This window comes from Chrysemys picta, chromosome 1 (genome assembly GCF_011386835.1).
Source record: "Chrysemys picta bellii isolate R12L10 chromosome 1, ASM1138683v2, whole genome shotgun sequence".
Taxonomy (NCBI): Eukaryota; Metazoa; Chordata; order Testudines; family Emydidae; genus Chrysemys; species Chrysemys picta.
Window position 1 is genome coordinate 290,164,780 of NC_088791.1, and position 144,179 is coordinate 290,308,958.

Below are 144,179 nucleotides of genomic sequence, written 5' to 3' on the forward strand. Positions count from 1 at the left end.
GTAAACGCAATGTGTTAACTATTTAGAGAGGAGAGGTTACCACTACATCACTGTCAAGTGAGTCTTTACCACTCACTTTCCTTAAATATCCCTTCTCCAGGCAGTTTAGTGAGTCTCTATGAGTCTTTCAGGATGTTTAATCTCCTAGTCTGATCTTCTCAGTATCCACCTTTCATTAGAGTCTGAGTTGTTCTCTTGTTCCTTGACAGTTTCTTCTTTGTGTGTTGATAAAGGATCAGTCAAATGAGACATGCCAGAGTCCACATCTACCATCAATGTGTTGGAACTTTCTGGGATTACTCATAGATTCCTTCAATTGCATTGAAATGTGTCCCTCTGGTCTGTCTGGACTACATAACAACTTGGATGCAACTATTCTTTAATGGGATCCATTTGGCCTCAAGTATTAGAGGTTTGATTCCTCAGGCACACTCTATTACCTGGGTTAAGAGATGGGAAATCATTTTTTCAAAATAATATTTATGCTTCCACTTCTGATTTTCTTTCATTCTTCCATATGGCTTCATTGTCATGAGATTTCAGCAGGTTATCAGTAATTGGTAAGTTAGATTTGATCCTTCTTCCCAGTAACAGCTGAGCTGGAGAAAAGCCATTCTCCACAATGATGAGAGAGATCAGCACCTCAATTTTTCGTATTACTTGCATTACTTCCGTGTTTGCAAGCTCAGCCTTAAGTTAATCACAGAGTGCAAATGGCACTTTCTACATGAATGGATAAATGGAGGGACCTGCTTGTTTATCCAGATTGTATGTTTACCCTGCAAACAACCCAACCCTTGAAACAGGTCATGATAGTCGCAAAAGAGTGCCTCATGGCCAGGTTCAGTATGATCTTGTAGTGAGAGCACCCATTTTACCAGACTGAGTTTCTCACATGCAGCCAAGCCTAAAGTTGGTGTCACTTTCTTTGGCACTAGAATGAAAGGGAGCCTGTACATGGTGTTTTTATGGTTGATGCTAACAATGCATCTCCCCTTTACTGATATATTTATTTATTCCAGGATAATCAGTTACTTTTATTTTATTGATCCCAGTTTTGGTCTTATTTTCAGTCTCTCATAACCTTGTTCAGACAAAATATTAACCTGATCTCATGCACCCAGTTTCTGTTGAATAATTGTTCCATTCACTGTCATACGCAGTATCCAGTTCCTCTCATCAGGCTTCTAAATCAAAGTACATTTATGAAAAGCTCATCAAGCAGATTGTCTTTAACAGGATACTCTTGACTTTTCTGTATTTGGGATCTGCAGCATTTTGTTTTATTTTCCCAAAGTGAACACACTGTTTGGGGCCATGCTGTGATCTATACTTTCCACATGATTGTCTGTACCCAGACTTCCCCCTAGCAATGGTTTTCATAGTCAATGGTCCACTCTTCTATTCTGCAAAAAAACCGAAGAGTCCTTGTGGCACCTTAGAGACTAAAAAATGTATTTGGGCATAAGCTTTCGTGGGCTATAACCCACTTCATCAGATGTATGAAATACAAAATACAGGAGCAGGTATAAATACATGAAAGAATGGGGTTGCTTTACCAAGTGTTAGGTCAGTCTAACAAGATAAATCAACTAACAACAGGATACCAAGGAAGGAAAAAATAACTTTTGAAGTGGTAAGAGAGTGGCCCATTACATACAGTTAACAAGAAGGTGTGAGTAACAGTAGGGAGAAATTAGTATTGGGAAAATTAAGTTTAGGTTTTGTAATGACCCAACCACTCCCAGTCTTTATTCAGGCCTACTCTGATGGTATCTAGTTTGCAAATTAATTCCAGTTCTGCAGCTTCACGTTGGAGTCTGTTTTTGAATTTTTGTTGTTGAAGAATTGCCACTTTGAGGTCTGTTATTGAGTGACCAGAGAGATTGAAGTGTTCTCCTACTGGTTTTTGAATGTTATGATTCCTGATATCAGATTCTTTTGTACTTAGAATATGGACAACACTTTCTGATGGATTAAGCTCTTTGACTTGTGCTTTCATAGTTTCTGATGCCCTGAATATTTGGAGAGCTTTTTCTAAAGTTAAGTCTCTTTCACAGAGCAATCTCTCTCTTAACACATTGTCTTTAATTCCAAAAAAACTGGTTCTATCTCTGACCAGAGACTCTGTTAGCTCACCAAAATCACAGGTTTTACTGTTTCCTTAATTCTATGACATATTGCTCTATGGCAGGGATTGGCAACCTTTGGCATGTGGCCCTTAAAGGAAATCCGCTGGCGGGCTGGGCCGGTTTGTTTACCTGCAGCATCCACAGGTTCGGCTGAATGCAGCTCCCACTGACCGCGGTTCACCATTCCAGGCCAATGGGGGCTGCGGGAAGTGGCACGGGACAAGGGATGTGCTGGCCACCACTTCCCACAGCCCCCATTGGCCTGGAATAGCGAACTGTGGCCAGTGGGACCTGCGATTGGCTGAACCTGCGGACGCTGCAGGTAAACAAACTGTCCCGACCCGCCAACGGATTTCCCTGATGGGCCGCATGCCAAAGGTTGCTGATCCCTGCTCTATGGTGTCATCAGTTTGCATGCATGTAAAAAAAAATTGTCTCTCTCAAAGGTTTTATTCCTTTTTGGCATTCAGTGTTCCTCAAATTTAGTCAGTATTTTACTTAACTTCATGCTTTCACCTTCTTCAAGTTACAGTTGTTATAAATATCCAATACTTCCTCCCCAACAACATCCACAAAGATAGCTGATTTCACTTCATCATTTTTCTCCTCTGCCCCTATGGCTGCTAAATATAATTCAAATCTCTGTCTGATTTTTTTCCAGTTCTCTGCAACATTGCCTGGCAATTGCAGACAGGATGGAGGTTGCAACACATCCATTTTTGGTTTCCCTCATCCCCCTTCTTAAGCTAGTTAAGCTACTATTGTGCTCACCAAGTACATGCAAAAGCCTCTGGGTCTAATGCTCCACCTGCTTCTCTGGTGCCTCCCTTTGTCTCTGCTTTCAGTTGCAAATACAGGGGATAACTTCAAAATGACTGCAGTTTCCGTCTCATTCAGCACTTCTGACATTATGTAATGATCTTGGGGTTCATTAAGTAACAAACCAGTGAATGAGAAAGGAATAAAACTTTAAAATAAAACAAATTGGAGAGCATCTTTAGTGAACTGCTGCACACAGCCATGCTGTTTTTCCAACCCCCACCTCCAGGGTATATCTCCAAATTCCTATGTTCATAATACTGTCCATTATGAGGGAGATTCTCTAAATTATAACCTTCTACAAACATATCTCTACAGTGTCCATTCCTACGAGTTAACCCCTGCCTCTCAAAGAGAGAGGTTGATGCTGAGTTAGGGGCACATGAAACTGTGAAGTAGGAACCACTGAACCAACCCCAGGAGGGCCCCACTTGACAGTCACCAACCTGTCCTGAATAAGGACTGGGAATGGCTGAGCCATTACAAACATTGAATCTATCTCCCCTTGTAAGTATTCTCACACTTCTTATCAAACTGTCTGTACTGGGCTATCTTGATTATCACTTCAAAAGTTTTTTTTCTCTTACTTAATTGGTCTCTCAGAATTGGTAAGACAACTCCCACCTGTTTATGCTCTCTGTATGTGTGTATATATATCTCCTTAATATTTATTCCACTCTGTATGCATCCGAAGAAGTGGGCTGTAGTCCACGAAAGCTTATGCTCTAATAAATTTGTTAGTCTCTAAGGTGCCACAAGTACTCCTGTTCGTTTTGAGGATACAGACTAACATGGCTGCTACTCTGAAACCTGTCACCAACCTGTGTCTCCATTCCAGCACCTGGATTGGCAAGCAGGAGACAAAATGAAAGAAGAGGGGTGGCACCTGACCATGACCCTTGCCTTAAGAAGAGGGAAGCTGTCCCTGCAGTTCTCTTTAGGACCCTCTGTCTTAAACATCCTGACCCCATAACCTTGAAATGAGCAAGGGTCAGATTCTCTAATTTCTTCAAAAATATATAGATTTCCCCCACTTGCAACAACTCAGAACAACTTTTCTGTTGATATAAATGGTGAATGACAAGTATTTGTATTCATATTCAAAACCTGACAAATGGATCTGTCTGCAATGTTTATACACCCATATACACTTTAGCATGTTAATAAAATGTGGAAATAAATTATTTTTAATATGCAACAAAGAGTCCTGTGGCATCTTATAGACTAACAGACATATTGGAGCAAAAGCTGTCGTGGGTGAATACCCACTTCGTCAGATGCTTATGCTCCAATACGTTTATTAGTCTAGGTGCCACAGGACTCTTTGTTGCTTTTTACAGATCCAGACTAACACGGCTACCCCTCTGATATCTTTAATATGTTTCTTTAAAAGGAGATCCAATCTGAAACATCTTCCATCTCTCAAAAGGAACTTGTTCAAATTTTTTTAGTAGGATTGATTATATTAATGTAATCATATGGTGCAGGAATGGGACTTTTGTTCTGTATGTGTGTGCTTGTGCATGCATAATAACTGTATGCTTCCTGGTATCAGTCAGAAGCAAAACTACCACAAAAATACTGCTCTTGTGCTATTATACAGCCAAATCCACAAAGAGCTTGAAATCTCACAAGATGGCTTGATCTGTGAATATCATAGCCTCATTATGCATTCTGTTTTCTCTGTTGTTTGTCATTTCTGGTAAAGAGAAGAGAGGTGGTTACATGAGAGGTGTGACAGACCTATGCCTACTGAATTTGCCGGGAGCAAGTTCAGATACTCTTTTTGCTGCTGGATAACTTAAGAACTCAGGCATCTATAGCTCTTTATATCTTAGGATTTTTCTCAAACATTCATAGTTTTGAAGCTCTTGGCAAATAGCCTCAACCACATTAATGAAAACATATTTTGTCTTGTGGAAATAGAGGGACGTCTCTCGTGTTTTTTTTTTCCCCTTTCATTATAGCAATGCATTTTGAAACATAAACTCCAGTAGGCTACTAAAATCTGAAAGTAAGATAGGTGGGTTTCTATTTAACAGATCAAGGGAATTAACTGACCACTAATTTCCCAGATGATGATGAGTGGAACATAAAGATGGATATGGATGTAAAGGGAAAATTGTCTGTCCAGCTATTCTTAAGAAGATAGATAATATAGCTATAACACTTACAATATAAATAGAGCTTTCCATTCAAAGTTTTGAAAAGTGCTCTACTAAGAAGGGTAAGTTTCATTATTCCCATTTTATAAAAGGTGAAACTAAGGTACAAGGAGGTGAGATGCTGCATACTGAAGCGGGATAGCAGCCTCCAGCCTTACCCAACTTGACTAACAAATAATTTTGTCTTGTCTGTAAATTCCACTATATCACTGTTCATGCCTTTTCCTGATGGGCGATGTCGTGGTGGGAGTATGCTATAAACCACCAGATCAGGGGGATGAAGTGGATGAGGCTTTCTTCTGGCAACTAGCAGAAGTTACTAGATCGCAGGCCCTGGTTCTCATGGGAGACTTTATCTGATATCTGATGGGAGAGCAATACAGCGCTGCACAGACAATCCAGGAAGTTTTTGAAAAGTGTAGCGGACAATTTCCTGGTGCAAGTGCTGGAGGAACCAACTAGGAACAGAGCTCTTCTAGACCTACTGCTCACAAACCGGGAAGAATTAGTAGGGGAAGCAAAAGTGGATGGGAACCTGGGAGGCAGTGACCATGAGATGGTTGAGTTCAGGATCCTGACACAAAGAAGAAAGGAGAGCAGCAGATTATGGACCCTGGACTTCAGAAAAGCAGACTTTGACTCCCTCAGGGAACTGATGGGCAGGATCCCCTGGGAGAATAACATGAGGGGGAAAGGAGTCCAGGAGAGCTGGCTGTATTTTAAAGAATCCTTATTGAGGTTGCAGGAAAAAAACATCCCGATGTGTAGAAAGAATAGTAAATATGGCAGGCGACCAGCTTGGCTAAACAGTGAAATCCTTGCTGATGTTAAAGCAAAAAAGCTTACAAGAAGTGGAAGATTGGACAAATGACCAGGGAGGAGTATAAAAAGATTGCTCAGGCATTCAGGAGTGAAATCAGGAAGGCCAAATCACACTTGGAGTTGCAACTAGCAAGAGATGTTAAGAGTAACAAGAAGGGTTTCTTCAGGTATGTTAGCAACAAGAAGAAAGTCAAGGAAAATGTGGTCCCCTTACTGAATGAGGAAGGCAACCTAGTGACAGAGGATGTGGAAAAAGCTAATGTACTCAATAATGTTTTTGCCTCTGTCTTCACGAACAAGGTCAGCTCCCAGACCGCTGCACTGGGCAGCACAGCATGGGGAGAAGGTGACCAGCCCTCTGTGGAGAAAGAAGTGGTTCGGGACTATTTAGAAAAACTGGACGAGCACAACACCCTGGGGCCGGATACGCTGCATCCGAGGGTGCTAAAGGAGTTGGCAGTTGTGGTTGCAGAGCCATTGGCCATTATCTTTGAAAACTCATGGCGATCGGGGGAGGTCCCGGATGACTGGAAAAAGGCTAATGTAGTGCCCATCTTTAAAAAAGGGAAGAAGGAGGATCCGGGGAACTACAGGCCAGTCAGCCTCACCTCAGTCCCTGGAAAAATCAAGGAGCAGGTCCTCAAGGAATCAATTATGAAGCACTTAGAGGAGAGAAAAGTGATCTGGAACAGTCAGCATGGATTCACCAAGGGCAAGTCATGCCTGACTAACATAATTGCCTTCTATGAGGAGATAACTGGGTCTGTGGATGAGGGGAAAGCAGTGGATGTGTTATTCCTTGACTTTAGCAAAGCTTTTGATACAGTCTCCCACAGTATTCTTGCCAGCAAGTTAAAGAAGTATGGGCTGGATGAATGGACTATAAGGTGGATAGAAATCTGGCTAGATTGTCGGGATCAATGGGTAGTGATCAACGGCTCCATGTCTAGTTGGCAGCCGGTTTCAAGCAGAGTGCCCCAAGGGTCGGTCTTGGGTCCGATTTTGTTCAATATCTTCATTAATGATCTGGAGGATGGCGTGGACTGCACTCTCAGCAAGTTGCAGATGACACTAAACTGGGAGGAGTGATAGATACACTGGAGGGTAGGGATACGATACAGAGGGACCTAGACAAATTAGAGGATTGGGCCAAAAGAAACCTGATGAGGTTCAACAAGGACAAGTGCAGAGTCCTGCACTTAGGACGGAAGAATCCCATGCACTGTTACAGACTAGGGACCGAATGGCTAGGCAGCAGTTCTGCAGAAAAGGACCTAGGGGTTACAGTGAATGAGAAGCTGGAGATGAGTCAACAGTGTGCCCTTGTTGTCAGGAAGGCTAGCGGCATTTTGCGCTGTATAAGTAGGGACATTGCCAGCAGATCGAGGGACGTGATTGTTCCCCTCTATTCGATATTGGTGAGGCCTCACCTGGAGTACTGTGTCCAGTTTTGGGCCCCACACTACAAGAAGGATCTGGAAAAATTGGAAAGAGTCCAGCGGAGGGCAACAAAAATGATGAGGGGGCTGGAGCACAATTAAATACCTGTTGTCCTTCACCCAAAACTCCTTGATGCTTATATATTAAGGCTTTAAATGCCTTATAAATATCTAAGATAGAAAGAACTGAAGTTCCTGGACTTACCCTAAGGGTGACTTGCCCTTCTTTAAAATCAGCAACACAGGAATTGAGGTCACAACATTTTAAAAAAAGAAAAGAGACTTTCGTAAAAGAAATGAGGATAATGAAACAAAGAGTGAATCATGACAGATAAACTCGATCATGCTTGTGAGTGAAATTACAAACCTAGTGAATGCAGGGAAGTCAGTAAATGTAATATATCTAAGCTTTATTAAAGTATTCGACAGTGCCTCTCAAAATCTTCTTGGAAAAGTTAATTCAAGATGAAAAGTATTCAACTTGGCCTGGATAATGCAACCATTCTGGTCTCCTTTACACTGCTGTAAATCTGGAATAACTTCAGTGACTTCAATATAGTATTCAATGCAATGGAGAGGAGAACCTGGCCAATTAATTGGATACTACCTGAAGGACCAGTATTGTATTGAATGTTCTGTAGCTAGAAATGAGACACAATGAAACCAAGTATCTCCTCTTCTATCTTCCCACACCGAACCTTGTGGGTTCAACTTCATCTAAATTCAAATTGCTTCTTGTTTTGGTTTTGTAAATAATAATTATAATGATAATATCATTTTTTCTTGAATTTGCATTGGGCCTCATAAAGACCTGTGAAGAGCACTGGGATGAAGGAAGTGGGGAGAAGTTAAAAATAGGGACCCCCAGGTCCCAATGAAAATGGTAGGGAGGGTAGCTCTTTATTGGGCTAGTCAGCAGGGCTGGTTTGAGCAGCCTGCGGGGGAACGAGACACCATTTAGAAGTGGAAGAATGTGTGTGTGTGTGGGCGGGGGTACATCATTTAGAAGAAAAGGGTCCCACTTGTCCCTCCAATCCCTTGCAGAACACAACAGAGGGTCCTGTGGCAGAGGACCCTCTGTTGCTTTTTACAGATTCAGACTAACATGGCTACCCCTCTGATACTTGCAGAACACAGTTCTTGTAACAGATAGTGCTGTTTCCTTGTGTGGGGAAGAAGACATCTTTCTCTTAATAAATTTGTGTTGGGAAGGGGTTCTAGTCCCCCACTTCTGAATGGTGTAGTCCCCATCAGTGCAGGAAAGCTCTAGCGGAGCAGGATTGATTTGGCCTTTGACACCCCCTCTCCCTTTGGTGTGAACAGCAGCAGTATCCAAATAAATAATAAATATTAACTATTTCACACTCTTAATTATACTTTATGTCCTTAGAGTAGCTTACAATCTCAATTTTAATAATAAATACTTATTCCAGACAGCATTTGATAGCCCATCAGGGGTGGTTATTTACTATCCATCAAATGCAGATCTCTGATCTTCCCAATAATCCAAAGCATGTTCAACTCAGTTACCAGGAGGGATACAAAAATGGATGGGTATGTCTGACTCCTGTACAACCTAAGCCCATGCAACTGTACATTCTAGGCCTGTTTCTCCACTGCCTTTTTCCTGGTGGCAATATTTATATCTGTGCAAAGATGGTGTAAAATGTTAGCAGATCAGACTCACTATGTCGGACACCTACTTTGTAGTCACTTTATACAGATGTATTGACATAAATGACATAAGTGAGAGGAGAAGCATACCCAGTGGGTGAAATCCTGGCCTTTCTGAAGTCAATGAGAGATTTGCTATTGTCTTTAAAACAAACCATAGACCCATTAGCTACATTTTTAGAATCACTTCTAGGTCAGACATTACTTGGATAACTCAGATTAAAACAAAAAATGTTGCCCACATTTTAATCAGTTCAATAAATGAATGAGAGACTTACACAAATACACCTAAATAAATTTTAAAAGCCTCTCTTTCAAAGTTAGACAAGGTGGGTCAGGTAATATATTTGATTGGACCAATTATATTTATTCTGTTAGCAAAAGAGATAAGCTTTCGAGCTATACAGAGCTCTTATTCAGGTCACTCTAATATCCTGGGACCAACAGGGCTACAACAACACTGCACGCAAGAATGGAATATCTCTCTTTCAACATCTCATTCTGATGGAATATGTAATTGAAAATATTTTTAATCAGAAAGCAACAATTACTGGATACAGCACGTTATACATTGAGGAGGACCTAGCTCTAATTTTCTGTCCAACAGAGTCTTCTCTACCATTTCTTTCATACAGCTCTATAATTTCTGACCAACAACCCAGTGCTGAGCAGGCACCATTATATCAATGTACCTCATGCATCTATCCAAAATATATAGTGAGAAAATAATGGAAAAGTAAACTAAAGCCAGGCTTATATCAGATACATTTGATAGTTAATTCATGGTTTCATTTTCCTTTACTACAGAGAGCTGATGGTTTCTTAGAGCCCACTTTTGTTACCATTGAAGATAATGGCAAAATTCCGATTGTTCTCAGTTAGAGCATGATTGGGTCTTTAATGCTGAAACATTTACCTTTGAGGGATAGCTGGGTTTAATGCATATAATACAGTTGGGGCCAGACTCAAAACTCACTTCACTGGTGTTTTACACTTTTATAACTCCACTGACTTCAGTAAGGTTACTTCCCTTCTTAATAACCTAGAAGCTTGCCAATTGGTTGTAAAGATTTTGATAATCCAGGTAAGAATATTTTCTTTAGGGATCTGTTCTGAACTTTCCAACCATTTTTTCTATGCTACTTTTTTAATGAGGGTACATGAAATTTACTTTTTTTGTGATCACTATTTCAAAAAAAAAAAAAAAAAAAAAAGGAATGCCTCTCGCACTCTGACACAGTCCCATCCACCTTCATTCTAGTATTTTCAATTTGAGCTGCTATGACTGTGCTCAGAGACTCTTTAAAATTGATGTGTCTTGTCTGGATGCTGGACTTCAAAGAGAAACTGGTGTCATTAAAAAAAAAAAAGCCCAACACACCTTCAGATCAGGTAAACTTTTAAACTCAGCTCTGAATTAAAAAAGAATGTTTTATTTTTGAACTCGATTTCCTCTTTGAAGTCTGGCTTCAATCCAATTTTAAAGAGTCTATCAGCAGAGTCAGCATGGCTTGAGTTGAAGCCTTGATTTCTGCAGGCTCTTCTGTCCTCAGTTCACCACATGGAGATTTACTTGGCCATAGCTCCAAACACATATGTGATAGACAGGCCATTTGTCTGGTTTTCAGTCAGACAGCCCTGCTGTTCTAAGGTTTGTCTCCTGTCTACAACTGAGACAAAACCAGATGTTATTTTGTCTGGTATTGGATAGGGGATGCCACTTTGAAGAATGTGCTGTCCCATCCCGGCTGTTGTGATGTTGCACACATAGTGTATGTCAGGGATTGGCAACCTCTGGCACGTGGCCCATCAGGGAAATCTGCTGGCGGGCCGGGATGGTTTGTTTACCTGCAGCGTCTGCACGTTCGGCAGATCGCAGCTCCCACTGGCCATGGTTCGCCGTTCCAGGCCAATGGGGGCTGCGGTAAGTGGCGTGGGCCCTGGAACGGCGAATCGCAGCCAGTGATGAGCTGTGATCAGCTGAACCTGCAGACGCTGCAGGTAAACAAACCATCCCAGCCTGCCAGCGGATATCCCTGAAGGACCCTGTGCCAAAGGTTGCTGATCCCTGGTGTATGTGATGTCACACCAGCTGGGGCAGGGCAGCACACTCTTCAAAATGGCATCCCCTGTGCAGCATGACCATGCATTTACCATGCATGTGAGGTCACACCTGTGGGGGTGGGCCCAGGTTACTCCCAGAAGTACTAGAATGTACCATATTCTGGGGCTGTGTGCGTGGCCACCTAATAAGCGATTGCTGCTGTTTGTCCTCATCCTCCTCAGGAATAAACTCACTGAAGCCACTCAATGATGGTGGAGAGAAAAGGGAAATAACATAACTAAATCTGCTGCCTACATGCTTTGTAACAGTGATGCTGGCTTAAGGGTTAGCTTTCATTTACTCACCACCTTCCCAGGAAAGTCCAGGTAAACAAAATATCCAGGTTTTCAAAGGCTTTGGCCAAACTTTGGTGTGGCCACAATCACAACTCTATGACAGGTAGTGTGGTCTTTGTTCTTGCTTGTGACAGGGCACTATCAGCAGCACCCTAATCACTGACATTGCTGCAGCCTGAAGAAGGTTTCAGGCCCAGCTGGGGGCAATTATACACTTTCTGTTGGGCAGGGGGATTATGATAACCTGGGTGGTAATCACTGGGCTAATGAGGTAATTGGGAGTATATAAGTGGGAGGAACAGGAAGGAAGGGGCTGCTCAGAAGGGAAGGTGAGGGTGGGCCTTGGCTGAGGGGTGAAGGCTGTGGGGAAGTCTCCCCTTGCTGTAAGCCTGCAATACACTGTTACTTTGTATGAAAAGAAAATACACACCTTGATAAAAGATAACAGCCTGGTGTGTGTTTGTGATCCTGGGGTCACACGAACTGGCCAGGCAGTTGAGTACACTGGGTAACGAAAGAGGTGCCCCGTGACACTGCTCCTCCTGTAAAGCTAAGTAGGAAGAGAAATGGTGCAGCTTTTTAGTTTGATTCTGTGGACTCTTGGATAATAATTTAATGCAACCCCTCAATAGAGGCAGCAGGTATTACCTTTGCCATTTCCCCTAGGTAGTTTCTCGGATCCACCAGCTTCACTTCCACTTTGGGCTGAGTTTCAGCAGGCTTACGATGCCCAAAGCTCTTTCTCGGCCAGGGTTTAGGTAAGGGTCTGCTCCTCTGCTAAGCTTTCCATTGACTGTAGTGGGGCCTAGCATCAGGCGCTAGGAATGCAAAGATAATCTTACACGGATGATAACAACTTCAGCATACTGATGGTATTACAGCCCAAAACACTTCCTCATTTCTTCCTGGAATCTCACATACATACTTCAAAGGAGTGATAGTGTAAAAACCCGTGCTGCTAGGAAATATCACAGAGAGACTTACGATATTAAACAGTTCACAGAAACCTTCTCGGTATGTGCAGGAGTAGGAGAGCTACTCAATAATCAAAATTTCTGTACCATAGCTCAACATTAATCCATGTCCTCCTGAGCTGCTGCAGTGCCTCATAACAGCTGCAGTTCAAGTGCCTCATGCCTCCATTCCCCTCAATGGGCCAGACTCTGACCAGAATTAATGTCCCATGATATGTGGTGATTTTGTGACTCCCATAATGCACCACAGTGGTTCAACCAGAAGGGAGACCATGGTTCATAATGGGAGTGTTTAGCTAAACTAATCGAGGTGAAAGGCCCCAAAAGCCTTAGCATAAACAACTAACCAGGAATAACCCTAGAGCATAAGATATCACAAGATATAGTGCTCTAATAAACAATTATAACTAAATTGCTGACAGGTAACCACAAAATGCCAGTTTATAACCAGCTTCATATATTTTAAATTAGGAATATCAGCAGATGTCCAACCACAGTAATGCTATGATAATTAATGGACATATATGATAATGAACTTGAGGTAAAAGGCCTAGTAATCTATGGGAGGACACCCCAACATTATTAGAGTGAGGAAATATAGATCAGGAAACCTCTACTGAATATACATTAGACATAGTAGGCACCATCATAACACATTATAAAAATTGTATTTTAGCCTTCATGACTGAGGAGTGCCAGGATAATGCTCACTGGTGATGATAATGATTATGAGGATGATGACAAGTATGATAACTAACACTTCAACTTTTTCAGCAAGGGATGGTGTGTATATATGGATGCTCAGATGCCCATTTTATATTATCTCGACTTTCCATGCTGGTTTGCAGTGTTTCTGACTTTTCTAATTGTGCTAAATATGAATATTATAGGGAAGAACACCTTTCCTAAATATAATTGTCTCCTTCCTGCACAATGGGGTTCTCAAAATAATACTAATTCTAATTACTCTGGAACTGATCTCGGACTAGACTCTGCCAAACCACAGAGAGCTAATTGGGGATTCTTAAGTAACCAATATAATTAATACACAGTGAATAGATCAGGCAACAAATTTAACAGCATAAAACCCTTTTCTAAAGTAGTTTATCTGACTTAAAGCAATTTCCCAGCATCTCCAAGCAATATGGCTGGAGTCACCCTTTCATAAATGCAAAAAAACACTTTTCTTTTTGTTTCCTCGGTGAAGGATGAATGGGGGTCTTTTTGCCTTCCCCTCATATTTCTTATAAGTAATTGTTTTGTCTCAAGAGTCAGAATGACCCCATTGTTTATTCCCTGGTGTGCTGGCTCCATGTTGCCTTTACCTCCTCATGTTGACAAATGGTTTCCATTGTGTTGACTTACCATGCTTATTTTACATGTCAATCAAGGCAGATAGGTGAGATCCTTTGTCTCATCAAAACCTGCTTTTCAATCCTGCTTTGATTCAGACTTTAAGGTATGTTTTCCAATAATAAACAATTCCATAAATATCATCCAGACATATATCTATGAGGATCAGTATGACATAAGTTCTATTAGATACCTCACTTGACCTTATTTGGATAAATACCATGAATGCCATGTAATGAGTATAGTGAGTCTGCCAGGAGTTACTGCTAGAGAATAGTGAACCCTTTGCGCCTTGCAATTGAGGAGCTCTTAGGGTCACAGAGAGCTGTAGTCTAGCCAGAGAGACCAGCCCACAGAGAAGAATGGGCACTTGAGGCAACTGAACTACAACTCCCATTATGCACCATGGCAACTCAAGGAGACACAGATGAATGCCAAACCAATCTGAAACAAAACATTTTGATTCAGCTTCACAAACCAAAGTGTTTTGATTAGGATTAAGCTGACCCAAAACAAAATCTTTTGTTTTGGTTGTCCCAAAAGAAAATAGAAAATTTTCAGTAAAATCAACATTTCTTGAAAACTTTGATTTTACAGAAACTCCATCTTCCATTAAAATATTTTGACAGAAAATTTCCAATTAGTAATGACCAGTAGTGTCCTGAGCTGAAATGATTCAAGGGCTGAAGAAAATGCCTTACAATGAGAGATTTAAAGAGCTAAATCTGTTTAGCTGATCAAAAAGAAGATTGAGAGGTGACTTGATTATTCTCTAAATACCATCACAGGTAGAAAATACTGGATAATAAAGGGCTGCTTAATCTAGCTGTTAGGATTCCCTCCCCACTCTGAACTTTAGGGTACAGATGTGGGGACCCGCATGAAAGACCCCCTAAGCTTATTTTTACCAGCTTAGGTTAAAACTTCCCCATGGCACAAATTCTCCGTTGTACCTTGGATTAGGTAAACGCTGCCACCACCAAGTGATTTAAACAAAGAATCAGGGAAAGGACCACTTGGAGTCCTATTTCCCCAAAATATCCCCCCAAGCCCTACACCCCATTTCCTGGGGAGGCTTGAGAATAAATAAGATGAGCACAGACCAACCTTGGGTTTTTAGGATACTAAGAAAACCAAACAGATTCTTAAAAAACAGAAATTTATTAGAAAAAACGTGAAAGGAGTACCTCTGTAAGACTAGAATGGAAGATAATCTCACAGGCAATCAGATTCAAAACACAGAGGGTTTCCCTCTAGGCAAAACCTTAAAGTTACAAAAAGAAAAAAACAGGGATACACATTCCCCCCAGCACAGAGAAATTCACAAGCCAAAACAAAAGATAATCTAACGCATTTCCTTGCTAAGTACTTAATAACGCTAGAGGAGTTGGATTGTTTCTTTCTTTGATCTGTCTCTGGCAAAAGCCACACAGAACAGACAGAACAAAGCCTTCCCCCCTCCCCCCAAGATTTGAAAGTATCTTGTCCCCTTATTGGTCCTTTTGGTCAGGTGCCAGCCAGGTTACTTGAGCTTCTTAACCCTTTACAGGTAAGAGGATTTTTTGTCTCTGGCCAAGAGGGATTTTATAGTACTGTATATAGAAAGGTGGTTGTCCTTCCCTTTATATTTATGACCCTAGCAGAGAAGGCATAACAAGAACCAGTGACTAGAAGCAGAAGCTAGACACATTTAAATTGGAAATAAGGCATCATGTTAACAGTAAGTGTGGAAAACTTCCATATCTTGATCTCTTCAAGTCAATACTAGATGTCTTTCTGGACTTTATGATTTAGCCAAACACAAGTTATTGGCTAAATACATGAGTTACTGGGTAAAATGTAAAGTCTTGTGATATACAGAAGTCGGATTATATGATCTAATTGTCTCTTCTCGCCTTAAATTCTATGAATCTATGAGAATTTGATTAAGACAAAATATTTTGTAATTGTTTTTTCCAGCAAAAATGCCTCCCCATTTTTCAACCAACTATAGAGTTAGTTGAAAAAAAATCAGAAATGTTGATGGAGGTGAGGGTGGAGGGCGGGGGCATATTTTTCAAAAGCTGAACTTCAAACAGATCTTTCTTATGTATTTTATGTTGATTGTTGTATACTACTTATTGTTATAGTCTATGCTCAGGCTATGCTAGGCACTTTCCAAACATTATAAAAGGGGAAAGATGTTTGTTCTTAAGAGGCCACAATCTAAGTGTGGAAGCAGAGCAAGGCCTGACAGGGATTTGAAGGGGATTTCAAATGCAAACAGTCTGACTTTGCTGCACCCAAAAAGAGAGTGAGAACTGTGTTTTTCTCCATGTAGACAGACAAGTAAATCAGAGATTAGAGAGAAGGGGACAATAATAGGCAGTTCCTCTGGAAGTCAGCTTTCTTCTCCCTGAGCAGCATGGCAGAAGCAGTGAGGGACCTGACTGTGGTCAAAGTAGGAGCCTTGTGGAAGTTTATATTTTACATGACTGAAACAATGACAGAGTTAAATCACCCCCATCCTTACAGTTTACACTGTTGTTGTTAAGAAATTCATAATTTTAAGACCAGATGGGACCATTATAATCATCTAGTCTGACCTCTTGCATAACATAGACCAGGGGTCAGCAACCTCTGGTGAGCCGCATGCCAGAGGTTGCTGACCCATGACATAGAGCAAAGAACCTTGCCCAGTAATTTCTGCTCAAGCCCATAACTTCTGTTTATGCTATAGTATGTCTTTTTAAAATATATCCAGTCTTGATTTAAAGACTTTATGTGATGGATATCCCACCATGTCCGTAGAGTCCTCATTCTGCTTGTGGTCACAGACTGTCATACTCCTCTGCTTCTGGTTGTGAAGAATGTTTCTTACTAAACTGCCAGTCCTCTCTTTTCTACTGTCCTGTGTTCCCTTGAAACCAATGAATTTGCCATTTGGGTCTGCGCTCCTGCTACCTGAAGCTGGCAGTCCAAGAACTCTTCTGACTCTCTGATGCTACATAAGGTCAATAGCTGCCCTTCAAGATCTCAAATCATTTCCTCAAGTACAGCCATCAACTTATACTTCATGCACAGGAAGTCTCTGCTTTCAGTCAGGAAAGAGACCATGGCATGTCCCAATTCAATATGATGTCTAACATTGTGTACTAATCTGTGAATCTGACCCTGCCAATAGAGGTTCACAGTGGGGTACTTCAGAGCCATGTCAGACAGCATTCTAAATGTCCTTGCTTTTGTTGGTTTAATTCAAAAAAGCAATTTGTATTCAATGTACATGGGCTCAATTGTGCTTTTAAAGCACAGAATGGTATGACGATGCCTCACGCCTGTGCATCCCAAAAATTGATATGGGGGATCAGGTCCTCAGCTTCCTCTATTATTGGAACTGCAAATATATCCTTCACTTTCATGGACCATGGGGTAAAGACAAATGCAGACGAGATATAAAGCATAATGTTTTAACACTGACGGTAGTTAACTATTGGAGCAACTTACCAATGGTTGCAGTGGATTCTCCATCACTGATAATTTTTAAATCAAGATTAGATGTTTCTTTCTAAGAAGCTATGCTCGACTTCAAACAGGAATTCGTTCAGGGAGGTTCTGAGCAAGTACTTAAGCATGTGCATAATTTAAATACATGACTAGTCATACTAGCTTCTGGGACTAATGACATGCTTAAAGAGACATATGTGCTTAAGTACCTTGTTGAATCAGGGCCTTTTTCTCTATTTCTATGAAAGTAAATAGGTCACTTTGGAATACAGTTGCAGACGCTATGCTGCATTATTAATAGAATAATATTGTCATCATTAGCTATCCTCATAAAACATCAGAACAAATATATTCTCATGTTTTGGTGGATGTTGATCAATGAGAGTCTTGGAATGCTATAAGACTGAGAGTTCATTTATTTATTTATTTATTTATTTATTAGACAAGATAATTGTATGGTAACAGAGGCTCTTTGATGCCCTAATAAGTTTAAGGAATGTCAGCATAATTTTAGTTGGTTGTCTTGTCCATGTTAAAATTTAGAGACCTCGTACAGTGAAAGGAAAGTGCGAAGATACAGTACTTAAACTTTTCATGTGTTGGTGTGTTTGAATTTTAGATTGATCTATTCTCAGTGCCTTAGCTCAGGAGGGGAAAGATGAACTACCGAAAAAAACCAATATTACTGGGCAAAGTTCACCCTAGGAGCTGCACCAGGAACAAATCTGCCCCAATAATTGCTGTGCTCATCCTCTTAACTCAGTTTTTGCCATGTTTAGTAGCCATTTTTATATCCTGAAATTGTAGCTCTATCCTTTCAAATCTGGATACACTGGCAAAGAGAAAGAGGGATGATATAGCTGAAGAATATGATCATTTACATCGTAATGATTCCAGCTTACCTGGTTTGTACTTAAGTAAGCTAACAGCAAAACACTCCATATAGCATGCAGCGACTAAAGCCTAATAAGAATTTGCCAGAAAACTATATAAAAAACATAAGATGTAAGAATTTTTATAACTAACAGTAAAGGGTACCTCAATGTCTATTTCAAAGCTGATTTGATGAATACAGAAAAGGTCAAACTAAAAATAACTAGACTGAATCAGTTATAAGTGTAGTAACATATGCCTCATTTAATAATGAACTCTAAATTTGCTCCACAGTTTTAAGTAGTATCATGAATGCTAATTCTGACAGTAAAGGGTTATGAACTACCCGTCTGCTCAAGTCTGGCACAAGGTCAGGCAGTTATAGAGCTAATGAAAACCCTGATGTGGATGATTGACATGAGTCTGCTAGCTGAAGAAAGTGCTGAGGTACTCTAGTGCATTCAAAATGACAGTCTCCTGAAACACCAATTATTACACTCCATTTGTCTATAAAGTCCAAAAGCCTCAACGTCAACAGAACTTGGATTCAGGGGCACACAGCAAATAGTAGTTGTACTAAGCTTCCACATACCAAGCACCATGAAAGAGATTCTTGTATGGTTCATGATTCTGATAATTAGCCTAGGACCATTATATTGTGAATATATGATGATGCTTAGAAAGATTTTTTATATATAACTCAGAACATCATGATAGGAGAAAAATACATTAGCGTTAAACCCTTGTAACTCAAAAAAAGGCAGAACGCAGTTAATACCATTAAAGTAGACATTTTAAGTTGTTTGAAAAATCTGTATTCCTTTTATATTGTTTGAAATATCTTTGTTCCTTTTATCTCCTACCCTGAACTTCTCTTCCCAACTTTCCCACATCATATGCATTAATTCTCATCTATTTCTTTGCTTTTGAGACCTACCAGCAGTGCTAAGCCTGTTTTTTTATTTCACTGGCAGTTTTATGTCAGTGATGAGATGTCTTTATGGGGTTGCTGTACTTCCCACATGTCCTAGTTTCAGCAAGACAATCCTGCTTTTCTGAATTTGTTAGATATCATGCAGTGCCCAAGTGCAGCAGAGAATGGATTCTCACTTGTAATCTGGATAACAGTTTCTTCCATGTCTTCACTATTTGTGCCTTCTGACAGCTCTGATCATAGAATCATAGAATCGTAGAACTGGAAGGGACCTCGAGAGGTCATCTAGTCTAGTCTCCTGCACTCATGGCAGGACTAATTATTATCTAGACTATCCCTGACTTGTGTTTGTCTAACCTGCTCTTAAGAATCACCAATGATGGAGATTCCACAATCTCCCGAGGCAATTTATGCCAGTGCTTAACCACCCTGACACTTAAGAAGTTTTTCCTAATGTACAACCTAAGCCGCCCTTGCTGCAACTTAAATCCATTGCTTCCTGTCCTATTCTCAGCGATTAAGAAGAACAATTTTTCTCCTTCCTACTTATAACAACCTTTTATATACTTGAAAACTGCTATCATGTTCCCTCTCAGTCTTCTCTTCTCCAGACTAAAACAAACTCAATATTTTCAGTCTTCCCTCACAGGTCATGTTTTCTAGGCATTTAATTATTTTTATTGCTCTTCTCTGGACTTTCTTGTTTGTCCACATCTTTCCTGAAATGTGGCTCCCATTTGAGGCCTAATCGACATGGAGTAAAGTGGAAGAATTACTTCTTGTCTCTTGCTTACAACACTCCTGCTAATACGTCTCAGAATGATGTTTTTGCAACATTGTTACACTGTTGATTTATATTTAGGATATGAAGACTCTGGTGTATTATTTAAAAAAAAAATCTTTCTTGCCCGGCAACAGCAGATCTGTGGAGTGGGTAGGAAAGCAGAAGAAGAGGTCTCATTAGACCTTGTGGTGCAAGTTGTTTTTAAAACCAGGGAAGTGGTTAGGTTTTGAGGTCCATAACACATCTCGGCCCTAGGCTTCATGTAGTCTTTATGGCTGGGTGGAAATCTGTAAACAAGCATAAACATCACATCATACACCTCAGCAAAACTTCTCATATGTCAGTTTATTTTCAAGCAATTTTTATTTGGCTGCAAACTAACTTATAGCTGACATTTCAACATCTCCCTTCATCAAGGCTTCAATGATCATACACTGTCACTTCTAATATACACCTCATAACTGTTATTAACACATCCTTGTGACACCACCCCTACTCCTACAACATTATCCATGACTCCTACAAGCTACTAGCTAGTCTACTATCAATTGCATCATTGTATATGAAAGATTAGGAAGCAATCCACAAAATACTGTTAATAAAAATTAGAAATATAAGGGATTATTCTGCAATCCTCGCTCACATTGAGAGTACCTTCCTCCATTAATAGTCCCCATATGTTGCTACCTAGTGTAGAAAGGGTAACAGAATCTAGCCCTGAATATCGAATCATTGCTAATTAAATTTGGTTCCCAAAAAAATTTGTTATTAGAATTCTAAGAGAAAGGCTTCAATCTTCCTCATAATCCACTAGCAGGGACCCTTACATCTCACTGACTTCAATAGAATTACACATGTTCATGGATCTATGAGTGTATCTTGACTAGAATTATTGATGGTACAGGGCTTCGTGTTAGCAGATCCTTGCATAGGATTGGGGCCTAAATAAAGAAAACACAGTGAATACGTAAATAGCAATACACTAATTCAAAATATCATGAGTGAAGCAATAGTTTTAGAGGAAACAGGTATGATAAGCCTCATTTTCTAAACTTATACGCAGGCATATATTATATTCCTTTTATTTGTAATTAAAGTTATCTTGCAAATCGTGTAGCAATTTTGAGGGATGTGATATACAGGTCTATGTTTAGTTTCTTTGGAGGGGCCCCTGTTACAAGGTCAGCACCCTGGTAACTAAATCCTAATCAGATTTAGATTTATGTTTCCAGGAAAATATGTCTGCGTGCTGCAAGTTAATTCTGTATGGGAACAACCAGTTATATCAACAATTGGCAATTTGTATGTGTAATTAGTGTGATTGTATTTTGTATAGTGGTAACTGTGTGCACATTTTTTCTGAAAATTTAGCTTTGAGCTACAGTGTTATATAAACATGAATAACTGCTCTGATATGCACACTCCAAGATTATTGGGATAAAACTCTACTCAGGGGTATATTTGGAGATGAATCAGCAGCAAAATCCCTACTTATCACTACAGTGCTCTGAATCCATTTGTTTATCTCCAACAATATTCATGATTTCCCTCATTTTCTTTACTAGTCACAGAATCACAGAAATGTTGACTGTAAGAGACCTCAATAGGTCATCTAGTCCAGTCACCTACAAGAGGCAAGACTAAGTATTATCTAGACCCATCCCTGACAGCTGCTTGACTAACCTGTCCTTTAAAATCTCCAGTAATGGAGATTCCACAGCCTCCCTAGGTAATTTGTTCCAGTGCTTAACTACCCTGACAGTTAGGAAGGTTTTCCTAATGGCTAACCTAAATTTCTTTTGTTGCAATTCAAGCCCTGTCTTCAGTAAATAAAGACAACAACTTATCACCCTCATCTTTACAACAACCTTTTATTATCTAGAATACTGTAATCATGTCCTACCTCAGTCTTCTCTTCTCCAAACTAAACAGACCTATTCTTTCTCAATCTTTCTTGAAGGTCAGGTTTTCTAGACCTTTAATCATCTTTGTTGCTCTCCTCTGGACATTCTCTTATCTGTCCACAACTTTCCTGAAGTGTGGTGCCCAGAACTGGATACAGTATTTCAGTTGAGGCCCCATCAGTGCTGAGTGGAGTGGAAGGATTACTTTTTATGTCTTGCTTACAACATTCCTGCTAATACATTCCAGAATGGTGTTTGCTTTTTTGAAACAGTATTAAATTTTTGACTCATATTTCATTTATGATCCATTAAAACACCCATTTTCTGCAGTACTCCTGCCTAGGCAGTCATTTCCCATTTTTTTAATTTGTGCAACTGATTGTTCCTTCCTAAGTGGAGTGCACTGCATTAGTACTTATTGAAGTTCATCCTATTTATTTCAGACCATTTCTCCAGTTTTCAAGATCATTTTGAACTCTAATCCATAGCACTTGCAACCCATCCCTGCTTGGTATCATTCACAAACTTTATAAGGGTACTCTCTATGCCATTATCAAAATCATTTATGAAGATACTAAATAGAACCTGCCCCAGCAGATATTCCTGTGAATCCACACTCAATATGCCCTTCCATCTTGAATGTGAATAATTGATAACTACTCTCTGACTATGCTTTTCCAACCAGTTGTGCACCCAGTTTATAGTAGGTTCATCTAGGCTATATTTCCCTAATTTACTTATGAGAAGGTTATGTGAAACAGTACCAAAAGCCATACTAAAGTCTAGGTATATCATATCTACTGCTTCCCCTCTATCCACAAGGCTTGTTACCCTGTCAAAAAGCATATTAGGTTGATTTGACATGATTTGTTCTTGACAAATCCATATTAATTGTTACTTATCACCTTATTACCCTCTAGGTGCTTAAAATAGATTTTTTGATTATTTGCTTCATTATCTTTCCATTTATCTTTCCATTTTCCTTTTTCACCTTTTATCAACTCACAGTCCTCTATCAGCTTTTTGCCTCATGGCTTTTTGGTTCAAATGTTTATATGCTTAAACTATCTGTGTATAGTAAATACTCAAGTATGTTTTCAGGGTGTATATATTATGGACAAACCCCCGCACCCCTCCCCCCCCCCCCCCGCAACAATTATCAGATTCTCTGAGATGGGCACCCTTTTGGTTGACACACTGGAGACTGGACTGGAGATCACCAAAATTAGAGGAATGAGCTGCCACAACATGAGCTAAAGAGCCTACCTACCCTAGGTAGAACTGTAATGGAATCATATTTCGTCTGGATTGAGCAAAGCAGGGAACCTACAAAAGGCACTCACTGATAAGTTATACTGCTACAGTCACATTGTAGCTTGGCTGCAATCTAGAAGAATTCTTATTATTTCCATTCTTCTGCATGAAATGTTTTGGTCCCCTCTCTCTTCTGACCTCAGCATTATACTGAGTATCTGAACTAGTGGTATTTCTCCATATTGTTCCCTCTCTAACCTGATGCCCTTCAAAGCTCCATGTCACTTGCAGTTAAAGGAAGTCAAAGGACAAAACTCCTCCCTGAGCCCATCAAAGCTGGTCATTAACCCATTCACTAATGGCCACTACTGATACAACCCCCATGCAATGGTTGTTTACCAGTGATACTTAACATTTGGCTTTACAGTGGATCATTGCATGTTACTTTTTCTTCATTACTTATCTGATGCATGATACAGCTGTGACCTAGTGAATTTGTGCAAATGAAATGCTCTTAAGTGACAAGAGGCATTCCCTCCCAAGTGTCTGAACAAGTGGTCTGTACATCATTCCCAGCTCCACAAAGTGAGGGAGTAAAATGGAATAAAGAATTAAACTTAGGTCTCTGAACAGCATTAGTTATAGTTTCCAATCTATAGCACCCTTTTTTACAAGAAAAAGATAAAATCAGAGCCAAAGAAATAAATATAGATATTCCTTGCAGAAAATATATCAAGCATTCTTTGTAAGGGTCTGTACCAGGACTCTCCATGTGCTTTAAACTGCAGCTTAATATTCTTCCTCTAGACCACTTTACTACAGACAAGAAATGAAAACTTCTCAGGGCTATTCAACCTGCACATTTCCACGGTGATTCAGCACAAGGTTATTATTCAGCACAGATGTTTCTGTAATTATGATACACTGAGAAAATTTATAGTGTTCAGAGGTTCATGAATGCCCACATCCTGCCTATATGGCCCTGGTATTGTGTGTGGTGGGCAATTAATATTAAGAAATGGAAGAAATCTTGGCCAGTTCCAGAAGATCTTCTTGAACATTTCTTTTTCTTACATTGTCTGTGCTTCTTTAGATTTGTTTCTGAGTTTGTTAGAAGGGGCTAACTACAGCTGCAATGTTGGCTGAGAGAAGTGAGACCTAACACTGAAATAGACAGTAGCTCTGTCTGTAGCACAATGACTTCTGAAGGTCCCATCCAATCAAACCCAAAATTGCAGGGAATATTCAAAGTGTCAATGGGTGTCAAAATCCCATTGATTTTGATGACAATTTGAACCCCAGAAAAACCTGATTTCAACTAAAATCAGGTAATTAGCTAATATCACAATCCCACTGGGGGGCTTCTGGAATTTATAAAATAAATGGGGAACACAGGTCCCCCGGCTTGGGGACACAAGGAGAATGGGGTTTTTTTTGACATAAGGGAAATGGGAGACACAGAGAGGCCTTAGCATGGAGAGGGAGAATGGAGGACCTTGGTATGGAGAGAGGGGGATTTGGGAGGTGCACAGAGACTCTATCATGGGGGAAGGAGCAAATGGGAGAATACACAAGTTTAGGGTTAAGGGACGGGAGGGTGGGACACAGAGTTTGGGTATGGGAAGAGCTGGTTGGAAAATTTCCAGTAGAAAACATCTGGGGAAATGCTGAACCTGGCATTGGAAACCAGGCAGGCTGGCAATTTGCTTCCAGCCCATCAGCCAATGAGGAGCCCCTGCTGTGTGCAATGAGGTTGATCTACAGAAGCAATGACGTGTGCAACCATCAGTAAACTAGAACCAACTGCATTGCCAAAATGCCACAAATAGGAGGGTTATATTCACAGGTAGAAACTTTAGTGTTGGATTAATTAACTCCAGGGCTTAGATACACCCTAACATTGGACCTCCCAGAGGTCCACCCTTCTGACCTTGCCTCCAGGCTGTTGCTGTGCCCCAGCTGGAGTGGCAGTGACAAGAGGAGGGAACCCCATGAGTGACAGAAGGATCTCCCTCCCCTTGAAATCAGCAGTGGTCCTCTTCCCTACAGAGGCAGAAGTGACAGCAGCACCCCCTGCTCAACCCCAAATATCTACCTCAGCAGCCAGGTTGTACCTGCTTGAGGGTGGGCCAGGCCCACTGCCCTCTTCTTCTTTGATCACATACAAAATCCTTTGGTGAAGTGGTGTTGACAGGACCCTTTATAGCAATGGATTTTGGAGTTAACACCCCCTTGAGATGCTTGGAGCAGTTCATACTCTCAGATCTATTTGTTTTAGGCTGTCCGCAGACCAATTCAGACTTCTCTGCACTGGGCCACATTTCCAAGCTTTTCTTTGTTCTTAATCTTGACCTGGGAATCGTATCATGATCAGTAGTCAAATCTGTATCCATAATTCTGTATATCTACCCCATTCTTCTTTGCACCAATACCTAGAAAGACCATACATAATAAACATAAATTAAGATGAAGCTAAAAGGGGGCATATTAAAGAATCATAAAACATGAATATTTTTAAACATATGAATTTCAGTATAAAGAGGTAAGGTGACTCAATATTTTCAAAATTTAGCAAAGTTGCCTTCTTTGAGAGTTGTGGCACTAGAAGTGTGCATAAAGTAAAGGGCCTGATTCTGTACTCCATTAGATCCGTTTTACACCAGTGAACTCCATTTATTTCAGTGGCGTTACACCAATATTAAACTGGTATTTCAGAAAGGTATTGCATAATCAGGCCAGTACTGAATGAGAAAGCTGAGCTTTAGGTATCAGATGGATGGATGGAGTGATCTGATTATCCACAAGTATTTTGGTAACGTTTAGATAGGTCACTCTCACATCTAGTATGATACACAGTATGTAAGAATGCCTTGTGACAGCTCCTACTGACTCAGAAATGACTCCTGCTGACTGAGAAATGTTTATGACAGCTCCTACTGACCGAGCCAGAAGGAGGTATCCCTTTAGCTCACCTTGGATATGGTGCCTGCAAAAACAAGAGGTCTAGGTCAGGGCTGAGATGCATTGTTTTGTAGCTTGTTTGCACCAAATCAGGTCACAAGCTCCAGGCTTCCTCTGGTTAGTTAACCTACCTTGGCATATCTCAACATGACCATATCTAATTGTTTTTAAAGTACCAGTTAAGAATATGAAAGATGAAGTCCCTCCTCCCCATTCTCCCTCACTCAGATTTGTTTATTTACAGTCCACAGTGTTCACATTCTTTTTATATTTGCACATAACATTTCAACAACAACAACAAAAAACAGTCATGAAAAATCCATGTCAGAAGAAATATGACTCCCATTATTTATATAGGGTTATATACAAAGCCATGGCTGGCTACATAGCTGAGACTGTATGTGTATGTGCTGTGATGGGAGACTGTGGCTATTCTCTTGCTCTGGGTCATAGAACTCTGTCCTTCTTAGCTCATCATCTGTCTGGGTCTCTACACTGTCATCTCTTGCAAGTTCTGCCAAGTGAAAAGAGAAAAGAAGACACAGTGAAGGAGGAAAAACAGTTCAAGAATCAATATTACAGCCACTGACCAAGAACAGCAGACAAAACAAACAGCTGGAAATAAATGATGTGCTGAAACACACAGCTGCAGGTGAGATCAATATTATGCCTTTTAAACTTGTCTTTTTGCCTTCTTTCCTTGCATGCTATTAAAAGGTACTGACCAACAAAAATGGCTAGTTTTAATCGGAATTAGTCTCCTTTAAATCTGTTGACATGCAGATTTGAGTATTCCCTATCCTTCCTTGTTTGCAACTAAAATGACTTCAGCGTAATCAAATGTAATTGTTCATGTGTTACATGTATAGAATTCATGCTATATTCGTTTTTAGGCCCTTAATGAGTCACAATTAATCATATAATATGTTTCTCTGTGATTTAGGCACACTTTCTTAATATTTTTATCTAAATCAGACCAAAGAAGGCCTAAACTTTTTTATAATATAAAATTTCAGGTGGTGACACATACAAGTCCTGTGTGTGTGTGTATATATATAGATAAATATATACAAATCTTCTCATTTTTAAGAAGCTTTAGCACCTCTGTTCTTGAAGCAGGGACTTGAATTTTGTCAGGGAGGTCACATTGGTGCCAGGAATATGCCTTTTGCCATCAAAGTAAAAATTTGCTCTAATTTGGCCAAATTATAAACCTCTAAAAAAATCTCAGTTTGCACATGCTCAGTAGAGACTTCTTAGGGTTGTCAGCTTTTGGGACAGGGATGGTATTTTTGTTTTGTGTTTGGACAGCAGCTATGTAATTTTAGTGCCCCTGTGGTCAAGATGGAGTCTGCTCTGCAGGCAGCTCTGGCCAAGAAAAAGTGAGTGCAGTAATGCCGCAGGGAAAGTCCCTTCCACCCCAGGGGCATCTGTTCCAACGGCCCCAGGTGAACATACACACACCGGAATAGTGCAGTGAATATAGGAAAGGGAAATATTTATTCACGGAGAGATGTATGGAGAAAAATGACAGGAGGAAAAATAGGGGGAGCAGTAAAACAGGGTTACATCCAACACAAGGCCCCAGAGGTCCAGTGGTACCAGTCTGAAAGGGGCAGACACTGAGCAATGTGTCTGCACACAGAGTTCAGGAGTCCTGAGCAAAGTTCCAGTCTGGCAGTGAGTTTTGGGTGCTCCTGGTTGTCTTTGGCACCAGTAAAATTTCCCCATCAAACCTCTCCAGCGCCCTCTTCTGCCATTCTCTGCAAAGCCACACAGAGCGACAACCTCCCCACTTAACTAGCTACAACGTCCCTCTTTATTCCAGTAAACCCCAGTACTCACGACTGCATAGGTCTGGGCAACAGTGATTCTGGGTCCAGCTCTGGTTTGTCCTTCTCAGGTGATTCCTCCCTGGCACAGTGCTTCTCCTGGCTCCTGTCCTTGTCCCTGGTCAGCCACTTTGTCTCTACCAGGCTTTGGGCAGGTTCTCGGCTGCTTCACTATGCTTGCTGCAGTCCTGTCTGGAGCTCCAAACACACATCCTGTTACTCTCCCTCTCTCCATGACCCCTCCACCGCCCCCCCCCCCCCAAAAAAAAACCAACAACCAACACTACCTGGTCCTGGAACAATCAGCACTTCCTCCCCTCATGACAAAGACTTAAAGGAGCCATGTTCTGTAAATCCCAAAGAGGTTACACCTAGAACAATGGGGTTCTGGTCCATGACCAGGGCTCCTAGGCCCTATAGTATATGCACATGAAATTAAAGACTGCGGCACAATGCATACACACAAGGGGGCTGAGTGAAGGTTTGTGACAGAGCAATTTCCTGCAATATACTTGAAAGATCTTATTGCATTATGTTTGTGTATTATTGAGGCCAGGGTTGTATGTAACCTCTTGGGGGGGGGGGGGGGGGCAGATGTGACAGATGAAAGACCTGTGAGTTCAAAAACTATATTGAAAATGTGCCATATAAGTATGGCTTTTGGGGACAATAAGTGTTAAGTGGATTGCCTGGGGAATCCCTAGGGAAAGATTTATGCAAATTACCCAACTCTGGTTATGCAAAAACCCAGCCTTTGAAGTTACACCATGAGGAGAGGGTCTTTGTCTGGTGATTACTGTTACAGAAGGTGAAAGTCAAAGGCCTGAAATGTATAAAGACATGGCTGAACTCCCCAGCCTAGGTCTGGTTCTAGCTGTAAAATGGATGAACTTGTAACCACAGAAAACTCAGTTGTGGGTATTGAAGGACAGAAACCTACCAGAGCCCTAGGCTGGAGTTGGGGGTGACACCTGACATGCTTTTTAGCATGTGTGTTGATTCTTTCATTGTTTCAATACATTTTCTTTGTAATGCTTTTACCTTCAGAATAAATGTTCTTGCTCAAAAGGAGCTCTGTCATAAATTATAACTGAGAGAATACACTGATCATAATCTTCCAAAAAAAAAAAAAAAAGCACTGATGTTGGTCTGGTTAGACATTCTGGCATGATGGAGATATCACAGTGTAAATCAAGGAGCAATACAGTCTTAAAGACCCTGATCAGAAGGGCATGAGATGCATGTGTTCACCCAGGAGAGCTGATGACTGGGAGCTGGAAACCTTTAAATGGGTGCCCTTGGTGGATCACAGACAGGGAATACAGGTGCCACTGCCCTGAAACTGTGGCAAGGTTTCACAGACATTTCTAATTTTGAGTACTTGTGGCATCCGAAGAAGTGGGCTGTAGTCCATGAAAGCTTATGCTCTAATAAATTTGTTAGTCTCTAAGGTGCCACAAGTACTCCTGTTCTTTTTGCGGATACAGACTAACACAGCTGCTACTCTGAAACCTAATTTTGAGTGTTGACTTTGCAAGGCTAAGGGTTTTTTTTTCATGTAGCTCCTCCCCTGATGTATGGCTCAAACATCTTACCTCATGTCTGTTACTTCTCTCTTCAGTCACCTCACAGTTGTTGTGACTCCTCTGTGCAAGGTAATCCTCACCTCACTGTGCCTGGGACAGTAGGAGTGCTGTCACTTGGGAAAATGACTAATGCCATCACTCTTAACAAGGAATATAATCACGTACATGGACAACAAAATGCATTAATACAAACTCCGACAAATGAAATGCCACACTCATAAATGACAATATAACAAAAGGGACTTTATTGGGAGCAGGGAAAAAAGTCTTTATGGAAGAAAAAGGATAAGAATGCTAATAATACAACAAATTCTCCACCTCCCACCATTCACAACTGTACCTTAGCCCCAACTTTCTCCCTGGCACCTTCCAGACAGATGGAATGTGGAGGATGAGTCCAGAGATGAGTGTAGCAGTGCTAACTTGACTGGCTTAAAGAGATTGAAAATGGTTCTCTTACCATATTTCATCCCTGAATGGGAAAGGGTTCTCTCTTGGCTCCCTGGTCCAGAGTCCTGTGTAGGTCTCAGCTAGGTCTAGGTAGCAACACCAGATTGGTTTTCTGCCTCCATGGATGCAGGAATCTGCAGGGCTGGAACTGTTGCACACTGGATCCCATAGAAATTCAACATCTCCCTTTGTTAATCAAAAATTCCCTTAGCTGTTCTGTTGCTCTCTCATCTTCAAACTGAAACAGCCAAAACTGAAACCAAAACTAGTCCCTTTGTCTCTGAGCCAGGCTGTCCCCCGCACTGAGGAAGCTGCGCAGTCCTGGCTCATAATTTGGCCCAGTAAACTGCCTGTATATATTACTCCATCCCTATTGGTCCTAGTAGGAGTTTCTGTGTTTTCTGTCTCCATCAATGACTCTAAGCTGGCTGGGAAATGGTGTTCAGAGGTTCTGGAACCATTGTTGTTGTAGTTCAGTGGTTTTCAACCTTTTTTCATTTGCGGTAGAGTTACCATATTTTAAGTTTTCAAATAGAGAACACTGCCAGGGAGAGGGAGAATTGGGGTGAAGAGAAGTACCGTTTCTACTGTACAGTTTCTTTCTACTTTGAATATCCAACCTTTAAAAATAACAAGTGTAATGGCCTCAAAAATAAATGTAAATCACATTTAAATTTACCTTTTTACATGCAGTTAGTCCTTTCCTAGTCCGCTTCTTCCTGTTGTGCCCATGCATATTTCTCTGTAGAGCATACCTTTCTCAGCAGTGGTTGATTGGTCATCAAGTAGCCATAAAAGTCATTGCAAGTTGTGTGCCTGATGTTGTATTGTACAAGCAGGATCCCTTTTAGTGAGACAGTCAATACCATGCCATCCTTACTTCTGTGCTGCTGCTGGTGGTGGCACTACCTTCAGAGCTGGGCGCTCAGACAGCAGCTGCTGTTCTCTGGCCACCCAGCTCTGAAGGCAGTGCTACCAGGAGCAGCAGCACAGAAGTAAGGGTGGCAAACCAATAAACACTCACACCACTATTAGGGCATGCCAGGAATTGCAGTTCTACCAGAATCGATGTTGGGAAAAGGATGAGCAAGGAAAAGTCATGGGACATTTGTTCATATTTTAAAAATCTACCTGGACCAAGATTGGAGGACCAAAAAAGAGGTCATATCAGGAAAAACTGAGAAGTATGGTAACACAAATTTGTGGATGCCTACAAAATTTCAAATGCAGGTGCGGATCCCTTTGGAAATCTTAAACATAGTCTGCAGACCCCCAGGGGTCCATGGACTACAGTTTGAAAACCGCTGTTGTAGTTGATAGGGTAGGACTGGTAGAGGCTCAGTCCTGCATTCCAGGAGCTGACAAACTACAAAGGGGGTTACATATATACTGTTAATCATGTATAGAGGAAGAGATCAGGCATGTAAAGCCTGCTACTTGTACCACATAACCCAGTACAATCTGCCATGATTCAAGTACTTGGCAACCAAACCAGGAACCCCACCATTCACTAATGTAATGGCGATCAATTACCTTACAAAATCCATCATTACTGGTAGAGAATTTGAGAAGCTTGACTTTGATGTAGCTGCTCTCTTTAAAAACAGACTAGCTGACCCAGGCTCTCTATGTAATATGCATTACGCCTTCTTCTGGCAAGGAAATAGCAAACAAGATGACACCATACACGGGGTGGGTTTTGCAGTCAAAAATACATGAGCACCCATGGTGGAATGTCGCACTGCAACATCCAAATGTATCATATTGCTAAGAGTATCTACCACAGGTGACTTTATCAAATGTATCAGTACATGTGTCCCAACACTTTCCTCCATCTCTGAAGGGAGGGACTTGTTCTTTCAGTGGCTCTACAGTGTCATCAGTAAGCTACCACTGGGCAAGTGACTCTCTACTGGGAGACTTCAACGCTACAGTCAGATCACAAGATGTGGCCACTATCCACGGGCTACCATAGAGTGGGAAAAATGATCAACATAGGGCAAAGACTACTAGAGCTGTGCACCAATGAATTACCAAAACCTATAAGGTGGATAGAAAGCTGGCTAGATGGTCGGGCTCAACAGGTAGTGATCAACAGCTCCATGTCTAGTTGACAGCCGGTTTGAAGTGAAGTGCCCCAGGGGTCGGTCCTGGGGCCTGTTTTGTTCAATATCTTCATTAATGATCTGGAGGATGGCGTGGACTGCACTCTCAACAAGTTTGCAGATGACACTAACCTGGGAGGAGTGGTAGATACGCTGGAGGGTAGGGATAGAATACAGAGGGACCTAGACAAATTAGAGGATTGGGCCAAAAGAAACCTGATGAGGTTCAACAAGGACAAGTGCAGAGTCCTGCACTTAGGACGGAAGAATCCCATTCACTTTTACAGACTAGGGACCGAATGGCTAGGAAGCAGTTCTGCTGAAAAGGACCTAGGGATTACAGTGGACGAGAAGCTGGATATGAGTCAACAGTGAGCCCTTGTTGCCAAGAAGGCTAACGGCATTTTGGGCTGTATAAGTAGGGCCATTGCCAGCAGATCGAGGGATGTGATCATTCCCCTCTATTCGACATTGGTGAGGCCTCATCTGGAGTACTGTGTCCAGTTTTGGGCCCCACATTACAAGGATGTGGAAAAATTGGAAAGAGTCCAGCGGAGGGCAACAAAAATGATTAGGGGGCTGGAACACATGACTTATGAGGAGAGGCTGAGGGAACTGGGATTGTTTAGTCTGCAGAAGAGAAGAATGAGGGGGGATTTGATAGCTGCTTTCAACTACCTGAAAGGGGGTTCCAAAGAGGATGGATCTAGACTGTTCTCAGTGGTACCAGATGACAGAACAAGGAATAATGGTCTCAAGTTGCAGTTAGGGAGGTTTAGGTTGAATATTAGGAAAAACTTTTTCACTAGGAGGGTGGTGAAGCACTGGAATGGATTACCTAGGGAGGTGGTGGAATCTCCTTCCTTAGAGGTTTTTAAGGTCAGTCTTGACAAAGCCCTGGCTGGGATGATTTAGTTGGGAATTGGTCCTGCTTTGAGCAGGGGGTTGGACTAGATGACCTCTTGAGGTCCCTTCCAACCCTGATATTCTATGATTCTACTTCCAATGTAATCACTGCCAGAAGATCTCGTCAGGATAGCAAAGATCTGGACGCTTGCACCAACTGGATTTAATTGTAACCCATAGAAAGCACCTATAGGATGTTCTGCATATTCACATTTTTCACAGTGCAGACTGTGGCACAGAGTATGCGCTTGTATGATGCAAAATAAGGCTTTCAATGCAGAAATTCTATTGTACCAAACAAAGCGATTGCCCATGCATTAACATCAACAACACAAAAGACCAAGGAAGATGTCTTCAACAAAAGACCAATTCACTGCAAATCTCAGGGAAGCTATGTTATCGATGGCAACTCTCCTGAATGATTATGTTGCATGAAAAAAATTCCATGTAGCTGTAACCTTAACTTTTGGTTAAAAAAAAGACTATACAAGGTAAAGACTGATTTGCAGAAATTCTTCTATGTATTGAAGCAAAATTCACAGCATAACTCTGTCATAACATGTACCCCTCTCTTGAGACGGGTGCTAACCTCATATTGACCAAGAGTACATTGTAACCAACAGGTAGGCAATGTGCTCAAGCATACTGGCTCTATCTATGTAAGGAGATATAAACGCACTTTAAGAATGGACATCTAAGAGCTATATTTGATGAAATGAAGAAAGCAATAGGTCATGGGTCGGCAACATCTGGCACACAGCTCGCCAGGGTAAGCACCCTGGGGGGCCGGGCCAATTTGTTTACCTGCAGTGTCCGCAGGCTCGGCTGATCACGGCTCCCACTGGCCGTGGTTTGCCGCTCCAGGCCAATGGGAGCTGCAGGAAGTGGCGTGGGCCGAGGGATGTGCTGGCTGCGGCTTCCCGCCGCCCCCATTGGCCTAGAGCGGTGAACCTCAACCTGTGGAAGCCACGATGGGCGGAACCTGCAGACGTGGCAGGTAAACAAACTGCTTACCCTGGCTAGCCGCGTGCCAGAGGTTGCCGACCCCTGCAATAGGTCCTTAACACAAGATGACTGGCCCACTCAAATCTCTTAATGGAGACATCATCATTGACAGAAGCAAACCAATGCAACATTGTCACCAACAATTCATGTGAAACCACTGTTTCGGAAGCAATGCTAAATGAAATCACATACTTCAGACTATTGAAAATCTTAATATAGAACCATCTATAAATAATCACCTCCCTAGCACCAGAAAATGCTACAGGAAAAGAAGGAATTCCAGCTGAAATACTGAAGCAAGGAGGCCAAGTTGTGCTTAAACAACTGCACAATGTCTTGCTTACCTATTGGAGGGAAGGAGGGTTATCACAAGACATGAAGGATGTAAGAATCATCACATTGTATAAAAACAAAGGAGATCAGAATGATGGCAACAACTATAGAGGAATCTCTCTCCTTAGTGTTGCTGGCAAGGCATTTGCATAGGCCTTTCTCAATAGACTGCAAGTTCTTGCTGATGTGTTTATCCAGAGAGCCAGTTTGGCTTCTGTGCTAGTAGATCAACTAACTACATAATCTTTGCACTAAAGCAACTTCAAGAAAAGTGTTGAGAACAAGGAAAATCTCTCTACATGGTCTTCATCAGTCTTACAGAGACTTCTGATCTGGTCAGCATAAAGGATCTTTTCTAATCGCTTGAGAGAGTTGGTTGCCCCTTGAGTCCTCATCCATCTGATTTGATCCTTCCATGATGGCATGAAGGCTACAATCCAGTATGATGGTGATCAGTCTTTCAGCTTTGAAATCTGCAGTTGTGTCAACCAGGGATGTGTTTTGGCACCAACACTTTCTGGTATATTCTTCTCTCTGCTGCTTCATCATACTTTCTCACTTAGCACCAACAGTGTAAATCTCCATATGAGATCAGATGGAAAATTCTTCAACATTGCACATCTAAGAGCAAAAAGCTCAGTCAAATACCTGCTAAAATAACCTTTTTTCACCAATGATTCAGTGCTCATTGCACACAGTGAAGAGGAGCTCCAGAAACTTTGCAATAGCTTTGCTAGCTTGTGGCGAATTTGGATTAACCATGCTTCAAAAGAAGACAATGATTATAGCACAAGGTGTGTTGCTGCACCAGAAGACGTGGACGAGTTCTGTTATCTAGTATCAACTGTATCAAATAACTTGTCTCTGGATGACATGCTTAGTTCTCACATTGGAAAGAAGCCACCACATTAGGATAACTTTTCAAGTGCATGTGGAATAACGGGAAACTGACATTGAACACCAAGATAGGTTCTACTAGATGTGTGGTTTGAGCATGCTGCTGTATGATTGTGAAGTCTGGACTACCTACAGCAGACATGAGAGGTTAAACCCCTTCCATACCCTCTGTCTTCATCATAGTCTAAATATCACATTGGAAAATAAGTTCCTGATACCAAAGTATTTGAGAAAGCAAAATTTCAAAGTCAAATTACTATTTTCAAACCCAGACATCTCCATTGGTTTGGTCATCTGCACCAGATGGATGCATTCCAAAGGCTCTCCTGTATGGAGCACTCATGAATGTTGCAAGGCCACTTAGCTGACCTAGGCTTAGGCTCTAGGAGGGACTTGAAAACTTTAAACATTGATACCACAAGCTGTGAAGATGAAGCTAGCAATAGGCCACACTGGAAGTCTGTGCTGTGCCTAGGGAGTCAAAGAAGCTGAAGAGTGATGGTTGAAAGACAGGAAAATGAAGAGAGTGAATTGGAAAGCTCAGCAGGCCTCAAGTGCTAGTAGTTCTCCAACTTTATCTTCTGGCACTGTGCCTTGCAGCTGCATTATTTGTGGCAAGGACTGTTGCTTGAGAATTGGACTTTTTATCCACTTGTGTTGCTGCAGCATCACACAGTAACTGAATTGCTTTGGTGTGTCTACCATCAACTTTTTGAGGCAGACGGTTGCCATTCCTGATTTATATATATATAATGGAAGAAGACCCACTGCAGTATTCAGATCACTATTCAGATGCTTCCTTAATGAACCTGAAGAAAATCAGTATAGTATACTATAATGTACATTATACACACATACCAATTAGAGCAAAATATGTATATTGTTCTCATTTTTTTAAAAGGCACTTTAGTGTATAGGAAACATTTGACTTGTGATCAGAATTCTGTGGTGGGCATTCTTCCATTATACATGAGTAACAGTGGTCTTCCAATCAGCACATCTTTATTTTCAGCTTACATATTCTAAAAACCTGACCTTTAAAATAAATAAAAAAAAAACAAAGAAAAGTAAGTGTATTTTATTCATGGCTTGGAGTTTTGCAGTACTGTATGATTGACACAGAAAGAAATATTATGTTGTACTATTCTATGGAAGACAGGCCCAGGGCTATTCATATGAGAGAACTAATAACCATGCTGGCAAAAGAAATTTCTTATTAAAACCTTGTTAAAGTACTACAATAATTCATTAAGGGTTATATCATTATAAAAATCCATCATGGTTATCGACTGCTTCCCGGGGCTTCGGTTTAGTAAAGTTTGACATGCCCTTTATGCTCTGAAATTAGGTAAAGCTAAAAATGATTTATGCACCAAAAATGTTAGACATTTTATAAAGCACAAAAATAACTATGGACAGCTTCCCTAACCTTGAAGTACCTCAGGGGTTCACAGCCCTGAATAAGGAGTTTAAAAATGGACAGTTTAAAACCTTCTATATTCAATCAGTAAAATCCTAGTTCCAATACAATAAGTGGGATCATAATTGCCAGTGGAAGCAGGATTTGGCCCATGAAAAACAGCCGAATGAAAAGAACTACAGGCAACATGAAACTGGACTGATTAAATGGGACCAGGAAAAACACCAGATGTGAGCAAACATGCTGATTTAAAATGTCATGGTAAGATTGAAAGAAAAGTATTTTGCAGGACTAATTCCTTTCCTCGCTCCATGCACTGTTTCGCTTCTGGCTAAAATTATGGAAATCTTCTCCTGGCAAAAACTCTTTATTATTTAAAATGCAATTAGGAAAATGGGAACAGGTGAAGTGTAACTTTATTTAAGGTGCCCTCAAAAAGGTGACAAACAGGCACAAATCCATGCCCTAAAAATTCATTGATCTCGCTGTGCAGTGCACTGTGCTCACTAGGAACTTCAATGTGACATAGGATCTGGAATTCAGACCCACTCCAAAAGTGCACGCTCCTATAACCAGAGCAAAGAAGAATCTCTGTTAGCTGTTAACATTTTAGGTTTAGGATGAAATGAGCTGTTCTGACTCCATCTAGTAGTGAGCAGTGGTGCACATGCACAGCGGCCATTCCGTTACTGGTCATCAGCAAAATATTTCTGTAGTAAGTACACAATTTTTCATACATATCATTAAAATCAATGCTCAATTTTATTACATATTAATGTCAAATTACAGAAGGTCCAAACTTGTTAATTTTTGCCACTCATGCTGACTTTAATACAAATATATCAGACTAATTGGCACACTTGTTGGCTCTGTCACTGACAGGCCAAGGGCTGAATGAGTCACGGAAATTGAAATAACCTCTCACCTTAGAGATGATCCCTCTGAATCAGAACTGAGGCACATTGGCAGGGGCCGCTGCTTGTTGCTGAACTGGGTGATTGTTGTGTTTTGAATGGTTTTGTTTTGTTTTTTGTTCTTTTTGTTTGTCAGAGAAGGGATTTTGGTTTGCAGGACTGTCAATCACACATCTTCTTTGGATACTAAATTCACCCATATATGGATAAATATGTGCTCGCTGAAGATTATAAAAAAATGCTACATACATATAGGAGTCCGGTGGCACCTTAAAGACTAACAGATTTATTTGGGCATAAGCTTTCGTGGGTAAAAAAACGACTTCTTCAGATGCATGGAGTGAAAATTACAGATGCAGGCATTATTATACTGACACAAGAAGAGAAGGGAGTTACCTCACAAGTGGAGAACCAGTGTTGGCAGGGCCAATTCAATCAGGGTGGATGTAGTCCACTCCCAATACTTGATGAGGAGATGTCAATTCCAGGAGAGGCAAAGTTGCTTTTGTAGTGAGCCAGCCACTCCCAGTCCCTATTCAAGCCCAAATTAATGGTGTTAAATTTGCAAATTAATTTTAGTTCTGCAGTTTCTCTTTGAAGTCTGTTTCTGACTTTTTTTTGTTCAAGGATGGCTACTTTTAAATCTGTTATAGAATGTCCAGGGAGATTGAAGTGTTCTCCAACTGACTTTTGTATGTTACCATTCCTGATGTCCGATCTGTGTGCATTTATTCTTTTACATAGAGACTGTCCAGTTTGGCCAATGTACATGGCAGAGGGGCATTGCTGGCACGTCCTCGATGGTGTGGCTGATGTGGTTGGGTCCCAGGAACCAATCCCTGTAACAAACCTCATTGTCTACTTTGTCCCCATATCTACTCTAGTGACACCATCAGAGGACCCAACCACATCAGCCATTGCCTCTCCTGGATCCTCTTCATCAATTATTGGGAGTGGACTACATCCACCCTGATTGAATCATCCACCCTTGTGTCTCTAAAATCCTTGGACCAACACAACAATACTGCATATAAAACACACAAAAATTTGGCTACAACAATACTGCATATAATAACCCATGTTATGCTCAATAGAATATGCCCAACAAAACCACACTTCAATACATAAGTGATCCATGTCATCCATTAGTCACTGCCTTAGATACAATTATGAATCAACTCAGCAGAGGCTTGGAATTGTAACATACATGAATTCTACCTTGGAGTAATATTAGCTTTTGCTCAATGTACACCTGTGGACATTTCAAATGGTACACTTAAAGCAGGTGGACACAAATATGCATTGTGTGTTGTATATGACCTTTTCTATGTGTAACTGGAAAGGGAGAATGCAGCATACCCTGACCACACCTTCATTTTGCATAACCATGCCCAAGTGTGCCATGGAGGTAGAATAGACACTACCTCTTTTGTTGCAACTGCTATTCTGATACCACAAGCTGAATTTGATAATTGGCTTTAACAGTGAAACCCTGAACTGAATCTATTCACTAGGTGGCAAAGAATGGACCAACAATTAAGCAAACTCTAAAGTACTCAAACAATTATGAGTAAATAGAAATTCTGCATTGTGACAACTCAACTAACTAGTTCCCTTTTTTGTGTGATAATTCTGTAACTGTTATGTTAGTATATAGATCTGTTTGTTAGCCTGGGATAGAATTTTGGGTTTGACTTTTTGATACTCTTATACTAATAGGTGTAAACAAAGGACAAAGACACTGTGATGTTGCTTCTGCCTAGTCAGATGGATTTGTTAGTACAATGGGACCAGATAAGAGCCCTTAAAGTGTTACTCAGAGCACACTTTAAGATCGCCTCAACCCCATCTCATGGCAAAGTCAAGCAATCAATTGGGAGGGGCAAAGGAATTTGGGGGCGGGGAGGTATAAAACGGTAAAAAACCAAAGAAATGCCTATCCCTGACAGGAGCACAACTTCACTCCATACCCCTCCCATGAGTACAAAAGAGGTGTGATGAAGACCCCGGACCCAAAATGGAACATGACTCTAAATTGTAAGGGCTGGGACTGTGGGTATGTATATCAGGTATAATTATACCTCCTGCGGGGAGGAGGGAGAGGCACTGGGAAACAAGGCTCTGAGGTGTCAGAGTTATGGGGCACATGTTTGCTGGAAACTAACCCCAACTTTGCATTGTTTGCACTTCGGACTTCTGGTCTTCTTCTCTCTGTCTGCGTGACAAGAACCAGGGGAGAGGGTGAAGGGGAAGCCCTCTGACACATTATAACCACCATTCTTCTGACTTGGGTAGTTTATACTACACAACTGTAAAGCATACTAAGAGGACATACATTAAAAAAAATTACCCTATTTATTTCAGTAAGCTGTGAGAGAGAAAGTCACACATATTCACAGTAGGTGGCACCCCCACTTATTTTAGCTCAAAATACTGGGAAGAGGTGGGAAGAAAAATAATTACTTGGTGTGAGGGAGGGGTTAGTAAAAAAATTATTTATAGTTTAAGCCTGGGATTTTCAAAGGAACTTTAAAGAGTTAGAGGCCCAAATTCCATTTAAATTCAATAGAGGTTGGGTGCCTAAGACACTTTGGCTTATTTGAAAATCCCTCTATATGTCCTGAGCCTGATATAAAGGATCATTTTCATGGTAAGTAACAATGAAGAAAGAGACCATTTTTTTCTTGAGGTGAAAATACTGTCCCATCACCTCTAACTATTAAAATATTGGCTTTTGTTACTAACTGCTTAATATCAAATGAAAATACCTCTGTGCCAAATAAGTGTATGTTACGTAGATCCATTTATCTGTATTTGACACATGCTGCATGGTGACATATTTATTTATCTTTAGTTCAGTGGGATTGTAGGGAGGCGGTGTGGTTCCCCAGTGCCCCAGAGAGGGACGAGCTCCACCAGACACCAGAGTGAGCAGAGCACTCCAAGCCCGCCCCCTCAGAGGGTCAGAGGCCGGACAGGAAGTATAGCTCAACCCCAGAGCTCACTCAGGAGGCAGCCGCTGGAGAGACTCCAGCAACCAGCAGCGGACCTGGAGACTGGCCTGACTGGCCGACACTTGACACAGACCAGCGTTTGGGAGAGTTGCCGAGCCTATCCCTCGCCAGCTACCCAGAAGAGGTGCTGAGCCTACCCCTCGCCAGCTACCCTGAGGATACAATGGTGGGTGGCCCCCCTGAGGACACCACCTTGACTCAGGTGCCTCCAGAAGAAAAGTTGGGAAGTAGCCGGGGGGCAGCCAACCCGAGTCTGGCTGCAACACAGCTGGAACCCATGTCAGTGTGTTGCGGCCAGGATCCCCACTGACACAGCAGTGGGCCTTTGGCCGCTGCTAGGGCCCCAGGCTTGGATGCAGTGGAGTGGGAGGGCCTGCATCCCCCATGTCACCCAACACGTGGGTGGCAGACTCCCCCTCTCACAGGCTGCTTAGAGCCTGAAGCCTGGGTGTGCTATTTACCTGTGGTTGCTCAGCACCTGCCTGAGGGCCTGAGCCTTGGACTCTTTGCAGCCCCGCCCTGACCCAGGGCCTGGGCCTGTTGACTATATAAACTGCTGCTCAGCCCCTGCCTGAGGGCCTCAGCCTTGACTCTTTCAAAGGGACCATTCAAGGTGAAGTGGGAAATAATAGGGAAGAAAGGAAGGGGGAGAAACAACTGACTGAGGTTGGTAGTGATAGGGTGACCATATTTCCCTAAACTGAAAATGGGACACCAGGTAAGAGATGATCAGTGCTCAGGGAAGTTTACTTACAGTATGCAAAAAAGATAAGTCAGTTTCATATATTTTATATATATGTTCATATATTTCATGGTTTCATATATTTTACTTAAAACTCAGTGGTTACTGGGATTGTTCTTCATCTTGCCATTCTTTAGGGTGTGAAGCTGCTTGATATCAATTGTATTTCTTGGAAGCTGCTATTTTTCTGAGGGTTTGCTTGTCTTTCAACAACTTGTCGTAGAATGCAGTAAAGTCTAGAGAAAAGTTAACTTGCACACACAAGACAGCCTTCCTGGTGAAGACATTCAGATGTGATTTTTCAGGAGACTACACATCATTCTTAATTGAAAAGATATGTCCACCGGCTGCTGTAGTACCAGGCGGACACAGCACAAATTCCACAGCCTTGGGTAGATGTGAGTATTGTACTGCATTACAGTCCATCTCTCGAAAAATCTTCTGCCACCTTTCGGTGATGGGCATTCTCTGATGATTCCAGTCTGAAAGACAACTGGAGACAATTGATTTTGCACTAGACCACTTGTCAAAGAGACGATTCTCATCCAACATATTTAAGGTGGGAATTCTGGTGTGGCATGCAGTGAGGCTGTCTTGCATTTGCTCCCACTGCGGCATATTCCTCAGCAAACCCCACTAAAACTTTTTGGTGCACTCAAAGTCAGGTCTCCAGTGCTCTAAGTAGGACAATCATGTTATGTAAAAATTGTCAACTACATCGTAAAACTCCCTTTCTTTTATTTGCCCACATTCTACAAGAGCATGCAGTAAGTTCTTCACTTCTGTTGTGACAGATCTTTCTCCAAGCCTCTCCGATAACATATTTGCAATGCAACTTCTGTCACTAACAAATCGTTTTTCTCTATCATCTCTGTTATGTTTTGGTACATGGCAGTTTGTTTGTTGGCAAATAGAAGCCACAGTTGAGTGGCAGGATCATCAAAGAGCTTCTTTAGCAGTGTCGGGCATTTATCTTAAGAAAGAAAATATGCTTTAAGCCCATCAAAAATCAACAAAATCCTGTGTATTGCTGGTCCCAGTGAGAGGAATTGCATGCTGCCATGCTCTTCAACACACACCGTGTAGATATGAAAGTATTTGTAAATCTTTACAGCAAAGCTCTCCACATCTAAAGGAAGACAGTCGACTGCAGTTTGGAGGCAGTTATGCACAATATATGCATCACACCCAATACCAAAGATCTCTTTTCCTAAACTGACCTGGAGCTTTTGCCATAAATTGTTTTTCCCATAACATCTGGCATCCCCAAAGTTAGAATTGGTATTGTCTGCACAAATTCCAACAATCTTGTCGCTAAGAGATTACTTCTCAATCACTTGCTGGATGAATGCACACTGCAAATCTGATGTTTCTCTGGGGTAGAGACAAAAAGTGAATAATTTGTATGAAAATGCCAGTCAGTGGGAGAAAATATCATATAGGAACAGGAAATAGTTTTTGCTCCTTTTTGTTTGATGCATCCACACTAAGGGTATGTTTACACTATGGGATTAATCCCCAATTTATAGAATTTGAATTTTGGAAACAGATTGTATAAAGTCGAATGTATGCGGCCACACTAAGCACATTAATTCAGCAATGTATGTCCATGTACCTGGGCTAGTGTCGATTTCCGGAGTGTTGCATTGTGGGTAGATATCCCATAGCTATCCCATAGTTCCCGCAGTCTCCCCCGCCCATTGGAATTCTGGGTTGAGATCCCAGTGTCTGATGGAGAAAAAAACATTGTCGCAGGTGGTTTTGGGTAGAGTCTCACCCCTCCTTCCATGAAAGCAATGGCAGACAACCATTTTGCGCCTTTTTTCCTGGGTGAACACTGCAGACTCCATACCACGGCAAGCATGGAGCCCGCTCAGCTCAAGACAGCAGTCATGAACATTGTAAACACCTCGCGCGTTCTCGTGCAGTTTATGCTGAGCCAGGACCAGAAAAACGAGGCGAGGAGGCGGCGGCAACGGCAGCGCAGTGACAAGTGTGATGAGGACATGGACACGGACATGGACACAGAATTCTCTCAAACCGCAGGCCACGTGCTTTGGAGATCATGTTCTTAATGGGGCAGGTTCTATCCGTGGAATGCCGATTCTGGGCCTGGGAAACAAGCACAGACTGGTGGGACCAAATAGTGTTGCAGGTGTGGGACGACTCCCAGTGGCTGCGAAACTTTCACATGCGTAAGGGCACTTTCATGGAACTTTATGACTTGCTGTCTGTTGCTCTGAAACACCAGAATACCAAGATGAGAGCAGCCCTCACAGTTGAGAAGCGAGTGGCGATAGCCCTGTGGAAGCTTGCAATGCCAGACAGCTACCGGTCAGTTGGGAATCAATTTGGAGTGGGCAAATCTACTGTGGGGACTGCTGTGATGCAAGTAGCCAAAGCAATCACTGAGGTGCTGCTACGAAAGGTAGTGACTCTGGGAAATGTGCAGGTCATAGTGGATGGCTTTGCTGCAATGGGATTCCCTAACTGTGGTGGGGCGATAGATGGAACCCATATCCCTATCTTGGCACCGGAGCACCAGGGTATCCAGTACATAAACCACAAGGGGTACTTTTCAATGGTGCTGCAAGCACTTGTGGATCACAAGGGATGTTTCACCAACATCAACGTGGGCCGGCCAGGAAGGGTTCATGATGCTCGCATCTTCAGGAACACTACTCTGTTTAAATGGCTGCAGCAAGGGACTTACTTCCCGGACCAGAAAATAACCGTTGGGGATGTTGAAATGCCAATAGTTATTCTTGGGGACTCAGCCTACCCCTTAATGCCATGGCGCATGAAGCCATACACAGGCAGCCTGGAGAGGAGTCAGGAGCTGTTCAGCTACAGGCTGAGCAAGTGCAGAATGGTGGTAGAATGTGCATTTGGCCGTTTAAAAGGTCGCTGGCGATTGTTACTGACTCGCTCAGACCTCAGCCAAACCAATATCCCCATTGTTATTTCTACTTGCTGTGTGCTCCACAATCTGTGAAAGTAAGGGGGAGACCTTTATGGCCGGGTGGGAGGCTGAGGCAAATCGCCTGGCTGCTGATTATGCACAGCCAGACACCAGGGTGATTAGAAGAGCACACCAGGAACTGCTGTGCATCAGAGAAGCTTTGAAAACCAGTTTCATGACTGGCCAGGCTACAGTGTGAAATTTCTGTTTGTTTCTCCTTCATGAAAACCCGCCCCCTTTATTGACTCATTCTTTGTAAGGAACCCACCCTCCCCCTTCCCCCAGCTCGCTTTAAAAGGAAATAAAGTCACTATCGTTTAAAAATCATTTATTCTTTATTAATTGATTATAAAAAGAGGGAGAGAACCCGGGTGGGGTTTGGGAGGAGGATCGTCGGGAAGCAAAAGGCCACTAAAAAAAGGTTAAAAAATGACAGCCTTTTGCTTGGGCTGTCCACTGGGGTGGAATGGGAGGGTGTACGGAGCCTCCCCCCTCCCCCCCCCCCCCCCGCGTCTGGGTGAGGAGGCTATGGAATATGGTGACGGGGGAGGGAGGTTATACAGGGGCTCGTAGCGGCACTCTGTTATCCTGCTGCCATTCCTGAAGCTCCACCAGACGCCGGAGCATGTCTGTTTGCTCACGCAGCAGCCTCAGCATTGCATCCTGCCTCCTCTGATCTTCCTGCTGCCACCTCTCATCTCGAGCGTCTCTCCTCTCCTCACGTTGGTCCCTCCTGTCCTCACGTTCACTGGCTTCTTTCCTATACTTTGAAACCGTGTCCTTCCACTCATTCAGATGAGCTCTTTCACTGCGGGTGGATTCCATGATTTCTGCGAACATCTCGTCTCGCGTCTTCTTTTTCCGACAACTTATCTGAGATAGCCTTCGGGACGGAGGAGGGAGGCTTGAAGAATTTGCAGCTGCTGGAGGGAGGGAAAAAAAGAGAGAATTTTTTAAAAAGATACATTTTGCAGAACAATGCTTATACTCTTTCACAGTGACCAACACTATTCACATTACATAGCACATGTGATTTCTGTGCAAAGTCGCATTTTGCCTCTTAATATTGAGTGCCTGTGGCTTTGCTGCTAGAGATCACAGATGCAGGTCCGAGCAACAGAATTTGGCTTGCATGCGGCCATGGTAAGCCATTGTCTTTCGGCTTCTGCGCCCTCCTTTCCCACATACCAAGCAAAGCCTGTTGAGTGCTGCGGTTTTCCTGTTAACCTTCAGCAGAAGAAAACAAACTACCCCCCCATCCAATTCTTTGGATGATCACTTTATCCCTCCCCCCCCACTGCGTGGCTGGTATCAGGGAAGATCCCTGCAGGAACCAAACACCCCCCACCCCACCATGAATTCTCTGGGATGATCGCTTTACCTCTCCCCCCACCGCGTGGCTGATATTAGGGAAGATCCCTGCTAGCCAAACGCGAAAAGCTCTGGGCCAATTCCCCCGCCCTCTGCGCTTGGCTAACTGCAGGGAAGGATTTCTTTTCAGCCACAGGCAAACAGTCCAGTAGGAACGGCCACCTCTGTCCGCTTAATTAAATTCCCGCATTTCAACCATGAGCGATATCACTCTCCTGAGGATTACACAGCGAGATAAAGAACGGATGTTGCTTGAATGCCAGCAAACACCAGGACCATACGCTGCCAGGCTTTGTCATGCAATGATACCAGATTACTTGCTGCAAGCATGGCGCGGTCAAGTGTCCTACCATGGAGGACGGAATAAGGCTGCACTGCCCAGAAACCTTGTGGCAAGGCTTTGGAATACCTCCAGGAGAGCTTCATGGAGATGTCCCTGGAGGATTTCCGCTCCATCCCCAGACACGTTAACAGACTTTTCCAGTAGCTGTACTGGCCACGAATGCATCCCAAGTCCTCAGGGCAAAGTAATCATTAAAAAATGCTTGCTTTTAAAATAAGTTTTATATTTTAAAAGGTAAACTCACCTGAGGTCCCTTCCGTGGGGTTGTGGTCTTGGATACTGGCTTGCGAGGGTTGGGAGGTTACTTCAGTCAGTCTGAGAAAAAGGCTGTTGGGGAGAACGGAGTGCTCGGTGCTCTCTGCAAGCTCGTCCTCCTCCTCCTCCTCCTCCTTCTCCTCCTCCTCTTTCCCGTCCGCAGAATCCTCAGGTGTAGCTGATGAGATTATCCCCGCCTCAGAATCCACAGTCAGAGGTGGGGTAGTGGTGGCAGCCCCCCCTAGAATTGCATGCAGCTCAGCGTAGAAGCAGCATGTACGCAGCTCTGACCCGGAGCGACTGTTTGCCTCCTTTGTTTTTTGATTGGCTTGTCTGAGCTCCTTGACTTTCACGCGGCACTGATCTGAGTCCCTATTGTGGCCTCTCTCCATCATGCCCTTGGAGATTTTTTCAAAAGTTTTAGCATTTCATCTTTTCGAATGAAGTTCTGCTAGCACTGAATCCTCTCCCCATATAGCGATCAGAGCCAGTACCTCCCATACTGTCCATGCTGGTGCTCTTTTTCGATTATCGGCCTGCATGGTTACCTGTGCTGATGAGCTATCTGTGGTCACCTGTGTTCTCCACGCTGGGCAAACAGGAAATAAAATTCAAATGTTCACAGGGCTTTTCCTGTCTACCTGGCCAGTGCATTCGAGTTCAGATTGCTGTCCAGAGCAGTCACAATGGTGCACTGTGGGATAGCTCCCGGAGGCCAATACCATCAAATTGCGGCCCTAATTCGAAATGACAATATCGATTTTGGCGCTACTCCGATCGTCGGGATGGAGTCCAGAAATCGATTTTAAGAGCCCTTTATTTCGAAATAAATGGCTTCGTTGTGTGGACGGGTGCAGGGTTAATTCGATTTAACGCTGCTAAATCCGAATTAAAGTCATAGTGTGGACCAGGCCTAAGCATAATAAAGAAACACTTGTCCAACTCAAGCTGCACTTCTTAAATAGATAAAGGGGCTAAGACGTTGCAAACAATTGCCTCAGATTTTGTGCCAGTGGATGAAAACTTAAATTGGTACAGTTTCCTAATGAATTGTGATGTATAGTCACTAGACTGGAAACTGTGTCCATGCCTCACTGAGTGGTAAACAAACACTCTCTCACTGGCAAAAACGTTTTCAGCTTCTGTGTCTTGCCTCAGAAATAAATCCTGAAACTCTTGGTGTTAAACACTTACTTTATCAGCATCTCTGTGTTTCTTGCTTTGAAGGTGCTGGGTAATGTCATTTCGACTGCCATGGGCAATGGAGAAATGTGCTCCACATATCTCGCATACAACTTTGCTGTTGTCCAATGTTGAAATGTCTTTTTTTTTTTAAACTTGAACTATTTTTGGAGGTCTTCATTAAAATTACAAAGATGTTTCCTAGACATTTTTATAGCAAAAAATGACCACACGCAAACTATTGATTCTTCTACAATATGATGGGGGCTAATTTAGCTACAACGAGTCAGGAAAAAGATCTTGGAATCATCGTGGATAGTTCTCTGAAGATGTCCACGCAGTGTGCAGAGGTGGTCAAAAAAGCAAACAGGATGTTAGGAATCATTAAAAAAGGGATAGAGAATAAGACAGAATATATTATTGCCCTTATATAAATCAATGGTATGCCCACATCTCGAATACTGTGTACAGATGTGGTCTCCTCATCTCAAAAAAGATATACTGGCACTAGAAAAGGTTCAGAAAAGGGCAACTAAAATGATTAGGGGTTTGGAACGGGTCCCATATGGGGAGAGATTAAAGAGGCTAGGACTCTTCAGCTTGGAAAAGAGGAGACTAAGGGGGGATATGATAGAGGTATATAAAATCATGAGTGATGTGGAGAAAGTGGATAAGGAAAAGTTATTTACTTATTCCCATAATGCAAGAACTAGAGGTCACCAAATGAAATTAATAGGCAGCAGGTTTAAAACAAATACAAGGAAGTTCTTCTTCACGTAGAGCACAATCAACTTGCGGAACTCCTTACCTGAGGAGGTTGTGAAGGCTAGGACTATAACAGTGTTTAAAAGAGAACTGGGTAAATTCATGGTGGTTAAGTCCATGGCTATTAGCCAGGATGGGTAAGGAATGGTGTCCCTAGCCTCTGTTTGTCAGAGGGTGGAGCTGGGTGGCAGGAGAGAGATCACTTGATCATTGCCTGTTAGGTTCACTCCCTCTGGGGCACCTGGCATTGGCCACTGTGGGTAGACAGGATACTGGGCTGGATGGACCTTTGGTCTGACCCGGTACGGACGTTCTTATGTTCTTATGTTCTAAGTACACAGGTCACACAAGCCCTCGCCCCCCACAAAAGTAATAAAAGCATCACCTGGCAACATCATGTGATTGGTGGCAGTACTGCCTTCACAACTGGGCAATGGAGAGCATCAGCTGCTTGCTGGGGTGCCTAGCTCTGAAAACAGCGCCCCCACCATCAGCAGCACAGAAGTAAAGGTAGCATGAACATAAGAACGGCCATACTGGGTCAGACCAAAGGTCCATCTAGCCCAGTATCATGTCTTCCGACCGTGGCCAATGCCAGGTGCCCAAGAGGGAATGAACAGAAGAGGTAATTATCAAGTGATCCATTCCCTGTTGCTCATTCCCAGCTTCTGGCAAAGAGAGGCTAGGGACATCATCCCCACCCATCCTGGCTAATAGCCATTGATGAACCTATTCTCCATGAATTTATCTAGTTCTTTTTTGAACTCTGTTATAGTCTTGGCCTTTATAACATCCTCTGGCAAAGAGTTCCACAGGTTGACTGTGCCTTGTGTGAAGAAATACTTCATGGTGGTATTGCTATCCTTACTTCTAACACAATCAGCCCTCGACAAAGGAGAACACGTGTGAATGAACTATCTATGCTCCTTGTGGGGATTTTTTTGATAAATGATGTCAGTCTGCCTCTAGCTGGGACCCTGCTCCTGACAGCCCCTGTTTTGCTGAACCAATTCCTGGCTATGGGCCAAGTTAATCTCCAAGCAGAGATGAAAATAAGCCAGTATGGTCCGGTACAGCATACCAGTAAGAAAACCCTGACTGTATCGGCTGGGCTGCTGATGGGGGGAGAGGGCAAAAGGGGCAGCTGCCCCGGGGCTCCGGCAGCAATTTAGAGGGCCTGAGCTGGGCAGTGTTGAAGGGCTGGCTGGGGGATTTTGGTCCGAGGCCCTGCCCCCTCTGGGGCCCAGAGCTGCCCCTCCCCCCGACCTTGCCCAGGACCCCGGCCGCTCTACATATTAGTAAATCATTTAAGTTACTTTCACCCCTGTCTCCAAGTCAAATGGTTTATACCAGAGATCTCTGTGGCCTGGTAAATCTGCTACTTAAACACCAGGGTAGAATTTATTTGCAAGTGTTCCTTCACAAGGCAGTCTCTGAACACTGGCTCAGACTAGCATCTGAACACAGCTCCCTGCCTCTACTGCAGCAGCCTGTTTTTTGGCTCAGGGGGACTCTTAGCTACCACAAAATATGCAATTAAAACCCCTTCCTATTTCAAACTGCCTCATCATTCAGGCTCCCAAGCTAGGCAAACATTGGAGCTGTGACGAGGCCATCACGCTGCTTTCAGCCTGCAGCTGCAAGTCAGCTAACCAACAAAAATCAGTGTTTACAAATTAGAGCACTGCCACTAACCCCCATTGGTTGGCCAGCGTGCAGCATCCTTCGACCCTGCTGATGCTGACAATCCATTTAGCCAGGCTTTGTGCCCATCAATAAATGGGGTTCCTACCTTCTCGTTACTGACCTTGTACTGAGCGGATAGGAAAATTAATTTAGTGCTTCTATACAGCCTCCTGGTCAAGTTGCTCAAAGCGTTCTATATTGAGCCTCACAGTAAGGAAGGCTCAGACTCTGAGGCAGTGCAAAAGTAAAAGTGCCAATACCATGTCACCCTTACTTCTCTGCTCTACCTTGTAGCTGGCAAGTGGGGCTGCTGCCCAGGGGATCAGTTCTGAAAGCAGCACTTCCTGCCAGTAGCAAATTTCTCTGCTGCTGCTGGTGGACATCGCTGCCTTCAGAGCTGATGCCCTGGCAACAGCATAACTCTCTGCTCTCCACCCTGTCACCCTACTCTTTGTGCATCCTGCTTAAAGACCAGTGACTGCAGTCACTGAACTCAGGGAGGAGTGCACCATTCTAATGTGTGCAGCACACTCATTTTACCAGAACATCAGACTGCTTGGGAAGGGATTATATATCTATGAGGCACAATCCTTTAAGTAAACTCCTCACTATCCTGTGATGCAAGCAGTGAATAGCTGTCCCAGATTGAGCCAGACATAAGAACTACCTGTAGTGTCCAGCCGGAGAGCAGAGGCTGCTGCACAGGGGGAGAGGCTTGAGAGCAGCAAATTTCTCTGATCATGCTGCTGATGGGCAGCACTGCCTTCAGAACTGACCCCCCCACAGCAGCTGCTGCTCTCTGCTCTGCCTAGCAACTGGAGAGCAGGGGCTGTTGCCCGGGGGACAGATTTGAAGGCAATGCTTCTCTGATGCTGTGCCTGCCTTCAGAGCTGACCCCTGGCAGCAGCCTCTGCTCTCCACTCTGCCTTGCAGCCCAAGAGAGGGGATGGCTGGTGCCCAGGGGAACAGCTCTGAAGGCAGCGCTGCCTGCGCAAATCAGAGACAAATGCCCAGTTTTAGTGAAAAGGTAGGGATGGCCAGAACAGAGCTGAAAAAGGGGACTGTCCTGGACAAAATGGGACATATGGTCATCCCAGTTAGTGAGTCACAGATTGTCGTAATAAGTCATAAATCCAGTGTCTCTATTTAGTCCATGATTTTTAGTGTCTAGCGAAGTTAAGAATTTAACCTCTCAGGCTCACCTTTTGAAAGTGTTGTGCAGGTTTCCTTTGAGGATGAAGATTGGGAGGACAGACGAGGAGGTGGAAGCTTCCAGAAGTGGAGGGGCCACTGGAGCCTGAACCATGGCCCTGCCCACCTGTGGCACTTCTTCCCCCCAAAACTCCGCCTCTGCAATGCCCCTTCCCCCAAGTCACCGCCCTCACATTACTTCTTCCCCAGAGCCTCTGTCCTCGCACCCCCCCCGACTATGCCCCTGTGCCACCCTTCCTCCTAAAGCCCCACGCCCACCTCCACCCCTTCACCTGAGTCCCCACCCTCACACCACCTGTTCCCTCCCAATACCCCATTTGCTCTTCTCCACCCCCTCTGCTAGGGTTACCATATTTTGAGCCTCCAAAAGGAGGACACTCCACGGTGCCCCGGCCCCGCCCCAGCCCCGCCCCCGCCCCAACTCCGCCCCTTCCCCAAAGTCCCCGCCCCAACTCCGCCCCCTTCCCTGCTTCCCACGAACATTTGATTCACGGGAAGCCTGAAGCAGGTAAGGCGGATGAGGGGGGAGGAGGCGCAGCCCAGTCTGGCCCCCCCGGCGTTTCCAGCCTGGGTCGGCTCGGGCCCCGGGGTGCCGGCCTGGGGCCCGGCCGAGCACCCCCCCAGCACTGCCAGTCCCCGGCCCGGCCCCCGGCACCGCACCGCCGGCCCGGCCCCCAAGCCCCCAAGCCCCCGGCCCGGCACCGCACCGCCGGCCCGGCCCCTGAGCCCCCAGCCTGGCACCGCCGGCCCGGCCCCTGAGCCCCCAGCTCGGCACCGCCGGCCCCGCATGTCCCGATTTTCTCGGACATGTCCGGCTTTTTGGGATTTCCCCCCTGATGGGGATTTGGAGCCCCAAAAGCCGGACATGTCCGGGAAAATCCGGACGTATGGTAACCCTACCTCTGCCCCCCTCACTTGCCCTTACGGCCGCTAAAAAGTGATGGGGCCATGACTCCCTGGCCTCCCCTGTTCCAGCATCCCGAGATCAGATACAGAGTGATGGCTTTGTGAAAAGTGTTCACCCACCGGTTATGGAGTGTTTTTTTGTCTTTTATCATTTTCCTGTGTGAGTTCATTTGAGAGTGTGGTGATTCTCTGGTTTTACCCACATAGTTGTTGTTGAGGCATTTAGTGCACTATGCGCTATACCACATATTGTGATAGGCATGTTTAGGACCTATGGATCTTGAAAGGTATGCTGTGGGGGGTGCTGATCATTGTAGCAGTGCACATATGTTTGCAGGTTTTGCTTCTGTTGTTCTGGCAGGGTTTGGTGCTGCTTTGGGTTGGTATGTATGGTCTGTAATCATGAACTGAATAAAGACACTGGATTTATGGCTTATTATAACAATCTCTAACCCACTAACAATCACCCCCAGCTGCTTCTCCCACCCACCCCTGCTTCCTTTTCTCCCTAAGACTGGAGAGATGTTAACAGGCCCCTTCATCTTGAATGGTCCCTTGCATTAATTATATGACAATTTGTTCAAATTTTGTATTTAGCCGTGAAACTTTAAGTTTGTTTCCCAGATTTGAAGAAGAGCCCTGTGTAAGTTCGAAAGCTTGTCTCTCTCACCAACAGAAATTGGCCCAATAAAAGATACTACCTCTTCCACCTTGTCTCTCTATGTGTTATTATATCTACTATGAGACAGTTTCAGCCTGTCGTCTTTGACTGCTTAGATACTTGTCTGGATGAGGTGGTGATTTTTACTCCTATGTACTGCTTGCTGTTATGTCCCTGTTATAATTTCTCAGTACACACTGTGCAAGTGATGTTTTCCTCAAAGTAACCTCTTTTATTTCTGTTCCTCTGAATTACATAGTGTGCAATAAACACTGCTATGCCCATACACCTGGGATGTTAATTCAAACACTGCAAATCCAGTTATTCCAACATCTCTTTTAGTTACATAGTAATTCTGTGTTTCACATGGCTGTTAGGCTGTTATGGTCCCTTCATATGCTACTGGCAACAAGGGTCCTATGAGGTATGACTTGCTATCATATACTGCAGGCTGCTGTCACAGTGATATTCAATATAGTGTGATGTTAACCACAAACAGGTCAACAGAGCAGATTCACTGATGTGTATCTGCTGGCATCTTTTCTTTCAGCCACTGGAAAGTTCCCTAGCTTACATTAGTTCCTTGGTGACGTCATTCCTATGAGACAAAATGTTTCCACAGCTTTTCAATTATCACCTTTCTACCTTGTTGGGGCATGGATTTCTTCAGGCAACAAAATTCAGTTCTGATTCTGGACTCAAGTCCCTGTATGCTTTAAGGGAATATTTCCATTTTACTTGCAGTTTTTTTATTGAGCATCTGGTCCTGCATAACAGTTGCTTCCACTGAAATGGAGGGAGAAGAGGGGGGTCATGTTTAGCAGCTGCATAATAGGCCCTCTTTCCTACTCCAGTTAAACATATTTTGGGGGCATTTCTCTTTTCCATACCTTTTTGTGCTAAAGAGAATGTCTGGCCTGTATGTAAAGTGTTTATACTAAGTGCCTTTAATGATGGGGGCTCTAGAAATAAAATCTAAATAATTCACCATCGCATTTAACAATACATTATGGCTGAGATTTCTAAAGCTAACCAAGGAATTTGGCTGTCCAGTGGGCACTCCAGGTTGGCTTTGAAAATCTCAGCCTGCAACCCCTCATCTTTCCTTTCTTCTCCCACACACCTACCATATCTTTCTATCACACTTTGCCTTACATGCTTTGTGCTCCATGCACCAGACCACCTGGATTTTTCTTTTAGTATGTGTTTCCCTTATATGAAGCCCTCCTTACTTGACTCTGTAACAGTGGTGGATGTGGAATTTCTCTGTAATAATTTGAGTACTATGTGTTAACCTGGTTATTGGGCTGCTTTTTATCTGAATATATTGGTTTAAGTTTAAGAGAGGGTTGTTGAGAAAACAAGTGGGAAGGAGAAAGAATGGCTGAACATAATCCATCCCTCAGTAAACACTTGAGCGTTGTTAAGAGACAAAGCCAGGACAGGAAAAGATGAGAAATACAAGAGATCAAAAGAACTCTAGTGGGATTTAAAGTGGGGAGGAGCTGTTCAGGCATCTCAGACTGAGACACAGGCACCCACTGAGGGTGTCTAATAGAGTTAGGCCTGCCTGGGTTGCCATCAGGGGATGGTAAGCCTTTAAGTAAGACGAATAAGCATGTAGATTGTTTTAAAATCATTTTTCTCTAATGCTTTGTTCTACCGTTAAATGCACAACACTTTGGTTGTCTGTACACTGTACACTGATCACTGTACACCACTGTACACTGTACCATTGGTTAAAGACTCCTGAAAGGAAGAACTACTGGTGCCAGAACTCAGTAGGACCTACAGGGGAAGAATGGTTAATATGCAGACTACTGTAACCCAGAGCCCAGTTTTAGAGTGGAAGAACTGCAGAACACCACCCCAAGGGAAGTACAGGCATAAGGCCTAAAACCTAAGGGGGTACATTCAGAGAAACCAGAAAAGGGACAGAAGTGCAGTTAGCCCTGTTACCATGACAACACCTTTCTTCAAGTGTTAAATGATTGGTTAATTTAAAGATCAAAGTGCAAAGATGAAGTGCAGGATTTTTTTTCTTCACTGAATATGCATCTGGATTTTATGCTTTGCTGTAGCATAGCTGCACATTTGGACTGGAAGCGAAACGACTAGATTTGGAAGAAGATCTTGGACCAGATTTTTCTGGGATGTTGTGGGCTGCTGTAGTGATGCAAAGCACCCATAAAACTATTGTAAGTGGCTTAGCTGAGTGTATGTCTGTTTTGCATCACAGCAGTGGCACAAAATATTTCCAGTAGACAAGTGAATTGAGCCCTGTCACAGGTGTAGCTGCATGTCATGTCTCCTTCTGGTTGAATGTGACGCTGAAGGTATTTCCTACCTCAGTTTACAAAGTGTGGAAGTCTGGTTGGAGCAGGCAGCCTATGCTGGAAGCTCGGTGTCAGTCTTCAATAAGTAAATAATAACAAATGCAAAATTTGGCTGCCTGCACCTTTAAACAAACATCAAAGGTAACTGTTTTGCCACAGTGCTTTTAGCCAAGGCCCTGACCTGGCCCTGGGTTCTGGGCTAGTACTAAGGAGGAGTCCAGCTCCTCTCCTGTCCCAGCCTCACCCCACACTCCCTGAGAGGAAGCAGGCAAGCCTTCTTAACTGGCCTGCTGGCTTCCAATTGGTCAGTGTCGTTTCTAGGCATCTGGAGGATTAAATCTTTTTGTTAGCCCAGCCTGAGTGAGTTTACTTTAAGGAGGGTGGTATTAGAGCACCAATGCCTCCTGGAGGGTATGGGGGAGAGAACTCCTCACAGGCCCCTGTTTTGCTACAGAAGTTTTCCTATCTCTTTAAAAGTTCTGGACGTGCTGTTTTTGCTAAATACAAGAACAGCCAAAATGCTGTTTCATTTGTTTTACTTTAGCTTATGGGACATAACCAGGGCCAGCTCCAGGCACCAGGCAACCAAGCGTGTGCTTGGGGCGGCACCTGGTAAGGGGCGGCCAATCTTGGGGTGGCGTGGGGCAGCGCTCGGCGGAGGGCGGTTGGCGGCGTGGCGCTCCGCGGGGAGGGGTTCAGCAGCGCGGCGCTCCGCCGGGGGTGTTTGGCGGCGCGGTGCTCCACGGGGGGCGGGGGTGTTCAGCGGCGTGGCGCTCAGCAGGGAGTGTTTGGCGGTGCTCGCGCGGGGGGGCTTCAGCAGTGCAGCACTCCGCGGGGGACAGAGGTGTTCGGTGGCGCAGCGCTCGGCGGGGGTTTCGGCGGCACAGCGCTCCGCGGGGAGTGGGGGTGTTCGGCAGTGCGGCGCTCGGTGGGGGGTGAGGGGTGTTCAGCAGCGTGGCGGGGGCGGGGGCTGTTCAGTGGCGCGGCGCTCAGCAGGGGGTGTTCAGCGGCGCTCCACTCAGCGGGGGATGTTCGGCGGCGCTCCCTCCGCGTGAGGGGGTTCAGCAGCGCGGCAGGGGGCGGGGAGTGTTTGGCAGCACGGCAGGGGGCGGCAGTTGTTCGGCAGCGCGGTGCTCGGTGGGGGCGGGTATTACGGCGGGGCGGAGCTTTTTTTTGCTGCTTGGGGCGGCAAAAAAGTTAGAGCTGGTCCTGGCCATAACAAAGCAAGACAAAGTCAGAAAAATCTTCATGAGAGAGCACAGTGAGTGTCTACTCTGTACTATGGCGCTTCAGCTCTGCCTTTCACAGAATACTACAAACTTGCAGACTCCTTATAAACTTAAAGGTGCAATACAGAGTAAACAATGTCATAGCAGTTACATAGCTCCATTTACACAGCAGGCATGCGGCAGCAAAACTAACAGCTTGTGTTGTCTCTGGAGAAAGGCTTGTATGCACTAAACATAGCAACAGCTTTTAGTTGAGATGCCAGTGATGACCCGTTTTATCAAAGTGGCAGGCTAACTGGAGTCTGGGAACCAGAGTTCCCAACACTGCAGGGTCCTTTTTTTTATTTTCCCTCCCTACCACCCCATTTTCAAAACTGAAATATAGATGCAAAGATTGACTGAGGAGAGCTTGATCCCACAGAGCTCCTTACAAGTACTACCGAAACACACAGAAAAAAAATAATAATCCAACTGATCTAGTTGTGTGCTGGTTTTCATACCTATTGTTTTTTAGATTCAATTCACTGATATACCCCAACAGACAACTATAGAAGTAAAGAGAGATATTCCCCCAAATGGCATGCTGTGTCTGATAGCAGTAGTTAATAAAATAAATGGTTCACATTTAAGTGATTTGACCTCTGAGACAACACTGAAGAAGCCAATGAGATTTTTCAAATAAGTCTTCGACAAGAAAAGTTTGCTATATATATATATATATATATTACAGAAAAACTCTCCTCCCCACCTCCCTCCCCCCCAGCCCCCCCCCCCCCCCAAAAAAAACCCTATGGCCTCAGTTGACAGCATTTGTCAAATAAAATTGGACTCTATTGTTGCTTAACAACCCTTCTTAGAAAAGGAGGGGGAAATGGATATCAGAGTATCCTGATTCTCTCTTTGAAGAGATTTTAAGGATTATTTGCATGCACAATCCTAAAACAGAATCAAATATTTCAGTGGAATGTTCTAAATCACATTTTGGGCCTGATTTTCAGGCTCTGGCATCCTTTTGTGCCTAGACTCATAGAAGTGTAGGAGTGGAAGGGACCTCCATATGTCATCTAATGGAGTCCCCTACACTAAAGGCAGGACTTAGGCTTGGTCTACACTACCCCCCCTAATTCGAACTAAGGTACGCAACTTCAGCTACGTGAATAACGTAGCTGAAGTTCGAAGTACCTTATTTCGAATTAGTTGAAACTTACCTTGGTCCACACTCGGCAGGCAGGCTCCCCCGTCGACTCCGCGGTACTCCTCTCGGCGAGCTGGAGTACCGCAGTCGACGGCGAGCACTTCCGGGTTCGACTTATCGCGTCCAGACTAGACGCGATAAGTCGAACCCAGAAGTTCGATTTCCAGCCGTCGAACTTGCCGGTAAGTGTAGCCAAGGCCTAAGTAATAACTTACTAGACCATTCCTGACAGATGTTTGAATAACCTATTGTTAAAATCCTCCAATGACAGAGATTCCACAATGTCCCAGGCAATTTGTTCCAGTGCTTAACTACCTGGACAGTTAGGAAGATTTTCCTAATGTCCAACCTAAAACTCCCTTGCTGCAATTTAAGCCCATTACTTCTTGTCCTATCCTCAGAGATTAAGGAAAACAATTTTTCACCCTCCTCCTTGTAATAACCTTTGATGTAACTGAAACCTGTAATCATTTCCCTCCTCAGTCTTCTCTTCTCCAGACTAAACAAACCAAATTATTTCAATCTTTCCTCATAGGTCATGTTTTCTAGATCTTCAATCATTTTGGTTGCTCTCCCTGGACCTTCTCCAATTTGTCTACATCATTCCTGAAATGTATGCCCAGAACTGGACACAATACTTCAGTTGAGGCCTTATCAATGCAGAGTAGAACGGAAGAATTACTTCTCGTGTCTTGTTTACAACATTCCTGCTGATATATCCCAGAATGTTTGCTTTTTTTTTTTTTTTTTGCAACAGAGGTACACTATTGACTCATATTTACCTTGTGATCCACTATATGCCTTTCTGCAGTACTCCTTTCTAGGCAGTCATTTCCCATTTTGTATTTGTGCAACTGATTGTTCCTTCATAAGTGGAGTACTTTACACTTGTCCTTATTGAATTTCATCCTATTTATTTCAGAGCATTTCTCCAGTTTGTCCAGATCATTTTGAATTTTAATCCAACCCCCAAGGCACTTGCAACCCCTCCCAGCTTGATATCATCTACAAACTTTATAAGTGTACTTTCTATGCCATTACCTAATTCATTTATGAAGACATTGAACAGAACCGGTCCCAGGGCTGATCCCTATTGAACCCTACTTGATATGTCCTTCCAGATTGACTGTGAACCACTGATAACTACTTGCTGGGAATGGTTTTCCAACCAGTTATGCACCCACCTTACAGTAGCTCCATCTAGGTTGTATATCTCTAGCTTATGAGAAGGTCATGCGAGACATTATCAAAAGCCTTTCTAAAGTAAAAATATAGCACATCTACCATTCCCCACCACCATCCTCAAGGCTTATTACTCTGTCAAAGAAAGTTACTAGGTTGGTTTGACATGATTTGTTCTTGACAAATCCATGTTGACTGTTATTTATCACCTTATTATCTTTTAGATGTTTGCAAATTGATTGCTTGATTATTTGCTCTATTATCTTTTCTGGGTACTGAAGTTAAACAGACTAGTTTGTAATTCCTCAGTTTGTCCTTATTCCCCTTTTTATAGATTGGCACTATATTTGCCCTCTTTCAGTCCTGTGGAATCTGTCCCATATTCAATGAGTTTTCGAAGATAATTGCTAATGGGTCAGATAACTCCTCAGTCAGCTCCTTGAGTATTCTAGGATGTATTTCATCAGACCCTGCCAACTTGAAGACATCTAACTTGTCTAAGTAATTTTGACTTGTTCTTTCTCTATTCTAGCCTCAGATCCTACCTCATTTTCAATAGCATTCAGCATGTTAGACGTCCAATTACTACTAACCTTTTTGGCGCAAACTGAAACAAAAAGACCATTTTGCACTTTGGCCGTTTCCACATTTTCTGTTATTGTCTTTCTCCTCTTCCCCCCACCCCCACATTAAGTAATGGGCCTACCTTGACCTGGGTCTTCCTCTTCCTTCTAAAGTATTTGCAGAATTTTTAATTTTTTTAAATTTTTTTTACCCTTTATGTCTCTAGCTAGTTTAATTTCACTTTGTGCCTTGGCCTTTCTAAGTTTGTCCCTACCTGCTTGTGTTGTTGTTTTTTTCATGTATTTATCCTCCATAATTTGACCTTGTTTCCACTTTTGTAGGACTCTTTACTGAGTTTCCGACCACTGAATATCTCCTGATTAAGCCAAGGTGGCCTCTTGCCACACTTCCTATCTTTCATACAACTATCTTTCCTAAGCAACTCTGTGGTTACTCACCCCATGTATACATTTTTTGTGTACTAACACCTGTTATGGTAGCACTTATAGCCATCAACCAATATCAGGGCTTCCAGTATGCTAAACACTATATAAGTCCCTTCCACAAAGAACCTACCATTCAAATAGTCAAGACAGAAGAAGAAAGTATTATTTTTCCCATTTTGAACCAAGGCCCAGAGGCATTAAATGACTTGCCCAAGACACAGAGCAAATCTATGGAAAACAAAGGTGTTGAACTCATATATCTATAGTCTCAGTCCAGTACCTTAACTACAAAACCAGCCTGCATGTGTAGTTGATAGAATCATCATGCTCAAAAACTCATTGTGAAGCGTGGGCTTTGTGTGCCTTAATTCTATCATCTGCATCTGCAGGTTTTAGATGACTTCCCCTGCATGCATAGGTATTAGTGCACCCAAATTGCACATGCATTTCTAAACATAGATGAGATTAGGCCCTGCTCAAAATCAGGCAAGGTGGTAACTCCTTTTGGTATCATTTTTGCCTCTAAATCATTTGTGATTTGATTATTCATTTTCATATTTAAAGTGCCCATCCAATGCTCTGGGAAAATGTGCATTAAACTTAAAACAATCCCATCAGTGTTTCTGAGAGCTTACTAAAACAGCTGGTGAGAACCGAAAGGGATTTGACCCTCCTGAGTGTTCCCAAAGTAGCTCTTTTCCTCCCACTAAGGTGCATCTCAGCAAACCTGCTGCAAGTCTTATGTGACATACGGGCTCCTGGGGTAAACCAGTCTCCAAGATCTGTGCTTAGCTCCTCTGGCAGCTTTTCTGCTCTGGAGATTTCTGAGCTGCTGTTCTTTGTGCTGGTGTGGAAGAAGCAGGATGGCCAGGGTATAAATGGAGTAACTGAACAACAGAGACTAGTGGTGAAGAGGGGAGAATGATGGGTTGAAACTGAGATATTTTGAAGAGAGAGAAACTCAGGTGTCCACTTGCATTATAAGAAAATGTCTCTTCTTCAAAATTGTGCCTCTGCACATTAGCATGTGTGAAAATCAAACATCTGGAACTACTTTATGGCTGAAGCTTAAAGCTCATTGTCAAAAAAGTCATTTAAAAGTTTATCCCCTCGTGTCTGTTTTGAGTGTCTTCTGAAAAATGAACAAAAAATCAAATACACCTCTACCCCTATATAACGCGGATTTGGATATAACACGGTAAAGCAGCGCTCTGGGGGGGCGGGGCTGCGTGCTCCAGCAGATCAAAGCAAGTTTGATATAATGCTGTTTCACCTATAATGCGGTAAGATTTTTTGGCTCCCGAGGACAGCATTATATCGAGGTAGAGGTGTAAAAGAAAGCATCTTTTGCTGCACTGCCTGGGAATTAGCCTCCATTACTGAGGATTATAAAATGGGGAAGAATATTAATATCTTCACAATATAAATACAAATAGACCACAAAGCCAACAGAAATTTTGGTAGCAGAATGTCTTTTATTATAATTATTTTACATTTATATTGTGGTGGCACCTAGAGCCCATTAAGGTCAGGGCACCAATGTGCTAGGTGTTGTACAAACATAGAGACAATACAAGTCCCTGCCCCAAAGAACTGACTTTGATGTAAGGAAATGGAATGCTTGCTAGTGATACATGCAATAAAATGAAAGTGTTGTTCAATATCTATATCAAACCACCGGGGGTGACATTGAAACAAGTTAACAATCGCTTCAATTCAAGCATTGCTCTAGGTATAAGCACAAGGGATAAAATCAGAACTGGTTACAAGCAAATACAAGTGAAAAATGCTTGCTAGTGGCTAAGAATTAAAAAAAGTACAGTCTTAGTTCAAAGTAAAATTCTTACCACACTTCCTTCAAGCAAGATGACCGAACACCCCTTTTGTTAGGATCTCTCAGTTGTCCAAAGTCCTCAGTCCCTTTGAAAGATAACTTGCTCCTCTCTTTTATAGTCCAGTGAACTTTTGAAATGTTTTCTTCTTAAACTTCAGTGCCACTGCTGGAGTCTGATGGAGAAGGTTCCATTCTGCTTTCTTCCCTGCTGGTGCTTTCTACAATGCAGCCTCCAATATGCCAATGAATGGCCACTTGACTCTGATTGCCAATTGTCTGTGATTACACATGGAAGCATTGGTCTCTTCCTTGTTTGGGGGAAAAAACTGTTTACCCACTTGTGTGGTTCAATCACATTTTAATTCCATATTTTCTTCACATTCGTACATTCCTTTGGGTATTTTCCATACATACAAGACACAAAAATATTAATGATCTTTGTGTTACTGGTTTTCCTATGACACCTCACACAACACCTATTTGATACAGATTATGACATTTCTGAATTGGGGTACATTGACATGGTCAGCCAGCTAAAACTCACTACCAGATACCTGTGATCTTCTTGCCCTGTGGCATTGGGATGTTGTTAGGGTCACACCTCCCACCTTACATAGCTGTTGGAGGGTTTGCCACTGGAAGCAGCAGATCAGAGCTCTCCTTTCTGGACAGGGCACCAGCCACCACATTTTCTTTCCTCTTTATATCTACCATCTCCATGTCATACTCTTGGAACGTCATACTCCACAGATGGCCAACCTGAGCCTGAGAAGGAGCCAGAATTTACCAATGTACGTTGCCAAAGAGCCACAGTAATACATCAGCAGCCCCCCACTAGCTCCCCTCACTCCCTGGTCCCAACGCCTCCCACCCACTGGCAGCCTCACTGATCAGCACCTCCCCCTCCCTCCCTGCACCTCCCAATCAGCTGTTTCCTAGCGTGCAGGAGACTCTGGGGAGGAGGGGGAGGAGCAAGGGCATGGCAGGCTCAAGGAAGAGGTCAGGAAGGGGTGGAGTGGAGTTGGGGCAGGGCCTGTGGCAGAGCCAGGGGTTGAGCAGTGAGCACCCTCCGGCACATTGGAAAGTTGTCACCTGTAGCTCCAGCTCCGGAATCGATGACTATACAAGGAGTCGCATATTAACTGCTGAAGAGCCGCATGTGGCTCCGGAGGTACAGGTTGGCCACCCATGTCATATCCCATCATAGTAGTTTGGAATTAGAATCCTTAATGTTATCCAGCCAAATGGAGAGTGATCAGTCAGGACCCTGAATTTCTTATTAAAGAGATAGGGACTCCGTTGTTTGACTACCCACACTATAGCATAACACTCTGTCTCTATGACAGTAATTCTGTTCAGTGGGTGTCTGTATTTTTTGCTTAAGAAAGCAATGGGATACTTCTTATTGCTTCTCCTGCTTGTATCAGTACTGCTTCTAGCACAATGTTTGATGAATCAGTACAAAGTTTAAACATTATATCAAAAAACTGGGCTGGCCAGAACAGGCTTTTCATATAAGATTGTGTTTACCTCATGAAAACACTCGTGCTAGGTTTTGACTATACAACTTTGTTTGCCTTTTTCTTTTTTCACAGATCTGTGATTGCAGATACATTGCCACTGAAGCCACACACAAATAATTAACCAGCCCTATGAAAGACTGGATCTGCTTTTTGGTCTGGGGCTTAGGAGAGATCTGACCACTACCTACCCAATGGCCCAAATAAGGAACTCTGGCTGCTCCAATTTTACACTTAGAAACATTAACAGTCAGACCTGTGTCTTTGAGTTTTGACAGTACAATACCACAGTGTGTCATGGGGTGTACCCAAGAGATGCTATAAATAGCAATATTATTAACATATGCTTTTGCAAATTCTTGTAATCTGTTTAACACTCAGTTGGCCAGCCTCTGAAAAGTGGCTCCTGCATTAATTAACACAAATGGTAATATTATGAATTCATACAGTCCTATATCAGTAATCAAAGCAGATTTTTTTCTGTTCATCTTAATCTAAAGGCTGTGCATATTCACCAATAACTTTCCACAAGGTCAAATATGCCAAGATATCTACTTTGCCCAAAACATTAGGCATATCATCAATTCTGGGCATAGGGAGCATCTGGCACTTTGACAGCGTTGAGTTTTCTATAATCAACATACAATCTTACAGTGGTGTCTTCCTTGGGGACCAAGACCAGAGGTAACGCCTCAAACCTGTCAGATGCTTTAGTAATTCCCATGTCCAGCATGTTCTGTATTTCTGTGCAAATTTACTCTTGCGTTTTGCAGTAGGCCCGGCTGTGAATCCTCAGTGATGCTCATATGGATCATCATGTGAGTCCTCCCTGACTTGCTGAAAATACTTGTTTGTGTGTTTGTAGTATAGATAATATTTCTGCCTGTTCAACTGGGGTTAACTCACTGCATATTTCGTTTTTCATATTTCAAAAGTCAAGTTTTTTTGCATTTTGTATTTTTTCATGGGGCTTAGCACTAATACCAAGTCCCCTATTTCAAGAGAGCATTTACAACATGTTTATCATACAGTGCCTTTTGCTTGGATTGGCTGTCCCTGAGGTTGGTTTGAATCACATCCATCATGTCTTTTAATTCCTCCCTGAACCCCTGTATATATTCAGTTACTGGTTTCCCCCTCCTCAGTATCCCCTTCCCAGGAGTCCCTGATAAGATCTAGGGGTCCTCTCATTTTCCTTCCAGGGAGAAGGTCAGGTGCCCATGGATTGGGCCAAAAGAAACCTGATGAGGTTGAACAAGGATAAGTGCAGACTCTTGCACTTAGGATGGAAGAATCTAATAAACTGCTACAGGCTGGGGACCGACTGGCTAAGCGGCAGTTCTGCAGAAAAGTACCTGGGGATTACAGTGGATGAGAAGCTGGATATGAGTCAACAGTGTGCCCTTGTTGCCAAAAAGGCTAATGGCATATTGGGCTGCATTAGTAGGAGAATTGCCAGCAGATCGAGGGAACTGATTATTCCCCTCTATTCAGCACTGGTGAGACCACATCTGTAGTATTGCATCCAGTGTTGCCCTCCGCCCCACTACAGAAAGGATGTGGACATATTGGAGAGAGAGCAGCGGAGGGAAATGAAAATGATTAGGGGGCTGGAGCACATGACTTATGAGGAGAGGCTCAGGGAACAGGGCTTATTTAGTCCGCAGAAGAGAAGAGCGAAGATTTGATAGCAGCCTTCAACTACTTAAAGCTGTGTCAGCTGCATAAAGGGACATGTCCTTCTCCTTTTGTTGGTTAGGAGAAGTCCTTGGCTAGCAACATTAACTTCTTACAGTGCTGGGTATGCAAAACTAGTTGCTTGTAAGGTTCCCCAGGGCTTCTATCCTTTCCCATGTGTTCTTCCCTGTACAACCTTCCTTGCTCTTCCAAAGATCTTTACCCATTTCTCCTCACCAGGGTCGCCTCTAGGACATGTCCCTTTATGCACTCTAGAATGGGATCTTCCCCTTGTTCATCTGCAAAACACTGGCAGCTGACACAGCTTCTTCAGTAACAGGAGTTAACTCCTCCCCCACTCCCAAAGCTCTGAAAGCATGCAACTTTCTTCCGCTACACAGGAGTTTGAATCATCTCTACCCATGCCTGAAAGCGCACTGCTTTCTTCTGTTGAACCAGAGCTGAAAGTGTCTTCCTCTCCCCCAATAATAGTTCCTGTGTCCCCAACATTCCTTCCTGGGATTACAGAACAATATTCCATTTTTTACTACAGGTTACAACATTAACAGCCATGGTCATGATTAAGATGTTGTTTCCAACCAACATTTCCACTAGAATACAATCCAACACCCTAGCTTTTAAGGTACTGTCTAAGCCTTCTCATTCCAAATGCACTTTAGCCAAAGGCACAGGAATTTTATATCTTCCCAATGCCAAACATTCTATCTCCTGGCCAGATAGTATTATTCTCTCTGAACATGTTTTCCCTGACTAGAGAAATCTGGGCATCAGTGTTCTGCCATCCTATGCATTCTTTGTCATTTATCTTGGCAACTTTAATAAATTAAATGTCCACCTCCTTTCAGTCAGACTTCACAAAATTAGTCAAGAGCCCTGGAGGTGATGCTGTGCTAACGGCAACTGCATTAACCTGTGTTAGATGGGGTGTGGTCTTAGATTCTATCAGTTTAGAGCAATTGTTCCCCATGTGGTCAGTGGAGTTACCCTGGTAGCACCTTCTTGGATCATTCTCTTGTATAAGGGGTCTGTGAGTGCGATTTCTAGGATGGGATTGATTCTAGGGAAGTAACTGCCTAGGCTCTCAATTACACTCCTTCTTCCAAAGGGTTAAATGGGGTCCCCCTTTTACATCAGGCTTCTACCCCTCCCTCTGTGTCTTGTGGTCACTGGATGCTTTAGTTTTCATGTATCCATCAGCTAGATCTGCAGTTTTTGTACAGAATCCAGGGATTTATCCCAGAATGCTTGTGTGATCTTTTCAGAACATACAGTGAGGAATTGTTCCTGTGCAAAAAGATCAAACAACCAGTTATAATTCTCTGCCCCCTTCCCTGTGGGCCCATTTTCTCTACAAATCACAGAAATTATACACGTTTTCTCTATGACTCATCTTGTCATTCATTGTGAGACCTCTAAATTTCACTCCATACACTTCAGGAATAATTTGAAACCTTTGCAATACAGCTTTTTAAAACTAGCATATTTCAAAGCCTGTTCAGTCTCCATTGCATTAAATACATTTAAAGCTTGATCTGATAACTTTTAAAACAAAATGGGGACTTGCCTATCTTCTAGAATTTTTTGTAACTCATATATCTTTTCAAAAGTTGTAAAGTACTCCTTGGTACTGTCTGAATTTTGGGGAAGGATATCTGTCATTGAGAGTTTTCCTTCCTTAGTTCCCAGATTTTGAGCTCATGTTCCTATTGCTTCTCTCTTTCTTCTAGCTCCTGCTTGAATCAAAGGGCTTCTAACTGCAGTTTTCCCTTTCCAACTGCATCCAATCTTGTTTCTGTGCTGAGATGGAAGGTCCAGCTCCTCTTGATGCTCCAGCACCTGCACCCTCTCACAATTTCTGTAGACCCAGCAGTTCTCCATGTTGTTGGTCTAGTTCAGGGGTCAGCAACATTTGGCACGCGGCTCGCCAGGGTAAGCACCTAGCGGGCCGGGCCAGTTTATTTATCTGCTGACACGGCAGGTTCAGCCGATCGCAGCCCCCACTGGCCACGGTTCGCCGTCCCAGACCAATGGGGGCGGCGGGAAGCGGCGCGGGTGAGGGATGTGCTGGCCGCGGCTTCCCGCCGCTCCCATTGGCCCAGGACGGCGAACCGCGGGATCGGCCGAACCTGCCACGTCAGCAGGTAAATAAACTGGCCCAGCCTGCCAGGGTGCTTACCCTGGCAAGCCACGTGCCAAACGTTGCCGACCCCTGGTCTAGTTCTTATCTCATTTCCCCAGCCAAACAGGCCATATTGTTTGCATAGCTCTTCTAACTGCTTTTTGGTTAAATTTAGCATATGTCTCTTTGCTTATTCCAGGAGAGAGAAATAGAACATAAGCAGGAGAACAATGAGCAAACAGAAAAAAAAACATAATAGATTTGTGACTCTTTTCAACCTCCACACCTGAGGAATCACTTAAAACTGCTTTACCAGTGCTTAAAGTGTAACATTTCAGCCAAAATAGCAAGTTATGTATAAATCCTGTATGACTTCACCCTTCCTGTGGGCTTCCCATCCCTGGCTGATTTGTACATAAATGGGCAGTCTATAGTTTTGGGGAACACCTGGCTTCATTTAATTGGAGACAGGTGATAGCTGTTTTCCCTCCTTTCTGGGAGAAAACCTGTTTCTCTCTGTGTTTGGTCACAGATATTCAAGCATAATATCATGTGGTATCCATATTTCTTCATATAGTGTTAATATCTACATTTTACAATGATATTACTCACCAGGGTGTCTAGCTTTCAGAAAAGACATTACTTGATACACTTTTATAATATAATAATATTGTATACAATCAGTTGATTCAATTACTTATCATTTGAGGTTCCCAGACCCCTGCAAGGGGCTATCTACCACACTTGCTAAGTTGATGGCTTTGAATACATTTTGTGTAAATGTGCCTTTATTGTCTCTGCCTGGTGACAAATGGGTCACACAAACAAATACACATACCTTTGTCTAGGGCAGACTGGGTAATGCACTGCTTGCCAAACACATTTTAGGAACATAATTCCAGCACATATCCATAACTCTTTGTATACACCCCATACACATCATGCAAGAATGTTAATGATCAGTGAGTTATTAGTTTTCCAGTGATACTTCACATGACACTTTTTAGATACAGATTCTGACATAGGTGAATTAGGGTACACTGAACTACCAGAGGATGTTGTGAAGATCAAAAGTATAACTGGGTTCAAAAAATAATTATATATGTTCATGGAGCATAGTTTCCATCAATGGTGATTAGCCAAGATGGTCAGGGCCACAACCCCGTGCTCTGAGTGTCCCTAGAAGCTCGGACCCAACAACCCAGGATGGACCACTCGATAAATTGCACTGTTCTGCCTATTCCCTCTGATGCATCTGGCACCAGCCATGGTTGGAAGACAAGATACTGGGCTAGATGGACCATTGGTCTGATCCAATATGGCCATTCTTAGGTTCTTATGAACTGGGCAGGCCAGTAAAAACTCACTACCTGATACCAGTGACGCTCCCTCCCATCCTTCTGGCATTGGGATGCTCTTAGACTCACAGTGACTGCAGATTAATTGTGGAAAGACTGAAACAATGTGGGAGTTGGGAGAGGCAAGTTTCATGCCCATCTCTTCATGAGGGCAGCTGCACCCAGATTCTTAAGTAAATCTACAGCCTCGCCTGGACTCCCTACTGCTTCTGTATATCTGAAGACTGCCTCTCCATCATCACATTCAGACTCAACCAGGGTAATGCACTCCTTCTGGACCTCTGGATTTGATTATTATAATTCTCCAGGCCTAGGTCTCAAAGCTACAATTTGCTCATTATATAGTTGCCCGGCTACTCAGCAACTACAGGCTGCCAGGAACAATCTCATTCTCAGCAAAGGTCTTTACAAATCTAGAACACACTTCTGATTCCTGGAAGAGATTAGGGTGACCACAAACACAGGAACTTCAGCACTAACTGCAAATCCCACTCTTTTGACCTAGTCCTCTCCTATTAACACTGCACACGCATACACAGAGTCCAGTACCTACAAAGAGATAAATCGTTTTGTATAGACGGCAACCTTATGGGATGGGCTCAGGTATCATGGAGAGGGACACAGTATACTCTTATACAGGGAGGCAGACAGTCAGAAAATTCTGTCCCCAAATTTAAACTTCAGTGCCTGAAATTAGTCATCTACCTCTCTGTTTAGTCTTCTAAAGAGAATAAGCTGAGCACTCACAACTCCCACTGAAATCAATATTATTACAGAGTAAGAGCCGCTCCGGAAAAGAACTTATTTCAGAGCAGAGACTGTTATGATTTTTTTCTAAAAGATACAGTCTTGTTGAAACAGAATTATTTGGGGGAAATTCTATGGTCTGTGTTACAGCAGGTCAGATTAGATGATCACTGTGGTTCCTTTGGGCCTTAGAATCTATGAACCTACACCAGGGAGTCACACTGATATCTTAAAAAACTCCTGAAAATTGTATCTGTGTAAAGCAAGCTCAGCCCTTCTGGCCAAAGGGGAGTGCATCCTGGGCAAAGAAGCCAGTGGAATGAAAATATACACTGATAGAAAAAGAGGCATTTGGAATTGTTTATGGATGCAAGGTTTTCCATAACTACATTTATGGTCTGCACATCATTGAAGAAATGGACCACAAACCTCTTATTGCTATTTCAACAAACAGCCTGGAGGATGTATCTTCTTACATACCAAGAATGTTGTTAAGACTGCACAATAATGATCTGGAGATTGTATATGTACCAGATAATCACTTAGTATTAAAGAACACATTTGGCTTCTTTTTCTTCTCACTTACGCTGGTGTAAATCAAAAGTAACTCTGTTACAATCAATGGAGACCTAAAATAAGTGTAAAACAGAGGAGGTATCAAGTCCCCTTTGAGTGCGGCACCAAAATCCACTTCTGACACACTTTGTCTGTGATTTAGAAATGTTTTCAAATGTGAATTAGATTACACAATTGTGCTATTTCTTGAGTTGCATAAGGAGGAGATGCCTAATCAACTAAGGAACTGATTTTGATCTCTCTCATAATGATTTAAATCAGTAATAACTCCACTAAAGTCAGAGTTACACCAGTGTCAAATTGGTATAAATGAAAGTCAGGCTACAAAAGAGATGAGATCTGTCCTATACAGATGGAAAAACTGTTATATTCATCTAGAGTGTGTATCTTTAAAAAAGCATAACTGCCAGTGATTGATGGAATTCTAATGAAAGGTACAGGAATTGTAATGCCTGTCTATGTGTGAAAGTCTATCCTTACATGAATACACAAAGGTTGCTTAGGAACAGAACAATGCAAGTGATATGCGATACGAGTCATATATTGGCCTAACATTCACAAAGATATTGAGGACATGGCTGCTAAATGTAATAGCTCTGCACTAAAGAAATTTAAACCCAAAAGAGATTATGACTACTGGAATCTCCAGGGTCTCCATGCAAAAAATGGGCCTAGATGTATTTATGTTACAAAAGAAAGACTAAGCAGTTATCATGGATTATTGCTCTAATTATCTGAAAGTGGTGTCCTTGGAGAGAACTATGGAACCATGACTGTCATGTTATCAAAAGGAGTAAGTGCAGTCCTAGCTGACAGGAGATTCCACAGTAAATTGTGAATGACAATGGACTTTATTTCAATGGTACTGGATCTGCAAGGTTTGCTAAACAATATGGATTTGAACACACAATCCGAAGTCCAAGAGATCCACAGATTAATGGACTAAATAGAGTTTGTTTTATGAAAACATGGTTAATAAAAAGGATGGTAACAGGTGAAGACCATAATCTAGTTTTTTTCTGTCCTAACTAAATATATTGCAACTATAATCAATAGCAACTTCTTTGAGAAATGCAAGTCACCTATAGGACTAGAATGGAATTAACAAATATCTTAATACAAATTGGCCTTAAAATGTTGATAACTAACTACCATTTACAAATGTCATCTGCAAGAAGGCCAAACAAAAGTTATCCTACAGTCTACACCGGGGGTCGGCAACCTCCGGCACACGGCTTGCCAGGATAAGCACCCTGGCGGACCGGGCCAGTTTGTTTACCTGCCGCGTCCCTCGGCCCCCATTGGCCTGGAGCAGTGAACCATGGCCAGTGGGAGCTGCGATCGGCTGAACCTGCGGATGCGGCAGGTAAACAAACCCTGGCGAGCTGCGTGCCAGCGGTTGCCGATTCCTGGTCTACACTATAATCTGCATATACAAATACACTTCGACATCTCCAGCAAGGTGATATGGTTCAAATAAGATATAATTGTCAGTAGCAAGAAATAAAAAACAATAGTCATGCAAAAAGTGGATCCAAGACCAGATACAGTATTGAGACATAATAGGACTTCTCCATCTTGCAACAGGAGACTCCTGTTATCAACAGAAGAGAACTTTATTATGAAATATAAACTCTGATGACAGGAGTGCTGTAATGATTTTTTGAACATGGTAGATCCCCGAGTATACTGAAAGGTTCTGCCACTTTTCAAATGAGAAGGACCAGAAAAAACACAGCGATCAACTGAGTCCAGGGGACAATAAATGAAAAAGGAGTGCTGTAATGGATGTTAAAACCTCTTATCGAGCTAGTAATTCTGAAATGCTAATAGAAACTCATTACTACCACAGGATGCAATGAATGATCCATAAATGTATCCTTGAAGTGGTCACTAACAGTGGTATTGGTATTCATTCTAGAGATGATTGCAACATTAAGAAAACTACTTTCTAGTAAAAAGTTATTAGTAGAAAACTATCTCTGTATATTTATTTAACTGGTCTCTAATGACTTCTCCTAACCAACACTAAGAACCAGAGCTCCATCTTCATGTTGTCAGCTGCCTTTGACACTGTTGACTTTGCTCCTAGTCTTTCAATCTTGCCTTCTCTTGTCTGCTGTGACTCTGTCCTATCCTGGTTTGCCTCCTAACTCTCTATTTGTTCCTTCAGCATGTCCTTTGGAAAATCCTCATCTCCTCTCCAACTTTCTGTGGCGGTTCCCCAGGGTTCTATCATAGGTCTCTGTAATGGGGTTTACACCCCCCGATATTGAGCATAGGCAGAAGGGAGAAGACAGTCTTCCCTACTTATAGGCTAGCAGGCTGACCACATCCAGCACCGGGGCCAATCATGGAGGCATGCACCCACAGCTGGGACCAATAAGGAAAATAAGCTGAGCTATAAAGGCAGAAAAACACAGAGAGAAGAGGAGGCAGAAAGGTCAGGGATAGCAGAGGGGCAACAGCTCCATGCAAGGCTGTCTCTAAGGCTATGTCTACACTAGCACTTTTGTGGGTATAACTTATGTCACTCAGGAGTGTGAAAAACACACTCCCGAGTGACATAAGTTACACCAGCAGAAGCGTTGGTATGGACAGCGCTATGTTGGCGGGAGACACTCTCCCGCTTACATAGTTACCACTGCTCATTGCAGGTAGTTTAATTATGTCAATGGGAGAGCTCTCTCCCGTTGGCATAGAGAGGCTACACAGGAGACCTTACAGTGGCACAGCTGCATCTGTACAGCATTGCCACTGGAAGCTCTCTAGTGTAGACATGCACTAGAAAGTGGTAGGGAGACAAAGGAAGACTGCAAGCCCTGGAGTTTAAGGGCTGATTGACTCATTTTAGGTCAAGTTGATGGACTTGGCTAATTAGAGATTAATAGAGGGAGACCAGTTAGGAGAAGGTTGGAACCTCTAGAAAGACTGCCCCCAGAGAAGTTGACAGTCCCCTTCTCTTCTCCCTTTACACCAGGGATCGGCAACCTTTGGCACACAGCCCGCCAGGGTAAGTCAGGTGCTTACCCTGGCGGGCCGGGCCGGTTTGTTTACCTGCCAAGTCCACAGGTTTGGCCGATTGTGGCTCCTACTGACTGCGGTTCACGCTCTAGGCCAATGGGGGCTTAGGAAAGCAGCGCGGGCCAAGGGATGTGATATCTGGGAGATCACTTTCTGTGATAGACCCAGACCAGTGGGGTACAGGAGTCTGGTAGAGGGCAAATATACTGGTCACTGGATGAGTAGTTTTCTGTTCCCTGAGTGACCAGAGCAGGGACTGCACTGGAGTAATCAGGAACCTGCTAGAACCAGTTAAGACAGGCAGGCTAATTAGGACACCTGGAGCCAATTAAGAAGAAGCTGCTAGAATCAATTAAGGCAGGCTAATCAGGGCACCTGGGTTTTAAAAAGGAGCTCACTTCAGTTTGTGGAGGGAGTGTGAGGAGCTGGGAGCAAAAGGTGCAAGGAGCTGAGAGTGAGAGGGTGTGCTGCTGGAGGACTGAGGAACACAAGCGTTATCAGACACCAGGAGGAAGGTCCTGTGGTGAGAATAAGGAAGGTGTTTGGAGGAGGCCATGGGGAAGTAGCCCAGGGAGTTGTAGCTGTCATGCAGCTGTTACAGGAGGCACTATAGACAGCTGCAGTCCACAGGGCCCTGGGCTGGAACCCGGAGTAGAGGGCGGGCCCGGGTTCCCCCCAAACCTCCCAATTGACCTGGATTGTGGGTTCTCCCAGAGTGGAAGGTCTCTGGGCTGTTCCCCAACCCACATGGTGAAACTCTGAGGCAAGAAAATCCACCAATAAGCGCAGGACCCACCAAGATAGAGATAGATGTCACATTTATTTTATATTTCCAACCAGGAATAATAATACAGAGCATGTGTAAAATAGATACCTTGTACCAAATAAGTGCACATTGAGTATATAAAGATATTAGATACAATACCAGAAAATACCACTGAGTCCATGTGAATATTGAGACCAACAAATTATGCTGAAAATAAAATTATCCTGAACCTGGAGAATAGATATGGGTAGACAGGATAGTGAATAAGAATTTTCAAAACCAGGAAATTAACATAACTAATAATGTCGCAAAGAAAAGTCTTACTAGAAATTTCAGTAAGAGAGAAAGTCTTCAAAGGAGATGGACATAGGACTTAGAAGTCTGAGGATTTAGAAGAAAGAAGATAAAGGTCTTTCTCTTTACTTTTGACCTGGGCCTGAGTTTGACCTCTGACCTTTGGTGAGTCTGTTGATATCTTTCTCTTTCTGAAAGAGAAGAAGTGAGAAAAGATGGATCATACCTTTGTCTGAACAACCAAGAATATTAAGTAGGTCAGTTCTATAGCTTTGTCTAGGAAATTTACCCATTGCTGAAAATGGTTGTCAGCAGTGGATGCACCTGAACCCTGCTGAAGATGGTTTTACTGCAAGTATAGACCATAATAAAGCACAATTGGACAAATTTTAAAAGTTTAAAAGTAGCAGTTAGGCATCTAGTGGGATATTCATATGCACCTAGATTCTTATCTTCTCTTGAAATCAGTAGTAGTTAGGTGTGTAGGCACTTTTGTGAATTCCACTATGCACCTATCTGCAGCTTTAGGCACCTAAATACCTTGAAATATACGTCCTACTGAGCATTATTTCACAAAATTGGGTTAAATCCTACCTAGTGTAAATAAGGCTTGTAAGTATGGGAGAGTTTACCCTGCACATCTCCCTTTACTTACACAATGCCAGGTCTTCAGCTCATGGATTACGGGGGAAACAATGGGCCTGATTCTCTGCTCTGTTACCCCAGATTTACTCCAATGGAACTCCATTGATTTCAGTATGTATACACAGGAGTAAAATGGGGATAAACAGAGTAGAGAATTAGGTCCAATACCTCTCTATTCCCTTTAAATAAACAGAATGATCTGTTCTTGAAATCAAGATAAGAGAATAAAGCCACACCATTTTTCACATATAAAAGTGGCACCGCCATGTAATCTGAGACTCACAACTGATGAGTTATATTTGTCAATATCTCTCAGTCTCCAACAGTGCAGGATGTTTATCCAAAGAAAGGATTATTGGATAAATATTCTGCCTTTATAAAGGCTCAGAACCTTCTTCCTGACCCTGCAAAGACACAGATCCTCTGGTCCACAGATGGCTCAAGTCTTAGGGAAGAATTGGAAGGACTTGGCTTACTGAGGCCCATAAGACTGTGTGCTTGTTCTGAGCTGAAGCTGTGATGAACTTTAAACAACAGGGAAAATCCCAGGGTGAGGTTTTGTAGGCGTGTTGCTGTCAGATTGTTTTTAATATGTTTTCTCTGTAGTGTTTTTAACTAAGAATAAAATAGTCTTGCATAGGAAGAATGTGGTACCTTAAAACTGTGGGCAATTACTCTATTAGACTCTAAAGGGAAAGTAAGATGGTGTGCTTAGGCCATCTCTTGCTGAGTTATCACAGTATAGTCAGGGGACTGTGCGGCCTGAAAATACTCCAGTCAGGAGGGAGGGGACATGTGTCTCCACTCAAGAGAGGTGACGGTCAGGGGACCTGAAGCCTAGCCTGATCCATTGCTGGATCAGTACAGGTGCAGTTGCCCTAAACTGTGATAGCCACAGGCCTCTTTTTCTTGCTCATGGTAATGCCAGATAATTGAACCCTGTGTAGAGATGGGCAACTACTTCTGCTTAGTCATTATCTCAGCTCAGGTGCAAACCAGCAATATAAAAGGATTCCAAAGTCTCTCAAAGACAGACCAGAATAGGGGTGGGAAGAAAGAGGTTCCTACAGGGAAAACCCTGTGAATGACTACGTTGAGAACAAAAACTTAGGCTGAGTTTTGTTGTTTTGTTCTTATTTATAGGGCTGATTGCATCACTCATGCTACTATGCCCTATTGAAATGGGACTATTCATGGAGTAAGGTACTGCTCAATGTGAATAAAGTTCTATGATCTGTGTTAAGAATAAGGAAAAACCCCAGGAAGGAGTTAAGCTTAAACCAGACCTATAAGGCTTTGATCCTACAAGTCCATGTATGTGAGCAATCCTCTCTGCCCATGTGAATTGTCACTGAAATCAATGGGCTTATAAAGCTGTAGAGATTGGGGGGGAGGGGGGGAATTCTGTCCCCATTGAAAGTCCCAGGTGCCTCAGTATCAGAAGTAAATGGAAGCAAAATATCCAACTTCTTTTAAGAAGTCCAGCTAAATAACTTTGTGTTCAGCAATGCTCCACGCTAGACCTCCTCAGTTGACCTTTATTTATATCTCAAAGGTTGTTCTTTTTTTTTGCCTCCATTTTAAACAAAAAAGTTAATTTATCTAGGAGGCAAGATGACATTTCAGTTTCCTTAAAGAAAATAGATAACTAGAAAAAGGGAGAAAACATCATCTGTTTTTGTAGTATTTTTTTAAGAAGCAGGATGTTTTAGAAACCTTATCTTAGTAAAACAAATAACCTTCTCCTTGAGCTGTGAACAATAGCAACAATAACAAAAAAAGTCCTACCGCAGACTTAAAATCCTCAGAATAGAAAAGTCCTTTATAGTCATAGAAAAATATTGTAGAGCTTTAGAAGACAGTCACTGAAGCCCCAGCCCCTAGTGAATTACAACAAAAAGGAGAATGTCCCAATGGCCAGCTTTAATTATTCGTTATGCACTTGAAAATGCCACTTAAATGTGAAAGACCTAGACCCTGCATTTGCTATATGTGTTTGATAAAAGATGCATCCATCATTAGTAGTTTATAGGACATTTCCTCACTGGGATTGAAAAGGAAAACACAGCTTGGTTTTCTCTCTCTGCATATAAAATCCAGCAAAACTTCTACTTGTGCTGACCTGGCTGCAATACCGTCTGCCCTGCCTTGCCAATATACTGTTTATTTTCAATTTGAGGGATAAGGATGGGTGTAGGAGGTGGTTGTTAGCAGGCAGCAACATGGGGACAGAGTGAACTTCTTTACTTATATTGTTTCTCTCTCATTCTTTATTCCTTGGCTTTTAAACTCCATTGTTTTAGGGTGATTGAATCAGTTTCACAAACTCCCATTCCCATCTTCCAGATGTGGTTCTTCTTCCAAAAAGAATAGCAAGTTCTCTTCAAATAAATGCTTGATTAGTTTCCTTGAAAGTCTGAAACAAAGGCAGTGAAATTGGACGACTAGGCCAAACGTGCCAATAATAGCACTTAACTGCAATTTGTTTTTAACTGTATTTATTGAATCCTCAATCTCAGATGCCTGATTGTGTCCCTGAAATTGATCACAATGCAGCCCATGTAAACATGCTGCATAAAATCCAGTTTACCCTTTAACCTCCAGCTCCCCACTTCCTTGTGACATGTTTCAAGGCTGATGAATGGAAAGAAGTTTTGTTATCATATCAACAATGGTGTTTTTGGTTTGTGTTGGAAACTTTCACTAAAAAGAAGTAATCTTTTCCAATCTTTCACAAAACTGTCAAAAAAGAGTAACATTTGTCTGATTCAGCTTCCTGCTTCCCCCATAGCTTTATCCACTGGCATGATACTAGAGGGAGCTGAGCCAGATACATCTTGTGAAATCAAGCTCTCCTTGACTTCAGTAGCACTCTGAGGTGGACCAGGAATGACCTTCATTCTTTTGCCTTCATTTATAGAGAAATCTTAAAGGTATTTGGTACTTTCCATGGGCAATTCATCATTATTTCCCTGCCTGCCTGCCTATTAGAAGGCATTCCAAATTGGCAGAGCTATTAGTTTGTATGTTGGAGCTGGTCTGGTCTGTTTGTGCTTCAACTTATGAAAGCTGTCAGAGTATCAGTCAATCAGTATCATTAACAAACCTAATATCTAACTTTTTATCATTAGCTCTATATGTAAGTCAGTATCATTAGCCCCATTTTAGGGGCTAATGATAGGGAAACTGAAGTATAGGTAGGTGAAGTGACTCGCCAAAGTTCACACAGAGGGCCAGTAGCAAAGGAGGGATTAAAACCTAGGTTGTCTGAGTCTCTGGACAGTGCTCAGTCCACTAGTGTATACAGTCTCCCAATTAAAAAATCTCAAGTATCTGCTGCTTATGCCAACATTTCATTTATTGCCTATTATACCCTCATCTCATTGTTTGTAACATTTCACCCTCTCCACACACCTTACTGAATCTTGGGCTCAATCCCCTACTTACAACACCATGCCTTTTTTTCACAATGCTTCCTTATTCATTCCTGGAACAGCCTCCTTGATCCTACTTGCATACAAGAATCAATCTATATCTTATATTCCCTCCTAGCTGGTCATTATTATGTATTATTTGTTGAAAACCAAGGTGCACAGCAATCTACAAGATATACACTATAAAGAATTTGCTCCAAAGAAATTGCAATCTAAAGACAATACACCCAGGGAAGATAAGAACATGCTGAGAGTTGAAGAGAAGGAAGAACTGGAGGCTTAAGAAATATTGTTCTTATTAGCTCATTTCTTGGAAAGGCAATGTAGTCCATGGATAGGGCACTGGACTGAAATGCAGGAGAAATGTGTTATATTCCCAGTTCTATCCGTGGCCTGTGTGTGAGCTGGGGCAAGTCACTCCACCTCTGTGCTTCTGTTTCCCTTCCCACCTATTGTCTACTTAGATTATAAACTCTTCAGGGCAGAGATTGTCTCCTACTATGTGTCTATATAGTACCTAGCACATGCACAAAAAATATACCACATCATCTCCATCCTCAGTCAGTGCTGGGACCTCTCAATATTTCATTATCCACAACTCTTCTTGGCATAAGGAGTTTTCACATTGATACTGTGCTCTAAAGCTTGACTTAAAGATCCATTTGCATAGAACCCCAAAGTAATTAGTAAAGGTTGTCCTGCAGAGTTTCATTCTATTGTTTGTTAGGTAAGAATTTAAAAAATATATATTTTTGCATGTTGCAATTGCTTTGTTTTCTGTGAAATTACAAAAATAATTTGCCTTCAAAATGAGGATGGTGTACCTAGTGCTCAGAGAAGCTGGAAAATCCCAAGAGGTTTGCTGTTTTCCATTCAGGTAAAAAATAAAACGTTAAATGAAGTTTAAACTAACTGACAGTAAGCCAGGGTCAGGTGCAATCTCCTCCTACTGCTGTCTTGATGGTCCTGTTTATTTTCTATGTAATTAGTATTTGCATTCCCTCTTGATGTAGCTTGAAGATTTCCTTCCAGGTGACATTCCTTTGTCTAAGATCTTTAGCCCTGCCCAGCAGACACCCTTTGATAACATAATTTCCAATATGTTTGTAATTTTGAGTTTGTCCTCTGTACATACACCACACAATAATATTACCGATCAGTATGTTATTAGCTTTCTATTGACAACTTCCTAGACACCTTTTAGATACAAGTTGTTACATTAGTCACTTGGGGTTCACAGAACTGGTCAGGCCAGAAACTTACTTCCAGCCTCCAAACACTACTGTAATACAGATAATAATTTGTGTTCCACCTGGAAGAAGGGACTCTTACAGAGAGATTAAAAGAGGGAAGGATGGTGGCTTGCATGAAAAAGGCATTTGGGCAAGACTGGGAAATGCCAGATCTGAGCAGGGAGTTGATGGTGGTGTCGACAGAAGAGAGGCAGTAAAGGCAGTTTGGGTGAACTCAGTAAAAGCTGATGGCAGAGATGTAGGCCAGGATGGAGTTGGGAAGAGCTTTGAAGGCAAAGACAAGACATTCAAACCCGATGCAATGTGAAAAGCTGTGGGACAGGACAGTGCAGGGATCAAGGTGGCGGTTACATGGCTGGATCATGGACGAAGAAGGTTATTTTAGAGGCTGTATTTTGGGTAGGCTGGAAAAGGGTAGTTGCAATAATCAATATGGGAAATAACCAGGGCACAGATGAATGGTTCAGCGATCAGGACAGAGAATAAGAGAAATATTTTAGAGATGTTGTGAAAGAAGCACAGCAGTACAGCCCATGTGTGTGGGGATGAGAATGAGGAGTCAACGAAGACGCTCTGTTTGCAAGTTTGGATGAAAGGAAGGATAGTGGTAGTGTCCCCAGTAATGGTGAATGGGGAATATAACATTCTGTACCTTGGGGGAGTGTCCTGTAACCCCCATATTCCTCATTTTTATATAATCATGATCTTACCTGTAAAGCATGTCTTGTAAGCTATCAGGGGAAAGGTTATGATCTGCTGAAAGTCATTTCTCTATCCATATTTGTTTATCATTAATGCATATGAAGTTGTGAGAATTGTGTTGTATGGTTGTCACTAAAACATGCTGTAAGTTGGGGTATCAGCCAGATATTAGCTTCCCAGAGGCAACAGCAAGGAAAGTAACCAACACCCGTGCAGGGTTTCAAACAACCCATCAACAACCATTGTCCAGCAAGGGAGCTACAATTCAATGACTCACCTGCATGAGGCCACACCAGGGGAGTTGCTCAACCTTGCCTGGAGACTCAGCAATGCCCCCAGACATGCCTGGACTCAGCACATGGACTGAGGGTAGAAAACAGACATACTGGGCCTTTCTCCTGCCCCAACCTATGCTGCAAACAACAAAGACACTGAAAAGATGACTGAAGACTCCAACAGAGGAGATTGGCCCAGGTTTAAGGAACAAACCTGTATATTAAGGACTGCAATATCCAGTGGGGTGAGAAGAACTGCTTAATCTAGATGTTGCCCAGTCTAATAGAGTTGAGAGTTTAGACTGCATGCTTATATTTTATTTCTTTTGGTAACTACCTCTGAGTTTTTGCCTATCACTTAAAATCTACCTTTTATAGTCAATAAATTTGTTTTCCTGTTTATCTTTACCAGTGAGTTTGTATGAAGTGTGAGGCAAATCTGCTCAGGTTTTGCAAAGGCTGGTGTATATCCACTTTCTATTGATGAAGTGGTGAACCAATTAATAAATCTGCACTGCCCATCTTGAGCAGTGCAAGTCGGTATATTCCTGAGGTACAGTGTTGGGAGCTGGGGGGATTTGGCTCTGGTGCCTTTCTCTGTGTGATTCATCAATGGCTCTGGGAGCATTTATGTAATCTAGCTGGGTGTGGGGTCTCCACATGCGGTTGTGCTGATTGATAACAGTGCCTGGAGGGGTTTGCTGATGGTCACTAGCAAGGGATTGTGAGAGACATCCCAGGCTGGAGAGAGTTCAGGGGGCACAGAGGTCCCATGGTCCCAGGCTGCACCCAGGGGATCCTGTCACAAGGGATTGGAGAGGTTTAGGAGTCCACCGTTGCTTTTTTTTCACCTACTCTTTATCTAATTGACATTTGTACTAAATTAGAAATGTGTGTAGTTATTAAAACTCCAGATTGAAAGTGAAACCCTAAAAGCATCTCAATGCAAGAGGGCAAGGGGCTTATTGGTATCTGGAAGTAAGTTTCTGGCCTGACCAGTTCTGTGAACCCCAAGTGACTAATGTAACAACTTGTATCTAAAAGGTGTCTAGGAAGTTGTCAATAGAAAGCTAATAACATACTGATCGGTAATATTATTGTGTGGTGTATGTACAGAGGACAAACTCAAAATTACAAACATATTGGAAATTATGTTATCAAAGGGTGTCTGCTGGGCAGGGCTAAAGATCTTAGACAAAGGAATGTCACCTGGAAGGAAATCTTCAAGCTACATCAAGAGGGAATGCAAATACTAATTACATAGAAAATAAACAGGACCATCAAGACAGCAGTAGGAGGAGATTGCAGGAAACAGATCAATTTGCATTTTAGCAAACACCAGTGGGGGAAGAAACCAGCATGGAATTTCCTCTATCATCAGACTCCACGTTGCCTTCCTCACAGCTTGAACAAACTTAGTTTTGTGGGGAGGGGTAATCATTCAAAGAATCAATCTAAGATTCCCTGGATTATAAAGAGAAGGGCAAAGAACCCCAAGTGATCTTTCATCTAAGAAGACAAAGGAACCAAATATTTTGGACATTGTGGGAGATCCTGACCAGAAACATGGTCAGCCATCTTGCTGGATAGTAGACTGGTAAGGAAATTCCTTGAAAAAAGGCTATATAGCTTGTTTTGTTAAGTCTTAGACACTAGAAAGCGTTTTTCATTTTTATTTGCTTGTAATCATTTCTAACTCTATCCTTTGTACTTGAACTCACTTAAAATCTAATCTCATTTTGTTAATAAACTTGTTTTACATGTAATATAAACAGTGCTGTGTTTGATTTAAAGTGGATGAAAACTCCATTTAAAGTGCCAAGCTGTTGGGCATTGTATCCTGAAAGGAACAAACAAACTTTACTATCTCTCTGAATGGTCCAGGAGAGTGTTGGACATTTCAGAGGACAGCTTTTGGGACAATGCAGGACTAGGAGGTGCTGGGGTCATCTTGCCAGGTATAACCAGATTGCGGCTGGAGGATAACAAGCAGGCTGCTGGAATCAGAATTGCTGAGTCAGAGCTGGTTAACCCATAGTCACTCAGTGCATACTTGTATGCTGAGTGGTATTGTCCAGACAAGAGAACCACAGCAGCAGACCTTTTTTAGACACTTAGGGTTACAGACCAGGCAGTGACACAACCCCTTTCTAGCCTAAATTGCACCATAGAATGTGACAAGAAATATATCTACCCACTAGCCTATTGGTTAACCCAATCCAATGTGGCAATTTAGGACACTTGTGCACAAGCAAGAATGTTGCCAGTTTCCCTTTCTTCTTGATGTTTGTAACACCAATCATTAGGATCTGTCAAAACCCCAGCACTCATCAGCACAAGTAGAGGGCTGATGCCTGTTCTCCCACATGCACAAAAAATATACCACATCATCTCCATCCTCAGTCAGTGCTGGGACCTCTCAATATTTCATTATCCACAACTCTTCTTGGCATAAGGAGTTTTCACATTGACACTGTGCTCTAAAGCTTGACTTAAAGATCCATTTGCATAGAACCCCAAAGTAATTAGTAAAGGTTGTCCTGCAGAGTTTCATTCTATTGTTTGTTAGGTAAGAATTTAAAAAATATATATTTTTGCGTGTTGCGATTGCTTTGTTTTCTGTGAAATTACAAAAATAATTTGCCTTCAAAATGAGGATGGTGTACCTAGTGCTCAGAGAAGCTGGAAAATCCCAAGAGGTTTGCTGTTTTCCATTCAGGTAAAAAATAAAACGTTAAATGAAGTTTAAACTAACTGACAGTAAGCCAGGGTCAGACAAAGTGCATATCATTTCAAGGACAAAAGCCAGATGATTCTAGAAGACAGTAGCTCAGAGAGCAACTCGTTTTTATTGCAAAGCCTTTGAGTGTTGTTTTGTATTCTTTATAAGTTTTAATAAAGATGGTTCACTGGTGGGTACCTGGAGTAAACACATGCAGACATATCACTTTTCTTTCTTAAGAAGTGTCTGCAGTATACGGTGTTTAACATTTTTATGCCTTTGTGACTCTACATATCCTTGATTTCATCACTCCCTGGGTGCTGTAGCTTATTTTCCAAGTTAAACAAAGACATTGGCAGAGGAACTACAAAGTGTTCTAATCTCCTGACCCCCACACTGACAGTTCAATATATTTTAGAACAACTAAAGATATGGAAGTGGAATTATGACACAAGCAGCCACTTCAAAAGAATGTTTTATAAATTTATTGCTTTACTGTGTAGTGCAACTACTGTAGTTTTAAGAGAGCAAGGACATACATCTGGAAAATAAAATATAATGATTGTGGCTCACTGGAACTAAAAGATAAAAACATCTGTCACATACACTTGTACAGAAAATGTGAGATTATTGGTTTCTTAGGGGTTTATTAATTTGATATATTTCAATTCTGACTTGCTATGAGAGGAGGGTGATGGTGGGGAAATTGCCACATAGCTGATGACTTGCAATCATTTTGTAAAGTGTTCTGATCTTATTTTTCACCTGTATCTAAAATTCACCCACTTAACTAGAAAGAGGTGCTCTCCACTCAGCAAGCAGTCTCTTGCAGTGACTGTAAGAGCCCATAGTCAGGCTTCAAATGTCACCACATTGCCATCTTACTGTGAATGACTGAAATTTACTTCCCATTGTTACTGGTGCTGAAAATTGCTACTAAATTCCACAGTTCATAATGTATTGTCTAAAGTGAAAACATATCCAGGACTGAACTGACCTTTAAGAAAACTGCACTTTCAGCCTCAAAATACTGGACTATTGCAATATTTTATTTAAAAGGTTAGTTGGAAAAGGGTAAGAATTGTTGCTTGGAACATGTGTCTTCACATAATGCTGGGGTGTCAAAATATAAGAAAAAAATACCCATTGATTACTCAGCTAACCAGGAGGTGTTTGGGAAAAGTTGTGTAGATGAGAACAATTTTGTTAATCTGGTTGAGAAGGAAGCAGATAATTATTTCTAATATGTATTATTCGTGTTGAGGCCCAATCTGAAATCAGGGCACCATTCTGCTAGAGGCTTTACATACGAAGAGTTCCCTTAACAGGGCTTGTCTACACAGCAAGTTCCTGAGCTGTAGCAATGTGCTTGCAGGATGTTACCGGATGGCAAGCTGGTATAGATACGTAGACATGGCTTATATACACAAAACAGACAAAAGGTGGGAGAAGGAAAGGATTTGTGCACCCCTGCCCAGTTTTACGGATATGGAACTGAGGTACAAGGAGATTTAGTAACTTGCTCATGGTCAGACAAAGTCTATGACAAAGTCAAAAATTAAACCCAAGTCTCCTGAGGTCTATTCAAGTGTCCTGGCCACAGAATCATACTTCTCCTCTGCAATGGTTCATAAGGGGTTGATTACTTGTGTAGCTAGGATAGTTTGCACCAGACCTTCAGTTAACAGAAGGAGCAAGAAAAGAACCTGATAGCAGAGTTGCCAATCTTAGGAGCGCTGACCACAAACAGACTTTTCCCACATCCTTTATCAGAGGTAAGGATAAGTATTCAAGATATGATTAATCCTTTTTGAGGCTCAGAATGGAGAGGAATGCTTGCTGTAAGTGCTGGTTGGCTGTAGTACTAAGGGATCAGATTAAGGAGGATAACAACTTCTTTCAGAATGACAGATAAATATGAGACATCCACGGAAGACATGCATGACTGTTTTTAGACTTAGAAGAAGCGACAGAAGTAATGATCATATGTGTAAGCAGTAAGATGAGTGTGTTAGAAGCACAGCATTGGGAAAACAGAATGGCATAAAGACTAGTAACCATAAGGAGAGGTGAAAAAGGAGAGAAAGAAATACATTAATGGATTAATTAACTGTTCAATAAGTTTTGCATCCTACATGTCTCTTAAGGAGGCTGGCCAGAAAACAAGAATTCCCTTTTGAAAAAAAAAAAGTGAAATGTTGGCATTTGGATTTGTTCCTTATCAGCATAAAAATGAGATTTTTCAAAAACAGGGAGCCACATACCCTAAAATAGCCAATAGCCTTCTGGTTAGGACACTCACCTGGGATGTGGGAGACCTACATTCAGCTCTCTACTCTGAATCATTTGGAGTAAGGGCTTGGACCTGTTTCCCACATATCATGTGAGTGCCCTAACCATCAGGCTATTGACTCTCCTTCAGTGGTGCTTTCTGTCTCTCTCTGTCCCTTTGGTTTTAACCAGAAATTCTATCCTGGACCTGGGAATTTTTTCCTGACTAAAGATTATTCAAAACTAATACATTTCCATAAAAAGTCTCAGCTTTGATGAATCTGACAAAAATTTAGTTGAAAAATTAATGACTAGCTCTACTGTCTTGGAAGCTAAGTACTTAAGTAAAGTCCAATTATTCATGACTGAACACTGGTGACATTATAGCAGAATTTTTGGAAGCCATTTCGATCCCTCACTAATTTCACACACTCAGCAGCTAGCCTCCCAAAAATCTGCCATACACCATCTATCTCTTTGCTGGTAGTCTCCTACAACAATGACCCATCACTATTCTTTGCATGATATCTCTCTCAAAGTTATTTCCAGCTCTATGCCTGATGTGACCAAAGTACATATGTTTATGCCTGTTGATTTCCAAGAGTACAGTCTGCTTCTCTCCAATAATATTTCTAACATAAGTGTTTGTCCCCTTTTCTGTCTAGGATATATGCAAGAGTCTTTGCCAGCACCACATTTAAAGGCTTCAATTTTCTTTTTGTCAGCTGCATTAGTTGTCTAGAATTTGTATTCGTGAGTCATGGTGGGAAAAAAAAATAGCTTTTTACCAGTTGATCTTTTATACGTTTCAAGATACCATGTTTTTTCCACAGTTTTATAAGGGAGGCCATGGCTAAGTGTGCCATCCCTAATCTTGTTCTGATTTCTTCAGAGCAGCCTCCTTGGTTGGATATGTATGATCCTAGATAAGAAAATTACTTTACCACCTCTAGAGCTTGACCATTAATCACAATGTTTGCTTGCATCCTTTTATCATTGATCATGTCAACATACGCTCATCTATTAACTTGGAGCTAATAGAAGAGAAATAGAAGTAATAGAAGACTTTATTGTGTATTTTGTAGATATGAATTCCTTAGAAAATTCTGTATGAACAGAAGAGTGATAATTTTTTCAGGGTCAGCATTCATGAATATTACTAAGCTGCACTACATTCCTGGGGATTGATGATGTCATAAAAAATGCAGTTGATTAGCCTAAGTGCAATTTTCCACCTAATAATTACATATAATTTTTTCCTAGTCATTTACACCTGTTCAGAGTGGGTATTTCTCAAAGGCAAATGTCAATTTTGCTGAAAATTTTGAATTTCAACTTAGAAAATCATGAAATGTTCTGTTTCAGTTCCACAGTTAATCTCTGCTTTTGACTGAGCCACCACAGTGACTCATAGGAGTTGTATGCCAAGCTTCCTGACAGGACTACATCTCCCATGATGCATTTGTGGTCACAGGACTCCCATGATACACCAACGTGGCTCAAGTGGACAGGCACCATTGTGCATGATGGGAGTTGTAATCTGGCTGGGGAGTCTGTCACATAGCGGAGAATGGGGGCAATATTAAAATCAATAAGCCTCCTTCCATGCTAAAAGCTAAGAATGAGCATAAGTGTTGACAGGAGTGAACCCTTAATAATTCCTCTGTCTTCTAATGTAAAAAGCGTTCATATATTTGCAACCTGTTGTGTCTTCCAAACAGACATTTAGTCATCACTTATAAAAGCTATACATATGTATTAGTAGTTCTTGTAGGGCCTTAATCCACAACCATTACTCACATTATTCAGCATTTACTCATTAACCAATGTGAAGGTTGCACAATTGGGCACTATGTCTTTCCCAATCCCTCTCACTGCAAACATTTGTTTTGTTAATGTTGCTCTTTGCTTATACATATGATATGCTATGATTAGAATGCCACACTTGAACAAACCAATATAGTGACTGGGATTTAAAATGTCAGGATTCAAGGAAGAAGTAGCCAGGAAACAAAGCGGGGGGAAAAAGCGGGAGTGTTCAGCAGTATTGTTGAGGAATGAAATATATTCTGCTAGGATAAGTGGCATAAATACTTTGGCTGCCATTGGAGTGAGTTTAGATAGAAATGTGGATAATAAAAGTAGCCAGGTAATTCACTGATGTAGCAACAGATCTCTTGGGTAGTTAGAAATAGCAGATAAGCCAATATTCTTCAAGATAAGACAGGCCTGTAAGAACCTGGCTTGAATCTTTATCATGGGGATTTTAATTACCCTGATATTGATTTTGATAACAACTATGCAAAAAAAAGGGAAAGAGGTTCTTCTAGAAGGAGTGTAGAATTGCTTTTTTTTAAACACAAAGTTTGCTAAACAGCCTGCATAGTTAGAAGCAATTCTATATCTAGTCCAATGATTTGAGATAAGTATAATAAATAAGGTTGATGATAAGGAGCATGCAGTATCCAGTGAATAAAAAATCATTAGGTTTGAAATACTGCTGAGGTTTTGTACCAGAGAAATAAGCATAAAATGTTTGATTTCAGAAAAGCTGACTTTGAAACACTCAGAGGAATTTTGACAGCTTCCCATTTCTGGAATCTTTCCCTGCTGCAGGGAAGGGATCCAGCAACAGGGAGCTGCCGGAGCCTTTCCCCACTGCCAGAGCCTTTCCCTGTTCTGGAGCCTTTCCCTGCAGTGGGGAAAAGGTCCAGCAGTGGGAGCTGGCAGAGTCTTTCTCTGCTGCCTCTCCCCAACAGAAACTTTCCTACTGCTAGAGTCTTTTCCTGCTGCAGGAAAAAGATCCATCAGCAGGACACGATGCTGCTAAACATAGCAGAGGAGAGGCATGGCATGGACAAGTATGGAGCTATGTAGGGCACGTACTTGTGTACATACTCAGACTCTTTAGGCATGTCTATACTCACCTAAGCCATGCTTCATGGTCTACACTGCTATTTATAGCTGTGTTAGGGGGGCTATGTGAGTATGTACACTATACACCACCCAAACAAGTGTGCAGCGTAGACGTACCCTAAAAGTAATTGGTCCAAATCTGTTCTTAAGTATGACAGTGCAATACTGCTGAAGTTAAAGTCCTTGCTGAGCTAAAGCAGCCCTCATCTGAAACATGGGATTTTACCAGTGTAAACGAGGACAGACTTTGGCTGCAGAAACGTGTCCAAGTCAGAAAAAATAAGGATACATAGCTTTAAGGTGCTTGACTGGCTTATTCTTGCTCACATGCTCAGGGTCTAAACTGATCACCATACGTGGGGTCAGGAAGGCAAGGAACCCTGGTGGGCCAGTCTTATCTCAAAAGGGAAAATACTATCAAGCGTGCAAGAACTCTAACCAAGAATCACCCTCTCCTAAAACCTCACAACTTCCTTAGTGCCAGAATACACCAAGACCTGACTGAGCTAAACTGATATGCTTCACATGGTGATCCCTGAGCAAATGAGAGCCAGAACCAAAATGCAAAATGAGAGCCAGAACCAAAATGCTCCACACAAGATGGGATCACATACCTCGATGGGCACACATAAGTTCCACAGAGGTGCCCCTCTGGCTAGAAGTGCTTCATCTCTGACATGATGATGTTCGTCCATCGTTATCGATGAAGACCTCAACAACTCATTTTTTCGATGACCGGGCTCTGTGAGTCCGAAGATGACTGATCAGTCCGATTCGGGCATGGAACGTCCTGTCACACGTCGGGCAGACATGTAATGGCACTGTCGATGATGTACGAGCAGCTCTCGACTTGCGCAGCTCACGCTTTTTTTCAGCCTCAGCAATACACCTTGCCTCAGAGGTATTACTGCCTGTGTGAATGAGGCTGTGCCATGCTGGACGGTTCAGTGCGAAGGTTTCCCATGTGGCAGTGTTGATCTCGAAGAACTTCAAAGAGGTCTTCAGTGTGTCCTTGAACCGCTTCTTTTGTCCTCCATGGGAGCGCTTTCCCTGAGTGAATTCTCCATAGAAGAACTGTTTAGGAATGCGTTCATCTGACATTCTCACGACATGTCCGGCCCACCTGGTCTGGGCTCTCATCAGCAATGTGTGAACTGACGGCAGACTGGCTCTAGTAAGGACATCAGTATCGGGCACTTTGTCCTGCCATCTGATTTTTAGAAGCTTTCGCAGACAGGAAATGTGGAAGTGATTGAGCCTTCGTGCATGACTCCAATAGACAGTCCACGTCTCGCAGGCATACAGCAGAGTTGGAAGCTCCACTGCTCGGTAGACCTTCAGCTTTGTTGGTAGGCTGATCCCTCGACGTTCCCAAATGTTGGAGCACAATCGGCCAAATGCAGAGGTGGCTTTAGCAATTCTGCAGTTTACTTCATCATCGATTGACGCTGCTCAGGAAAGGGTACTGCCCAGGTACGTGAAATGGTCCACTGTCTGAAGTCTCTGTCCATTTACAGTGATGGACGGTTCTGAGTAAAGAACGTGGGGAGCTGGCTGGTGCATGACCTCAGTCTTCTTGATGTTAATGGTGAGACCGAAGTTGTTGCATGCAGTTGAAAACTTGTCCATACTGGCTTGCATTTCTGGCTCTGTACTAGCATTCAGAGCACAATCATCGGCAAAGAGAAAGTCTCGAAGTACATTTTCCTTCACCTTGGTGATGGCACGCAGTCGCCTCAGATTGAATAGTTTCCCGTCAGTTCTATACTTCAGGCCTACTCCTTCAGTGCAGTGTTGAAAGGCATCAGTCAGAGTGGCAGAGAATATCATGCTGAACAAAGTGGGTGCTAAAACGCACCCTTGCTTGATGCCGTTGGTGACTGGGAAGGCCTCAGATATTTCACCATCATCCAGGACACGAGCCATCATACCATGATGAAATTGACGTACCATTCGTATAAATCTATCTGGACAGCCAAATTTCGACATGATCCTCCACAGGCCCATGCGACTGACAGAATCAAATGCTTTCGTGAGGTCCACAAAAATTGTGTAGAGTTCTGCTCTTGACATTTCTCCTGTAGCTGACGCACAGCGAAGATCATGTCAATAGTCCCACGTCCCTTGCAGAAGCCACACTGTGATTCTGGCAGTAAGCCCTTCTCCAGGTGAGTGATCAATCGGTTCAATAGAACCCGTGCAAGAACTTTCCCCACTGTAGAAAGCAGTGAGATTCCACGGTGATTGTCACATACCTGGCGATTGCCCTTCCTCTTATAGAAGTGCAAAATGGACGCGTCTCTAAATTCTTGTGGAATGGTTCCCTGCTTCCAGAAGGACTGAAACAGCTCAGTGAGTTTCCGTAGCAGCACGGGTCCACCAACTTTGTACACCTCTGCTGGTATGGCATCTGACCCTGGGGCTTTGCCACTTGAAAGCTGATTGATAGCTTTCTTCACTTCGTCCTCTTCTGGTGAAGCATCCATGGAGTCATTGACTGCAACCTGGGGCATCTTGTCAATGGCCTCATCATTGATGACTGAGGGGCAATTGAGAATTGCTTCAAAGTGTTCAGCCCATCTCTGGAGAATCTGCGTCTTCTCTGTAAGAAGCACAGTACCATCAGAGTTCAGGAGGGGAAAGCTCCCAGAAGACTGTGGACCATAGAGTGTGTTGAGGACTTCATAAAGCTGCTTATAGTCGTTCCTGTCCACATATGCCTGTATTTCATCTGCTTTGGTGCTCAGCCACAAGTCCTGCATTTTGCGCAATCGGTTCTGTACTTGTTCTGCGAGCGTTGATAAAGGCGGTCTTCTTTGCCGCTGAGGATGGATCATTTTGATATGCACGATGCAGGCAGTGCTTCTCAGCAAGTAAGGCCTGGATTTCTGCATCATTTTCGTCAAACCAGTCTTGCCGCCTGCATGTGGAGGGCCCCAATACCTTCGATGCAGCTGTATGGACAGTGTTGCGGAATCGCTCCCAGTCTTTCTCAGCGTCATCATCAATACGAAGATCAGCAAGCTCATTCTCTAGGTCTTCCGCTAGATTTTCAGTGATGCAGCTGTTCTTCAGCTTCGACACATTGATCCTTTTGAGAGCCTTACAGCCTTGTGGCCGTCTCTTCAGCATGATACAGAGCTTCATTTTGGATACTATGAGCCTATGATCCGTCCAACAGTCAGCGCCACACATAGCTTTTGTAACCCTGACATCTTGTCTGTCCCTTCTCCTGATGATGACATAATCAATCAAATGCCAGTGCTTGGAACGGGGATGCATCCACGAAGTCCTGTTACGGGTAGGAAGGCGGAAGACCGTATTGCTGATCAGAAGGTCATGTGCTGCACAAGTTTTCAGCAGTAACAGGCCATTGCTGTTACACTTTCCCACTCCATTTTTCCCAATGACTCCTTCCCAGGCTGCGGCATCGCATCCGATTCTTGCGTTAAAATCGCCAAGCAGAATCAGATTATCTGTGTGGTGCACTGACGATAGCAGAGTATCTAGTTCTTCGTAGAATTTATCCTTCACATCCTCTGGGTTGGTCATTGTAGGAGCATATGCGCTGATCAAAGTAGCTTGTTTTCCTTTTTGAAGCAGAAGCTGCATTGTCATGAGCCGGTCATTCATACTCTTGGGGGAACTGGCAAGTTTCCAAACAAGATGATTCTTGATGGTGAAGCCAACTCCAGATTCGCGACGCTCATCACTGCTGCGGCCACTCCAGAAGAATGTATAGCAACCGCCTGACTCGGACAGCTGTTCGGACAGCTGTCCTTCATTAGCAAGGCGAGTTTCGCTAAGGGCTGCAATGTCAATGTTGTAGCGTGCGAGCTCTCTAGCGACAAGTGCTGTTCTTCTCTCCGGTCTGTCTGCCGTGATGTTGTCCAGTAACGTGCGCACATTCCATGTGCCAATAGTGATCGGTGTCACTCTAAGTTTTTTGTTTTTGTTCAACCACTTTTGTGGGATCCCCGCCAGCCGCGGTGTCCTGGTCAGGGTAAGGTGAAGCAGGCAATGTTTAGGGCACCTTTTCTAGCCCCCTCCTCATTCTACGGAGGTGAGCAGTGCAATCCTGAATAGGACTGCTCAGTCACTCAAGAAGATGCCGAGTTCCACTGCTGCTTCGGTCAGTGAGGAACGACCATTATGCCTGAGCCGCCTATGTGCAGGTCCGCGGCTACAGCTCCCAGTGTATCCACACCTGCTGCTTCGTCGCTCGCCCATCGCCACAGGACTTGATATGATGTAATATGATATGATATGATGTCAAGACTTGCGCGTGAATTGGATTAAAGTGAGGGAGAGTTGCGCGACTTCAGCCTCACTCTCTCTTCCCAGTTCCTATCTGTATCCAGTGGCAGGACAGAAGTCGAGATGGCTGGAGATAGGGCATGGCGCAGTGGATGACCAGGACGCCTACGTGTCTTGTCATGCTCTTAAGGGTTCCACAATGTTTGCTGTCACCACCTTCCTGACCATTGAACCAGGTTGAACCAGGTTGCCTCAGTCAGCTGGATCCAGCCTTCGCATGCAATGGGTAGACAGGCCCTAACTCACTGAGAGTCTCATACTCATCGGCTACCCTCACCTGGTTTAGCCTGCCAGTCGAGACGGTCTCCAGGGTGTGGCCGCTGTCGCATGCTGACAGCTACTTGGAGCACAGGTGAGAGCTGGGTGTCAAGTGGGGACCAAAGTGGATGAACTACTCCTAGGAGTACGACTGCTCCCCCATCAGAGGTACTACCCCTCCCTGACAACCCCATGCACCCCATGACATGACACTCCATTGGCAGGCCATTTTCACCACCTTAAGACTTTCTACATGGTTTCCATTTCTTCTGCTGACCCCATCTATGAGCCAAACTCCAGGATTACATAAAATCTTGTGACCCATGTGCACTCTAAGCCCCTCAGCGCTCTAGTACCCCTTGAGAACTGACTTAGACTCTGGACCTCAATCACCTTGGATTTCATACTGGATTTCCCAAACTCTGACAGCCACACAGCGGTCTTGACCATTGTAGACCAACTGACCAAAATGGTGCACTTCATTCCTTGTGACTAAACAATGGCTCAACTCCTGGTCATACATGTTATCCACCTTCATGGGCTTCTGGTCTGTATCATGTAGGACTGAAGCCAACGTTTGTTTCACACTTTTGGTGAGAAATGCTCCAGATACTGGAGGTTCACATTTTAACCTCCTCCACATACCACCCCCAGACAGATGAGCAGACAAAATGGGTGAAGCAAGTGCTAGAGCAATACCAAAACTGTTTTGTCAACTACCACCAAGGTAAATGGTTCTCCCTCCTACCTTATGCCAAATTCTCATACAACAATGCTAACCATGCCTCCACAGGACAGTTTTTTAAATGCAAATTACAGGTTTCATCCTTGCTTTCACCTGGCCTTGCCAGCAATCTTTCCAAATCCAACAGCAACCAAGTGGATCCACCAAATTCATCATAGCACTTCTGTTCATCACATCTCAACAAGACATACTGGAATTGGAACACATACAAAGGGCAACAAAAATGATTAAGGGTATGGAACAGCTTCTGTATGAGGAGAGATTGAAAAGACTCGGGCTGTTCAGCTAAGAAAGTGACAACTAAGTGGAGGTATGATAGAGGTCTATACAATCATGACTGGTGTGCAGAAAGAAAATAAGGAAGTGTTATTTACTCCTTCTCATAATGAAAGAACCAGGGGGCACCCACTGACATTAATATGCAGCAGGTTTAAAAGAAACAAAAGGAAGTACTTCTTCACACAATACGCTATGTGGAAATATTTGCTAAGGAATGTTGTGAAGGTCAAAACTATAACAGGGTCCTAAAAATACTTATATTATTTCATGGAGGATGGTTCCATCAATGGCTATTAGCACAGATGGCCAGGAATGCAACCCCATAGTCCGGGTGTCCCTAGCCTCTGACTGCCAGAAGCTGGGAGTGAATGACGGGGGATGCATCGCTCAACGATTGCCTGTTCTTTTCATTCCATCTGCAAACACCTGGCACTGGCCATTGTTGTAAGAAGGATACTGGGCTATATGCACCATTAGTCTGACCCAGTAGGGGCCATTCTTATATTCTTATGTCTCCAACCCCAGATGGATTCTGACCCTGACACTTGTCTCCTGATTCCAGCTTGGTAACTATCTCTGGTCTCCAACTCCAGACTGATTCTTGCCTCCTGCTTCCAGCTTGGTATTATTTCTGGTTTCTGATCCTGGACTGTTTTGACCCCCGGCGTATCGCTCCTGACTCTAGTGACTCTAGTGAATCCTGCTTGCTGATTATTTACTGATTACTGGCCATCCTTCATCTGTGGACAGCAGCCCAGCAGTGACACCTAGGCCAGACTGCCTATGGCCTGGTCCTTTACACTGGGGTTCTCTCCTCAGTGTCTCCTTCTGGTTCCCTCATTTTCAACCTTTGACTTCACTCCTGTTCATGTTTCTCCTCCCTCCCCCCCTCCCCCCCATTAGTTTCTCCATGTACTCTCTTGTGGCCTGTGCTTATCAGTTTCTCTTCTTAGTTGAAGTGAGCAGGCCTAGATCTGTAAATAGTACAGCTTTCTTAAGCTATTGCCTCATAGCTATTCCAACCCAGGAGCATATTAGAGACCAGACATTCATAATCCTAGTCCCTCACTTCCTTGTTCTGGAAGAGGATTCAGTTACTGTGTCTTTTCACAGAACAATTTACTACTGTTCTGCACATAGCTAGTTACCCTGGCCACATCTTCTAGCACTTCCAGCATGTCTCTGACTTGCTCACTTGTTTGCAGAAGAGAATGGAAGATATGCAGGGTGAGTCCTTGACCAAATGGTGCCCTAGGCAAGGAGCGTCTTCAGCGCCTCGCTCCTCCATTTGTTAAACTTTTGAATATCTTATTTTTATTGCATTTCTACTCCATTTCATGACTTTGATGCATAGTTTGCATGCATGATTTATCCCTGTCATATAAGATAAGATAAATTTGCCTGCTAGGGTTTGTAAATCTGTATTTATTCATGCCATATGTAAGCAAATGATAAAATCTGGCTCCTCTAAGCCTATAGAAACATTTTAATTTTACGAATAACTGAAACATATTAACATTAATAAATTTAACTGTGCACCAACATTGGGTGGACCAGTATTAAATAGTGTTACAGTAGGTGAACTCTTTAGAATGTTAACCCTAGTCCTTTAGTTCAAAAGGTCACTTTTCTTGCATTTGAAGTCAGTGATCTGGCTTTGCACCTCGTGTCAGATTCTCGCCTCAGCTTTACTCGACTGCACCAGTTCCATCAAGGCATCATAAACCTCACCCACTTGGTACCTCACTGGCCTTACTCTATCAATGTGGCTCTCCCAGCAAGTGTCACTTAGCAGCTTCACAGTCAGATTTGTAACATTGTCTGTGAGGATCTTCCACCTGATAGTTGATGCTGAAAACAGGATGTATATCCTTTGCAGTACTCCAAAGGGAGATACTGAATCTAAAGAAGATGACGCTGCATCTGACACTGCCAGGCTGAGGGAATGGCAGTCATAAGGCATGAAGAAAGCTCTTGGATTCAGCTCCAGGATTCTTGTCTGGATGCCACTGTTTCTTCCCTTCGTGTTCACGTCGCTGTCATAGCCTTGGCTGAAGCTTTATTTTATTCTAATTCAAAACATCCATAAACAGTTCTGTTAGGCCTTTTCCAGTAGAGACATCCACAGACAGGAAACAGGCAAAGTGTTCCTTTACTTGGATACAGCCATCCTCATTGTGAACAAATCTTACTGTAAATGACATCTTTTCACTGTGACTAATGTCGGGAGTGTTGTCCATTACTATGGCTTAGTAGTTCACTCTGCCAAGCTCCATCAGTATGTTATCAAGCACCTTCCTTGCCATAAGGTCAATCAATTTGAATTGTTTTACTGCAGTAATGGTCCATAGCTTCTTTATGAACTACTTGACATAGGTGGTCACACATGACATCATATTTCCCAGGGAGCTCTACCAAACCAAGGAAATTACCATTATGATCAGTGAATAACTTATCCGACGAGCCACGGAAAGCCAAATTATTGTTTTCAAGGAAGAGGATAATTGAGATCAGATGCTTGAGCATGTTCCTCCAATGCTGGTTTTCTACAATAATAATAATACGCTGGTTTTCTGCGTCTATACATTTACTCAGCTTGAGTCTGGAATTGACCTCCATCCATTTGGAGTAGGCCATAAAATGACTGGGTGACTTTTCATGTTGCTTCAGAGAATCAGCTAAGTTATGCCAGTAATTGTACCTGGAAAGAACAAGCAACAATTTGGCATTCTTGTAAAATATATTGCAACAAAAACAGAACACTTTGTCAGCTGATTTCGAGTAAACTAGCCAACATCGATTCAGTTTCTCACCATTTTTGAGCACTCTTTTGCGGCAATGAAAAGGATTAGGGGACAGGGGCACATGACTTACGAGGAGAGGCTGAGGAAATGGGTTATTTAGTCTGCAGAAGAGAAGAATTAGGGGGGATTTGATAGCAGCTTTCAACTACCTGAAGGGGGATTCCAAAAAGGATGGAGCCAGGCTGTTCTCTGTGGTGGCAGATGACAGAACAAGAAGCAATGGTCTCAAGTTGCAGTGCGGGAGGTCTAGGTTGAATATCAGGAAACACTATTTCACTAGGAGGGTGGTGAAGCACTGGAATGGGTTTCCTAGGGAGGTGGTGGAATCCCCATCCTTAGAGGCTTTTAAGCTTGACAAAGCCCTGGCTGGGATGATTTAGTTGGTGTTGGTCCTGCTTTGAGCAGGGGATTGGACTAGATTACCTCGTGAGGTCTCTTCCAACCCTAATATTCTATGAGTCTATGATTTACTGGAATGCTCATTTGTCCGGCCCATTCAAAATTGTATGATCAATATCAGAAGAGTTTAGAATCACTGGACATAAAGCAGTATCAGATGTACTGATTTGTGGTGTGCAATTTTTCTCACAGCTGTTTCTGTCATCATGCGAGGCTGATTCTTCTTTATCATGTCTCTCCTTTTTGTGTAAACCAGATTTTTCTTTGTCATTACTCTTCTTGTCATGTAAGCCACATTCTTCTTTATCATCAGTCTTCTTTATGTTCCTAGGAAAACTGGATGATTCTCCATCACTTTCCTCACATTTCCATTCCTTATCTTCAGGTAAATCTGCTAATTCCTTGGTAATTGGACTTCCATCATTTACGCTTCATTCCTCAATTTCTCCTGCACTAGGACAATCACTATTGCCTAAAGCCCAATTTATGTTGTTCTGTTCCAGATATTTTCCCATCACATTTGCCCCTAGTTGCAAACTAGATTGCATTTGGGCTTTTCACTTCCTATACTGAGCTTCTGAAGGCTTCTTTGTGGGCATCTTTTATTTTCTATGGGGGAGAACAGATATTATTAGAGAGAGCAAAAGTCTATATTCCGCAGTCTTAGAAAGTCATCAAACAGTACATGTTAAGCATGGCAAAAGAAGTAACAAGCTTTCTTTTATATTGTTGCATAGGTAGATAGATATCTCTGGCATCTAATTAAATATATCCTTTATTAGTCACTTACACTCTTCATGTCTTAAAACACAAGTACACTTTCACAATTACACAATAAAATAAGGTTCACAATATCACAGCTGGGCTCTCACTTCACTTCAGTTCATGACTGACTGACTGGTAATGCCCCCCTCCTTATATACCCACCAGGGTCTGGCTTACAACATTCTGGGAGGTTCGAGGAAAATATAGTTCTCTGAAAGACTGGAAGGTTCCATGAAATTCTATAAAGGTCCAGAACATTCTAGTTTAGGTTAGTGAAAAATGAACCCATATACAGAATACCTGAAACATTTTACTTCACATATTCTATTTTCCCTTTTGTCACTAACAACAAAAACAGCACCCCAAGTCCAGTGCCCCCCAAGCCCTGCACCCCAGGCAGTCCAAGTCGACTGCTCCTAAATCCAGCCCTTCAGACAAATAACCTGATCTCTTCTCCTTATGCTCACAGTTACAGACATTTCTCCCCTGCACAGGAGAGTAAGGCTGTGACATTCTAGCCCTAAATTCAATTGTAAAGGTCTGAAACTTTTGTTTCAGTGTGGTTGGGTGGACATTTCAATTCAGGGTTTAGGATTAGGCCCATCTCTAATTTCAGTATTTCTCTCCTAATTCTCGTAGCCTTCAAAAATAATGATTTAGACTTGGGGATCAAGTATCCACTGATGGAAGTCTGCCTGGCTTGATAGTTGTAGTGGTGCAAGACACTTCAACCAGAGAGAAGGTACAGTGCATTCAAAGGTGCGAGTGAAGGCATGGCTGGAGAGACTGAGGGATGTGTCAGTAAAGAGCATCCTATTAGTACCCCTTACCTGTGGTCCTCTTATAGAATCTAAGATGTAATTGAAGTATGGTCCAACTCATTATCAACGCTATGGGACAACAGTAATGAAAACACATTGTCTGCCATTCTAAAGCAATTGGGAAGTGAAACTGGCCATCCATTTAACAACAAGTTGTAAAACTGAAAATGACTAATGTGCTTACAGTGATATGTATTCATACAACTACTTCTTCTTAGCGTATGTGCAATGTGCCTTGGGAGTCACATGACCAGGATTCATCACCAAATTTGGTCCACTAGTTGAATCATTAACTTCTCTGGCCCAGGGCGGGTACTGACAGGGAGTGTGATGTGAATGCTGATCCCTGTCCCCCATTCATATAACTGGTGCTGCTAAAAAACAGCAGATTCTACTTCCCGGAAGAGCAGCTTTTGGAATGTGAGATGCACATACCTAGGTTTATAAAAAATCATTCTGTTTAACCACTGTGTCAAGTAAACTTTCCTGCTTCTGTTCAATGTCAAATACTTTACGCCTTCTCTCACCTTTGCCTGACTTAAAACAAGTAGCCTTTCTAAAACATTCATAAACTCTGAAAATATCATAGGAGGAAAATAATTGTACTGTCCAAACCAGATTCCTGTTTTAAAGTGTTAGAATGGGGACAGGTTATATAGAGAGACAGCTGAAAGGAAATGCATTTGTAATGCTAAAAGATGACAATTCTAAATTAAAATATTGTAAAAACCCTTCCTGTGTGCTAAAAGCTTGCATTAAATATATCATGATTTTAACATTGAATCTTCCAAAGTCTCATAAAAACTTACAGGCTTTCACATTTCTCACTCTTGAGAAAACTCATTTGCATATTTCCATTTGTCACCTTTTCACTCTTGAGGCCTGGCGCTAGTTTCTTTCTTATTTGTGTAAATATTGCAACACTCCCAATTAATAGTGAAAGAGCAACAGCTTAGTCCAAACTAATACTATTTGTCACGAGTCTTGATATTTAAAGTATCTTAGGACACTGAGCTCCTCAAACACAATGATATTTACAATATAAAGCTTATTCACAAGCAAACTCAAAGAGAAGTCCATAGAGAGCTTTTATCTGAAAAAATAAGATTTTAACCCTGCCGTTTGTATTCCTACTGTAATCTCAGCTTTGTTGTCTCTTTTCTACAAGTCCTCTGCGAACACCAAGCATCTCTCATTCCCTCTTTCCAACTCATTCAGCCACTCTTCCATTTGGTTTTATGTCAATCAGTGGCATGGCTTCAAGTGCCGCAGTTTCAAAGAATGATATAAATTAGAGAAGAGGAAGACCCAACTAGGCTGCCTGTCCCAGTTCCCTGCTAGTGCAAGATTTTTTCCCTACAGCACATTCTAGAGTGTGTTGTCCAGTCTAGTTTAAATGACTCAAGTGATGGAGCTCCCAGCACTTCCCTAGGGAAGTGATTCCACAAGCTAATAAGTTTTGCTGTTAGGAAATCTTCTTTTGAATGATTTCTTCCATTACTTCTCTGTTACCAACAAAAACACATCTGGGAAACTCATTTTGACTAATAGAACACATGGTTTGAGGCTACACTGTAGAGAGGTATCCCTGAATGGATTGCCTGGCTAAGGGAAGCTCTGATGCATGGTGCTTGGTATCCCTGTGTTGCAAGCCACATGGGGGATGACCGAGCTTAGCCCTGACAGAATGAGATGCAAAGCACCTGCTGGTGGATTTGTTAATGAAGGTTGATCAGAGAGAATCAAGGACAGGGAAAAGAAATTGTGTTGGGGAAATGGAGAAGGGAGAAAAGAATAACAACAGAAAAAGAGGAGAGTGGAAGAAATGTGGGTGGGGGAGGAAAGATTCTGTATTGATATCAAGATTGATGAAAGAGTTGCGTAACTGCTACTATCTAATCAATAACATGTTCAATCATGTGGGAAGTAAAATTCCATGTGGTTGAATAAGTTATTGATGTGGAAGTTTATTTATGTAGCTTTATTCGAGATTTCACAAAACAAGCTTTAACAGAGTGATTAAGGTGCCTGGAGAAAGTTCTTATCTGTAGCATCTGCTGCGACTTCTGTTTTAGAATGTAGCATTTTTGGCCATCTACATTTGAAATATTGTTAGCCAGAACTATGCTTAAATAGTACTGCTGCTGATTAGGTCTTCCCATAGACTGGTGATCAGAGTCTAAATGAAAGCCAGTTGTCTGAGGCTTATTCAGATACATATGTGAGGCCATCACTGATAAACACAGGTTAGTAGTTTGAGGGTATGGCTGGACCCAAGGCTGATAAATCCAAGGTCAGGTAGTGTCTGGGTCCAAGAGTATATTTTTCTATCTTCACTTGTAACCAATTTTTCAGATGCAGCACCTGATACAGTAACCCATGCTTTTGTCACTTCAAGAATACATAACGAAATTGAACTCTGTATGGGGCTACCGGTTGAGACAATCTGGAAACTGAAATGGGTTCAGAGTTCTGTGGCTGATTTAGGATCAGTTGGGGAAAACAACCTATCTAGTTTTAAGATAGAGCTTGAGAAATTTATGAATGGAATTATATGACATGGTTATATATATGGAGATATACCTATCTCATAGAACTGGAAGGGACCCTGAAAGGTCATCGAGTCCAGCCCCCTGCCTTCACTAGCAGGACCAAGGTTCCTTGCAATAGCAATGCTCCAGGAGGTCTCTTCCTGGTCTATTGACCAATAAGTGGAGCCACCTGCTAAGAGTGTGCTAACAAAAAAGAACCATATTGCCTTTTAGTTCCTGGTTGGAATTCAAGGTGCTGTTTCTGACCATTAAAGGCCTTAATAGTTTGGCCACCATCATATAGCAATCCCCTAAACAAATAATCAGTGAGGATCAGGGCCAGCTTCAAGTTTTTTGCCGCCCCAAGCAAAAAAAATCTCCTGCACCCCCCGGCCCCGCCCCAACTCCGCCTCTTCCATGCCCCATTCCAACCCCTTCCCCAAATCCCCGGCCCCGCCTCCTCCCCCAGGTACGCCGCATTTCCCTTCCTACCCCTCCCTCCCAGACTTACCTGGGAGGGAGGGGGGAGAAGCGGATCGGCGGTGGCGCGCTCAGGGGAGCAGTCGGAGTGGAGGTGAGCTGCGGTGGTGGGGGGCGTTTCCTCTGCCCCCCCACCAGGGTTACTTCCTGCGGCCCTTCCTGCACCCCCCACCGCTGCAGCTCACCTCCACTCAGGGCCGGATCCCGGCTTTTGGCACCCCAAGCTACAGGAGCCTAGGCGTGCCTTACCTGTTTATCCGCTAAGCCCCTGCAACTAAGGGCCTGAGCTTTAACTGTGTTTGCCCCGCCCTGATCCAGGGTCTGGGTTCTTTAACTGTTTGCCCGCCCAGCCCCCGCACCTACAGGCCTGGGCTAGAACTGTGTGGGCCCCGCCCTGATCCAGGGTCTGGGCTCCCTAGCTAGCTGTCGGTTTTGCTCAGTCCCTGCACCGGAGGGCCGGAGCTGCTGAAATAACTGACTATTTACCCCAACAGTAGTGAGTCGGTGTGGCTCCCCTCCCGCCGGAAGGGTCGAGCCCCGGCCAGGACCTATTACATATGGATATAACAAAGGCCAGAATCCTCGACCTCTTTTCCCAATATGGTCACCCTTAATCTCTGTGCAGCATCACTTCTAATCTAATTACAGACAAAGAATTAATGACTCCTTACCCTCGGGGAATCACTTTTTCCCCATTCTTTAGTTGTTTTATTGTTCTGTAGAATAGATGATTTGCCATGTTTATCATTTCAGAAATTTAGAAACATGTTAACACAATCCTACTGTTCTCAAACTGGAATGCACCTGATGAAGCAGGATAATACAATATACTTTGGGAGATACAGTGAGGCTATGTCTACGCTACAAACCTCATGTGACTGCAGCACATGCCTAACCCATACTGCCATGACTTCACTAACTAGCTAGATCAACCTATCTTGGATGTATCTTAACACTGCAGTCACACTTCTGATTGCAGTGTAGATATACCATGAAAGGCACAGAGGTAGGCTGGGCGTGTAAATTCATGTATATCCTGCCCCTTTTGGCAGGTATTCTGTAGTTCAGTGGGCCAGCTTACCTGTATTATATTCATTGCTTTGTTATTTTGCTTTATTATATTTAGTAGTAATGTAAGGAACCTACAGGCTGTTATCCTGTAAGATTTGGCTTTAGTAGATAGTGTGAGGTTTGAGGTCTATAACCTTTGGCATAGCTAAACTTAAGTAACTCATAAGTTATAGGGAACTGAAAGTGGCATGCCAGAGAGGGAATTTTGTCCAAAATACTATCAGCCACCCACAAAACATAGCTGACACTAGTATCCATAAAGTTCTGGACAAAACATCTGCCCGCAAAGATACCATGACAGCAAATTAAAGTGTATGCTACTAGGGTAACATCATACATATACTAACCTATAAAAAATTGACACCTTAAGGGAAGGAAATACAATAAGGACCTCTATTAAATATGCATTGGACATGGCAGCATCAGCGTAACCAACTATAAAAGTAACATCCTAAGGGCAGCAGATAGGCTGGAGAGATGTAAATCTTGGGAGGGGCCAGAATGATGGCCACCGGAAAAGATGAGGATGACGACGGTGATAAAAAAAATAATGGTTAACATTTCAGGGTGTAAGTATGGCAGTCCAAATGTACTTTCTGTATTATCTCTATTTGCTTTGTTGTGTTTAAGTGTATGTGTAACTTTGCTAAATTATTAATAAATTAATAAATGTGTATATATATATATATATATATAAAGAGTTCCTATAGTGTAAGTGTTGCACCTGTGCACATCGGCGTTCCCAAATTATATAATAATTACTAGGCCTGATCTTAAAACAAAAACCTGTTAAGTTACAATTATATATACCCAACTTTGCGTCAGGCTACAATTTCTAATTCCTAAACAATTGATTTCCTTTTATTGTTACACTAATTATGACAGAGTCTTGTAGGCAGAGCTTTATAAGGGTGAAAAAAATTCCTTATAAAATAATTTAAAAACTTTGTCAAATGGTAAGTAGGCTAAATACAGAGTTTCAGTATAGAGACCTTATGTCCACAAGCTTCCTTTTTCACATGCATTAGTTTATACATTACAACAATCACCAGGCTTCAATGTATAAGTTCATTAGATTCTAGCCCTCACCTTTCTTTCTTATGAATCTTAAATTTTCTTACATCTAAGATGACCCTCCAATGAGAAAAAAATATATCAGAATTTTAAAGTTGTGAAAAAATACCAATGAACAAAACCTACAACTTACTGTGATGAGAATATTTTTATTATTTTTATTTTGCTACAAAACATACCGTAGGTTAGCATCCATTGCTCACCAATCACAAACATGCATGACTGTTAAATAATGTTTAAAGTAACTGTTCTAGTCTGAAAAGTGATTTAATTAAAATGTCAACATGGAAACAAAAGTAGGGTTTTTTTTAGTTTTTTTACTGAAACTGAATTTTACCTCAAAGATCAGGTAGGTATTAATTTCAGATGTTTTCAGTATCACAGTCCTTATAGTTTGTCCCAGGCTTTAACTAGAGCTTTCAAATTTGGCAAGTGGATACGTTACAAGAGTACATCATTTCTGAAAATACCATTTACTGTTTAGATCCATTGTAACCTTCTGTCACCTACAAATTAGATTAACAGAGCTTTTGAAAACAAATTGCCATTTTTACTTGCTCATCTCCGAAAGCCTCCCAAAATGCTATTTAGGGTTTCTGGTCAGTGTCGGAAGGATGCTATCTTTTATCTTTAGTATTAGGCATTGGTAATTCTAAATGCATCCATTGACTCCCCCTTTCCTACGTATTGATGGCTTCTCTTAATAGTATATAACCTGTACTACATATTCCACTGATATCCCATACACTGTACATTATCACAGCACAGACGTGGGCTTCAATTTCAGCAGTGCTACCTTTCAATATCTTCCTTAAATTTTTCACAATATTCTCCAAGGTTTGTCCTTTCCCGCCCCCCACTCCTACCCCCACCCCAAAGCATTTATGTCCATTGTTCAGATATGTTCTTCATGAAGCACTATCCAATGTACAGTACACCAGATACAAAACAAGAAAACTTCATTACAATTCAATGAACTGGTGTCTGATAAAATCCTCACCTCAGCATCTCATCCCATCCCAAACCATGTCTTTGTCCCCATCCATTTATAAGAATATGTTCAGGCACATCACTCTCAACATATTGGGTACAGACGTCCCACCCCTCTAAATCTGGCAATTTGATGTTCTATGCAGTGTGCACCTGCAGCTCTGATACAATTGTGGAATTAGGTATTTTTTCAATATGTGTGTTTCTTTTTTACTCTGAAAGGTGCTCACATGCTGTCACTGAGTCTGGTTTTTCAGTAGTTCCCATGTCTTCCATTTCCTTCAGGATTTGCCTTGCAGCTGGAGGCACTAATAAATGTTCCTCTTAAAATTCACAATTATCATAACTTTCAGGTGCTTTGATTGTGGCTTCGGTACTCTTTATCATATCAAACCATTTCTCATATAATCTATATTTCTGCATGGTGTACAACGATACTTCCTATTATCTTGGTTTTAAAAAATCATCAGTTCCCTCTCCCTCAATATCCCTGGGCATCACAGACATAAAATTAGACCTAAAAATTAAATGTTTTGATGTGCTATTTTTAAGTGCAGAGAGGAGGAGGAGGTTGAATTATATTTTGTAATTGCAGAAGTTGCACTTAAAATCATTCTTTGGTTTAGAAAGATGTTCTCAGTTCAAGCAGAATTCTCCATTTTAAATATAGAGGACTAGCTCTCAAACTAGTAGAATCATCCAAAATCGAAGATATTTTTAAGTGCAACCAGTGTAGTTATTGATGTTAGCTGCCCACATACCAGCTGTAAAGTAGGTAACCTAAAAAGAAAAACAAAATAATTTACTTATGATACCACAATAAAACATGTATATCTCAGCATCATAATGGTTCAAGAATACTCGGACATATTAAGCCATCTGCTAATACATCTTTGTGTTACTCAGCCAGGAAAGGTTCATAAGAACATAAGAATGACCATACTGGGTCAGAACAAAGGTCCATCTAGCCCAGTATCATGTCTTCCAATAGTGGCCAATGCCAGGTGCCCCATAGGGAATGAAGAGAATAGGTAATCATCAAGTGATCCATTCCCTGTTGCACATTCCCAGCTTCTGGCAAACAGAGGCTAGGGACACCATCCCTAGTCATCCTGGCTAGTAGCCATTGATGAACCTATCCTCAATGAACTTATCTCATTCTATTTTGAACCCTGTTATAGTCTTGGCCTTCACAACATCCTCTGGCAAGGAGTTCCACAGTTTGAGTGTGCATTGTGTGAAAAAATACTTCCTTTTGTTTGTTTTAAATCTGCTGCCTATTAATTTCATTTGGTGACCCCTAGCTCAAAAAATCAATGATACCTTGACCCCTTTCCACAGGCGCCGACTCCGTGGGTGCTCAAAATAATTGGTGGGTGCTCAGCACCCACCGGAAGTTCCCCGTGGCCCCACCCCCCTACTCCAGCTTACCTCTGCCTCCTTCGCAAGCGTGCCACCGCGTCCTGCTTCTCCCCTTTCCCTCCCAGTGCTTGCGCTGCGACACAGCTGATTTGTGGGGCAGGGAGGGAGGGGGGAGGAGGGGATTTGAGCACTGGGGGAAGAGGTGGGGCCAGGGCGGGGATTTGGAGAAGGGATCCAATAGGGGCAGGAAGGGGCAGAGTTAGGGCGGGGACTTTGGGGATGGGGTTGAAATGGGGGAGGAGCGAGAGGGGGGGATGGGGTGGAGTTGGAGCGGGACCAGGGGTGGGGAAAGGGGCGGGGGGACGCGGGCACCCACTGGCACTGAGAAAATTGACACCTATGCCTCCTTCCACAACTGGCAGATACAAAATACTGTGCCTCAGCCAATGATACCATTCTAGAAAATGTTCAAAAGAAAGTTTTGAACTTTTTCTAAAAAGAGTAGAGGGAGATGCTGTCATGGGTCCTCCCCCATGGTACCATCTGGAACTGAGGTACAGCTGAGCCTTCTGACTCACCAATCTGGGTTCCCTCTTGCACTCTGATGTTGTGACAACCCAGTCTTTCTTCTGGTACTTTTAGGTGTGTTGTTGGAGGGCAGGGATTGGCAACCTTCAGCATGCAACCCATCAGGGTAATTTGATTACGGGCCTCGAGACATTTTGCTGACATTGACCATCCACAGGCACGGTCCCGCACAGCTCCCAGTGGCCGCAGTTCACCGTTCCTGGCCAATGGGAGCCACATAGAGCCACTGACATGAAGAAGAACTCTGTGTGGCTCAAAAGCTTGTGTCTCTCACCAACATGAGTTGGTCCAATACAAGTAGGAGCATTGCCAGCAGATCGAGGGAAGTGATTATTCCCCTCTACTCGGCACTGGTGAGGCCACATCTGGAGTATTGTGTCCAGTTTTATGCCCTCTACTACAGAAAGGATGTGGACAAATTGAGAGAGTGCAGTGGAGGACAATGAAAATGATTAGGGGGTTGGGGCACATGACTTATGAAGAGAGACTGAGGGAACTTGACTTATTTAGTCTGAAAAGAAGAGTGAGGGGGGATTTGATAGCAGGCCTCAACCACCTGAAGGGAGATGCCAAAGAGGATGGAGCTAGGCTGTTCTCAGTGGCAGATGACAGAACAAGGAGCAATGGTCTCAAGTTGCAGTGGGGGAGGTCCAGGCTGGATATTAGGAAAACTATTTCACTAGGAGGGTGGTGAAGCACTGGAATGGGTTCCCTATGGAGGTGGTGGAATCTCCATCTTTAGAGGTTTTTAAGGCCCAGCCTGACAAAGCCCTGGCTGGGATGATTTAGTTGGGGTTGGTCCTGCTTTGAGCAGGGGGTTGGACTAGATGACCTCCTGAGGTCTCTTCTAATTCTAATCTTCTATGATTCTATCATTCTTCTAAGGTATTACCTCATCCACTTTGTCTCTCTAATGTCCTTGGATTGACATGGTTATATAGATATATATGGTTAGAGTAACTGAATGCAGGAGACAAACCTGGACCCAAAAACAAAAGCACAAAGGGTGTGAAACAAATACCCATGATCTACATGATCAAAAGCCTTCTCTTGATCAAAAGAAATCAACCCAATGTGCAAATCAAACATTTTTGAGGCTGAAATCACAACCTGCACTAGAAAAAATGATCAAAAATGGACCTTTTGGGGATGCAATAGGTCTGATCAGGATGCATGGCTGAACCAATCACAGTTTCCAGTCTATTTGCCAAGGCCTTTGAAAAAATGTTTATAGTTGGAGCAAAACAGGGAAACAGGTCTCCAATTCTTCACCTCCCCAAGGTCCCCCTTCTTAGGCAACAGGGTAAGAACGGCTCGATGACAACTGAATGACAATATCTTCTCTCTGATGCTCTCCTGAAAATCCTGGAGCAAGTTAGGCCCAAAAAGACCTTATAAAACACAACAGGCAACCCATCAATACCAGGTGCCTTGCCTGGAGCAAAGTCATTTAGGACAGAAGTCAATTCTGAGAGTGTCAACTCATGTTCGAGTCTTTCCACATCCAACATTGAGATCCTAGGAAGAACCTCAAGTAGCTGCTGAGTCTCAGGTGGACACATAGGCTCTGAGAAAAATTCACATCAAAGTTCCTAATTCCAACAGATGTCAAAGCACTCGGCCCAATGACATCTTGAAGTGATCAATCATCTTCCACTCTGCATGTTTCGGAGTAGGTGCATCCATTACAGCAAGGCCCTGAAATCAGGCCCTAACATGTGCATCTTGAACTCAACTATCCAAGAGGTCCTGCAAGAGCTGATTTTTATATACCAAGTTCTCATGCAATCCAGCATCATAACTCTCACTTGTACAATAAGAATAAAAAGGTAACACATAGAGCAAGTTAGGCCATTGTCTGTCTTTGGTATATTTTAGAAAATTTCCAAATATTCCAAGCAAAATATATAAGCTAATGAAACTATTTCAGAAACAGAAGTTACAAGGGCATGAAACTAAAGACAATCTTTCTATCTATGGCAGAAGTCCTAACTCACCCTTTATCGTGGTTTCTGGAACATAACATTAAAGCAAAATTTATATTTACACCTTCCCTTCTGACAAGGGAGAGCTTGGAGGGCTTAGGAGGTAGTGCATATAAGCTCCAACCTTGTAGCTCCCCAGGATCAGTATGAAAAAGAAGCCCTTGTCTCATACAGGGACTGACCCCTCCCATTTTCCATGGAAATGTATTTAACATCTTGATCTCAGGATGATTTTGCTCCTCTGATGGTTGCTACAACCCAAATAGGAGGAGACTCTGTCATTGACAGTATGGTTCCTGCTCTCAGTACTGCCATAAGGGAAGAGACGAGAGTCCATATTCTGCAAGCTGCTTATGTGGGTGGACTTCTGGGCCTGTGTAGTTTCCTCTTGAAGTCAGTGTACTTCTGCCTGGGTGCAAGGGTACACTAATATGGAGCAGCTTGCAAAATCAGTTCCTAGAGCAGCAGCGCCCAGGGAATAGGATAACCCGACTAAGCACATTTGTGTGATAGGTTTGCACTACCTTGTATTTGCACAGGATTTGTTTATATTTAGATATTCCTATATCATTACTGTAAAGATGATTATAGAACAACACAGTTTGATCTGCTACAAAGTGGAAAGCAGTGTCCTCAGAGTGTTTTCAGGACTTTGTGCTATGTATAAGCCATTGGTATAACATTTCCCTTTACATGGTGTTAGAATTTTGTATGTGAAACTTGAAAGCTAATCCCAAACAAGTGAAGTAAACAAATAAATAACAAAGATCAATGTCATAAAATATCATTTTATTTTAATTGAATAATGTCAGCAAAATATTATCCTGTAGCTATCATTCATGTTTACAGCAAAATTCCCTTTTAATGTGTCTTATCTGATTGCTTTTATGTTTGCTTTTATTGCACATATCTCTTTGGTCTCTAACCAGTTATAATTATGATGTTTTCAACATGTTTTATGTTTCTATAACTGCTATGTTCTATCAGATTTGGTATTAATACTGTCAACATCATGCCTTTCATGTTCTTTCATTCTGATTCTAGTGCCCTTTTTTGTTATACTTGTTTATGGAATCTAATATTAACAATTAACTGTTTTTTTCCCAAAGAAAATGGACCATCAGATGTCAAACATTCTGAAATTAAAATTATATAAGACATATTTTCCCAGACATGTGTGGAAAGCACCTAATTTATATAGGGAGTTTTTTTCTTTGTTCTCTATTACTGTTCTTTGCGGGCCACGTAAATGTAAGTATATACATAGGGAGTTATATAAGGAGAAATGAATACCTTTAAATCCAGTTATCGTCTCTCTTTTTTGTTTGTTTGTTTGGATTTAGTTGCTGTGGGTCATTCTGGTGCTCAGGTGAAGGATGTCTTGGTGATGTTTAGACTCTAGAATGTTTTTTGGATTGGAGTTAAAAGCATGATTGCCCAGAGCTCTGTTTTGGCTGGTTGTTTTTTTTCCCCCTCTGTCTTTGACAAGCTCAGTGCTTCAGGAGAAGAGTGGGTGGAATGTCACAAAGAATTTGCTAGTTAAGTTTGGGTAATGTTGTATGCTTCCCCCTTAAAGTGTGAGCCTAGATACCATGGTGATGAGTACCCTGTAACTGCTAATAAATAATAATAATAATCATTAATAATAAATATTTGCAACAAAAAACAATACATTTTATGTTATTTCAAGATTTTATCTGATGGGTAAATTGAAGGTGGTGTTGTGTTTGGAGTCAATTTGACTTTAGTTTAAAATGCCTTTTACTTACATGCTACAGAATTGCAAATCATGCTTACAATAAGACACAGGGCAAGATCCTCCCTTAATTTATACTTCTACAATTCTGTTGTTTTCAAAGAAGCTGCCCAGATGTCACTGAGGGAAGAATTTGATTCATAGGATAGAAATGAATTGAATTCTGGTCTGATTCAGCAAGCCTTCATCATGAAAACCACGACCAATTCCCAGAGCAACACATTGCAGTGATTCTTATATTAATTAATACAAAGGACTTATATAATATCCAGTTTTCTTTCCAGAGGACCCTAACATCTAGGATCCTGCTGGCAGCAGTAACAAGGGGTATACTGCACTCATAATTACAGACACAGGCCTACACAGATACCCCCTAATTAGTTAATTCCCTTTCCCCCATGAGTGAAGGAAGTGAACACTAGGCCGTATTTTCATAAGCCAAGACCAAGGAAGCTCCTCCCACAGTGCAGAAATAACATATGATATAAATGATTAGTAAATGTAAATCATTAGTAAATGGCAAGGAGGGGGATCTGTGGCAAAGGATGTCACAGGTCAATAGCAGAGTAACAAAAGCCTTTAGTTGCTTTCGTTTAGTATGTATTGGTCTTGGTAATTATGCATTTATGTTGTTTTGTATCAGTTTTTCATATTGATAAGTTAACTTTGCCTGAAACATATTTATTGTATTTTTTTATGAAGCCACCAGCTGTCAGGATTCTCACTCTTGGGTTTTTGTGTGAAACTGGAGGAACTATCTCAGTTTTGACCCCAAAGTCCAGTGTTCACTGAGAAGAGCCAACTCATGCTTTCTACTGGTCAATAAAGCCAGATAAATAACAGTTTTCTGGCAATTCTGAAAAATTAAAAAAATAAAAAAAGGTTTGGTTTCAGGTCAAACTGAAAAGCAAGTTTTTCAACATTTTTGTCAAGCTGAAAAGTCATAAAAATTCAAGCTGGGTCAAAATGAAATGTTTCATTTAAACCCGAATTGAAATTTTGCATTTTGATTTTGTGTATTTTGACAAAAGCAAAGGAAGACTAGATTTCCAAAAGAACTGAGGGCAGGGAAGGAGGGCCTCCCTCATCATCTTTAGCTCCGTGAGATGTTGGAAACTCAAATTCAGTTCCCTCCTCTGTCTGTAGTAGAGAAGGAATTTGAAGAATATGGGTCTCCCAAATTGCAGGAGAGTGCCCTCGGATTATGAGATATTCTGGAATGGGTTCTTTCAATGTCTCCTCCTGAAGCTGTGTGTATAAGTATTTATACAAGGTAGCACAGCTTCAGAAGGAGACATTGAATTTGGGACTTGAATTTGGGACTCCCACATATTCGGTGAGTGTTCTAACCAATCACCTGTCTAAAAGTCATACCCACTTTCTGTCCCTGGCCCCATGACTAATCATTGTCATTATGGATGACTATGAATTGCCACAATGGATGACAATGAAATTCAGCAATTTTGACGTGAATTTGTGAATAGTTTCAGTTGGCAGAACTCCATTTTTCATTGAATAAATGGTTCACCGGAAAAAAAAAATCAACAAGCTCTTCTGGCCATCACATACCATCACTGTCAGATGTAAATACTGCCCACCAAACATTCTTATCAGCTCTTTCTTGGCCAAGGATGGTTAAAGAGCTCACTTTCACGATTTCCTTGTGTCTCTCCAGCTCTTCCACATGATCCTTGTGTGTATCCTTTAGCCTACCTTGCAATCAGTCCAGTCAGTTGCCTAAATTGTGAAGCTTTTACCTTTAAAGTTCCAGTGCATTTTTGTAGCATTTTGGCAGTTGATTCTGAGTGTTTCAAAGCCTGCTGTACCATCCATCTCAGCACCTACTGCAGCATCTGAACTGATTTTTTTTTCTTGGTACATTAGTATCTGTCCTGATGTTTGAGCATCTGCCCCAACCTTGCTGCCTCTTCTCATTGCATCCCTGCTGAAATCCCTTCAGGTCTTGCATCTCCACCTTTCCTTGCAGGGGCCTCGTGTTGAGCAGTCCTCTCAGTACATCAGTGCTTCCTCAGTATTCTCAACACTAGAAGGTTTTTGTTATTTCTTTTTGCCACACAGTCTTCTCTTTTTTCAGATGTGCCTTTGAAGGAGGAAGGAAAGCCTATCGACGGCTTCAGTACATGAGAGTACATCAGAACTATGTCCAAAACTGACAACAATCTTCATTGTGCCTTAGATTCAATGAAATGGCAGCTGTAGATAGCAAACTTGGGTGCAAAATGGGAGTGATAGGTGTTCAGTACCTTTTGAAAATCAAAATCATACTTAGATTCCTACATATGTATTTATGTGCCTACCTTTACATACACAGATTTCAAAACTGCAGTCTTATCTTCTCTGTATGTCCACCTCCCCATGGAGATACTACTACTTACTCACAGGGGTATAGTCAGGCTTACTTAATTAATATTAGTACAGCATGTTAAGATCCTCAGATGGTAATCGCTAAATAAGTGAAAAGTATTTTTTATGCTCAGAACATACCTTTGATGTATGTGAGTAATTACTCTTATCTTTCTTTTACAGATGTGGAAATGGAGGTATAGAGAGATCCAGTGACTTGTGTTAGGTCATGGGGTGAGCCAATGGAAGACCTGGAAATAGAACTAGTGTGTCCTGACTCCCAGTTCCATTAGATGATTTCCTATTCTGACCTATTCAATTATAGAATGATCTATAAAGGACCAACAATATGAAAAAAAGAAACCAGAAAATAGTGAAGAAGAAATACATCAGTGTTAATCAGACTTCAAATAGCTCTATTCATTTCTTGGCATTGTTCTGCCTGTGTTGTCTCTTACATGAAGTAAAACATGTTTTATTATGCAGAATTAACATTAGAAAATGTCTTAATAGCCAATCAGATTGAATTTAGTGATCATCTCTTAATTTAATGAGGATATCATTCTACAGCTCTGAATATCTGGTTTAGTCCATTTTACTACTTTTATCATAGCAATTACATCAACATAAACAACAATTAGGCGACTCAACATGCAGCAGGCAAATTACTAACTTCCATTAAAGTCAGTTTATGACCCTCTTGAGTGAGACTTCTCTGTAGCAAACTGTACTGAGACCAAATTTTGAGACTTATCTTTTTTCCACTTGAATTGCACTGTAAATTCCCTGAGGTAATTCTATCTACACTACTAACATAAATCAAAATAATTCTGTGATGTGGGTTTATATTGTGGTTTTTTATGTGGTTATTACTTTGAGGTCTGATTCTTCTAAAATGTTTCTGTTAATACTGCAATGTAAACTGAGAGTGTGCCCTGTGAATTTTTTCTTTCTTTAAGGAATAATGACTGGAGGCTATTTCTTTCAGCCTACAAAGTTTAAATTGATTAATCTGTAATTTGTATACATTATGACTGGAACATCTGTACATTTTCTTCACAGGACCAGTAATTCAGCACCATTGAAGATGTGACTGTGGGCTTGATCCCCTCTTATGCATCAATCCTGGGGTTTACTACAGTAAGTAATTTATGACCCTATGACATATCTTGTATCTGATAAACAGCTGAATATCTGTTTGTGGATGGACTTAGGGATGGCTATAGGATGCCTTGGCGGGCAGGGAAGAACACTCCTCCCCCGCATATGCTTGTAGTATAATAAGTGTGATGAAGTTGCTTCTGGATGTTCCTTGTGGTTAATCAGAGCAGCTAGATCAAAATTGGTCTATTTACTTTGAGTCACAAAGATAAGCTAAAATCTACTGCTTGTGTTCCAGACTTGTGGATCTGCATTCTGTATGATCTCAATAACAGGCATGACAGAAGTGCCTTTAATACCAATTGGTAGCCACAGATCCCTACCCTCATATAAGGAGTTTGTTGTATTTGTGTGTCAAATGCATAAAAGTTTTTTCTAATATATGAAAAAAATCACATATTTTGGCATAAGCCATTACATTTGGGAAATTTCTAACTACAATGCCTAGACTCTCAGGATATGTCTACATAGCACACTAAACCTGGGCTCTGACTCAGGTTTGTGCCCAAACCTACCTTCCATCCACACAGAAATTAGTCTGACTTGGATCAGCAAGCACTCAGGGCTGAGCTCCTATAACCCTATTGGCAGGAGGGTTAGAGCCCAAATGCCACTGTGACTCATGCCCATGCCCTGTCATTTTGCAGTGTGGTTGTAGGTTAACCCACAGATGGATGCAGAATGGATGCATTAGCACAGCTGTGAGACCTGGTCCAGGAGCTGTAAACCCAGATTTACTATGCAGTTTGGATGCTTGAGCATGGGCTTGGGAACACTGAGTCCCCAAGTCTGGGTCCCAGAGATCTGGGCTTAAGTGTGCAGTGCAGACATACCCTCAAATCCAATCAGTTGGTGCTCATTTTGTACTCCTTGGCTGATTTTGGAACTCAGATTACCTAGGAGTGTGCTCACAGCCACAGAGGAAGATGATTAGCATAAAAATAATTTATCTTTGGTTCCACTACTGGCAGACTTTGAATGGGTTTGTCCATCTGTGATTACCTTTTGAGAGATTTGATGAGATAGAAAGGCATCTTTATCTTTGTATTAGTTTGCAGGGTGGTGACCTTTGGAGTCAAGAACAAAATCTGTGGACATGTATATTTAACTCATTGGTCAGTGTGTATTATGCGTCCCCCTTTGTGTCTGTTCCACAGAGGATGTGAGTCCATTACAATCTCAGCTACAGACCTGACTCCTTAGCTTAAGTAGTAGACATATGGTCTCAGCTTTGGAGGTCCCTTGTTCACTCCCTAGTGTTAGCCAGGATGGTGGGCATCACACGTAGACTTGGCATTGCTATAATATCTATGGATGAGATAACTATTCCCAGTAACTTCTAAAGAAGATCTATTGTAGATCTCAGATTCAATGGCACTAGTATCAGAGAAGACCTTTATAAGATTCTCCTCCAGTAGATGTTGTGGCTCTTGGTATTAATAACTACACCAGGTCTATGGCAGGTGCTGTATGCCATGCTATATTAACCATGGCTAGATACTAACTACTTAAATGTGGCTTTTCTCTCGGAGAATGAAATGTGTTCCTTTTGTCTAGAATAAATCCAACAGATACAATGCAACCTTTATTCTTCTGAATAGTAGTAACCCAATTTCCTTTTTTAACCAAATGTTCATTATAACTCATGGTGTTGGACAAACTGAAGCACTTCCACAGAGCTTGCCTTCAGGCTTCAGTACTGAAGAACTACTTAGCAGGTCTTCTTCTATGATTTTATCTTCAGCCCTTTGGTGCTTATGAACCAGGTTTAGGTACAATATCCCTCAGTCTTTTTTAGAGTTGTTCACCTTCACATTACCCCGTTCCAGGAGCTGTTCCTCAAAGACATCACCTAAAGCCTTCTATCTTTGGGAACAACCGGGAAGGCACAAAATTAATATTGAGTCCTTCTCAAGTCTATTTTTTTAAACATAATTGTTTGTTTGGATACAGAATCAATCACTGGGGGCACAAGTAAATTAAATAATTTAAATGGCTTAAGAGATATCTAGATTTCTTCTAGATGAGACAGGCATTAAGAATTATGGCAAGAAATAAAACAAATCAGAAAGATGGGATAGAGTCAAAGATAACTAATTGCAGGGATATTGGTTCAAATTATATTTCCCTTTTCTTATGAAGTATTGTGGAAAAGGAATTAATATAATAAAATATCTACGGAGTGTAATTCTTCTATAGTAATTGTGAAAAGTGAAACTAGAAAATGGTATATGTTAACAGCCATATTTTAGAAGTTATCTGTAATAATTAATAGTTAATAAATTGAAACATGGTTTTAAAGGTAATTTTCTATTCAACAATGTAGGTAATTACATTGGGAAATGATTGATAACATCAGTTGATATTAAATATTTTACTGCTAATCTCCATGGAATCTTGCATGCAGTTATTCATTAGTTATTTCTTTAATGTGAATAGCTGACAATTTACATGGAATGCTTTTAGTTATAGGAATTATCACATCTTTATTCCCCAAAGAAGTCCTGTACTTCATTAGGCCAGCATCAGACACATTGCTTTTCTTTCATTTTCCAACAGCAAAGGCCTGCGATTTAAACATTTTACAGCTGTAGTCAGGCAAAATGTTAGGTTTAGCATTGTCAAGAACACTATGTAATACGGGTAAAGTACAAAGGCATGTCTGGAATAAACAAAGTCACATTGTTATACACTGTTGTGACACTAATAAACATCTGATTGTGGTATCCAACAGAACTTTGTGCTTTCATGTCAAATGCTGAGAAATTATGACATGCCCCCAAATATGTTCTTAATGTTGGCTGACTGCTAGAGTGACTGTAGATGTCATTTACTGTAAACTGCTTGACATTGTCATGCAGAGTAAATCATAATGCTTCAACACTAGGGCCATATATGACTCAGATTTCAAATATGTTGAGTCATGTAAAAAGAGCTTAAAAACCAAATATAGTAAATCACTTTGATTAATGAGAGTGAAACATGTTTGGGAAGACCAATACAATATATTCCCTATGAAATATAGAACCATCTGGTGTACTGAGTCTAATTAAGGGATGATGCAGTGATATATGAACTATTAAAAATTGTATGAATGTATTAACTAACCACAAGCAGAAGACCTATCTCATAGAGCTGGAAGGGACCTTGAAAGGTCATTGAGTCCAGTGCCCTGCCTTCACTAGTAGGACCAAGTACTGTCCCTGACAGGCTTTGTGGGGTTTTTTTTTTTTTTTGGCCCTAGATTCCTAAACAGCCACCTTAAGGATTGAACTCACAACTTTTGGTTCAGTAGGCCAATGCTTAAACCACTGAGCTATCCCTCACTCTGAAGCACTGCACTCAGCTTCTATAAGCCAGCAGATCAAGGGATGTGATCATTCACCTCTATTCGACATTGGTGACGCCTCATCTGGAGTACTGTGTCCAGTTTTGGGCCCCACGCTACAAGAAGGATGTGGAAAAATTGGAAAGAGTCCCGCAGAGGGCAACAAAAATGATGAGGGGCCTGGAGCACATGACTTATGGGGAGAGACTGAGGGAACTGGGATTGTTTAGTCTGCAGAAGAGAAGAATGAAGGGGGAATTAATAGCTGCTTTCAACTACCTGAAAGGGTCCCAAACAAGATGGATCTAGACTGTTCTCAGTGGTACCAGATGACAGAACAAGGAGTAATGGTCTCAAGTTGCAGTGGGGGAGGTTTAGGTTGGATATTAGGAAAAACGTTTTCACTAGGAGGGTGGTGAAGCATTGGAATGGGTTACCTAGGGAGGTGGTGGAATCTCCTTATTTAGAGGTTTTTAAGGTCAGGCTTGACAAAGCCCTGGCAGGGATGATTTAGTTGGGAATTGGTCCTGATTTGAGCAGAGGGTTGGACTAGATGACCTCCTGAGGTCCCTTCCAACCCCGATATTCTATGATTCTATGTGCTGCCCTGGCAAGGAAAGCTCATCGAGAGCTTGGGTATGGTGAATAGGGGCGACCACTCCAGACCCCGCTCTTTGGGGGGTCCCTAAGGTCAGTGCAATTAGCCAGCACACTCAGTCCTGGAAGTGACAGGTCAGTCCCGGAAGTTACGGATTCATCACTTCTGCGCCAGGCCCCGTACCCTCCTAGGGATGGCCCTGCCCACAGCACATCATACAGGTTAACATTTGTAATAATGCTTCTATCGGCAGTTCAGCAGAGGCTTTTAACTCAAGTAGCAGAGATGCATATATTTAGATCCAGAGTTGCCAAGTTCAGTCCCTGCCAATGACTGATCTGGCAGCATTATTAATGAAATCAATGGAGCTCTACCAGTTTACAGCAGTTGAAGATGTGACCTTTAGTGTTTGCATAATAAATAGCTAAAGCAGGGGTCAGCAACCTCTTGCACACGTCTCGCCATGGTAAGCACCCTGCTGGGTCGGGCCAGTTTGTTTACCTGCCGTGTCGGCAGGTTCAGCCGATTGTGGCTCCCACTGTCCGCGGTTCGCTGTCCCAGGCCAATGGGGGCGGTGGGAAGCCGCGGCCAGCACATCCCTCACCCGTGCCGCTTCCCACAGCCCGCATTGACCTGGGACGGCGAACCGCGGCCAGTGGGAGCTGCGATCGTCCGAACCTGCTGATGCGGTAGGTAAACAAACCGGTCCAGCCCACCAGGGTGCTTACCCTGGCGAGCCAGGTGCCAGAGGTTGCCGACCCCTGAGCTAAAGCTATATACTTACTGAGACACAGAAACACAGGCATAGGCTTTGGTGGCCTCAACCCCCAAACTCAAATTTAACTTACATTTTGGGGCTATTTTATCATTTAATTAGGAACATAATCATTTATTTCAGCAGCCTTGTCTTGGAAAAAAAATATATTCATGAAATAAGTGAACCAATTCATTTGTACGTAGGCAGCAATTTAAAACTAGAATTGGCTTTTGGCAGTCTTACACAAGGCTCTTTGAAGAGCAATGTAGAATATTCTATCCATTCTGAAAGTTTAAAATTTGCACAGCTGAGAAAAAAATAATGCTTAAGAGCAAGTCTATGACAGAAAGGGTAGTTAAGTATGAAATATCTCAAAGGCCATTCAATGCTGAAGAGGATTGTTTGTAATTAAAAAAAAATCATTAAACATTTCAAAGACACACGATTGGACGCAAATGTTTTTAACTGAAAACTTGACATTTATTTATTTTTTAAGCATCTGTTCTGAAGCCACACCAAGGATGAGAAGATGTGAACTGTTGAATCTTCTGGGGCTCTAAAAAGGCAACTGTGTCCCAAGACATACGATATTTCCTTTGCTATTCTAATCAGCCTCCCCACCATGAGCAGGAAATGTATTTAAAAACAAAGATGTGGAGGTGGGAAGAAAATCAGCTTCGCTCACAAACTAAAAGTGATAATGGTATATTCCCCACTCCTGAAAGTCCTATTGTACCTTTGAATCTGGTACCTATTAAACTATTAGTCTAGGTAATATTTTGTGTCTGTGAGTTTCACATTTTCTTTTATAAGTAAAGGGCAAGAAATATAAAACTGCTACTTGTTAAATAATTACGCCTATAAGTATTTCTAAAGCACCGCATTGCATGATTAAGAACCACAGCAAGTTCTAGCCAAAGCAGAGCTAAACAATACTTCTAAAGTCTACCCTTCTCTTGATCTAGTCACTGGCTGCTATCTTTGGAACAATATTCCAAAAGAACATGGTTGGGTGCTTCTTTCACTTTCACTTTGAAGGCCTTTGTGAAGAAATGTGTGTTGCAGTATTCTCTCAAATGAGACAAGATTGAGCACATCCTGGTCTCCATAGCTTGGCATCTTCAGCCAAGAGGGCTCCTAATATTCTTACCTGGGGTGTCATCTGACAGTAGAATTAAGGTCCCATGGCAAGGCACAAAGGGACAAATGGTTTGGTTCTGGAGATAGCATGGGCCAACTCAGTGCTTTGAAATGACTACACTAGTGAATGGGGAGTAAATGCAGGTTGTGGAGCACTCATGGATTATACCTGATCAGGTCTGTTCTACTTTAGGAACTGGGGAGCCACATGGCAGATGAGCTGTATTGTCAGGAAGAATGAATTTCAATAGCCTGGCCCAGAGACAACAAATAAATGGATCATGGAGAAGTCTTTTTTCTAAGAGGAAAAAAACAAGTTCTTTTTACTGCTTGAAGATGGAAGGAGAGGGTATTATTTTTTCTTTTTGATGTTGCTATTTCATTGAAAGCATGGTGCCATCCATGGTTCTTGACTGTTTTACTATATCAAGTGAATGGCATATTTTTGCTGACAATTTGCAGACTCTTGATGTCATTTTACATACTAGTACCAGTGATGGAAATGATATTGACTCAGTGCTTAATTTATAATGGAGATATACCTATCTCATAGAACTGGAAGGGACCTAAAAAGGTCATCAAGTCCAGTCCCCTGCCTTCACTAGCAGGACCAAGTACTGATTGTGCCCTAGATCCCCAAGTGGCCCTCTCAAGTATTGAACTCATAACCCTGGGATTAGCAGACCAATGCTTAAACCACTGAGGTATTCCTCCCCCTAATGAAAGAGGAGCTGGAGCTCAAGCAATTAGGTATTCAAGCAATTTTTTTTAACTTTCATAACTGATGTGGTAAGCTCAGAGGTGTGGAGGCTATGAACTGCCAAGCCTGGAGATGTGAGGGCTCAGCCCTGGCAAGCCCTGGCACAAAGTAAGCACTGCACTTATTTCTTGTGGGGCTTCCATTTCAAACAGACTTATTAACTCAATCTAATTTCTTGACTAAAATTCCTTTACATTTCTCAAAAAAAGTCAGCTATTTCCAGAGCTGAATTTAAGTTAATTGCTGCACACAAAAAAGAGTGTCTGAAAACCTTACAATGCCTTTCCACAAAGCATACCTACCTTTGCTACGGAAAAAAATATATTTTGGCTAAGCTTAGGTGTGACTTCATTGGCTGGATCCTGAGCTGGTGTAAACTGGCTTTGTTCATGGCCGTAAGTGTGCAGTGGATTTCTTTGTGCAGATCCATCTTGATTCCTTCCAGGGACAGAATGAAACCCAGAAAGTCAATTGAGGTCTGATCAAATGTGCACTTCTCAAGATTAGTGTAAAGACAGTGTTGTCATAGTCTCTCCAAGACTGTCCAGATGTGGGTGGTGTGTTGGTCTAGATAGTCTGAAAAGATCAAAATATCATCTAAGTATACCGCAAGGAACTGGTCCAGTAGGTCTAGTAGCACATTGTGAATGAAGTGCTGGACCATTGCTGGGGCATTAGTCAGTTTGAATGGCATAATTAAACATTCAAAGTGGCCATAGTAGGTCCAAAAGGCAGTCTTCCATTCATCCCCCTCTCAGTTACAGAGGAGATTGTAAACTGTCTGAGGGTCCAGTTAAGTGAATATGCGGGAAGCCCCCACGTGGTCCATCAACTCAGGGATTAGGGGTAGCAGGTAATGGCTTCCAATTGTTATCTGCTTTTGTAATCAATACAGTGATTGAAGCTGCTGTCCTTTTTTTTACAAAAAGGTCTGGGGCACTGGCTGGTGAAATCCACTTCCACATTAACCCCCAGGCCAGGTTCTCTTGAAGATATTCTCATAACACAGTTAGTTCAGGCTTTGACATTGTGTATATCTTCCCAAATGGTATCTTTGTCCCTGGCTGAAGTTCTATGGGGAAATCACAATCCCGATGTGGGTGGAGGCTTTCTGCATTCTTCTTCTCAAAGATATGAGTGAAGTCACAGTACTTGGGGGAGGGGAAGTTCCCCAGTTCCCTCAATAGGTGTTTCAATGCAGGCAACTAGATGTACTTAAGCCTTCTCGGGTCTAGGTGCAATATTCCTTGTTCCCCGGATATGCCATTGGCAGAATTCTGATAGGAAAGTGACCTTCTTTTCTTGCCAGTGAATGAGGGGATCATGAAGGATTAGCCAGGAGATACAGGATGTGGGGAAAACGTGGGGAATGGATCATGACAAACTGTATTATTTCTCTGTGTCCCTGAATAATGGCCTTGAGGAACAGTCTCCTTCATAACCGGACCTGAAGACAGCAAGGAACTGTCAATAGTTTCACTCACATCACACATGGCCTTGTGTAGCAGGGGAAATCAATCGGTCCTGAGCTGCAGTGGCATTGTAGCGGGATGATCACCCCGTTCTGGCCCTGGAAGGGTACAAGCAGCCCTGGGGAGGGCTGCAGTGGTAAAAGCAGCCCTGGAGAGGGCTGCAGCTCTGAAAGCTGGGCTGATTGGGAAAGCAGCCACAGCTGTAGCTGGCTTAATAAGAGCCCAGTTGGCCCTTATAAGAGGGCAGTGGGCCAGGAGCAAGAGTCTCCCTCTAGCTGAGGAGGGAGATGGACCTAGTTGCCTGAGTGCTAAAGGGTACTGGAGTGAAGCGGGTCTGTGGAAAGGCCAGAGGAGCTGGAGAGCTCTGGGCCAGCAACTCCCCAGGCTGCAGGGCCTTGTAAAAGGCCCCTGGAGGTACTGGGTTGCAGAGAAAGGCAGCAGGTCAAAAAACCCCTTGCCTGTGATGAGTGGCTTATACTGCAGTCTCCCCCAGGGAGCGGGGGCTAGTTGGTGACTGGCAGTAGCCTACGACTGAGGCAAGGTGGGGATAGGGGGTGGGGGTTCCCCAGGGAGGGGAGACCCTAAGAGTGAGGGTTTACTGCCAGGGCAAGCACCCCGGGGTTTCAAGGGGCACCAAGTCCTGGGAGGGGCATGGGGGCCAAGCGGAGGCGGGACACCAGCCTGCAGAGGGCGCCCCGATGGCTGGAAAAGAGTTAATTCCCAGACGACCAGCAGGAGGCGCTGCTGGGGTGAGTTGCAGCACCACCATAGGCATCCATACATTTTTCCGCTGCTCCCAAATCAATGAGGGCCTGTTGGAGGGAAATCTGTCAGGGGTCCCCAAGATGTGCAGCTGGATAGGAACCTGCAAATGGGAAGTCCTTGGATGGGGCTCAGGGTGCATTTCAGTGAGGAATAGCGTACTGGGAAATTCTCTTCTCTCAAAACCCTGGCTTATTCCCACCATCATGCCTGGACTGACTTGTTTCCCAGAGCTCCTTGGCATTTGTACTGGGCAGTCTAAAAGTCATGGCCAGGTTCACTGTAGTAGAAGCCCAAGTAATGCTAACAGTGTCATTCCTTTTCTTTAGTTATCATCTATCCCTTTCCTAATGATTCCCAACATTCTGTTAACCTTTTTGACTGCCACTGCACATTGAGTGGATGTTTTCAGAGAACTATCCACAATGACTCCAAGATCTCTTTCTTGAGTGGTAACAGCTAATATAGACCTCATCATCTTATGTGTATAGTTGGGATATTTTCCAATGTGAATTATTTTGCATTTATCAACATTGAATTTCATCTGCCATTTTGTTGCCCAGTCAACCAGTTTTGTGAAATCCCTTTGTAACTCCTCACAGTCTCTTTTGGACATAACTATCTTGAGTAGTTTTGTACCATCTGCAAATTTTGACACCTCACTGTTTACCCCTTTTTCTAGATCATTTATGAATATGTTGAATAGTACCAGTCCCAATACAGGCTCCTGAGAAACCCCACTATTTACCTCTCTCTATTTGGAAAATTGACCATTTATTCCTATCCTTTGTTTCTTATTTTTTGACCAGTTACTAATCCAGGAGAGTACTTCCTCTCTTATCCCATGACAGCTTACTTTGCTTAAGAGCCTTTGGTGAGGGCCTTGTCAAGAGTCAGGTGGGTCAGAATACTGGGAGATCAGGGGCAGGAGGCAAACTGGAAATCAGAACAATGAGTTGGGAACAAGAGTCAGGCCAGGTCAGGATACCAGGGTTTAAGAGGCAGGAAACAAACTGGAGGCCAAGTCAGGTGACAGATGTTAAGACAGGTCAAGATGCCAGGAAATCAAGAAGCAAGAGCAGGAAGCACAAGGAACACAGTCCACAGCAGGGTGGAGCCCAATTGATTAAACAGCTTCCTTTTCCTGCTGCAGGCTTAAATAGGGCCAGTGGGCCAATCGGCTGTTCTACCAGCTGGATCTCAGGGGCAGAATCTCACAAAGTAGGCCATTGTCAACAGTCTGTGGTGAAGGGTTGGAGTGAACGCTTATAAACTCTATGGACCTGGGTTTGAGAGCTGTGCGTCATGATGCATTTTTATTTCTATAATCATTTGGACTGCCTTTTGCATTTCTATGCCTTTCCATATTCTGCTCACCTTTGTGTTGTTCCACACCTCTCTAGTATTGCTAAGTGGTGTTGAAGAGATTTAGCATGAGTAGGTGTTGTGCAAGTGTCTCCAGAGAGCTTCTGGCAATTCACCTCAAGTCTGGCCTGTGACCTTTCTCTCCAGTTTTGAGCCTCTCTGGAGCACAGACTGCCAGTCTTTCCAAATTGGTTGATGGTATGAAGAAAATAAAAAGTGAAACTAGCCTGAGACCACCAAGCTCATTTTCACTTGTGATCCAAGTTCTCATTTAAACTGAGGTCACAGGGGATGAAAGACTAATACATTAACCCACTGCATCAGCAAGCTCCCAGTGCCTGATATTCTATAATCATACAAATAAATATTAAACTCATTCTATGAATTTCAGTTTTACAGCTCTAAAGGTTTTATTACTTGGACTCCAGATTTAAGGCTGTGTGAGACTGAGAAGCACTGTCTATTGAATAATTGACACATATGAGTCAATTGGTATATGAGTAACAACACATTTTGATTTCATCCCAAGACATCCCCCTATCTAGGGTAAACACAACCTTCACCAGACAAGCAATCCCCTATAAAAAGTGTGTGCACGCCTTATCTTATCTAGATAGTTTAGTAAGCAGCAACACACTTCTCTGAAATGCTCATAGCATGCACAGACATAAATGGTAAATGCTGAGATCCAATCCTGCTATTATAGCTCCCCAAACTACCCTTTTCTCCTTTCTCTTCCATTTCTTTCTAACAGAAAATAAATCCTCTAAACATCCTTAAATTGGTCTCCAGTGACACATTCTTTTCTTCATACAAGAGCCTGTCTATTAGCTCACAATAGGAGTCACTGGGCCTGATTCTCCTCTACCAGGTCCCTTGATTTAATAACTTATAACTGGGGAAAAAGAGGCTATAATGGGAGTAAAGTGCTACCACATAAGAATGCATTTTGCACCCACTTTGCCTAAGTGTAACTGAGGGCTTGTCTTCATTACCCGCCTGGATTGGCGGGTAGAAATTGATCTCTCGGGGATCGAATTATCGCATCTCGTCGGGATGCGACAATCAATCCCCGAATCGACGCGCGTACTCCACCAGTCCAGGTAGGAGTAAGCGCCATCAACGGGGGAGCTGCGGTGGTTGATTTGCCGCTGTCCTCACAGCAGGGTAAGTCGGATCGGCTATGTTGAATTCAGCTACGCTATTCGCGCAGCTGAATTTGCGTATCTTAAATTGATCCCCCCCCCCTCAGTGTAGACCTAGCCTGACTATGCAAACTGCAGGGCAATGGAGAATTAGGTCCAGTGTTGGAAATATTCTCCATGAGGAACAGTGCTGCAGAGTTTCCTTCATGGTTTCACTGCAATCTACTACAGTAGAAGCCATTATCATGCAGAACATTTCATTTTGCTAGGGTTTTTGAATTATGTCCCATTCTGAATATGGAAAGTACCTCAGTGCTGTAAATATACATTTCTAACAGTCTGAATACATAGGATGAATTTTGGTGATTACCAATTATTAAGCTACACAAACTGTAGCACCATCATTTGATCTTGCTGTTTTTCGATCCCACAACCACATCATAGTTGTGCTCACAATAAAGACTGATGAACTAATGGTTATGAACATGTGCTACATCTGTATTTAAATAATTGTGGCATTTGGCCCTTCAGTGGAAAGAACTATCCCACCTTCATTTGGGTCTCATCTTAGTCTTATTTCTTTAGGCCAACAAACCTTGCAGAGATCATCAGCCCTTTCCCCAACCTATCTTACTATTTAGGTCTGCTATGACCCACATACTGGGGTGCCATATTACCTGTGTCCTTTGTGCCAGAAGAAAGGGAAGGGGACTGCAATGTAAATTCACAGATTCACTGAATATCTGCCCAGTTACTTTCTTGCTTTTCACTAACACCTATCAGTCTCTTCTTTAGGTGTGCCTGAGCAAAGCAAGTCACCTTATCTGATGTCATTGACACACAGAAATCAACGTCCCTAAAATGGCGTGAAATTTCCCCCCTAAGCGAGGGGTGTCAAAATGCACATTAGTTTTTGATTGAGACTGTGACACCCTGGCACCCCCTTATTCACCACTGTCATAAATTTAGGATATGTTTTGCACAAAGTATGCCTTCTTAGGTATCATTCTAAAAGTCTTGATCTGCTAGATATTAATATCTCATTGGATTGTATGTGCTATCATTGTATGATATGTTATTAAGTTTGGCTATGTATGTGTTCCTGAAACATGTTGTGAGGTTGAAAACACCCACAAACAGCCTTACAGGTATAACAGTAAAAAGGCCAAACAATGTTAATGGCTTACTGTTTGACCCAGCTCACACCAAAAGAGGTTTCCAGCAAGTGGGAAGAAGATATAAAGGGGGGAAATGATATCATGATGGAACCTAACTCTCCCTACAACAACACACCTGTAAACATCTGAGGAATAAAGACTCAACTGGAGGAAGTCATGGTTCCAGGCTAAAGGGATTTCTGGCTTGTGTATGAAAACCTGGGAAACCCAAACTGGAAAGCAAAGGCAGCTTGTGCCTTAAGAATCTGCCAGCCTGTTTATCACTCAGAGTGAGAATTTGCTAATTCATCTAGTTTGTTAAGCTCAGTTTGCTTTTTTGTTTGTTTACTAGGTAATCTGCTTTGATCTGTTTACTATCACTTATAATCACTTAAAATCTTTTGTAGTTAATAAACTTATTTTATGTTTCAATCCAAACCAGTGTGTGTTTGAATAAGATATTTGGGGAATATCTCAGCTTGGTTACCACAAGTGTGCATGGTCCTCTTCACATTGAGGGAGAGATGGACCGGGTATTAAATCCATATACTGGCCAGATTTAACCAGGTCAGGACAGTACTGCTCTGGGGTCCTAGGTGGGGAAGCTGGTGATTAGAGAGCCTGCATGTAACTGCATCTGGGTGTGTCCCAACCTGTGTGAATGCTGGTGGAAGTGCAAGCTTGGAGGGCTTTGCAGTTTATCACAGCATCACAGTGTGAGAGGGAGCCCAGGGTGATAGGTCAGAGAGCTCAAGGGTACCCCAGTTCCAGGTGTCACCCCAGGGGAAACCCATCACAGAGACATCCTCTATTTTGAAATTAGTGTTTACTGAGAACATTTGATCTAGAAGAGAGAGAATAAAGTTTGGAGCCCCAGGATGCCATTTTTACAGTCGCTTTTCACAGGAGAGCCTCACTATAAATCAGTTTCACCAATCATTTGTCCATTTCAAACATGCCTTTGATCTAGCAGTTGGCAGTTGCATCATTATCAGAGAGATGATTATTTCCAGTAATTAAGACCTTTTTCTTAGTTTCCAATTACCTTTTCTTTTGAATTCCTAAAGAGTGTGTCACAGACTTAACAAACATGTCTATTACAAGTCAAAAGAAGAACAGGAGTACTTGTGGCACCTTAGAGACTAACAAATTTATTAGAGCATAAGCTTTCGTGGACTACAGCCCACTTCTTCGGATGCATATTACAAGTCAGATGGAGAACTCATTTGTGCTATGAAGGTCTCAGTGCTTGGTTGAAAAATCAGTAGTGAGTATAAAATTAAAATATCTTAAATATCAATATTGTAAAGATTCCAAATTGAATCAGTGGGTTATACCTGTAGGATTTCTTCTTTTCAAAGAACATCCTCTTTGCTAATGCATTGTTTTTTTGTTGTTTTTTGAACATTTATACGTCTTCTGCAACTCATTTATATAGTTGTCACCTTGCAAAACTTTCTAATCACCTTACACAGATAATGTTACCAGAACACTGCATTTGCAGTATTCCCTGGATATTCCATGTACTAAGAATAGGTGACATGGCAGTGTTATTCAGGTAATATTTTCTATTTACTAGTCTGAATCCTAAGGTGTTTCAGAGGAGGGAGGAGAAGAGGAAAGTGCATCAATTCTGTGTTCTTCTAATCCTCACAACTACCACTTTGACTTCCAGAATAAATTAAAGCAGCCCTAGTGCCTCTCTAATAAACACCAGTGATGCCCCGCTCCTGCTATCTACACACACCCTGATATGTCTCATTCCCCCATGACAGGGAGGGTGCATGGAGCTGACTATGCCAACTTTATACTACTCAGGGATTCTTTCAATCCTGCAATCTTTATTTTTATTTTTATTTTTTTGGTAAGGACCACCTGCATAAATAAGTCTTGCAGGATCAGGCCCTGAGATTATAATGTCCTTGTGGCAGGCACCTTGCCTTCCCATGTGGTTTATAAAGTGCTGAGCACAACTATGGTGTTTTATAAGTGAATATTAAGCACACTAGTGTTTTTATGGCTGCAATTCCCCATTGGCTGAGATGATAATTTTATAACATGCATAACATATAGCATTATTGACATTCATAAATTGATTCAAGTTACCTGATCTGATAACAATGACACAAATAAAAATCAACATGCCCAATAGACATTTCACCAAAAATGATGAATTATTCATGACTGTACATTCAGGGGGAGGAGCCTATCCTTCCCGTGGAACTCTGTTTCTTACGTTTTCCTTCATCATGGATTCTCACTGCTGGCCCTTCCACCAATTGTGACAAATACTTCACAAGTCAAATCTCATATGGCTTTTATCCCTCTGCTCTCATCCTCTGTTTCTCTGTGTGTGGGGGAGGTGGAGAGGGGGGATGATCTTCTCCTGGTTAGTTAGACTTGTAAAGTGGCACAGTGACTCAGCAAGCCTCTGTCTTTTCCGTATCCACAATGATCTTTGCCTCTAGTGTGCAAAGACTAAAATATTAATTTAGAAGGAAAATATTGTAAAGCTTTGGCTAAACATATTTTTTCCCCAAATATCATGTAATTTATCTTTTGCATTACTTGATCTTCCACTGATGGAGCACATCTCCAACTGTGATGTGACAGATACAACCAGACATGATGTGTCATGCCTAGGATACATCAGATTGACAGTTTCAAGAATTTTCACTTGCAGGAAAAAAAACAAAAACAAAGTAAGCTATTTTAGTAGCAAGTTTGTTTTTTCAATACTACCTATATGGATTTTCACAATTTAAGAGCCAGACTGTAAAGCCCTTACATTGGTGAGCACATAGACACAAGAGCAGTTCCATTGAAAGTAATGGAACTACTTGTGTGCCAAAAACTGACTGGTTTTGTAGGTAACATGCAGATGGTGAATAAATATACATGAGTGAAGGATAGGAGTTGTGGGAATCAGGATTTCATTTTGTTTTGATCAAATTGAAATATTTCATTTCAATGTTGACTTTTTATATTCTAATTTATAATATAACAATATAATAATAAATACATTTCTCAATGAAAAGTTGTTTCAAAATGAAGAATTGAAACAATCTGTTCTGAAAAACTGAAATGGAACATTTTGATATTATCAAAATGCTTTATTTTGATCATTTTTAATGACATTACATCAGAATTGACCCATTGCCACAGAAAGTTTCAGTTCTGATGAGAGGCATTTTCCAAGAGAAAAACATTCTATTGGAATGGTTTTGACCAGCCCCATTGAAGGAGAATAAATGCTTCTTTTTGGTAGAACTGGATGAGTAAAGGGATTGGATTATGTCTTTTATGGGCAGGTGGATGTAGACAGTGTTCTTCTTTTCCTTCTTGGAAAGAGTCAAACATTGTATTGTGATGAGGCATCATCATAATAATAACTAAACTATGGAACTATTAAAGGTAAGGTGGATTTATAATATGGGTTTTCCCTGGTGTGTGTGTGTGTGTGTGTGTGTGTGTGTGTGTGTGTGTGTGTGTGTGTGTGTGAGGTTAAATGATAGGATAGCATGACACAGTTCCAGACATTAAGGGTATGGCAGCTGTTTACCCAATTTTCCCAATTTGGGTAAACAGACTTATGCTAGTGGGGCTCATGCTAGTGCTTTAAAGTTATCAGTGTGAATGTTGCAGCTTGGGCCCTCAAACCCACCCTACTCCCTGGGTCTGAGTTTGGCTGGCTAGTCCAAGCCTGTCTTGGGGTCACAATGTCGACACATTTTAGTGTACTAGCATGAGCCCAGCTAACACAAGTCTATCAAGGCTAGCTGCAGTGTAAACACACCCTAAGGACCGATTGGCTGTTTTCTAGTTCTGAACAGCTATGAGACTCTGTTCCTGTCACCCTGAGAAATAATCCTTCCAAAACTGGATTCAACCACATTAACAGGGAAGTGTGTAGACAGGCTTGTCTTTACTAGAAAATTAGGTCATGTTAGAAAATGACTTTGACGAGTTGTATTAACAGACATAATGGAACCATAGGTTTAAACACAACCAGCTGACCCAATGTTAAACACAACTTGACCCTGTCTTCATTGTTTAAGATTGTATTAGTTAACACGACTCTCAAAGTTGTTCAGTCTACCAAGATAACCCTTTGTGTGTGTGTGTGTGTGTGTGTGTGTGCGTGTGTGTGTAAACGAGGCAAGAGCTCCTCAGCTCATGCCAGCTATTGCTTGCCCCTGTGGAATGCCCTGCCTTGCTTATGCTGTAACACTTCTGTGGACAAATTGAGAATTTAAGAGTCTGCCATTCTCAATCTGGTATCTCTGATGAGCACTAAATTACTGGAAAACAAACTCACATGTTTCCCAAGCAACAGCATTTTTGCCAATGTTCACAACCTGATTTTTGGCTTGGAGATAGGAGACAGAAATCCCCGACTTGTCAGCCATTTTTTGCCAAGTATAGCTCATCTCAGTGATCAGGAAAGAAGTTAATTTAAAAGCAAAATTATGGTTTGATTCATACGTTTGCTGGGAATATGGAAATTCTGAGAATGAAGATAGTTATCTAGTCTTATTAAATCTTGCGTGTATGTTGCTTTTACAAATACACATTGAAACAGCAGAACAGAGTCAGAAAGACCCTCAGAATCCTGGAGCCTAAAACATTCCTTCTCCTAATTTACACTAGATTAGAGTGGCATTTATTTATATATTGTCAATATCATTATGTGAATGAGTAGGGTTTCTCAGAGTGGGAGAAAAGGGAGTGTGGCAGAAAAAGCAGCACTCAGGAGAGTCCAAGTTAGAAAGGATAGTGCCCTGTTCTGTGATCTCCTTGCACAGCCCCTTTTCTGATTTTTCTCTCATTTATGCTGTTTAATCAGAGTAACTCCAGTGACTTCAATGGTGTATAACTGAGGCTAGTGAGAGGAGATTTGGGGCCTCTGAGACAGATCCTCAGTTGTTGATGTAGCTCCATTGACTTCAATACACTTGCATAGTACATTAAATTACCCTTAGTACAGTCACCAGAAACTAAACTCTTACACTCCTTTACCATTTGCACCCATTTTCCTCCTCCATTACAACCCATCAGACAGCTTCTGATCTTGTTTACATCAGTGTAAATCTCAAGTAACTCTGAGTAAATGAGAGCAGAATTCATGGGAGTTGCATTGCCTTACATCAGGGATGAATTATGCTCAGAGAGGTAAAGTGAGTTTGGGGCAGGGAGTGGAGTGTTAACAGAAACGCAGGCTTGATTTCATAGACTATTCTATCCACTAATGATTTTAGCCAAAGTTTTTATATCCTGTACAATTACTAAACCAGAACTGTAGTTTCAAAACTTAACTGTGCAAATCCCTATGTTCTGATTGGCTACTATTATCTCTTAGAAGTGCAAGAGTTTGCATAATACCTGCAGAGTCATTCTCAGTAATTCTACATCTCTGGTTAGCTATTGCCGTAAGAAATCCCCTTCTAAATGTCCATAAGATGGACCTCAGCTTGTCACATTCCTGTTGCTCCATGTCATCCTTCTCCTCCGAGTTATGGGGGGTGTATCCCATAACTGTGGGAATATGCTGGAAAGGGCAAACCATGCTAGCTACAGTTTCTGTGAAATAAGCCTGCTAAATGATGCTGACATGATCCTATTTTCCACCATTTTTCTCCTTTTGGATTTCATGCCATATGCATATGCTGCAAGTTTGAATCTGAACCTGATGGCTGCCACAATTTGAACAGTAGCCATGAACTGGAATTATCTTGTATGTAATAAATAGACACCTCTGTTTGTCTTAATAATCCAACAAATGGTCTACTTCAACAAATGTGCCACCACCTGCTGCTTAGACAAACATCCAGTCACACGCTCATCCCAGGCACAAACAATCTCTGTTGATGAGGGCATCCTACTATGAATAGATTTTAACTTCAGCATAAAACAGGAAGAATGAGTGCAAAAGCACAAGGACACACGTTTGGAAAATTAAATATCTTTTTGCCACATATATCATTAAAGAAAGCAAGCAGAACTGGGAAAACTAGGTATTAGCTGAAACAAAATCAATACCAAACTAAACATTAGCCTAAACCAATAAATAGTTGTATTATATTTACATATTTACATATTTTTGCATATCTTTCCTTTCCAAATTAAAACAATTAAATCCCCAGTTCCCCTCTCGCCCTTTCCAAAAGAACAGAAAAAATAAAATTTATTTAAAATTTTAAAATTAATTTTAAAAAACTCATCTGAATCACCATATCAAAAAGAAGCTGTAACTGTGTTGCTCAGCCTATCATACCAAATGTTCACAAGATAAGAACAATTTCCTTATATTTATGAACTGTGAAATTTGTTTGAAAACTGCGTTTTACTGGTCTTGTAACTGGCAACAGTCATCTTGCAGAAAATAGATATAATTTGTGACACCATCACAAACAAAGGGCTCCCAAGCCCGTAGGGCTAAATTTTTGACTTTGCCATAAGACCTGTGTGTGTGTTGCTTCCGGCCGATGAACTGGAGAAAAGATGAGCACAAGGTTCTCCCCAATAGCAGCCTGCTCCCTACCCACATGCTGTGAGGGGCATCAGTGGTAACAGTGTGTTACGAGAGTGTTCTATGACTGTACATTTGTAGATAGTATAGATAATGTGCCAGGAGATGGCACTCAGGAATATGTAGCATAGCTCCTGAGTTTTGGAGGACTAATCAAATTTGTTATGAACCACAAATGGCTTCCTGTGCCAGCTGTTTATTCAGTCGTACCACACTGCACCTACTTACCCTCTGCATGCCTGGAGTCAAGGTCTGGCTAACATGCATGAGGTTGTTATTCTCTGTACACCCCTGCCTGGGTGTGTAGGCCGAGGGACAATCAAGCTAATAGACTACAACATTAGTTTTCAGTAGTTAATGCCTTTGAGCTAGGTTATGCCACTCTGCTTCATACTGAATAGTAGCTTTTCATCAGTGGAACTACTTTCTGAGTAAATTGCAAGCAAGAGTGGAAAAATCTGGCCCCTTACAATGATTATCTCTGATAATTTCTCTCTTTGGGTTTATTTTTTTCTTATCTTAATGTGCCTTTTCTCTGTGTTTTGCTCACTTCTCCACAGCGGCCCTCCTCCAACTCCTCCTGTTCCCCTGCAGCCTCTACTTTCCTCCCCTCATTTCTATTTGGCTCTCTTCCCCGTTGGTCTGGTGAAGCTTTCTGTCTTTCAAAACATCATTCCTGTGATTGCTGTTTCGAAAGTATTGTTAAAAATGGATTCTCTTCATCACAGTATTTTCTAAGCTGCATGGATGTCAGAGTGATGTCTCCTGTCATTGTTTCTCTACCACTGTCACATTCTATTCCTTAAGGCTTAACTCCTGTGAACTAAGATTTCCCTGGCTAATCCCTACAATAATCCTCTACCACGTTGCCTTTGGCTTTTTTCCTCTTTTGTGTGTGTGTGTGTGTGTGTGTGTGTGTGTGTGTGTGGATAGTTGAAGGAAAAAGAATGTAAATTCTCTCCTCCATGTTAGAGTTCTCCAGTCCATTATTCCCTCCTCTAACCTCTCTCATTACACACCAAACTTAAGAATAACATTAGAAACATTTCTCTTCAAAATACTTTATGTACTGCAGACTCAGTAGCTAACCCTTATTTTTAACATACAGTGGATGGGGTTTCAACTGTGCCGCTCCCATTGTACACCTGAGGACCATGCTAACAACTCTGAAGAATGCTTTGAAAATGTGGTAGTACGTGACTTTGCTGAGCTTTGCCGCTTGTCAAAGTCTTCTAAACATAATCTCTCCTCTAGATTCTCTTCCAAATCAGTGTCTACCCCATCCCTTTCTGAAATCATCCCCAAATGAGGTGAAATGCAGCCCATGTGGGATTAGATTCAGCTCATTGAGATATATTTTGGAAAATTAAACTCTCAACTCTCCATGTCTATGCTTTTTGGAAGGGAGGATAATGAGCATATAGGTTGTGTAGGGAGCTTGGCTGGCCTCCCTCCAAACCAGAGGGTAAAGAGCCACTATCTCAGCCTGAGTGGGTGTAGCCAGGCCAAATTTACTCCTCCCCCCAGAAGGGGAGGGGTGGAACAGGAAGTACAAAAGGTGGGGCCCTTAGCCCAGTCAGGGCAGTCCCAGGGAGGGAGGGAGACACAGACTGCTGGCTGTTCCCTGTAGACCCTGCTGCCAAACCAAGGGACGTCCTGGACCAGGGGAAACCTAACACAGAAGAAGGACCTGGGCTACCAGGACTGCTGGCCACAGAGTACCCCGAGTAACTGGAGGAGCTGGGCAGCAACCTGAGCCTGAGTGAGCCTGATGCTGAGGGTGAGCTGGAGCTATCAGGGCTACAGGTGGCTGAATACCCCAAAGAGTTGGAGGAACCAGAGGGATCCACTCAAGAGACCGGGTAGGAAGTAGCCCAGAGGCAGAACTGGACAGTGAGATGAGTTAGTGTTTAATCAGCGTGTGCAACGAGAACCCCACTGACCCAGTGGCGGGACCCTCTCCTCCCGCCACTGTCAGGGCCCTGGGCTGTAACGCAGTGGAGTTGGGTGGGCCTGTGTTCTCCTACCCCTGCCACGGGGTAGCAGAACCCAAATAAAGAGCTAAGGACTCTTGCCAGTGCTCCTCTGCCTGATGGGTGTGCCACGGACCCTGGCCAGTACTCCTGTGTTGTGCCAACTGCGATGGCACACTTCCCTCCGCTAATTCCTCCTTGATGGAGAGGTGTGACCAAGGCCTTTTGGCAAGGCATTAGCTCCCCACCGCCCCCTAGCGGCTTGGCGAACAAACTGAGATCTTTCTACAGGTTGTAAAAGACAGAGAAAACATTAATTGGCTTTTGCTGCCTGATCCACCTCACCTATTCCCCACCATACACTTTCAGTTCTTTCACATGGATAACTGTATTGTTATATTTGAAAACTCAGTAAAAAGAATGTTAAGACACATGGAGGTGCGCGTATCACAATAATGTCTTGATCCTGTATTACATTGAAAACTCCCATGTACTTCAACTAGTACATGTATGGGCCCTTAATAGATAGCATCATAAGAAAATCTTTTCATGCAAAATTCTGCTTGAGTCAGACATGCAGCAATGCAGGAAGAAGGAAAGAGACCCTTTCAAATGCATGACATTAAATTTATAAGAAAAAATAATATTTGCTATGTTTAATATCCCAGTTCACTTATCTAGTCATAATCAAACCAATTAATAACTGCTCTTCATAATCTAAAATTCCTAACATGGGATCCAGTTTTACCAAGACACCCTGAACTTCCCTGCGGTTTACACTATGGCAATTCTTTATGGTGAAATACTGAGTAGGAGTTTACTATACAGTACGTCCCCACTATAACATCCTTCATTATTACGAACCTTTGGCTATAACAAACCCAGTCTCTGGATCCCAAATACAGGTACAATACATCCTGGACTTCCCCCGCCCCCCAAGGAGGCTGTTAGACCCCGGATGGAGGGTCTGGGACTCGGGGCTGTCAGACCCCTGGCACCCGGGACTGACGTTTTGATTGTCCTTTCACTATAAAGAAGGAAGTGGCGGCCAGCACGTCCCTGTGGTCTGCAGCTTCCCGCAGCTACCATTGGCCAGGAACAGTGAACCGTGGCCACTGGGAGCAGCAGGCGGCCGTGCCTACGGATGGTCAGTGTAAACTAACTGTCTCGCGGCTGGCCAGCGGATTACCCTGATGGGCTGCTTGCGGCCCGCAGGCCTCAGGTTGCCCATCAATGGCATATATCTTGCCAGCGTAATCCAAACACCTTCCCTCATATACTAACAAAAGACTGCAGGCTCTATTACTAACAATATATACTTAGTGCAGCAGAGAGGACTTTCACTGTGATATTTTCAATCTGGTGCCTTTGTTTAAGAGGCTGTGGATTCCAGGGGACCGTGTGAAACTCCTAACTACTACTTTTCAAGACAGATGGGAATTTTCCACTGTGCTCTTTGGATCTGAACCAAAGCATATTAAAAGCAATGGAAAGACTCACTGACTTCATAGATTCATACATTTGAAGCCCAGAAGGGACTATTGTGACAATCTAGTCTGACTTCCTGTATACCACAGAACATAGAACTTCCCCAAAATAATTCCTAAAGCAAATCTTTTAGAAAAACATCCAATCGTGATTTAAAATATTGCCAGTGATGGAGAATCCATCATGACCCTTAATAACTTTTAATCCTTCTGTCTCCACATTATCCACATCATTTAAAAAAATGGGTATCAATAAACACAAAAATCAATACCTAAACTATGGGTGCTTAAAAATAATATTTTAACTTAGGCTCCAACCTGGCAAAACACTTAAGCAGGTGCTTAAATTTTAAGTACACAAGTAATCCCATTGACTTCCAGTTAAGCATGTGCTCTGTGCTTTGCTGGACCCTCTTGCTAAAATTAACTTGACTATAATACTTCAAACTTTATATGCAGTTTACATTACAACCTAAGACACAGGATATTTAATGTCATATAAGCATTAAATATTGTTGTACATCTAAAAAAATAAAAGATTTATTTGCAAAAATCCGAATCAGATTTATTGCTTGATATAGAGGGGTACACTTTATTAAATCTGTCTGGCTCATCAGGCACTTAAGAAAGTCCCACTGTCCAATGGATTCGTCATAAAATCTAAGCAGGACAATCACAAGTGAAGGAGAAATGGGAAACCTGAAAATTGTACTGAAGTGCAATGTAAGATTTAAATCTTAGAGAATCAGAAGAGCTCCACAGCTTGGCAGAGCAAAGAGAGGCAGGTTCACGGATCCTGTGGGGCTCATAAAGCCCACACAGTAAGGGTATGTCGGGGAAGCTGGAAACTTTTCAGTGCACATAAACTACTCAGGATAGTATGAGTTAAGGGAATACAAAGACCCCCAAGAGTTCCTCTTAGATAGGGCAGATTGCACTGGGAATAGCACCAGAGAGATCATGTCACTCTGAGATGTTAGCATCTGGCTAATAATGGGTGGGGGAGGATGGATATGAGATTTGTGAGATTCTGTAGTTGATGTACAGAATACAGGGCTGTAAGAAGGGTTCTGGATTCTAGGTTAAGACTGGGTGAGGATATGTGGACAAAGTTAAGAAATAGAATTTTGGACTATGTAATGTGATAGTTTATATTTAAATATATGACATTCCAAATGTGCCATATATTTAAAAGGCTGTATAAACGGTGAGCGTGCTTATCTAAATTCCCTTAATCTGAGAATATCTATGGTTATTCTACCTAGGAAAAAATCTCTAAGGGATATAAACTTTAATGATTCAGGACATAAGATAACCAGTAATGGCCTATGTTTAGGAAAGAATTTATGCATGGGCGTTTTATTGCATAATTCCTGATTATGGAGGTTTTCAACCTTCCTGTAAAGTATCTTGAGACCCCTTGCCTGAACTTTGTGCAATTTCTATATTCTTATTTGGATTTATTTTTTCCATGGACTCACACAGGGTAATAAGTTATAAAACTCAGTAGCACGCTATCCCTACTAAATGTTTATTGCTCTTTATGACTATCGTTTACTAACAAATGTGACAGGGTCTGGCAATAGCAACACCACCTCAGTCAGTCTAAACTGATGATGACTCCCTCAGGGCTATTTAAGAAAGATGGTATTATGATATTTGTACCTGTTTCTTCTAAATTAAGGATTTAATTGCTGGTACCACACACATACTGTTATCTTTGGTCAATTAAAACAAAATACCCACTCTATGAGTGCAACACTTTCCAACCGACCTTTAATAGTGATAAAGTCATTGGAAATAAAGCAATCAGCTGCAGTTATTTGTAATCCCTCTACAGTAGCCAGTGATGCACCAGTTGTTGTGCAAGTATAAGAAGCTCTGCTTGGAATGAAGTTGATAATAGCAAGCCTTTCTCATTGTGTATAAATACACATATATCCAACAACTCCAGACTCTGCGATTTAAAAAAGCATCAGCATGAAGACCTTTGATAGCACAATGCCTGTGCTGAAAATTATCTTAGAATCATAGAAATGTAGGGCTGGAAGGGACCTCAAGAAGTCATTAAATCCAGCCCCCTTTGCAGAGGCAGGACCAAGTGAACCTAGACCTGGTTGGCAGGTGTCTAACCTGTTTTTAAAAGCCTCCAATGATGGGGATTCCACAAACTCCCTTAGAAGTCTATTCCAGAGCTTAGCTACCCTTACAGTTAGAACGTTTTTCCTAATATCTAACCTAAATCTCTTTGCTGCAGATTAAGCCCATTACATCTTGTCCTACTTTCAGTGGACATGGACAACAATTAATCACCATCCTCTTTATAACAGCCTTTAACATATTTGAAAACTGTTTTCAGATCTCCCCCTCAGTATTCTTTTCTCAAGTCTAAACATGCCCTGTTTCAACCTTTCCTCAGAGGTCAGGTTTACTAAACCTTTTATATTTTTTGTTGTTCTCCTTGAACCACTAACTACTCTTTGAGTATAGTCATTCAAACAGTTCTGCACCCACTTAATAGTAATTTCATTTAGGCCACATTTCCCTAGTTTGCTTATGAGAATGTCATGTGAGAATGTTTCAACAGCCTTAATAAAATCAAGATATAGCACAGCTATTGCTTCCCCCCATCCACTAGGCCAGTAACCCTGTCAAAGAAGGAAATTAGGTTGGTTTGGTCTCATTTGTTGTTGACAAAGCCATGCTGGCTATTCCTTATAATCCTATTATCCTCCATATGCTTACAAATTGATTATTTAATCATTTGTTCCAATATCTTTGCAAGAATCAAAGTTATGTTGACTGGTCTATATTCCCTGGGTCCTCTTTGTTCACCCTTTTAAAGATAGGTACTATATTTGCCCTTCTCCAGTCTTCTGGGACCTCTCATGTGCTCTAGGAGTTCTCAAAGATAATTGCTAATGGTTCTGTGACTGCTTCAGCTATTTCCTTAAGTTCCTTAAGTACCCTATCATGAATTTCATCAGGACCTACCAACTTGAATACATCTATCTTACCTAAATATTGTTTAACTCCCCCCCCCCCCCGCCATTTTAGCATGCATTGCTTCCCCCTTGTTTTTTATAGTATTTGTGGTGAGTATCTGGTCACCATTGCGCTTTTTAGTGAAGTCTGAAGCAAAGTAGGAACTAAATACTTCCACTTTCTTGTTATTAGTTATTGCTTATCAGTTATTATCTCTCCTTCCCCGCTAAGTAGAGGACTTAAACTTTCCTTCATTTTTCTCTTGCTTCTAATGTATTTAATGAATTTCTTCTTATTTGTATTTTATATCCCTTGCTAGGTATAACTCATTTCGTGCCTTGGACTCTATGACTTTGTTTCTACATTCTTGTGTGATTCTTTTGTATTCCTCCGTATCAATTTGACCATGTTTCCACTTTTTGCAGTACTCCTTTTTGATCTTCAGATTATTAAAGGGCCCTGATGGAGACATATTCTATTCTATTCTTCCTCTCTTTCCTGCACATCAGATTCTTTCAACTTGTGCCTTTAATATTGTCTCCTTGAGAAACTGTCAACTCTCCTGAACTCTTTTTTCCCTTAGGTAAGTTCCCATGGGAAGAATTTCTATCAGTTCCCTGAGTTTGTTAAAGACTTATTTTTTTTTGAAGTCCATTGTTCTTACTCTCCGCTCCTTCCTTTCTTTAAAATCATTAAATCTATCATTTCATGATCTCTTTCACCTGAATTACCTTCCACTATCAGATTTGCTACCAATTCCTCCGTATTGGTCAGAATCAAGTCTAAAATGGCTGTTCTCTGGCTATTTCCTCCACTTTTTGGAACAAAAAGTTGTCCCCGATACATACCAAGAATTTACAGGAAACTTTGTGTTTTGCAGCATTACTTTTCCCACAGAGGTCTGGGTAGTTAAAGTCTCCCATTACGGCCAGGTCTGGTATTTTGTATATTCTGTTATTTGTTCTAGAAATTCTTTATACACCTCCTCTTCCTTATTTGATGGTTTATTGGAGACCCTGACAATGCCATCACCCTAATTTTCCCTCTTTTATCTTTACCTAGAGACTCTTGGTTTCCTTTCCACCTCCTTCCAGACCTCAGAACAGGTGTATACATTCTTGATGTATAATGCAGCACCTCCTCCTTTTTTAACTGGACTGTCCATCCTGAACAAGCTATAGCCCTCTATACCAATATTCCAGTCATGAGACTTATCCCACCAAGTCTTTGGGATGCCAATTAAGTCATTTGGCTTATGTGCTAATTACTTTCAGTTCTTCCTGTTTATTACCCATACTCCTTCCATTTGTGTATAGACAGCTAAGATATTGAGCAGATTCCCCCACTGATTTCCCTCTTGTTGCCCCTAAAACTCTATTGTAATTTCTCATGTCCCCCACAACATCTAACCCTTTGCTGAGGTCACGTTTTTTACATTTACCTGTGGCCTTTTGTCACCTGACCCCTCTGCACCTAGATTAAAGCCCTCGTCACTGGGTTGGCAAGTTGGTGGATGAAGATGATCTTCCCCTTCTTGGTCAGAGGGACCCCATATCTTCCCAGCAGACTTTCTTCCTGAAATAGCACCCCATGATCAAGGAAACTGAAGCTTTCCCATTGACACTGTTTGAACAGCCATACATTCATCTGCAGGATGAGTATGCCCCTGCCTGGGCCCTCACTTTCAGCTGGGAGGATAACTTGTGCCCTGGCCCTTACCCTAGCTCCTAGAGCACGAGTGGGCAAATTTTTTGACCCGAGGGCCACATCTGGGTATGGAAATTGTATGGCGGGCCATGAATGCTCACCAAATTGGACATTGGTGTGCAGGGGGGTGCAGGCTCTGGAATGGGGCTTGGGATGAGGGGTTGGGGGTACAGGAGGGTGCTCCGGGCTGGGAATCAAGGGGTTCAGAGGGCGTGAGGTGGATCAGGGTTGGGACAGGGGGGGTGGAGCATGGGAGGGGGTCGGGGTGCAGGCTCTGGGGGGTACTTACATCAAGCAGCTCCCAGAAGCAGCATGTCCCCCCTCCAGCTCCTACACGGATGCGTGCCCAGGCGGCTCTGCACGCTGCCCCATCCGCAGGTGCCACCCCTGCAGCTCCCATTGGCTGTGGTTTCCGGCCAATGGGAGCTGCAGGGGCGGTGCTTGGGGCAGGGGCAGCCAGGGGATTTTGTACGCTGCCCCTGCCCCAATGTGTAGGAGCTGGAGGGGGGACATCCCACTGCTTCTGGTAGCCGCGCAGAGTGGGGCAAGCCCCCAACCCTGCTCCCAGGTGGGATCTTGAGGGCCAGATTAAAATGTCTGGAGGGCTGGAAGTGGCCCCTGGGCCGTAGTTTGCCAAGTCCTGACCTAGAGCCCTTTAGCCCCTTTAATCTGATCAGGGTCAGACTTGGCAGCATCATCAGTGCCCATCTGGATGAGCAGCATGAGCTAGTGAATACGCATGTGCTTTTGTGCTTTGCTGAATAAAGAATTTAGTTATAAAATTCAAATCAGGTTGGCCCAATTCCCATTTTCTTAATAATAATATTAAAATAATATTTTATTTATTTTATTTATTTTATTAGATGAGATTCCATTATAGCTCTCAATCTCTGTCTAGCATTGCTAGTTCTAGACTCCTCAAGCCATACAGTGCTTCCTCCAGCCACAAACTAAAGGACATTTAGCTGATTATTCTGCTTGTTTTTTAAATAGTACTCCTCTCTTTCTTTCTAGTCATCTTGCTCAGCTCATGCTGTTTCTCCTGCCTTGAAATTATACAGAAAATTATCTCAAATTCTCTTATACTTAAGTTTCAAAAACTTGTGCACTGGAAAATGAACAGCTCAAATGTAAATGACAGAAAATAGTTATATAACCAATGTAATTCTCTTAAACTGTTACCAAAGGTAGCATTTTTCACTAGAGCCAAACAAGTATCTCCAAACAGTTTTCACAAATATCCACTGCAATAAACATGCTGAATTCACTTCAAGCTGTTTTTGCTTGCCTTTGTGTTTGCTTTCCATGAGTACTCTGTCAAAAATGTTCTCACAACACATCTTAAGTGAATATAAATGCATTAATTTTGAAGCATTTACACTACAAACCTGATACAAAGGGCCAGATTCTGATCCTCTGTGAAAGGCACCACTGAAGTCCAAATGACCATTTGTGGAGGAAGGTGAAACACAAAATCAAATGTATCTGAATCTAGCTGTAAGAGTTACGCTTAGCTAATCAGGAAACAGAACTATCATATGAATGTGATGTTTAATCAAAACTAAACAGCAGATCAAGAATTATTCTCCAAAATTATTTGGTGAGTAACTTAAAATAATGAATGTGTCAGTGAAAATTGTAAGCTTTTTGCACATAATTCACAATAAGAAAAAAAAAGATTTTGCTGAATATTGGTCACAATGAATAATTTGCTCAACTAAACGAAAGTATAACGGTTCTGCCATGCCATTTGATATAAGGAGGTGTGCATTTAGAACCCAGCTTCCAAACACTTCACTCTAACAGAAGAGGAAAGCTGATCCAGTGTTTAATGCAATATCCTTGCATATCAATTTCTCTGCTCTGCCATACACTTCCTGTGTGACTGTGACTAAGTGCTTTCAATAGGAGTTAGGTGCTTTTGAAAATCCTACTAGGCACCTATCTGCATCTTTAGGAGCCGAAATACCTTTAAAATGTGTCCCTCAGCCTTCCTTCTCTCAATTGCTCATTTGTAAATATTGGTATTTTGGGTATAATAGCACCTTCCTACCTCGCAAGGGCATTTTGAGGATAAATACACTGAAGATTGTGGGGTGCTCAGATACCATGGTAATGAGGGCCAGATAAAGACCTAAAATAGAAAGCCACAATGCTGAAATATTAAGTCTCTCAGCTATTTAATCCCTGGGAAAGGAATAGGGGCTCCATGCTAATCAGCAGCAGACACTGTTAAAGACAAAGATGATGAAATTGGGCAGGATGTAATTCCTGAACTGAGAGCAAGGACTTCTATTTGAGAAACTTGTTTTGATGACAAGTTTTTGCATGACAAAGCTGTCCACATTGTTTTATTTGATACAATATAGGAGCTAATTAGAGGCACACACTATTTATAAAAATTAAGAAAAAGCCCAAACTGAAAAGAGAATGATTAGATTTATTTGTTATGAAGGTTTCATTGCAGAGGCCTGGACTGGTGCCAGGCACAGCCTCCCTCCCTCAGAGAGCCAAACTCCAGCATCATCAGCTGAATCAGATGGATTCGCAACTCCTTTAGAAGTAACATTTCAAAAAGTAAAGATACTGGAAGCAGTTTGTCAGCAAGTGATGCAAAAACTTAACCAACTTGCTGCACTTGTACAGTGAACAACAAATGGTTTAAAAAGAATACTGAGTGAGCAGTGGGGTGACTAAAGAAATAAGGAGATGGAAAACACATAATTTGCATAATGGGATGATAAAGTCTTACACAGCATTCATGGATGTTACCGCATAAAATTGAACGTTGAGGGCTAGATTGTGACTTTAGGACAGGTCTGAAAAAGGGGTGGGACGTAAGTTGTGTCACCTCAGGGGTAGCTCTGAGAGAGACAGTTTACTCCATGTAAGAGAATAGTAACTTACTGGTGGCCTGTATCTGCAGCAAATTATGACAATCTTTCCATCCTCAGCCCCCTATGTCAGCTAAGATGTACTGACCAGCAAGTGGGGGAATGGCAATATGACTGTGAACATTCTCCACCCTTCCCTTGATAAATCCCCCTCCACCTACTCCATGTGAGGGGAATGGTAAACAAAGCCTGCTCAGATCAGGTCTACAGATGTGAGGAATTCTTATTCTCTTGCCATGAGCCCGTAGTCCAGGTCACCCACTAGCCTTTAAAGAATCAAGATCAAACTCTTGAGTCTTCTTACTTCAGTGGAGTGAGCCTATTTGTTACATTTATTGGAGAAGTGGATTCCTGTTGTTTTAGGATTTGATGATAGAGCCGTGCGAATAACAAACCGTGGGATGAATGGAACGTTTCATTTGACCCAAAAATAAATGTTTAATTTCTGAATATTTTAAAAACTTTAAAAAAAAATAGAATTGAAATCAGTTTGAAATGAAAAGTCATTTGAAACTGAAAAATCAATACATTATTTTTTTCTGGACGAAACAATTTGGTTAATTCTACATGAATTTCTGAAATGTTTCAGTCAACCCAAATTTGCATTTTTTGGGGGAAAAGTTTTGTCTAAACATTTCCATCCAGCGCTACTTGTTAAAAAGAGGAACATGTTAAAGCAGAATTTATCCATGGTTTGTGAATCCAAAGAGAAACCTTGGGCAGCAAGGTATCTTCTGAAATTAATT

The 144,179-nt window shown here is 42.3% G+C and overlaps 1 protein-coding gene across 1 annotated transcript; it reads right to left on the reverse strand.

Moving 5' to 3' along the window:
• Positions 1–41,951: 41,951 nt before the first annotated feature.
• LOC135981026 (uncharacterized) lies at positions 41,952–107,197 on the reverse strand. The gene is given in 10 exon segments (XM_065582006.1): positions 41,952–42,148; positions 88,533–89,684; positions 89,687–89,932; positions 90,245–90,544; positions 90,636–91,618; positions 92,980–93,134; positions 94,980–95,269; positions 96,617–96,827; positions 104,920–104,938; positions 107,130–107,197. Coding segments are annotated over 10 exon segments (3,621 nt in total).
• Positions 107,198–144,179: the final 36,982 nt, after the last annotated feature.